The sequence below is a fragment of the Argiope bruennichi genome, chromosome 7, assembly GCF_947563725.1.
Source record: "Argiope bruennichi chromosome 7, qqArgBrue1.1, whole genome shotgun sequence".
Taxonomy (NCBI): Eukaryota; Metazoa; Arthropoda; class Arachnida; order Araneae; family Araneidae; genus Argiope; species Argiope bruennichi.
The window spans coordinates 119,384,578-119,528,756 of NC_079157.1; the positions used below are offsets into that span (position 1 = coordinate 119,384,578).

The window sequence follows — 144,179 nt, forward strand, 5'->3', positions numbered from 1 at the left end:
CTTGACTCCTAAAATTTCTCTTGAATATAGAAATATTTTGACATTAAATTTTATTTTAGAAGTATAAGATTTGGAATAGTTGATAGTAAGTGTGGGAATAATAGATAAAATTACCTCAAATAATTTTCAAAAAAAAGAAAAGAAAAATATATTAAAAAAATTCTCAGTTTCGAGACTCGAACTGAAGACCAGCAAAACTAAGTTGCTTGTTCTGCCGATCTGGCCACGCAGTTTCGTGTTCGGAGAGCGTCTGAATGGTCTAAGACTCTCATTATGAATAACCGCTAAAAGATTTAACATGGTGTCAATTTGGTCTAAAAGCAAAATGCTTTGAATAGGGATGAATTCTGAGCATTTGCGTGAACTTGACTCCTAAAATTTCTCTTGAATATAGAAATATTTTGACATTAAATTTTATTTTAGAAGTATAAGATTTGGAATAGTTGATAGTGAGTGTGGGAATAATAGATAAAAATTCCTAACATAAATTTTTTGAAAAAAGAAAAGAAAAATATATTTAAAAAATTCTCAGTTTCGAGACTCGAACTGAAGACCAGCAAAACTAAGTTGCTTGTTCTGCCGATCTCGCCACGAAGCTTTGTGTTCGGAGAGCGTCTGAATGGTCTAAGACTGTCATTATGAATATCCGCTAAAAGATTTAACATGGTGTCAATCTGGTCTAAAAGCACAATGCTTTGAATAGGGATGAATTCTGCGCATGTGCGTGAACTTGACTCCTAAAATTTCTCTTGAATATAGAAATATTTTGACATTAAATTTTATTTTAGAAGTATAAGATTTGGAATAGTTGATAGTAAGTGTGGGAATAATAGATAAAAATACCTAAAATAAATTTTTTGAAAAAAGAAAAGAAAAATATATTTAAAAAATTGTCAGTTTCGAGACTCGAACTGAAGACCAGCAAAACTAAGTGGTTTTTTCTGCCGATCTCGCCACGAAGCTTCGTGTTCGGAGAGCGTCTGAATGGTCTAAGACTCTCATTATGAATATCCGCTAAAAGATTTAACATGGTGTCAATCTGGTCTAAAAGCACAATGCTTTGAATAGGGATGAATTCTGCGCATGTGCGTGAACTTGACTCCTAAAATTTCTCTTGAATATAGAAATATTTTGACATTAAATTTTATTTTAGAAGTATAAGATTTGGAATAGTTGATAGTAAGTGTGGGAATAATAGATAAAATTACCTCAAATAATTTTACGAAAAAAAGAAAAGAAAAATATATTTAAAAAATTCTCAGTTTCGAGACTCGAACTGAAGACCAGCAAAACTAAGTTGCTTGTTCTGCCGATCTGGCCACGCAGCTTCGTGTTCGGAGAGCGTCTGAATGGTCTAAGACTCTCATTATGAATAACCGCTAAAAGATTTAACATGGTGTCAATTTGGTCTAAAAGCAAAATGCTTTGAATAGGGATGAATTCTGAGCATTTGCGTGAACTTGACTCCTAAAATTTCTCTTGAATATAAAAATATTTTGACATTAAATTTTATTTTAGAAGTATAAGATTTGGAATAGTTGATAGTAAGTGTGGGAATAATAGATAAAAATACCTAAAATAATTTTCAAAAAAAAGAAGAAAAAATATTTTTTAAAAATTCTCAGTTTCTAGACTAGAACTGCAGACCAGCAAAACTAAGTTGCTTGTTCTGCCGATCTGGCCACGAAGCTTCGTGTTCGGAGAGCGTCTGAATGGTCTAAGACTCTCATTATGAATATCCGCTAAAAGATTTAACATGGTGTCAATCTGGTCTAAAAGCGCAATTCTTTGAATAGGTATGAATTCTGCGCATGCGCGTGAACTTGACTCCTAAAATTTCTCTTGAATATAGAAATATTTTGACATTAAATTTTATTTTAGAAGTATAAGATTTGGAATAGTTGATAGTAAGTGTGGGAATAATAGATAAAAATTACTAACATAAATTTTTTGAAAAAAGAAAAGAAAAATATATTTAAAAAATTCTCAGTTTCGAGACTCGAACTGAAGACCAGCAAAAATAAGTTGCTTGTTCTGCCGATCTTTCCACGAAGCGTCGTGTTCGTTGAGCGTCTGAATGGTGTAAGACTGTCATTATGAATATCCGCTAAAAGATTTAACATGGTGTCAATCTGGTCTAAAAGTACAATGCTTTGAATAGGGATGAATTCTGCGCATGTGCGTGAATTGACTCCTAAAATTTCTCTTGAGTATAGAAATATTTTGACATTAAATTTTATTTTAGAAGTATAAGATTTGGAATAGTTGATAGTAAGTGTGGGAATAATAGATAAAAATACCTAAAATAATTTTCAAAAAAAAGAAGAAAAAAAATTTTTAAAAAATTCTCAGTTTCGAGACTCGAACTGAAGACCAGCAAAACTAAGTTGCTTGTTCTGCCGATCTTTCCACGAAGCGTCGTTTTCGTTGAGCGTCTGAATGGTGTAAGACTCTCATTATGAATATCCGCTAAAAGATTTAACATGGTGTCTATCTGGTCTAAAAGCACAATGCTTTGAATAGGGATGAATTCTGCGCATGTGCGTGAATTTGACTCCTAAAATTTCTCTTGAATATAGAAATATTTTGACATTAAATTTTATTTTAGAAGTATAAGATTTGGAATAGTTGATAGTAAGTGTGGGAATAATAGATAAAAATACCTCAAATAATTTTCAAAAAAAAGAAAAGAAAAATATATTTAAAAAATTCTTAGTTTCGAGACTCGAACTGAAGACCAGCAAAATTAAGTTGCTTTTTCTGCCGATCTGGCCACACAGCTTCGTGTTCGGAGAGCGTCTGAATGGTCTAAGACTCTCATTATGAATAACCGCTAAAAGATTTAACATGGTGTCAATCTGGTCTAAAAGCACAATTCTTTGAATAGGTATGAATTCTGCGCATGCGCGTGAACTTGACTCCTAAAATTCCTCTTGAATATAGAAATATTTTGACATTAAATTTTATTTTAGAAGTATAAGATTTGGAATAGTTGATAGTAAGTGTGGGAATAATAGATAAAAATTCCTAACATAAATTTTTTGAAAAAAGAAAAGAAAAATATATTTAAAAAATTCTCAGTTTCGAGACTCGAACTGAAGACCAGCAAAACTAAGTTGCTTGTTCTGCCGATCTGGCCACGAAGCTTCATGTTCGGAGAGCGTCTAAATGGTCTAAGACTCTCATTAGGAATATCCGCTAAAAGATTTAACATGGTGTCAATCTGGTCTAAAAGCACAATTCTTTGAACAGGTATGAATTCCGCGCATGCGCGTGAACTTGACTCCTAAAATTTCTCTTGAGTATAGAAATATTTTGACATTAAATTTTATTTTAGAAGTATAAGATTTGGAATAGTTGATAGTAAGTGTGGGAATAATAGATAAAAATTCCTAACATAAATTTTTTGAAAAAAGAAAAGAAAAATATATTTAAAAAATTCTCAGTTTCGAGACTCGAACTGAAGACCAGCAAAACTAAGTTGCTTGTTCTGCCGATCTGGCCACGAAGCTTCGGGTTCGGAGAGCGTCTGAATGGTCTAAGACTGTCATTATGAATATCGGCTAAAAGATTTAACATGGTGTCAATCTGGTCTAAAAGTACAATGCTTTGAATAGGGATGAATTCTGCGCATGTGCGTGAATTGACTCCTAAAATTTCTCTTGAGTATAGAAATATTTTGACATTAAATTTTATTTTAGAAGTATAAGATTTGGAATAGTTGATAGTAAGTGTGGGAATAATAGATAAAAATACCTAAAATAATTTTCAAAAAAAAGAAGAAAAAAAATTTTTAAAAAATTCTCAGTTTCGAGACTCGAACTGAAGACCAGCAAAACTAAGTTGCTTGTTCTGCCGATCTTTCCACGAAGCGTCGTTTTCGTTGAGCGTCTGAATGGTGTAAGACTCTCATTATGAATATCCGCTAAAAGATTTAACATGGTGTCTATCTGGTCTAAAAGCACAATGCTTTGAATAGGGATGAATTCTGCGCATGTGCGTGAATTTGACTCCTAAAATTTCTCTTGAATATAGAAATATTTTGACATTAAATTTTATTTTAGAAGTATAAGATTTGGAATAGTTGATAGTAAGTGTGGGAATAATAGATAAAAATACCTCAAATAATTTTCAAAAAAAAGAAAAGAAAAATATATTTAAAAAATTCTTAGTTTCGAGACTCGAACTGAAGACCAGCAAAATTAAGTTGCTTTTTCTGCCGATCTGGCCACACAGCTTCGTGTTCGGAGAGCGTCTGAATGGTCTAAGACTCTCATTATGAATATCCGCTAAAAGATTTAACATGGTGTCAATTTGGTCTAAAAGCACAATGCTTTGAATAGGGATGAATTCTGAGCATTTGCGTGAACTTGACTCCTAAAATTTCTCTTGAATATAAAAATATTTTGACATTAAATTTTATTTTAGAAGTATAAGATTTGGAATAGTGTATAGTAAGTGTGGGAATAATAGATAAAAATACCTAAAATAATTTTCAAAAAAAAGAAGAAAAAATATTTTTTAAAAAATCTCAGTTTCTAGACTAGAACTGCAGACCAGCAAAACTAAGTTGCTTTTTCTGCCGATCTCGCCACGAAGCTTCGTGTTCGGAGAGCGTCTGAATGGTCTAAGACTCTCATTATAAATATCCGCTAAAAGATTTAACATGGTTTCAATCTGGTCTAAAAGCACAATGCTTTGAATAGGGATGAATTCTGCGCATGTTTTTGAACCTGACTCCTAAAATTTCTCTTCAATATAGAAATATTTTGACATTAAATTTTATTTTAGAAGTATAAGATTTGGAATAGTTGATAGTAAGTGTGTGAATAATAGATAAAAATACCTAAAATAATTTTCAAAAAAAAGAAGAAAAAATATTTTAAAAAAATTCTCAGTTTCGAGACTCGAACTGAAGACCAGCAAAGCTAAGTTGCTTTTTCTGCCGATCTGGCCACACAGCTTCGTGTTCGGAGAGCGTCTGAATGGTCTAAGACTGTCATTATGAATATCCGCTAAAAGATTTAACATGGTGTCAATCTGGTCTAAAAGCACAATGCTTTGAATACGGATGAATTCTGCGCATGTGCGCGAATTTGACTCCTAAAATTTCTCTTGAGTATAAAAATATTTTGACATTAAATTTTATTTTAGAAGTATAAGATTTGGAATAGTTGATAGTAAGTGTGGGAATAATAGATAAAAATACCTAAAATAATTTTCAAAAAAAAGAAGAAAAAATATTTTTAAAAAATTCTCAGTTTCTAGACTAGAACTGCAGACCATCAAAACTAAGTTGCTTTTTCGGCCGATCTGGCCACGAAGCTTCGTGTTCGGAGAGCGTCTGAATGGTCTAAGACTCTCATCATGAATATCCTCTAAAAGATTTAACATGGTGTCAATCTGGTCTAAAAGCACAATGCTTTGAATAGGGATGAATTCTGCGCATGTGCGTGAACTTGACTCCTAAAATTTCTCTTGAATATAGAAATATTTTGACATTAAATTTTATTTTAGAAGTATAAGATTTGGAATAGTTGATAGTAAATGTGTGAATAATAGATAAAAATACCTAAAATAAATTTAGAAAAAAATATATATTTAAAAAATTCTCATTTTCAAGACTCGAACTGAAGACCAGCAAAACCAAGTGGCTTGTTCTGCCGATCGGGCCACGAAGCTTCGTGTTCGGAGAGCGTCTGAATGGTCTAAGACTCTCATTATGATTATCCGCTAAAAGATTTAACACGGTGTCAATCTGGTCTAAAAGCACAATGCTTTGAATAGGAATGAATTCTGCGCATGTGCGTGAACTCTTTAAATTTCGATTAAATATAGAAATAATTTGAAATTAAATTTTATTTATGAAGTATATAATTTTGAATAACTCATAGAAGCTGTAGGTATAATGGAGAAAAATAGCAAAATTTATTTTTTTAAAAAAAGAAAAATATATATATAAAAAAACTTTTCTTTGTTTCGAGACTCGAACTGAAGACCTATAGAACTAAGAGACGCTTATTGCTGATCTAGTAACCATGACTCGTATTCCGAGAGCTCCTTAACGGCCTAACATTCTAATTGTGATTAACCAATAAATGTTTTAAGACGGTTTCAATCTTTTTAAAAAGCAGAGTATTTGAATAGTAGTGAATTCTTCGCATGTGCGGGAACTTTACTTTTAAAATTTCGGTTAAATATAGAAATATTTTGAAATTAGATTTTATTTTAGAAGTATGTGATTTGGAAAAGTTCATAGTAAGTGTGGGAATAATGGATAAAAATACCTAAAATATTTTTTTTTTAAAAAGAAAAGAAAAATATATTAAAAAATTCTCATTTTCTTTACTCGAACTGAAAAGCTGCAAAACTAAGTGGCTCGTTCTGCCGATCTGGACAGGAAGCTTCGTACTCGGTGAGCGTCTGAATGGTCTAAGACTCTTATACTGATTATCCACTAAAAGTTTTCAGACGGTCTTAATCTGGTCTAAAAACACATTTCTTTGAATAGGAATGAACTCTGCGCGTGTGCGTGAACTTGACTCCTAAAATTTCTCTTGAATATAGAAATATTTTGATATGAAATTTTATTTTAGAAGTATAAGATTTTTAATAATTTATAGTTAGTGTGGGAATAATAGATAAAAATACCTAAAATATATTAAAAAACTGCAGCATAAAAGCATTATAACAATATGTGTACCATATATTTTTACTAAATTAGTTACCATAAAGAGTTTTGTCGTATACGCCACAGAAATCTGTCAATTACAATCGAAAAATGAGACGTGAAATGAAATTATATAATAGATATTAATATCAGCGTGGACATAGGTAATTTATGAAATTTGATCTTTTATTTAATACTTCTGTATATCATCGCTAAAATAAAGGTGAATTTTATGTTCAAGTTAAATCATGATGAAAGTTTCTTCAAAATTTAAAATTTAGATGTAAGTTTTTAAAAATAGCATATGATATATGACTGCATTAAGAAAGAACGAAAATGATATTACAATATCTGAATGAAATTGTTAACAGAGAAAAAAAGTTCGAATTATAGATATTTGAAAAAAAAAGGCTAGAATTATCTCGCCAGACAGCAAAACTTGTTTTAAAAGTTGGATTTTGATGCCTATGAGAGAAAAATACATAATGCAATTAAAAATTCCAGCTTAAAAATAGAATAGGAGAACAATGAAAAAAACCATTAAAATTTTAAAAAGCAGTATTTGAATATAAATTACTGCATTTGAAGTTTTTAAAGAGAGTATGCTATAAAAAAGGGGAAATGAAAGTTCTACTTTTGGTTTATGCGAAAAAAAAGTCTTTTTTACATAATTTTTACTATAACATTAGCAAAAGCACGCGATAGAAAAAGTTAAAAGTTGAGTAAAAAATCGAAATTGAAAGTTAGTAAAAAGAAACTGTCTGGAAATAAAATTGGTATCACAGAAAAATAATTTGTTTTTAATTTTAAGCTAATATAAAAAATATTTTCATAAAACAATATTTTACCAAAATGCAATAGAAAAATGCTAAAAACTCGTTTCATTTTTAAGTAACTGATATTTTATTTAAATTTCAACTGACTTTTGAGTAAAAAGATGGTAATTTTTTTCTATTGTTATGAAGAATATATGTCTTGTTCAAAAATGGATCTAAATTTCATATTTGTAGTAAGAACACATTCATACACACTCACTTATTATTGCTATGAATATCAACTTCCTAAAAATATATCCCCAAATATTTGTGAGTTTTTTTTACAGAAGAAGATAAAGTACTTTATTTAATTGCTTAATCTAATTGCATTTTTATCTAATTAAAAATAACTTTATTCGACTTATTATCCTTATAGATAGATTTTATTCATTTCCAATTTTTGCAAACATAATTTATTCATTCCATTCTAATATGTAACTAGGCCGCGGTGGCCTGGTGGTAAGGTCTCGGCTTATGAGCCGTAGGGTTTCAGGTTCTAGACCCGATTCCACCGAAAAACCATCGTGTAAGGGGGTCTGTTGCACGTTAAATCTGTCATGCCAAACGTCCTCCCGCTGGTGTGGTGAGGCGAGGAGAGGGGGGTGCCAGCTCAGGTGTCGTCCTCGTCATCTGACCGTGGTTCAAAATTTCGAGGTCCGTCCCATAATAGCTCTAGTGTTGCTTTACAGCGAGACGTTAATATAACTAAACTAAAAACTAAACTAACATGTAACTGTTTAGAATGTGATGGTGAGACTATTTTTTTAGACTTTCTACACATTCTTATAAACGTCCTAAAAGAAAAGAAATTGATGAATTTTTAATTTATATCTGCTTCTTCAGAAAAATTGGGCATAAATGTGGAATTCATCATTTTTGGAAATTGTTTATGAATTTTAACTTCTCAAATATACCTTAAAATTACCTTACATGTTTGAATTTCAGATATAAAACTTCCTTGTTAAAATTACTTCATTATTAAAATTACATTAAATTAATTTACTTCCTTGTTGAATTTAGTTAATTCGTTTTATTAATAATCTTTAAGATTTTATGATTGAAGTAAGACTAATTTTTTCAAAAGTTTGTTGCAATGAGAAAATAAATACATCTATCTTTTTCTTTCAAAAGATATTTTTTTAATTAAAGTTATATTTAAAAAAACAAAAACAAATCTGTGATATAGTGTTTATTGTGGAAGAATGATTCAGACAGTGTTGCCAAACGGCCAGATTATTTATAGCAACACATAAAAAATATAAAAAAAAACAGACAAAAATACGCAATAGAGATAAAATGTCAGTTTTACAATTTTTGATATTATCATATATTGTGTTTAAATATCTGCAGTTTTGTCAAAACGCAAATTTTTGAGATGGTTTCCTTATGTATAAATGCATCAAATCTATCATAAATATTTATAAATAAAATATACATAAATATATATAAAGTATCTAATGGTATAAAATGTCCTATTTTGTTTAAACGGAGAAAACATTTTTTTTTTTCTGTGTGTGCACAAACAATTGGAAAAGCAGAATTTGAATTGACACACCGATTGAAAAAGCAGAAGGATTTGAATTCTTTCAAGGGTAATTAAAATGGAATCAGACTAATCACTAAAAGCACAAATAACTGGCATTCTTTTCATTGAAAGTGTTCTTTGGGACAATCGATTGTTCAGACTGATCACTGAAAGCGCAAACAACTGGCATTCTTTTCATTGAAAGTGTTCTTTGGGACAATCGATTGTTCAGACTGATCACTGAAAGCGCAAACAACTGGCATTATTTTCATTGAAAGTGTTCTTTGAGAAATCGATTGTTCAGACTGATCACTGAAAGCTCAAACAACTGGTATTCTTTTCATTGAAAGTGTTCTTTGAGAAATCGATTGTTCAGACTGATCACTGAAAGCGCAAACAACTGGTATTCTTTTCATTGAAAGTGTTCTTTGGGACAATCGATTGTTCAGACTGCAATACTATTCACAGTTTTATACAACAAATTAAATAAATATTATTTATTTTAAAAATAATAGTCAATCATATCAATTTTATTTGTTTTTACATAGTTTGTGATTTCTGCGATTGCATTATTGTTCTTTTGGCAATATATATTTTTATACACTTTTATAACATGCTCTTAACTTTAACTTTACCTATTTCATGTTTGTTCATATAAAAATCTATATATACAAATAAAAAATTTTCACGTATTTCTGGAAGAGGAAATTTTTTTATACATTTTAATATTATATATTACAAAACACTATTTTAATATGTGCATGCAAAACATTACTCTAATATCATCACAATATATAAGTTAAGATGATAATAAAATATTAGTTTAAATATTTATTATTTATAATTACAATAAATGAATGAATAAATAATAAATAACATTAAAAAAATAATCAAAAATAATCTTAAATAAATAACTGTCAAGTAATAGATTTTTTTGAATTTTGATTCCAAATCAAGTACTAAACTTGTGGAAAAAATCATTTCAAGATTCAATTTTAATAATGAATTAGGAACTGAAAATGTAAATAATAAAAATTTTTAATTCTGCATTTTTAACACATTAATAAAATTGAATTTTCAATAATTGTTTTTATTAAATTTATTTCTTAGATCGCTTCCATAGTTGTTCATTCACGTGTAATAACTTTGACATGAATTGCTTCATTGTTTTAGTTCTACTAGTAAAGGTCACAAATATAAAGACAGCATGAAATGTATAGAAGAAGTTAAATACATCCCATAACAAGAACTTTTGAGAGAAAAAGGCCACTGCTCCTATCACCCAAGAAATCCCATGATTACTGCCAATCTGAGATAAGTGAGGAAATTTTCTTTATGCTCTCCTGTATTGTCATCATCACAGGTCTTCATTATATTTAAAAATAGCATACAGGCAGTGATTCCATACAAGAGGAAATTTAAACACATAACTGTGAATCCAGGACCACCTAAGAATAACCAGTGTGGATATTTCTTCTTGAACCAACAAGACTCGGAGAGTTTCGGTTTGTAAGATTCGCCGATTCCTTCTATCTTATCTGTAATCAAAGCTGCTGCTGTAAATACCAGAGAGATCCCCCAGCTAATATGGCAATTACACAAATATTTTTTAAGCTGAAATTCATTGCTGGTTGTCCTCAGATTTTTTTTGGCGTTGCGGATGGCTTGGAAAATATCCATCGTCAAAATAAATATCCACAGAGCAAACATCCACAAGAAATAAAAACTGCTTTGTAGAGGCTATGGTGATGCATGCCGTCTTATACGCATAAATATGGGCGTAGAACCTCGTTGTCATAAACAGGTAACTGAAAAGCAACGTTAAACTTAACGAAGCCAAATTGCATCGTGACAAATTGAGCGAATGTTTTTTTAAAGTAAAAATTAGTAGATGGATTGATAAGAAGGCTATGGACAAGACGTCACCAATGGCAGATGTGTAGAAAATCAGAACTTTCAAAACTGGTAGTTCCGTGGGCGGGTTTTCTTTTATACTTTTTTCTTCTGGTGATTGGCAGATTAATAGATTATCACCAAAGAGTATATAAAATGGTTCTTCGATTGTTTTGTTAAGTGACGGAATGAAAGCAGTTTTGTTGGCGCATATCTCGTATTCATCTGGGTCCATAACAGAAAGCAGACATGTCAGCAAGGATTCGTCCTTGTTAAGCAAAAATGCACTTGAATTAGATCCAAGTGAATTCTCAAGGTTACTTCCGTTCATTGTAAATACATGAATTGTCGTAGAACAGGATGTTAAAAAAATTGAAGCTCCTGTGAGCGTCGAATAAAAAATAATTATAGACATGATATTATGGATTCTTGATGAAACTGAGTTTTCAATTAGTTATTTTTTTTTTTTTTTGCCAAATAAACAAAGACTTGTTGCGCTTTTTATTGGATATTCCGATAACTTTTATTGACTCGAGTTCTGAAAGGAAAAGAAATATATTAGAGTAAATAATTTCATTTATAATAAAAAATTAATTTAATTTTTTAAAACTTTCAATTTTTTTAAAATTTCTAATTTAGCGAAATTTTTTTAAAACTGCATATCTTCGTTACAAGTCAAATCAGCGGCTTTGAGAGATTAGCAACTAAGAAGGAGTTTATGTTTTGACAGGCTAATTCGCATTAGAATAATATAAAAATATCTAATCATGACATATTTACTTTAACATTTCGGCTTGTGTAGTTTTTAATTTGAACATTTCCTCCAGGTCCAACGTTCAAGCATTAGCTTCAAGTGTAGTGAAAGCAATCCTTTGTTTTCCTAACACTTCAGACAACTCTATCACTTAATTAACAGCATATAGTTGGCAGTTTTAAAATATTTGGCATCTAAGTTGCATCTACTGAGATAAATATTAGTTGTAATGATAGTTCTCAATTGTATATCCGAGAATTGCTTATTATATGGTATCCACGAAATATCTGTTGTTATGTTTAGAGATTGATCATATTAAAGGACTGTTCTAAAGAGAAAAAAAAGTGTTTTATTCTAAGGCTTCTGAGCTAAAAATAGATATAATTCATGTTTGCGTAGATTACTCAGTTTCATTGGAAGTAACATTTTTCGATTTTAATTGGAAAAACAACTCTTGTCCTCATAAGTTTGTTAGTAATAATATTGTCTGTACCTCAATAAAAAAGTGATGGACTGTAGTTTTTTAAAAGTTTATTGTGAAACGCAACAATGATATGCTAATTAAATTATTAAAGCATTAAAATATTGCAACATTAGATCGCACCTTCACTTAAGAGGAGGTAAATGTGAACAACAGAATATCACAGAATTTCGTCTCGTGCTTAGCAAAGGAGCATCTATCTCTGGGTCCAGCTCGAAAGAGAACCCCAGGAGAACCTGGTGCTGCAAGTGAACTTGAACAAATATCATCCCTAATTTTTAAGTCTGTGAAAGTGAAAATTTTATTTGTTGATAGTCGCAACCCACATCAGCTCACATTAGCTTTTAAAATTCGCAAAAATTTAACTTGGAAAAGTATTTGTAATAAATAGAATAACTGGTAAATTTTTACATTAAAGTAGAAAAGTTTTTGGGAAAAAAAATTTATTTTCTAAAAGATCTTGCAAAAGACATTCAATCCTAAAATCATCACAACTTTAACCTCCTTGAAGGATATAAGTAGCCATTCTTACGACAAAATGGAACAAAAATTCTGTGCAAAACAAACGGTTATTGACAGGAATGACGACTATTGGCTCTTCCAGTGGTTTATCTTTTCATGAAAATCAAGACATGCCAAATTAATTGCAAAAATATGAGATGGGCAATTATTTTTGGTCACAAATGCCAGAAGGCAACACACCGGATCACAACCGGAATTTCTTATTGTTTCCTTAATACTTTCATTTGACCTAATTTCTCATTTTCAACGATTTCTATTGTTAATCGAAACTGCTCAATTTAAACATTTTTATATTTCGTATTATTCAACAACCACATTTTTCCTCCAAGGGAAGCATGTACACAATCCAGATGTGCAAGCTATTGCCAAATGAAGATGAACAAATTCGTCCTGAATTTGAGTCCACATAAATGTTTTGCATATAAAGATTTGCAATATTTTGAAAAATAAAGCGTAATATCATTTTTTGGTATTTCTTTAAAAAAAATAACAGATCTATAAAGGAATAATTGGATAAAGTTCTGGAAATTCTAAAAGCTTTTTTCACAATGATCTGTCAAATTATCCAATACAGATTTTCTCCACACATTGCAAAACAGATATATTATCAAATCTCGTTTAATTAGACATAGTTATATAGTTAGGAGCCAACTATAATTTTCTAGATTTAGTTTCGCTGCTGAAAACTAAAATAATGATTTCCTACGTTAACCCGAAATCGTTCTCTTCCCTTCCACAACAGATTAACCATATAATGCAATACTTATTATATAAAAATGAGACACTAGAAATTTGTTCTGCTTAGCTATTTTCCGGTTTTATTTTTTATTTATTATTTTACATAAATAGCTGTATTTCGATTTGCAAATTGCAAAATTGAAACAGATTTTATAACGATTTTTGAAACAGATAAAACAATTTGGAACAGGTACCTAAATGCATACTTAAATCCTATTGCAGCTACTCTTTTAAAAAAAAGACTACAGTTTTACATATTCAGGTCTATTAAATTTACTTTACAATGCAACAAAAATAAATAAAAAGCCTTTATTCGATACATTTATATGTACATGAAAGAAAAATTTCTGAAAATCAAGCTTTCAGAAAATTTTTTATCAGTTTAAATAAATTACAATTAATACTCATCAAAGATTTTTTTTTGTTGTTGTTACTTATATCTTTTTTTTTTGCTATGTAACATTTTCCCGCAGAAGAGACAAATGTTAAATATCTGAATGTTGCTCTCTAAACGTAAGTAATCTGAAGGGTACATGTAAATTGTACAGATAAAATAATATACTTTAAAGCCTCATAACAACATCAAAAACTATCGTTTTCCTCCGGAAGTTCCTTTGTAACAATTTTATCAGATGGATTATCAGATAAAACGAACGAAATTTAATTCAATGAAATTTTGCTAATTGCATAAAATGGATGCAATAAAAATTATATTTATTCACAATCTTGCTTAGAAAAAAAGGGCTCTAAAAATGTTTACAGCAAGAAGAAACATCTATTTTTAAGTTAAAATAACGATAGAATTGTTTAAATTTAACACTTTCAATTCATAAAGCAGCTTAATATATAAACTGCACTTAGTCATTAATAATTAAAGAAATAATAAGTTTGGATATAATATTTTTTATTGTGTTAGTAATTTCTATACAAAAAAGCAGCACACAATGTTTTTTAGAAAATTTTAAAAAACATTTAAAATATTCCCCTAAAAAGTGATATTGGATTTGTTGTCAATAAAATATAAAATTTAATATAATAATTCATAATAATGTCCTGTACCGAACTTTATTTATCAAACTCTTTGTGTTTTCTAGTTATAATGTTTACTCACATTCAGATAAGCAGACATTTCCTATGCACGGTCTTCTTTCTATAATTCGCAGAAATCAACAAATTTGCTGTAAAGATTATGCCATCAACGAAGTCATCCATCTAGTGCAAACTTTTTTTGGGTTATTTTGTTCATAGACTCAAAGACTTGGTCAATACTCGAAATCTCGAGTTCGAATCTTTTTTTAAACCTGTTTTTACGAATTTCTGAGCAAAAACGTAAAAATTCAAATGGAATGAAAGTTGAATTTTTAAAAATACAACAAACAAAAATCCATATTCCGTGAATAACATTCTCCTCAATATTCTGCATTAAAAATATTCCTAGTAGAAAAACGATTTCAGTAAGAAAGTATTAGATAAATTTCTTAACAAGTTACATCAATAAATACATAGAAAGAAACAGAAATTAATAAGGCAATAAAAAAAATCTGACTTACTGTGATTTGATATAACTAAATATGATACAAAAAAAATCGAATTGTTACATTATAATGCTATTGCTTTGTCATGGAAACACAATATTGCATCATTTGGCTTTATAATTGATTGCCACTGAAGTTCCTACTTTTAATAAATCCTCGAATTTCAATCCGTTTTTAAGCAATTATTGATAAGGAAATTCCGACACACATTATCGGGTTCGGAGAAAAAAAAGCAGGAAACAGTGAAGAAGTCTAAAAACTCTATTTTTTTATTATTTTAAATCATGAATCTTTCATCTAATGGATATTATCTTTTCTAAACCAAAATACTTAGTGACTGTTCTAATTAGTTTGCATCAACAAAAGGGAAATAAATATTTATTGTTGCTTATTGCACTTGTCATAGACAAGCCCGATAACAAAGTCAGGGGTTTTAAGCCGAGTTTTAGCGCCTCTTTTTTCAGTAACGCCAACTAGTGGCAAGAGCACGTCTATTCAGGCGTCACAGCCCTTTTCCCAGGGCGGCCTTCATTCATCTGCAGATCGTAATTTAGACTTGAATCAGAGAACGATCACCTCTGAACCAGTACCACCAGTGGTATTGTCTCGACTTGGACGACTTTGTGGTTACGACAGACTTATAAGTGCACAAATCAACATATACGCGGAGAGTCTTCGGCCCGTGGGGTTCGAACTTACCACCCAAGGCATGCGAATCCAACGCCCAACCAATCAGGATATCCCGTCATAAAAATATGTAACGACGTACAGTGACTGGTCAATTGATAGATTTCCAATAGCAATTTCAATGTGTCTGTGAAGTGTCGATATATTTAAAGCTCACCAAAGATGAAAATTTAGCAGAAAAAGTGAAGAAAAGTGTGGGATACTATAACGTGGGAAAAAAATAAATTACAATACAGGGGAAAGCAGAAAAATTAAGAGTCAATGCTTATTATTAATATTTTTAACGCAATAATTCAATGTGAGTATACGGTGAAAAAATTCCAACAGGCTCAATAATAGAAAACGACGCTTTATTATATAGAAAACAATGGCGTACAAAAACGAAACAAGGCGTGCATAAAATAGAACTTGTGGAAAACAATACATAAAGTTGTAAATCGCTATGAAGTAACCGCTATAGTACAAAGCGTTCAGCGAAAACTGACTGAAATTAAACACTCCAAAGAAAGAATTCGCTCAATTACTCACTTCTCTCAACTCGACTATCAAACTACTGAGCTTTCTTGACTGTAGATCTCATTCAGATGTAGGACATCATTCAGATTCTTGCATATCTGTAAGCTCGGTTTTTGTCTCCAACATTTTTTTAATTCGTCGCCAAGTTTGTCGTTCAAATTAGGAATTGATGATCTTGCATCTATTCATCAACCGTTGAAATATCTGAAGAACTCTCTTCCTTAGCATAAAACTAGTGGGTGTCCCAAAAGTAACGCAAGATTTGAATTTGGCACCATTCATGCATTAAAGTATTGAAAGCCCCATTAAAAAAACCATTTGACAGCTGGTAGTTTAGGATTAGTAAAAATGGAGCATCACACAATAGAACTATGTGTTAACGCAAGATTTAAATTAAATAAAAATGCAATTTTGTTCTTGAAATTGTTAGATTTTTATTGAATCTAAAGTGCACAGAATAGGATAATGCGTGAAATAACAAGTAGAGCAAATTGCCTCCTCGGCTTTACTGGCACTACGCACTCTTTTGTCGAAATTTTCCATGGCCATTTTGCATAAATGTGGCTGAAGGTCATTGTAGCAGCGTCGAATTTCCTCCTTCGATGTGCGTGTGCTTGTGGGCTGGTTGATATATATCTTTGACTTCAAATAACCCCATAAAATGGTGTTAAATCACACAATCTAGGGGGGGGGTGGATTCTCAATTTTTCGAACTGTTGCCACCAGACTTTCATTATTTTTGAAATATTGTTTAACATTAAAAATACTTTGTTCTATCGTGTAAAGCTCCATTTTTACTATCCTTAAATTATCAGCTGTCAAATAGTTTTTTAATGGGGCTTTCAATACTTTAATGCATGAATGGTGCCAAATTCAAATCTTGCGTTAATTTTGAGACAACCTTTATTGAGAAGCAAATTTTCAAATTCGTAGCAATATTTTAAAAGTTTTGAAAACTTCTTATGGTCAATCTAATAAGTAAGAAACAAGAGTAGACTTCTGGAATAATGCTAAGAATACGGAATATTTAAGTAAACAGTTTTCAAATATGAGGGCCGTTTTTTCCTCTTCAAGCTCCGATGAACCATAAAAAAAGATAAATGTAGAAAACAAAATGAATGTCTTATCAAAAATTATGTACAAACATGATTACTTTTTGACATCATCGCTGTGAAGATTCCACATTTGTGAAATTGGTGAACCAGGTTTCCAAATTATATGACAAAGATGATAATATGACAAAGAATGTTGAAAATTGTTTTCGTCGGAGATGTGAGTGGGAACTTAATGTTTCTTTGAAGCTCTGAAAATTCTTTTAATTTTCTTTTAAAGGAAGAATTTGGAACAGGAATGTCTGAACATTCACCTTCCACATTACAATTTTGGCATGCTATTTGACTAATCTGTTGCTTGGGATTCTAGGCATCCACCGTTCATTTCAAACGTTTTCTCCATTTCTTGGCACGGCATAATCAAAACCATGGTTCTTGCGCCAGAAAATAACCAAACAATCCTTTCTTTCAAACAATTTAATCTATTCGTTGAACATGATCTTCTATTTCAGTGACCTTGCACCTTCATGGAGAATGTGACTTAGAGCCGAATGATTTTTTTCTCTGTCCTGAATTGGACAAGTGATGCCAAAATAATAATTCTAGACCAATGAGGATGTTCAAAAAAATGTTAAGGCCCATCTCACATAACTGGCTACAACCTTTAGAAAAGATTAGGGAGTCTGAATATCAAATATAACAAATGCGAGAATCTTTATGGCAATTATATCGGGAAAATAATTATGAATATACATTTTTAGTCATGTATACATTTTGTTCTTTTCTTTGGTTTTGAATGATTAAACGGAACTTTAAAAAAACGACACTCGTTATTTCTGCATATAAATACCACAAAAATATATATTCATATTGGAATTCAGTACATTTAATTTAAGCTTACTTGATACATTATTCTCTTCTACAGAGAATTTTAGACACAGAAGCACCTTTCATTTTCACAATTTCGGGTTTATGTTCTTTTATTGTACATAATATCATCAATATCTTTTTCTTTCTATAACCCTGAAAAGTTGAGATATTCATATGTCACCATACCATGCAGAGTATACTGGAGTAATTGAATTACTACAAGAAATTTGTGTATTTCTTAAAAGAATGCAGTTTTTTTCCATGCATAACATTTCTATCTTTGCTCTTCGCTTTTATTTAAATGTACTTTCGTATATTGTCTTCCAACTGGATTATCGGAATGATATTCCTTATTCATATAGTCCATATATCATTTCCATATTACGGAGGCTAAAGATTCACGTGAATTTATAGATTCAATAGATTGTCTTTTTCGAAATGTTCCAGCATTTTTATCATGCATACTTCATTTTCGGAATGATCTTCCTTTTAGAGGTTTCTTTTAAGAGTATTTAGGACTTTTCTTACATCTAAGAGAAGTGAAAATATGCGCTGGAGATTGTAAACAATTGTACATATATATATAATTATATAAACATTGCGTTTTATTCGCTTTGTGATTGGTAAATAGCGAGTCACCTGACTCAGGATATTTGAGGTTTGCTTTGCCAGTATTCCTTTAAAAATTTAATTAAAATTGTTATTACCTCGTAAGGAACTTAATGGCGAAATGGTACCATTAAGTTCCCTAAAAAAAGAGTAAATAAAACTTGAATTATCACCAAGATAACAGCAAATGAATTTAAAACAATATTATTTGTTAATTCTACTTATAGACATACAGTTTGTGGCAACACTAATGAATAATTTTTTAACTTTCCAGTTTTTTTTGTTGTTGTTGTTGTTGTTTTTTTGAATAACGAAATTTTTTCGTTATTCGACTAGCAATCATCTGAATGCCTAAGCAATACACGTGTTAATCTGCATTATGTTTTATTTAAGTAATGGAGCACCTACCAATATCATATGATAAAAAATGCGAAGAAAAACATAATGGTTTTAAAAAATTTGTATTTAATTTGTTTAAAATATCTAATTTCATGTTTAAATTATTAATTTCTGCCGAAAAATTTAGAAAAATTGAGTCTGAGAAAAGATAGAAAATTGAGTTAGAATCAAAATCCTGCCGAAAATTGAGCTTTTTTGCTCATGACATTTTTAAAACAGATTGCTTCCATTTACTTTTTTTGCCTGGAAGGGGGGAATCAATCCTTCAGGAAAACCCACTAACCTGAGGACATGCATGATTCGAGGATAACGTGCACTTTAAATACAAGAATCAAATGATCGTGTTATGATTATGAGGAAATTATAAATTTGATATTTCTAATGATAAATTCTGGGTTTTAACAGAATTTTCATTTAAAATAACTTATTTCAAGATTTTTTTTTATTTTGTAGTATTAAAAAGAAGTAAATTTCATTAGATATACTAATAAAAAGGAAAACTACAACTAGTAATCTAAAAGACTAGTAATTAGTATGAATATTTTTTTTCTTACCACAAAATACAGTAAAACGTTGAACTTTGAAAAAGAATGAATAAAAAAAAGCAGAATATATGGTAAAAAAATATTTTTGGAATAAGTTGCTTCTTTATTTGCATTTGAATTGAGATAACATGATATATAGAATTAAAAATGAATGTTATCATTCTAATGGAAGGATTCTTTCCTAATTTTTAAGAGAGAAAATGCCCACAAATTAAACATAATATAAATCGGATTTTTATTTGGAATGGGAAGAAAGGATTGATATAAAGCGAAAGGTCGCCATTTTGGATCCATTCCATTTTTGGATTGGGACGTCATGAATCCATGCATGGATTCTTGGCATTGAAAAATTATTCCCCGGAAGAAACAATACGAAAACGTATGTCACCTAAAGTACCGCCGAGTATACCGCCTGGCATATGTCAGCTACATTGATCTAATACAGAAGTTCACTCTGACATATGTCAGCTAATATGGCTCAGGTGAGATTGCTCATTTGTTATAGTTGAACTCCTTCAAAAGAGCCTTTACTGTTCTTAATTCCTTCATCTTTTGAGGCCCATGAATTCAGCACATATTGGAGCTATAGACAAAACGGATATTCTGTGATAATGGAACTGAAATTCATGGTCTACTAAAAATATAGAATAAAATGTATCGAATGCGAATGTTTGGTACCTTTTTGTCAGCCTTAGTTCCAGAAGATAGCGCGCTAGGTATATAATACTACCGAATTACGCCATGTATGTCTGTCCTGTGATTTTTATATACGATGTAGAGCTTTCAGAAATTATTTGGCAAATCTACAGGTGGTGTAGGGTGACAGTTCAGATGATGACTGAATCTCTTTTGAAGTGTCCTGCTAGTCAAACAACGAACTTAATTCCAAATAGCCCTATTCCAAATTAAAAACGATTCCTACAGAGTCAAAGCGGGATAGCAATCTAAAAAAATTGATAATCGAATCTCGAAAAACAACTTCAAGACAATGGATTTGGTTAAAGTAACGGTTTTAGTACATATAAATCGTCTCCTCCCTCGCTCCCCCCCTCTCTATATATACTTTTTTTCTGAATAATGTGAATGAAATGCACAAAATTGGCAAAATAGGTTACTTAAAACGTCCCAAGTCACTTTTCCTCAATTAACACGTTAGCGATGCGAAGAATTTTTCAGTGGAGCTAACCAATATTCCATCTTGTGTACTTTATTAGTTTATTAACATGTATCTAACCCTTTTTAAATCATCCATTTGTTCTTAAATTTCCTTATTATAAATAATTGTATTTCATTATTATGTTATCATTATTAAATTTCACTGAAAATAAATTTAAATATTATGTTTTTAGTTGTATTGCTGGGGGTTTTTTTTGTGTGTCTGTCTATTACACCACGGCCCACAGTAAACTTCTGCCTTTTATTATATTACTGGAGAAATCATATGTAAAATATGTTGTTTTCATTTGGAACCCCACAGAAGTGCAAAACTCCAAGTAAATAATTATTATACTGAAAGTGAAAATAATGTTTTTTCTAGTAGATGACTCACCAGTGTTATTGTCTTCTAACAAAACTGAAATAACACACCAGTAGATTACAATCTGTTAAATAATGAATATCATACATAAGAAAACATAAAACTTCAAATTCGTATTAGTTTATTTAAAACAGATCATATTATATATATTTATTTTTAGCTCATTTTAGTCAAATTTATATCAAATAAGCACAATATTTATATCAAATAAGCACAAAAAAAGCGGAAAACGAAATGCGAAATAAAGCTTTACGTAGCAATTCATCTATCAAAAATTGTTAAATTAAAAATATGAGACAAATTTGAAAGTAGTTAGCAAAATAATTAATAAAATGCATTTTACTGGATGCAACTTCCTAAGAAAATTCACATCCTTCAAGGTTTCTTACACTTTCCATTCACAATTTTGTAACCTGGTAAAGAGCAAAGCAGTGTTCGGCATTTCTTGAAGAAAGGATCATACTTCTCTCCTGGCGGACAAGTTTGGACTACACTGCTATTACGTCCTTCGCGAAGATTAGAATCTACCAGAAGAGTAAATGAAAAGCTTTTGCTCATTTTTGCAGTTCTTATAAATAATTCTGAATCCAAACAGGTGAGATCGTTCGCTCTCTTGTTGTTGCAAATGGCACAGTGTGGGTTTTTATATGAATTATCTACATCATGCACGATCGCTGAGTACGATTCGCAAAGCCTTTTGATACTTGATCTACGAAATGAGGATGGGCAGCTGTCAATTGTGTTGGCCCTACAAAATCTGACAGCTGACAGGTAGCTGGGCTTGTCGTAGATTATTTCGCACTTGTGGAAAGCATCACCAAGTTCTACTCCCCATGCCTTCAGGCTGGGATTGTACTTGAAGTTCTGCAAAACGTAGCTATCGTTGACTTCAAACGGCGTAAGAGTTGCACAATCTAAGTAAACTAACCAAGTTACGAGAGGAGATGTTGAAGCTCCATTACATTCAGCGCAATACCTGTTTTTGAATGTTATGCCAGTGGAAACGACAGTCACTGGAGCAGACACTAATGGATCCGTAGAGTTATTGCCTTCGTGGCACAAGCTTTGGATATTTTCTGATGATGTATAATTACGAGGGCAAGTGTCTACAACATATACACCGTCTTTATTACGACCACCAAAAGTCATACAAGTATACTTCCTTTTTAGGCTCGGCATACGAGGTTTGAGCCTCGCCTTGTCTATGCAGCAGTCCTGATAGTTGTTGCACTCGTTGTCACATTCACAGCTCCTGTTCGCGAAACTGACTCGATGTGCCAGCAGGCAATGATCACGAGGAAGGCAGGTGATCTCCAAATTCTCCAATAAACTATAATCTAGAGCATAACTCCCAATGAAGAGTGAAACTGACAAAAATCCAATAATGGTGTGGTAATTCATTATTTTATCAAACTTATGTCCAGGTATGCAAAAATAGAGTCAAGTATTTGAAGCAGGATTACAGTGAAACCTGGATAAGAAAAAAAAAAATAGTTGAAATAATAAAACTTGGGGAAAAAAATATCGTATTCTTATTACTACAGTTTCATGCACAAAATCATTTTAATGTAATTTCATCAATTTATGTTAATTATCTTTCATCATTATGCAGGTGGCTCATCAGAAAATAAAAAATATTCCATATACTTAATATGCTTTTTAATTTATAGTTATTATAGATTTCATTTCCTCGGCCTAATTCCAATTCCCAAACAACTTTTTCAGTCTTTTCAAGAATATAGAATATTTTTTATCCGTCGCGTGTCACATTTCGTAATAATAAATAGCCTTTTTCATTGATGGTAAAAATTATTTTAATGAGAAAGTTTGAATAGTTTTGGAAACGACTGCAATTCCTGCCAGAAACGTTGACACACCACCGATATTACAATCTTACATGCATAAGCGATAATCATTTTTTTTTTACGTAAACTATGCTCACTACTTATAAACAATCTTTTAAAGAAAAACATTGTTAATTTGCTTACATACGCTATTAGTACAAGATATATTCATAATGTGGTTCGATATCAGAGATTAGAGATATCGTAACAATGTTGCTAAATATAGAAGAAAATGATTCCAGAGATATAATTACGTTTAACCAGGCTCAGTGAAGAAAATTTTAGAACTATGAGATAACTTATTCTTTGTTGCGTCTCAACCCTATGCAAAATATCATTCGGTTCAAAATTTAATCTCAACAGCTCAACTGTACTCAATATGTTTATTTAATTCAAAATTTATTCTCTGTTACAACTTGGACCTATCATTTTGCTCAAAATTTAATCTCTGTTACCATCAAACCTATGTAAAATTTTATTATGCTTCAAAATTTACTCTTTATTACCGTTTATCCCTATGCAAAATATTTTTTCCTCAAAATTTACTTCCTGTTACGGCTCAGTCCTATGTAAAATATTTTTGCTTCAATTTATTTGCCTGGTATCAAAATTATAGATACATTCATATTGATGCAGCCTATATAAGAGGAATAAAACTGAAACTGATCATAGAACTTGCACACACACCCCTATCTTGATTGAGAATTTTAAATATTATTTAGCATGCCCGATTATTTGGCTAATTAAGGCAGAAGCACACAAGTGAATGAATAAAGTACCGCCTGGGCCTGTGTTCTATAAATGCTGAGATCAGTTTAAATTATCGTATCATTTTTGAGAAGCCCTGGCAAGACAAGCATTACATGTAATGTCTTCATATTTTAAGAGTATACATATTAAACCATGGAAAATTGATTGGTGCAAAAACAATAATTTCAAACAAAGACTTCTAAGTGGAAATGAGGCGCTGTTATGAGTACAGATTAGGGAAAATGCAATATGATACCATCAATAAAGAAGGGAATGCGAGGTATCGGTAATTAATTTTATTATTGCATTTTCTTTCACACAAACTATCGATGTTACAAAATGTTAGTAATAGCACACAAAAGTTTCATAAGTAGTTTTCAATGGGCCAGCCTTATTCCAGAGCCAACACTTGAAACTATGTTCAAATTCAGGTCCAACACCATAAATCGTAACGAGGTATAACTGATCAGGACCAACGTTGCATACATGCAAGAAGATCTGATTCTTCAAATCTTCCATGTCTCCTATATTATGCCGAAAATCTCTGAGGTAACTTTAAAGCCAAAAACGGATATAAGTCAGGTGAATATGGAAGCCCTCTTATAGGTAATAGACAACTGACAATGCTATAATGGCATCGCAGCAATTATTTAAGGTGACGTGCAATGTGAGGGGTCTCACTGTCTTAATACAATGTTGCTGTAGAATGGCATGCATGCTGAAATAATACAGTATTGAAAGGAACCTAGTTTGAAATAAATCCCCAAAACAAACTGCAAATACGAAATAGGTTCTGATACCTGAAGGGTAATTTTCTCGAAAAAAAAATGGCCCTATCAAAAAATAGTGAAACTGAACCATACAGGAACATGCGGAGAATATAGGGACATTTGTAGAATCTGTTGTTGTTTGTTTCTGTTGTTGCTTCTTATGGCACTTGCCATGGACAAGCCCGCTGATACAAAGACAGCGATTTAAACCGATGGGGGAGCGTCTTTGGTTTTTAGTAACTCGAACTAGGTCCAAGAGCACGACTTAGCTACTCAAGCATCACATTTGCTTGAACAACCCCTTTTTACAGGGGGGCACATTCACACATCTCACAGATAGAACAGATGATGAACAACCATGCCCGAACCGGGACTCGAACCCAGGACGCCCTGATCACGGGGCAAACTTTCTACCCCTGTGCCTGGAGGCCGGCTTAGAATCTGTTGAGTACAGACAATTAAACACTTGTTGGATTTAGTTCCAAACTTAATATGTATCTACAATTAGATGCTAAACTGGTATATCAAAGTTTTATCTGACACTCTTTTTTCTGCCGCAGTTTTCGGGTTAACTTGAATGAGTTTCATTCAAAATAAGATAAAATTCTCCAAATTAAGCGTTGTTGTTGTTTCTAATGCCACTTGTCATATACAAACCCACTGACTTTACAAGTCTCCCATCTTAAGCTAAGGGTGCATCTCTTGTTTTTTTAGTAGCACCATTTTTTAGTAGTGCCCTCTAGGGACAAGAATACGACTTAGTTACACACATGTCACAACCCTCTTAACGGGACGGATTTCATTCACTCATCCACAGATCGTAATTTAAACCTAAATCAGAGAACGATCACCCCTGATCCAGTACCCCCAGTGGTATTACTCTCGACATGGAGGACTTTGTGATAACGACAGATTTATACGTGCGCAAGCCACCACACACACGGAGAGTCTTAATGCCGGTGGGGTTCGAACTCGCAACCCAATGGATGAGAATTCAACGCTCTACCAACGAGGCTATGCCGCCCCCAAAGTTGAGTGTAAAAAACAAATACTAACAACATTTCGATTTCATCCTTCTAATTAAAAGCGTTTTTCAAAATATCTTGTTCACAGACAAATAAATATGATTGCAAAAAGGTGTTTACTGGACTCATAAAGATTAAAATGTCCAAAAACTCAAGCATGAATTTTTGGACGATTACAATATTTTTTCTTTTTATACTGCAGATACTAGAAAGAAAAAAATGTTACCAAAAACATCTATTTTTAAAATAATAACTATGTGCACAGGCTGTAAAATCTCCCCGCACAAAATAAATTCATCAACTAAGAGCAGTTAGAAAGGCAATCTACTCAGTCTATTCAATTTAAGACCAAGTTCCGATGCGATTGACAGATCCTAAATCAATTCTGGCCATAAAACAATTTCACGTTTCTCCCACGACCTTCGTAATACAAGGCCTCACAACTCCCAACGCTTTCAGTCCGTGACGTCATGAGGTTGGATGAATTCTGTAGAAAACGGTAGTCGTTGTCGTAGTGAAGAACGGTAAATGTGTAATTGACTTTGTTTGAAAGTTTTTTGATCTTTTTGCATATTAATTTTAATTTATCGTAATGAAGATGCCTAGTGCGTATTTTATTCCCAATTGTAAAAGTAATTACACAAAAAATAGCTCCAACGTTTCTGTACTTTCGTTTCCAAGCGATGAAAACACTAGAAGAGCATGGATCTCTGCAATAAAGCGAGATAATTTCGTACCAACTAAATATAGTAAGGTAAGTTTGATTTTTTTGTAAAATTTTTACTTAATTAATTCTTTTGAAATGCGAAACATTTAAAATTATGTATAACTTTCATTTATCTTCTGTCATTTTTGTTTGCTCTACATTTAGTTGCTTGTGCTTCCAATTACTTTGGTATTGTTTGCTTGAGCTAAATAAAAAACTTCTCTGTTTTATTGTTACTTCTCATAATCTTTTTTTTATTTGTTCCTAATATTTAAAATGTTTTGTTTCTGTATCTTTTTAATTATACTTCATATATATTTTTAAAAATCTGATTTAGGCTTAATATTTGTTGCTAACATTTAGGTTAGGTTAACTAAGTTAACATTAGGTTAACTAGGTCTAAACATTTTCAAGAAAATCAGTTTTTAACAGTTAGATAAGTGTTTAATACCAGTATGGAAGAACTTATTCAAGTACCACTAGAGTGTAAAAGGCAATTTTTTTAGAAATGTTTAATAATTATTACCAAAATCTTACAAAGTACTTAAGTAATTTATTGTTATTATGCTCTTAAAAAAAAGTTAAAAATCATCTAATGAATAATAAAACTTAATTTTTAATTATATATATCATGACTATAGATTGTAGCAGATTAAACTTATATTTTATTCTAAAATATTATGTAAAAAAGTTAGATATATTTGCAAAAACAATGTGAATTGCATGCTCATATAGGTCATATAGCTCATATAGAAAATGTAGTTTTTATTTGTTTATCTATAAATCATCAGATAATATATAAAACAATTAATATTTATTATTATTTTTAAATATCATTAGTTATACACAATCTTTAATTATAAATGAATGCAACTTTTACAAAATATCTGAAACTTTTTTTAAAAAAAGTAATGGAAAGTTACTGTTTTTAAATCAATTTTTCATACCGTGTAAAATCAATTGATTAATTCATGTAGAATATTGTATTACTTGAATGGTAGTATAAATAATTACTTTAGATATTCCAATATATTATTGAACTAAGTATTTATTTTGGATGAATGAATTTTTCTGTTGATTTTAAATTTTATTATTTAATACTCAATATGATCTTATTTAATACTGCCCAACATACGTTAGCTTTTAGTTTATGTATTAAGAAAATATCTATTCTGTTTTTGATTTTAAATTTTAATAAATTAATAATTTTTTGTATCTAAAGAATTCCACTTTTTTGTCTTTTTTTTCTAGACTTGTACCTGATGCTGTACCTTCAATTTTCCCTAATTTACCCTCATACTTTTCCTCAGAATCAAAAGCAAGAAGAGAAACTCCAATGGATAGAGCAACACATAAAAAAATGGGAAAACTTAAAAGCAGCTTTAAATAGCAGTCTCCAGGACATAGCAAAAAGAGAGGAGATAGAAAAAAAATCAACACTTTTTCTGATTTAATTTTAAAATTTAAAAACTTTACATCAAATACATGGAGTATAATTCAAAAAGCAAGCATGGAGCAAACAATATAATTTTTATTTGTCTAAGCACTTCTCAAGCTCCTAAGATAAGTCATTCTTTATTAATTTCGTCCAAATTAGAAGTAATTTGTAAGTTTGTATTTTAACTTTATTTAATGTTATAATTATTTTCATTTGTCTGTGTGAAATTTATAATAAAGTTGGAAAACAAAATATATTTTGTTATTGTTTCTCTGTAAATAAAATTTTATGATTCAAAGAGAGTGTGATTTTTTTTATTTGTGTTTTCTTTTACTGTTTCTACAGATTGAATTGAAATTAATTATAAATGCATTGAAATGTAAAATCAGATATAATAAAAGCTAGTTTATTAAATTATATAATTACTAATATATTAAATGAAAACAATTATTAATGTGAAAAAACAAGCTGTGAAAGTAATTCTTTTTTATCAACAAAATTAGTTGGTGTAAAGTTTAAATTTTATATTAAATACATTAATATTTTATTGATAAGTAATTTGAGAAGTAAACAATTATATGTTACCTTATAAAATACATGTATTACCTGTCACTACAATAAAAAAATAATCAAAAGCTTTAAAAAGTATTAGATTAATTTAATTTTAAGCTTTAAAAAATATTTTCAGGGAAATAACAAAACGATTTTTAATAAAATTTAAAAAAAAATCTCCATTAAAACAAGAAAAACTAACAATGATACCCTGTATATATTTAATAAATTTACATTGTGATTTAAATGTTATTAAATGATCAATAAGCTATAGAGGACCTTAAGATTTTCTACCATGCCGTTTCTTTCATTCACACACTGAAAAAATAAATAATTTTGAATTTTATGTAAGCTAAATGTCTTAATATTAATAGTGTCATTTTTAAGTGAATTTAAAATATACCTAAACATCAAGGAAGAAAGCGGGATTCTGCTCGTGGTAGCCAATCATCCTACCTGTGTGACGTCACAAATAAGTTGTGAGGCCTTGTTTTACGAAGGTCGTGTTTCTCCTCACTGTTTTTGTAAAACCGAATTTTAATAACTGCACAAAAATATAAAAATTTATTTTATATAATGCAATTATAGCACAAAATGCAAAAAAAAAAAAAAAAAAATCATATAACAACAGTAAACAAAATTGCAGTTTCAAATTATTTTTCCTTTGAAATTGGTAATTTTGTATTTAAATTGTGGAATTTCTTGAATTGCATAAATTTTTAATCGGGTGAAAGTTTATTTATCAATTTTCAAAGGGTTATTATTTTGCTAAAAATTTGTTATAATTAAATTGTTCTCTTGCAAAACTCAAAAAAATTGACATATACATAAACTGTATGCTTCTTTAAACAATCTTGATATTCCTACTATATTTAATTTAATTTAAATTAATTTAATTAAATTTTAAACATACTTTTTCTCTTGAAATTCACTGAATCTTAATTCCCTCTGCTGTTTCGTTAGTGTGTTTTTCTGCACGTAGCGTTTCTGTATTTTATTTTAATCAATTAGATCTTTCATATTTGGTGGTTTTCGAATTCTGATTATTTCATACTGAAGTTATAATTTTTAAATTCATATTTTAATAGTTTATAGCGATTAACTGTATAATTTAATAGCGACAAGCTGGTCGCCGACAGCTGCCAGTTTAAAATAATATGATTAAGAAATAAGGTATTTCTTTTGCAATAAAACAAGCTCATCAAAGCTGCTTGACATAATTAAATTAAGCTTATTAATACTTGCGATTATTTCAATATTATTGACATTATATCGACCAATTTTGATGAAATACATTTTATCAAAACAGGAAAGAAGAAATGAAATTTGATTTTAAACATTTAAGAATTGTATATTTTTGGTTCGTAATATTTTCATATACAGGATATTGCCATATTCGAAACAAAATCATATTATTCATATTATTCTTAACGAAATCATATTATTTTAAAATAACCGCCTCTGGCGACCAGCTTGTTCTATTCATCAATTTCAAGAACTGGAATTTTTTGGCTATAGAGAAATATACAAGGTGTTGCCAAATTCGACCGACAAATTCAGAGGGGTGATAGTAGGCATCAAGAGAATAAAGAATCATCATACAACATGGGGTCCCAAACGACGTTTAGTAGGTAAAGATCGCAAAAATATAGAGAGTCGGGAAACTGTTGGAAACTGTAAAAAATAAATTAAAAAAAACAAATTTTGTTTAGTAATTTTCCATCTACTTAATGCTTATTATCCTTGCTCTGAATTTATCTTTCGAATTTAACAACGCTCTCTGCGAACATCGGTACTGATGTTGCAGCGATGTTTTCTGGTTCCCATTTTAGTTTTACTTGAATATCTTTAAAACTCCCCAGTTCTCACACTACACGCTTATATCAAATTATAGAATTTAAAATTCCTTACATTTTAAAGTTTTAACATTTTTGAAAATATAGGATCTAAACTACTTTTTCGTCTTCAGTAATTTACGACCCCCTTGATCATCAAATCCTCATGTTACCAGCATGAAAAAAAAAAACTTTTAAGAATTTGCTTTTACTTAAAAAAAAGTCATAGTTGAAACACCATTTGTTAAATTTTTTTATTATTATTATTAATTTTTTTCAGTTTCCAACAATTTTCCGACTCTCTATATTTTGGCGATTTTCACCTAATAAACGCCGTTTAGGATCCCATATTGTATGGTGATTCTTTATCCCCTTGATGCCTACTATCACCCCTCTGAATTTTTCGGTCGAATTCGGCAACACCTTGTATATTTCTCTATTACCAAAAAATTCCAATTCTTGATGAACAAACTGGTCGTCAGAGGCGGCTAGTTTAAAATAACATGATTTCGTTAAGAAATGTGTTATCTCTTTTGTAATAAAATGTAATTCATCAAAGCTTATCTAATTAACATAATCTAATTAATTTTATTAATACTTGGGATTATTTAAATGTTATTGACATTATATCAACCAATTTATGAAATACATTTTATCAAAACAAGAAAAAAAGAAATAAAATTTGATTTTTTAACATTTTAGAATTACATATTTTTGCTTTCTAATATTTTCATATAAATTTATCTGTTAACAGAAAATTTCAATTCTTGATATTGATGATTTATTTAGCAGTAATTGATAAAAAGTTAATGTTAGCAGTTCATGCAATTTGTAATAATTTAAATTTCATTTTAATAATGAAGGCATTTATAATTTCTTATTATTAGCAGAAAAGTGAAACTACATGGCGAGCGAACGAAGAAAGCTGGGATCACATAGAGATTTCAAAAGAATCCCGATGTAATTTGGGGGCGTTGGTGAACAAAGATAACAGGGGATGAAGTACCCTAGCATATATTACATATTTCGAATTGTTTCTTAACCGCATATTTATAAAATGGAATTTATAAGTTTTTCTAAAACATTTTGAATTAGCAGCTTGCATATGCAGTGATTTATAACTTACAAAAAGATGTATTTGTTAGAAAGATGAATTAAAAACCGATTTATAAATAAGTGGAAGTTACTTTTCAAACTATGTTATTTCATAATAAGAAATTCTTTAAATAGCTTTTTTAACGAATTCTTTTTTTAAAATGTAATGCTACGTCAACGATGGTTTAGTTTCAAATCGGCAATTATGTTAAACGGCATTTAATTGACGTTATTCATTAATTCGTTAAAATATTGCAATACAAATTATTTAAATATATTATAAAATATGACAAAATAAACAAAGCTTTTATAAATAAAACAATTATGAAACAAAATCCCAAGAAATAAAACTGTTTTTAGAGTAATTTGTAATCGTGCTAACTAATTACAATAGGCAATACTCACAGACCAATCCCTTTTCAGTATTCTTTGCTAAGTGATTTTTTATAACACACCTGATATCAATCCCATATCCTATATTGTTTTTCATGAAACTGATAAAAAATAATGACGTCAAAAATTGTCGCTTCCCTCCGGATTTTATACTTCAGGAAGTTCCTTTAAAAGAATTTTCGAATGATGTCGCAATAGATGAAATAAAGTTGATTGAAATAAAATCTACTAATTGAAAAAATGAAATCAGTTCATAGCTGCATGATATACTTAAATATACTGTTAAATATTATATATTATATTTTTGGGATCTGCTATCCATCTTGTAGAAGAGTCGTTGATATATGGTAATATCTGTCTATGGCGCCAGAGCTTTCAACAAATAATTCTAAATGCAATCGCGCCATTCTAAATCTATAGTGTTTTTCAGCGATTTTAATTATTTATGATCCAACTCTAAATCCATTTTTCTAATTCTCAATAATCAAATATCATCATGAAACTTATTGACGAACACGAAAACACACACGAACACAAAGATATTTTCCGTTACATCTCTAATTAGATATTACAAATAAGAATGGCTACGAATTTAAAAAAAAAAAAAAAAAAAAAAAAACGAATCACAGTTCTAGAAAAAATTGCGCATGCGCCAGTTTCCATGCCAACCACAACTGGAAAGGGGAAAGACACAAAACGTGTATAAACGCCGAACCCAATACAAATAGTTACATAATAATTTTTCTAAAAAAATCATAGTAAAGCGAAGAAAATTAAATTTTTATTAGATAAAAAAAATTAACAATCATTGTTGAAAAATATTGTTATTAAAAATTTAAAAATTGGCAAAGAAGCAAATGTAAATATTGATGGTCTAGCTGGTATAGAATTCGGAAAATATTTTCCAATGAGACGTGTAGGTTTTACATCTGGTCAACCAACGTAAACATCAACAAAAGTTTTTTTAAAAAATGCGAGAAAAGTGTTTTGAAACTTAGAAGCATTACGTTGTTTCCACCAACCAGAAACAACGATCGGCCTTCATAGACCGATAATTTTATTTATCTTGTTGAAATCGCTATTGGGAAATGCCCGATATATTGGGGAAAATAATCAACTGTATTGAGCAATTCAATGTTCGGGGAATAACTCCTATATCGAAGAATTTAATGTGATAGGTTTTTTTTTTTAATTTATATCAGGCTTACTCGTATTATAATGAAAACATACCATTAAATGACATTTGTAAAACATCATACCAAAATTTTCAGTTTGTATATCAAGTGGTAATTTTTTTTTATTTTACTCAACGTTTATGCTTATTAGCAGTACCAAAATGAAGAATTGGATTGACGTGTATACACATTGTAATGTCCTGATCTAGACTGATCAAATAACGAAGCAGAATTTCCAGACAATTCTTTATTTTACAGCCCTATATATACAAAGAACAACTTGTTCTAATCTTGGTTAAATAAATAGATATTTACACCTGTAGTAGGAGATACAGCAGCCAAATTCGAAGGTTTTTTCTTGGAACTCAGTTCTCCATCAGGGCAACACGACAACTCCAAAGGTAGTTTCTCAGACTCCGAACTCGTGGGCGTAATCCAACCGTCCTCTGCAATTCGTTTCTTCTCAAAAAAATAATAATCTCCGCGCTTTATTTCGGCGACAATCTCCACTTCTTAATTTACATTGATCATTTGAGCTCTCCTTCGGCCAATCGGGGTTCAGCCATATGCTCTCTCAGCGGCGCCAGTGGGTCGTGGAAAGGTCCTTTCACAAAGAGAAACATCTAGCATCCAAATGTTTGGACACCCCTTTCTCTTTGAAGGTACTATCAATATCTCTGGGACGAGTAATTCTATATGTGGTCTTCCATTGTAGTCGCTAATGAACAGATGCGAGACCACCCAGGTGAAAAGATCCACCATCTGGCTATCCCGAGGAGTTTAGTAAGTAACAGCGACGACACAATGAATCAGTGCAACACAATGTCTTATCAGTACTGAGAAACGGGGAATTTTTCAGTTTTTCTTTTTCTTTGCAAGCATGCTTCGTTTGACAAACTGAATTCGATTCTAGCATTATTCGCAAGCCGCATTTACTCGTATATTCTCCATATACACTATCTACCAATAAGCAATTTGATACCACTGATAAAAGAGATAAACAAAATTTATTCATATTCAGTATTTGATAGAGCATCCACTTGAGGCAATGACAGCCTTAACCATCCGAGGCATTCTCTCCACAAATGTTTGAAAGATGGACCGTAATATTTTCTTCCACACAGCTTGGGGAATACATTTAAGTTCTTTCACCGTTTTGGGACGGTTGCTGCATTTCTTAATTCGGCTATTCAACTCTTCCCAAAGGTTTTCTATAGGATTCAAGTCTGGACTCAGGATAGACCAGGCCAGTCGGTTCACCCCATTGTCATTATACCAATCCATGGTGGAGTTCGCAACATGGCAAGTGGCGTTGTCATCCTGGACATAACGACGATCCAACTAGGAAACTCATCGTTGTCTAGAATAGTGGAGTAGGAGTCAGCGTTGAGCTTATCATGAACGGATCAAGGGTCCTAGTTCATACCACTAGAAACGTCCCCAGACCATCCTTTCATCTCCTCCAAACTTTACTGCAGGCACAATGCATTCTGGCAAAAGTCATTCTCCGTGCATTTTCCAAACCCAGACTCCCCTACTGGTAAAGATTGAACGTTAATTCATCAATCCAGAAAATATATTTCCATTCATCTGCGGTTCAATTACAACGTGGCTTGCACCACCGCAACCGAATAGCGCGGTTAGATTTTAAAATCAAAGGCTTAAGAGCGGCAGCATGGGCATAGAAATCGAGCAAATGTCCTTCCTTGTGGATGGTATTAATCGAAAAACAGACCCAGATGCTTGTTGGAACTCTTAATGTATGTGAGCTATCAGTTTAGTGCGGCTATTTCGAATTTCTTTGGACAGCACTCGTCAGTCTCTGTCTCTTGGTTTCGTGGGTTTGCCGGATCGGAACACATTTCGACAATCACCACTCACCTTCCATATCTTAATCACAAAAGTCACTGTCGATTTTGAAATGTATAACTCACTAAATATGTGCCTTAAGGATCGACCATTTCTATGATATTCGACAATTGCGTTTTTCTTGAAATCAGACAGCTCTGAATTTCGAGGCATCTTGCATGGGACTAATGCCATGTGTCCTACACGATATTTAAATACAGGTAGATCAGGACTGCAGATATTCTCATTTAACTGGGTGTCCAAATACGTATTGGTAAATAGCGCAGAAACGCAATGATAATTTAGGCGACAGGGAGAGAGGAGTGACGAAAAATCCATACGTTGAAGTCCGATTTTACAAATAATTAAGTTAAGCACACATTTTCTTTTATTAGTGATAAAGGTGAGTGAAACGGCTATTTTGAAGAAATGTGTACTAACGTAAAGGTATCCGTTTTAACTGTAGCCGCGTAACTACTTTCTAAACAGTTCACAGTCATAATGATATCTTCATTGTTCTTTCAATTTTGACCACGGAAGCGTGAACCTATTTCAGTCACATAATTGTCAAAGAATTCGTTAAGAATAATTCCTTCATATCATAAAAATTGATTTTTATCATATTTGGTTATATCACAACGCAATAAATCAAAAAAATTATTGTTTTAGGAGCTTTAGTTTTTTCTGCATGTTTATTGATATAGATTCTAAATGAAATCCTCTTTTTATTATGATATTTTTAACACGGGAATCGTGAGAAGGTTTTTGTAAGTAAGAAATAAAGTTGTGGTATTGATAAAAATATGTTTCAGATACAAAAATAATTATATTACTGCTATAATTAATTATATGAAGTAATTATTCTTAATTATGATATTAATATAATGCAATTATTTTTTACATTTTGCTAAATGCATCTATTGTGTTGATTGTTGTCGCATGCGCTCTCCCAACCGATCATGTGATGACGAATGTTAAAAAAAATATCTAAGCAGACGCTAAGACAATTTCGGCAGCTTTTTTGAAATGGGTAATTATTTTGAACTTATAATTCGAAACAAACAACAACTAAAATTCTTTTCATATCGATTAATATTTTGTCTTCTGTTGTGTTATTAATAAAATTTAGAAAAGGACAGTACTGGTCCGTCATTTAATTTACCAAATGAACACTGGGTTTTAAGCCAGATTGTTGATTACAAAATATTTTTTTTACAACTTTGCAAATTGCGGTATTGATATTCTTTTATTCTGATAAATTACTTTCACTTTAATATTCTTTTTTATTTCAAAATGATAATTTATTATTTATTATTTAAATTTATTATTTAAAATGATAAATGATAATTATGACTATTTTTATTAACGAGTAGGAGTTTGTGGTTGCAAGTTTTGTGGTCTCCCCAAAACTTTTTTGCATACTCTCTAATAAATTTGGCATGCCAGAGAATGCCTTGCATTGATGAATTTTGGCGTGAATTTAGAATTTTTTCCGAATCTATCATGTCAGTCCTGGCGATTTTTTTGGCGATTAATCCTTGTCATGCGTTTAATAGTATTCTAAAATCAAATGTGTGTTTTAGACTTGTCTTTCTCAACCGATTGAAACAAAATTGCACTTGCAGTCATGAAATGCCATACCAAATTTGATATATTTAAATCATTGCGTTTTTGAACTATCGCGTTGACATGCACAGACCGACAGACGATCAACTCTGCGCCAGATTTATTTTACATTTTGACAGGTGTCTGCATAATAGATGTTAAATCTGTGCACCGAATTCTATCTATCTATCTCTTGTTTTGTAATTAATGTGCTAAGTTATATTCGAACTGCCGAACAGACGAACTTCTTCTGAACAGAGTTTACTGAAAATTTGATAGAAATATGCAAATGTGTTGTAAAGACTCTTTGCCAAATTTCATCCATCTAGCTCAAAACGTTTTCGAGTTCTTTTTGTCATAGACAGACATATGGACATTTTTCAAAAATGTGTTTTTCGAACTCACGGAGTTCTAAAACGTGGAGATTCGTAAAATTCTCGAATTCAAATTTTCTGATGATTACTGTACTTTTGTACTTTTTCTATACACTGTACACGAGTAAGTAAAAAGGACTGATACCTATGTTTGTTTGTTTTTTTAAATTGTACTTCAAAATTAGTAGAGTTATATTTCCTCGATCAAAAACAGTCTCACGGATATATTTAACCCATATATTTAAATTATTTTAATAATTCCCTAATGTCCCTTAATAAAAATATTAACTCCCCATTTTCGTACACTCCAATTCAAGATTTGTGAAATCAAAAGCAATTTATATATCCAAAGTCAACGCATGATCATTTTTATTTACTTCATCCAAGTATTCCTTATGGGCACCTTCTCTGTTGACTGATTAAAACCAAAATTATAATTTTAATGACAAGATAACAAGCTATATTTCATTTATTTAAGTAGTTATGTTTTTGAGTTATCGTATTTACATTTATACAGATTAGACAGACCGATAGACGATCAACCAAAGGATGAATTTTGTTCAAAATTTACAAAAAGACCAACGTTTGAGATGCTAAAGTCTTGTGTCACATTTTATACATCTCTAACGTTTACGTTTATAGTTATCATGTTCATTTGCACTCTGATTTGTAGACAAATTTCCTCTGTATAGATTTCGTTCAAAATTTCACAGAAATTGGTATAAAGATCTCCTTTAACACATATTAATCCCACCGAGGAAATGAGGATGAGAAGTTTCCGGTATTTTGGTTGGTTCTCACCTTCCAAGTGGGTATAGAAATAATGACAGTGGAGTACCTCATATCGATGGCGGAACGTGCTTCCCAAGGGAAGGGCTGCACCGTGGCTGGTGATGACTCTTAGGACTCAATCATAATTACCGCCAATGTTGCTGTCGCGGCGGTCCGGTCATCCCGATTTATTCGTGTGCCTTTGGGAGGTCAGAGTAGCCGGTTATGGTTCCACATATTAATTTTCAACCATTTAACTCAAAGCATTATCGTGTGTACATACAGACACGGTTCCAAAATTGTATTTTCCGGATTGGAAATGGCCTGAAACTAGGGGAATCGTCATAATATTTAAATCGAATTTTTTCACGGTAACAGTACTTTTCCTTTATAAACGAAGAAGAAATAGCTCATATTTCAGCCGTAGAGGAAAATGGTGCTGTGGTACTAGTAATGTGTATAAAATTAAAAAATAATTTTTTGCCGATATAACTGTGCATAAAGCAATATTTTATAAAATTATTATTCCTGTGATTAAAAACTTTCATTCTATCAGGTCGAATCTCGAATGATTTTATCTGAGATTGCTTCAGGCATACTGAGGTCATTAGGTCTTATTATAACAATTCTTCGGCGAATGATTCGGATTTTAAAAGAGATTCCAATCTTCAAAAATCTGAAGTAAGATGGAAATCAGCTGGAATGGAGAGCTGAAGAAATTCCGATTCTTTTACAGCTTCTATGTTCTTTTCTACCAAAATATGATCCCATCCCTTTCTGAAATCAGAACCTCACATGAGGACAGTAAGTGCACAAAATATAGTTATGATTCAACCAACTGCTTTTGCACATGAGAGACTAAACATCTTCTGTTTAATTTGAAACAATATTTTGTCTACTTTCCTCTAAATTCTTATCTTAATATTTCAATGAGTTATTAAACTCATTCAAATGTCTATTCAGATGCCTATTGTAGTGTTATATTATTTAAAAAACAAATGAACTGAATATTTATTTCATTCTTTATTTGATTTGCTCATGAGTGTATTATTTAAAGAAATAATATTCTTTATCACTCGTGATTACTGCTCATGAGATATTAATAATATAGAATCATGATTATCCCATGCAAGAGTACATTATCAATTTTTTGTCATTCTTACTATTTCTTTTACAGCAGAATTCTATTTTGAATTATTTTTTCTTTCAACAAGAATAAAGGTATCGTCCTCGTCATCTGACCACGGTTCAAAATGACGAGGTCCGTCCCAAATTAGACCTAATGCTGCTTTAAAACGTGACTTTAATATAACCAAATCAACAAGAATATTAGGAAACTGAATTGTTAAGTTCAGTTATCCTTTTTGTTCAATTGTTCTTTTATTTGTTATAATCCATTTTGCCCAGTTATTTAATAGCCTGGCTCATAAATGAAAGTCAACATTGAAGCACCATTTTTGTATGTAGTTGTTTCAAAATAATTTAAGGTTATCAAAAATTGAATAAAATTTAGTTAGATTTTCAGAATATGGATTTGTTTTTTATTATGTACGAGAAACACATTGCCCACCTCCAAGGTATACATGTGTCAAATTGGAGCGCTTTAAGCCAAACGGTCTGTCTTGTACAGCACCGAAACACACATACAGACATTTATCTTTATTGTAAGTAGATATTTTACTTCATTCTCTAAAGTATTGCTCAAAGAATCATTTCTAACTTTGTTTTGATGGCTTTTCTTTTATTATTACTAATATAAATTTTTAATAACTAAAATAAGATTTTCTTAAGATTATAGGAAGAAGCGCAGAATGTATTTTATTGATAATACAATGAAGCTTGTTATTTTGATATCGTCAAATGTCAGAGAGCTAAAAAAAATCTGATATTTTAATATTTTTTGCTAAGGGTTAACATTAGAGAAAAAAGCATTTGGGGTTTTCTGAATAACAGTCACGACAACAATATGCGGCAGGAACTGAGGTTGGACTGTTAATAGCCACAATTGAAACTACTGTATTCAACGCCTTGATCCAATCCGTCGTTTCAGAGGTTTCATTGAAGTGGAGGTAATTTGATTGGACATCAATGCTATAGCTATCAGGGAAGCAAATATTTGCGTACCTATTCGGCAGCTTTTTTTATTTAAGTTCATGTGGTTCCTTCCTATAGGAAATTCGTTTCGCACCAATGGATTTCTATAATTCTTAACAGTAATTTTCCTCCATAGTCCCTTAACTAACAGGTACATAACGCACCACACATCGTAAAGAAAATAATGCATTTATTTTAAGTACAAAATAATTGATGCTGTAAATTCCTGTAACGCACGGTAGTAATTAAATCATTGGCATGTAACTGTGTCTACTAGCAAAGCTCAAAGTCATCCTCCGTTAGCTCACGATATTACGAATGTGTTAATAAATCATGTCCTGTCATTGAAAAATGCATAAGAAATATATAAAAATTTAAATATTTTCTCGTATATTTTTGGATATCTAAATATATATATTGTTTTATTAAGTCAAAGTAATATAACAAACACAAAATATTAAATAAATTTTATATAGAAATTCAACTGGAAAAAAATGACTAAGTTTGAAATACGACAACAGCATTTAACAAAAACAGATTAGCAAAAAAAGAAAGTATTAATTTTTACTGTTCCTAACCTGCTAAAGAATTTAACATCTTTCAGTTATTTTTTACAAATTCCATTCACAATTTTGTAGCCTGGCAAGGCACAAACCAGTGCTCGACATTTCTTGAAGAAAGGGTCGTACTTTTCTCCTGCTGGACATCTTTGGACTGTACCAACCTGATCTCCATCGCGTTGATTTATATCCAGCAGCAAAGCGAACGAAAACGGCTTGTTGGCATTTCTGATGAACAATGATGAATCCAAGCAGGTGAGGGAGTTTAATGTCTTATTGTTACAAATTGCACAGTGTGGATTTTTATAAGAATTATCTACATCGTACATCACCGCTGAGTACGACTCGCAGAGCCTTTTAACTCGTACTCTTAGAAATGATGGTGGGCAACTGTCGATTGTGTTGGCCCTGCACAATCTAACAGCTGTCAGGTAGTTAGGCTTGTCGTAGATTAATTCGCACTTGTGGAATTCATCCTCAAGCTTAACTCCCCATGTCTTCAGGCTGAGGTTGTATTTGACGTTTTGCCAAATGTAGCTGTCATTGATCTGAAGTGGAACAAGGGTCTCACAGTTCAAGTAGATGAGCCAAGTGACGAGAGACGATGCTGAAACTCCATTACATTCAGCACAATATCTGTTCTTAAATGTTGTGCCAGTAGAAACGAAAGTGACTGGAGCAGCCACTATCGGATCGATAGATTCGTCGCCTTCCTGGCATAGGTTTCGGACATTCGTTGAGGCTCTGTAGTCTTGAGGACAGGTGTCTACAACGTAAACACCGACTTTAAACTGGCCACCGTAAGTCATACAAGATTGCTTCACTGTTCTTCTAGGTACAAGGGGTGCGAGCGTGGCCTTGTCTATGCAGCAGTCCCGAAAGCTGTGGCACTCATTGTCGCATTCACAACTCCTGTTTATAAAGCTGGCTCGACGTGCCAGCATGCAGTTGTCGCGAGGGAGGCAGGTCATTTCCATGTTCTCCAGAATTCCGTAATCTAGAGCATAGCTCCCAATGAACAGAAACAATGGCAGAACTCCAATAACGTTGTGGTAATTCATTTTTCCAGTACACTTATATCCAAGATACGAAATGAGATCAAGTAGCTGAAGCAGAGTCCAAAACGGGCCTGAAAAGAATGAAAAAATAAGTACAGAGCTCAGAATAATTTCAGTAAATAGTTAAGTAATTTGAAACTCTAAAACAATTTGATTGTCACGAAAAAGAATTAGACAGCAGATTTTTTTTTTACATTATGAAACCATGTAGTTTAAAATTTTTCAAAGTTGTATATGATAATAAAGAACGTAATGTTAAATATCTGAAGTACACAAAATACAAGAGATTCGTAATTGAAATATGTAATAATGATTTAATATTATCATAATATGTAATCATAATTTATTATGAAGTCATGTAAATAAAAAAATTTAAAAGCTGTATATAGTGGTAAAGAACGCAATGTTAAATATCTGAGCTACACAAAATTCAAGAGCTTCTTAACTGGAATATGTATTAATGATTTAATATAATCATAGTTATATTATGAAGATTTGTAGTGAAATTTTTTTCTAAGCTGTATATGGTGATAAAGAATGTAATGCTATCTGAGCTCTATGATGATAAAGAAAGCAATGTTATTCCTATAATGTTATCTGAGGTACACAAAATTCAAGAGCTTCTTAATTGGAATATGTATTAATGATTTAATATAATCATAATATGTAACCTTAATTACATTATAAAGACATGTCATTTACAAAATTTTTCAAAGCTGTATATGGTGAAATGTGAAATATAATTAAGTAAATTAAAATTTAAGAAATATAATTATTTAACCCCCTTGCACTCTTAAAAGTAATTCGATAAATTGAAGAGGTTAAAAATAACACATAAAATTGAAGAGGTTCTTAATAGGAATATGTAATAATGATTTAGGTAAAATAGTGATGAATTCAAAAAAGAAGTTTTGATAGCAAATTGTTACAAAATAAAGTTCATTTTTCAATGGACTGTCATTTACAAAATCATTTTGTAATGCTTTTCAATTTATGACAGAGTTTTAAAAGAGTTTCCAAGATGTTTTTACACAGGCATGCTTTTAAATTAAGATGATTATGAGTGCTTGAAAATTCTTTCACATTCACTTGTCGTTTTCATGCATTTTTATTTAATTCTTTATATGTTTGTAATATGCAATTTGGTTATCGACTTTTTACTCATCTTTTGATACACTGGAATTTTGGAGACTTGCATTCTTGACGATAACATATTATTTTAATATTTTCAAAATTTCATAATCTTTAAATTTTGAATCTACAGGATTGTTGCCACTTAATAATAAATTTAAATAAAATTTGACTTCAAAATTGCATAATATTTATAAAAACTAACTAGCATAGATATTTAAAAAATCCTCTTATAATATCAATTTATTTGTCGTATAATATTTTATCGTTTCAAAATTTTTAAAAATTCTTTATGCATAACTTGCAGCTACACATATTATTGTTATAATGAAATTCATGCCGTTTTCTGTTGCATATGCAAATAAATTTATCTGTCCTTGCAATGAATTGCATTGATCGGATTTGATTTTTTCCGCAACAATATCTTAGATAATGCTGATGCCTTTTTCATACGATTGTAACATTTTCCTAGATATTAGGAAGGTTCATTTTGACAAAGAGAAAAGGTTAAAGGTTTTTAAGATAATGCCGCGAAAAGCCAAATACTGTTCGATGACGGAGTGGAATCGTGCTAAGACCAAGTTAAGTAAATAAAGATCAATGGTTTTGATCTGACATCGTTGAAAAACTATCCTTTATAGTAAATTTGCAGAAGCGTGCAGAAACACTTGAACATCGGAGCCATTTCAATAAATGAGTTCCACATCCATTCGCAGACTCATTCATGAATAGATGATTTTAATTTTACCAGTCTTTACTGGAAAGGGTCTATCCATTTCTTCGATCCCATAACCACCTCCTTTGAGAAGTGGCTCTACTATAGATATTTCCTTTAATAATCCAATTGGTGTTTAAACCAGTTTTCAAGAACAAAAATGATAGCTAGATGCCCAATGACTTACAAGACCCCATTGTCTCCATTCGGAGGGCCTCGGTGGTTTGGTGGTAAGGTCTCGGCTTGTGAACCGTACGGTTTCAGGTTCAAGACCCGATTCCACCGAAGAACCGTCGTGTAAGGGCACGTTAAATCCGTCATGCCAAACGTCTTTCCGTTGGTGTGGTGTGGAGAGGCGGATGCCAGCTCAAGTGTCGTCCTCGTCATCTGACCGCGGTTCAAAATGACGAGGTCCGTCCCAAAATAGCCCTTGTGTTGCTTTACAACGGGACGTTAATATAACTAAACTAAACTTGTCTCTATTCGGTGGGATTGCCTCGGAACAATCTTTTATCACATTTTCTGTATTAGAAGGGCAATCAATCAGAAGTTTATTATGCTACTTGGATGATATTCATGAAATTTTGAAACAGAAAAAAAACATCATTTGTGAACCGCAAAGATGTTTTTAAAGTTCTAGACAACGCTTAACTACACATCGTGAAAGCTACAAACACAGAGATTCGGGAATTGGAAATTTCTGGACAACCCTCCATATTCTCCCGACCTTACCCCCAATAACTACTCCTGTCTCCACCAGATCACTCGAACAAGAGCAAATTGAACACTTTTGAGGATACTTAAATTCAGATTGTCAGTTTTCTCAACTCAATGACTTCCGTTTTTTTTTTTTAAATGAACTCTAAAAACCAAAAAAGAAATGGCTGAATGTTGTATAATTCATTGTATATGCAGATAAATTGTTGTATGTAGATAAAGATGGAGATTATTAATGATAGGAAATTTCTTGCTTGTTATATTCTAATTTCTTTTTTTAACCAATAAATTTGTGGCAGGAACCTTGTTCCTCATCTTTTCTATCTATCAAAATAGTATCTTCTTTATTTTTTACATATGGAAATAGTCCATAATTAATAAAAAGTTAAATAACCAAATAACTGTCACAAAATTTTAATTTAAATCTTCTTTAATCTTCATAATATTTATGAAAAAACAAATCTATTCTAAGTTATTTAGAAATTTGGATTTCTACACATACCCGCAGCTAGTGAATTATTATTATTTTGTTTAAAATGAATTTAAAAACAAACTTTAATAAATTGTTAAATCCTTAGTTTAGAATGATTTTATTAAATCGAATACAATCTGTCCGTTATTCTTATATAAAAGTGATTTTCTGATAAAGAAAAGACTCTATTTTTGGAAATATTGGAGGAAAAATAGAACCTAAAAACATACATACAATTAATTAATATGATAAATATTCATTAATAAATATACTTCACGATCAATATCATACAACATAAAAAAATACATTTCAGAAACTTCCTTGGAGTAAATTTTCAAAATAAATGCAAAGCATCAAAGTATATAGCTACAATTTTGTGCATTTGAAATTCAAATCTTCCTGACTGGCATATGCTTGAAGTAACAAATTGATGAGAAATTAGCCCTGCGTATATCCCAGTTTCTATAAATAAGTCACAAATTTGCAATCTCATATATTCGCGTGAAAAAGAATTATCATAAAAAAGAATTCTACATAAAATAGAAAAGGGCACACACTCAGGACAAATAATTTATTCGTAAAATTTCGTAATAATAATAATAAAAAAAAAACTAGTAGTAAAAATTTAAAAAAATTATTTCTTGAATCGTAAATATACAGTTAATTCTAAAAACACATTTATTAATCTTAATACACACTAAATACTTCCTTTAAAGATTCATCGTGATTATCAGATTTGCTAAATATAAGAAATTCTGAACAAAAAAAAAAAAAAAAAAAAAAATGTTTCCCCCTTCATTTTTATTCCATACGCATACTAACAAAATACTGCACCTAGTTTTATCGAATCTCTATATATAAAACGCTAACATATGTGACACAGAAATCGCTTTTATTACTTATTACGGAATGGCAGCAATGAAATGTAAACATGTAAACATATCGATATAAGGAATTTTCAGCAGACTGCTTTATTCAGCGTTTTTACAGCTGCTCTTAATTCAACACTTCGATAATTAAATAAAATTATTACAAATGCTGCTTGCCATGTCGAACACTTCATTTAAACAGAAGGTGTAAAACAAATTAATAAATAAACTTTAATCGAAAAGTTTAATAATTGAGTGTGTAAATAGGTTTAACCATCACTATTGATACTCACTATGACTTATTTATTGGAAATAGATGACTTCCAAAACTATTAATTTCCAAAAAAGGTATTTGCATTATCTTAAAACTCAAAAAATTATCTCTTTAATGATATGGATTTCATTCCTATAGAGTTTTTTTTCTTTACTTTTATTAAATTCTTCAATTTTAATTTACAATGTTACGATGCTTTTAATGTTAGGGTTAATTTTTAAAAAAAACTCACTCAAGTCGGTTTTTTAATGTTATAAAATTCAAACTCATCCATCAAAATATTCAATCGTGTGCTTTTGCAAATGTTAAAATTAAGATAAAAGAATTATTTTTTTATTATTAATTCCGAAATAGGATTTTCAATTCCACTTATATTTCATAATGTATACACTTTTAATTTGAGCCCACAATAATATGTTGCACGATGATTCAGTCAAAGTCCTATTTCTAAGTTGTATCAAATAAACTGAAATTTAAAAAAAAATATTCCATATTAATCGTTCAGTAACCGAAAAAATCTCAGTAATCTTGACAAGCAAGCTGATCGCCTATGGCGGCTAGTTAATAAAATAAAAAAAAAACTACTTTAAAAGGAAAAGAAATCAAAAGTCATTACCGCACCTAGCAATTCTCACTGCATTGTTTCGAAATAAAATACAATCAAAACAATATATATATTTCAAACGTTTCTTGGAATGTATATCCTATAGCGTTAGAGAAATAACACATTTACACAGGAAAGAAAAAAAAATGAACCTTTCATATGTCATCGCATAACCTCTAAAACTATATAAATCATTTGAAATACAAGGTGGCCATAAAATAACTTTCCCTGTTTGGCGGCATATGCAGCTGAACCGACTGAATAAAATGAAACTACATTCCATATACAGACTGTGGAAGGCAAAATAAGTTGCATACAGTGTATGGTATTCTCCACTGATGCATGTAAGTTTTCAGTTTCGATGTTCATAACAGTTCGTCTGATCTTAGGTTGCAAAACATGCAGGTTTGCTTAAGAGCAGTCACGGCAATACATTGTCTAGCGTAGAACAGTTTTTCCAGTAAAGCCTGCTGAGGAAAGATGGAACTCATATTAAGCACACATCAACAGTCAAGAACACATCAATAGTTTAGAACGAACTGCTAACACGTAACTGGTCTTTCCTTTTTAGAAGGAATACATATAGCTGCTGCCACGCACGCACTATGAATTTTACATAATTCATCACGATATGCAAATTTTCTTGTTCGTACGTGACAGCAGCGCCAATATTTCTCCTATCAGCAACATTTAATATTAGTTTCATTTTGTTCATTCGTTTTAGTTGTAAAAGCCGTCAAATTGGGGAAGTTATTTTATGGTCACACTGTATTTCAATGTAGAGTGGAATTCAAAGCATAGCATGTACAGAATTCCATTGAAAAGAAAATTACATATAGAAAAATGAAATACAACTCTGTTATTTATTTTTTGAAATACAGATCTTTTTATTTTTTATATAGAATAATATCCGCGGAATGTGTCATGAAAACAAATACAAAAACAAAATACAAACATGAATACAATCTTGATACAAGACATGGTTTAAGAGTAATTCATTAATATAAAACAAAAGCAATATTTAATGGCTCCGACATTTGACAAAAACTAACTCTTGATCATACTCTCTGCATATGTACAAACAGAAATATCCGGATACAAGATATGATTCAAGATATGTACCAATGTGTCCTATTTGTACCACAAGATATTATTAGTCCTTAACACATTTACCATTTCTTACTGAATAACCACGCCACGCACACACAGGGGTTCTGCATTTCCTAAAATAACGGTCATATAATTGCCCATCAGGACATGACGGAAGGGGAGGTTTGTAGATAGGATGAAAAATTCTATTGGCACCAAACGCTTTATTGATATCCAACAGGGTATACAATAAAGTGGGAGAAAAATCTCTTCTAGCACGAGTTGGACACTTTATATCACTTAAAATTACGCCATTGCATATGGCACAGTGGAGATTTTTATACAAAATGTTGTTAGAATCCTTCACAACTGATATGTAGGATTCGCAAGCCTTCCTGTCCCCGGTCCATATTTTTGGGCAGGATGAAATGTAATCCAATCTGCACAATCTACCAATTGCTGGCGTGGAAAGTGGCTTTTCGAATATAAATTTGCACTGCTGGAACCGTCCGTCAAGCTCATATCCCCACTTTTTCTCAGTCGGATAGTAAGTCAAATCAGTCAAAGAAAAATTTTTAAGTGTCGAATTTTCAACTATACATGCAGATACTGTCCATGCTTTGACAAAGATAAGTGGGACATTATTACAGGTGGCGCAGTATCTGTTAAGGTAAATTTGGCGATTTACGAAATCGGTGACTGGAGCAGATTTGGCGATATCGTTGAAGTCATCATTCAAACATAGACGTCGAATCTCTTCTGCGCCTGCGTAATTGCTGGGACAGCTGTTGACCATTTGTATTCCTTGGTTAGAATTGTCGTCGATGTTGACGCACAATGTAGATTGGGTCTTTTTCGAAGAGGATCGAACGGCATCGATGCAGCAGTCGCCATACATCATACACTCCGAGTCACACTGGCACATCAGTCCTTCAGAAACAGTACTAGCATTCTGAGAGCAGCGGTTCCTTTGTAAACATTTCTGAAATTCTTTTACCTCAAGACTATTGGAACGAAAATCCAGATTTTTATCAAGCACGTAAGCACAAACAGGTAGCAGCAAATTTACAGCGAAGTAGAGATGTTTCATTTTTAAAGGACCACATAAAGCCATCCTGTATAATTATTTGCGCTCGGTTTTGCGATGGAAAGTTCTTTATCTGTAGAAAAAAAGAAATACGTCTCAACAAAAGAAAAATGAACACCGAAATAATTTAATGAGCTTAAATTATTTTGCGGATGGATATTAACAGCATATTTTCTGTTTTCAGTATTTCATATATCTTTTGAGAGTTATAGCACAAATTTAGAAATTTACAATAGCTTATTTCTATAATATTCTGCTCGATAAAATGTTAAAAGCCGTTTTTAATTATTTGAATAATTCTTTAAAAATCTATATTCTTAATGTCTGTAGCTTCCCACCCTTTCATAGACTGTGATGCCATCTGCTAACGAAGATTCAATCTGCTTTTATAAATATTTTTGTTTCAGTTTGAGTTGAAAAAGATTAAATAATGCCTAAATGGAAAAAAAAAAAAACAGTAAATGAACAAATAATTCTAATTAATTAAGAAATTAATTATTAATCTGAAATAAATCATTAAATGATGACATTAAAATGTTCATAAATTATTTTTGAATTGTATTTATTTATATAAATAACAAATATTGATTTGAGCTGAAAGAGTTAAAGTGAAGTAACTGAATTCATTTTGATTTTGAATCTGATTAGTATTTATATCATTTAATAGCTCATTAATATAAAAATAAAAAAATCTTAAGGCTATCTATATTTTTATTTGTCAAACACAATTAACTGATTGTTCTCAAGAGAAAAATTTCTTTTATAAAAGGAATAATATTATTGAATCATTAAATTAATCGTCCATTAATTTTTTTTTTTTTTTTACCACTTCAAAGACTCGCGATGGTCTATTAGTAAGGCTTCGGAAACGGAGAGTTCCAGGTCCGAATCTATTTCACCGAAAAAATATATGGTGAAAAAGCTCGTTCACCATAAAGCAAATGTTTGTACACGTAATACAATCCTGAATCAAACAACCTCTTATTGCAAAGAAAGGAAGGGATATGGGAAGAAAGGAATGCAGGCTCAGATATCATCCTCGTTACCAGACTATGGCACAAAATTACAAAGTCACCCCTAAAATAACTTGTATGTATCCTTAAAATAAGCATTTAAAAGGAATAATAGTCATCAATATTTTTTTCAATAATAGATTCAAATAGTATTATTCCTTTAAATTTTGCCATTAAGTTGAAAATCCCATCTTAATTTGCATATGATTAAATAACCTTTGTTATCAAAAAAAATCAAAGAAATATTGTTTCTAAGGTATCTAAGCTTGTTTTAGATTTATTCTTAAGATTATAAATATTGTTCAGTATACTTTTGAAACAATGCAATTTCCTCTAAACTGATATAATAATTATCTGCAATTAGATCTCTTTAAAACTAAGTTAAAAAAGGAATCCTCATTACCAGACTATGACACAAAATTTCGAAGTCACCCCTAAAATAATTCTTATTTATTCTTAAAATATTTCAAAAATAAATTCAAATAAAATTATTCCTCTAAATTTTACTATTTAAGTAAAATCCCACATAATATCGATTTACATATGATTAAGTAGTTTTCAAGAAAATCAAAGAAATATTATTTCTCAAATATTTAAGCTTGTTTCAGAATTTTAGTTAAAATTAATAATTTTCAGTATATTTTTGAAACAATGCAGTTTCTTTTAAACTGATATAATAATTACCTGCAATTAGATATCTTTAAAACTAAATTTAAATTGTCGTAATCCTTTTTATTAAATTTACATCACATGTTGTTATATTAAATATATTGAAAATTATTCGCTATGGAATAGATGTGGTTCATGAGCCTTGCGTTTGACAAATTTCTTCAAAACTAAAGAAAATGTCAAACGAACTTAGTGAAACTATTTGAACATAATTTAGATTTATTTCTGTATTGAATTTAAAGGATAATATAAATTATTTTAAAGTGTCAGCACTAGAATGTCAATTCTTTTACTTTTTAATATATTTACTCAGTAACGTCAAGTTGAAAGACGTTTACTTAAAATTATAACTGAATACAAAAAATTCTAATACAAAATCTTACCAACAGATGTCAGCACGAGTCATCAAATAATCTCCATTCAACATTGTAGATCTCAACTGGCTGACTACAAGTATCCAAAGCCAATGTTTTCGATTATATTGGCGAATAAAACCGAAATTCTATATCCAGAAGCGCCGTTCGGGATCAGGAATGTGTAACTTTTAGTGTTACATCTCGCTTTTAAAACCAGTTTGAGTTGCATAATGTGACGTAGAAGGTTGAAGTGAACTAATAAATGCGGAATGTCGGAATAATACTTGATTGCTTCTTGTGAAAAAAAAAAAAACCAGATTATAAATTAAACAAAGTAAGAATACTAATGCATTTCGAATGAGGACCATTTCCTGCTGGATTTCGTGATGTTGATGCTGTCAAAACGTCTTCGAACATTCTTATCAATCTATCCCAATGACTAATGTTTCAATCATAAAAGTAACACATTATAATTGAATTTTAAGTGATCCAGGTAATTTTATTTGAGAAGAGATGGATGGCCTTCAGGTATTTGAAGTAAATTTGTAGGCAAAGAGTTTAAATTTTAAACGCAACAGAGAATGACCCTATATAATATGAAATTCCAAGCAAACATTTACGCAAAGAAAAAAAAAATTATTATAAGACAATTAGATTCATCATTATCTAATATATACAAATGAAATTTTCGTTTGATCGTATGTTATGCGCTGTCGTACCGTTCATTCAATGGCAATAAAACTTTGCCAACTTATTGCTTGTACTTGCGAGAACGTTATAGGCATAGTACTGTGGTGAATTGCATATAAGCCAGTAACAGCGCTTCTGCCCGAACAGCTGTTTTGGCAAAATCGTATCGTTACTGGACTGCTAACCAAAAAGTCCCAGGTTCTATCCTCACGCGTCTCTTACCGCTTCAGTACAATTATTATATTTAATATATAAAAATAAACTTTTGTTTGTTTGTATTTTATGAGCGGCTGTACCGTTCATTCGATTACGATAAAACTTTGCCAATTTATTGCTTGCACTTGCGCGAAGGTTATAGGCATTTTTTTCAATTTATTCAAGCGTTCCATACTTGGAATTTCATAATACTTTAAACTGATTTTTAAAGAATTGAATTTTAAAGAAAAGAATTTTTTTTTAAAGAATTGAAAAAAAAATATGGAAACTAACTTTATCTGTTAGATGTGACTGGGCTATGTTCATTGCATATAGGCAACAAACACTGGCCGTAGATATAGTGGTGCAGGATTGGAATGATTTTGTGTTTTTCGAAAAGATATTGATTTTATTAATATATTTATATTTCATTTCTGAAGGGGGGTGGACAGTTATATATGAATCTATATATATTATATGAACTAGGTGGAACGTGAACTCCTGTATTTTATCAATCTTAACACTCTAAAGAACGCCAGTGAGAAAGACTTATGAATCAATGTTAACGTTTACCTTTCCCCATTGTAGCAATGTGACCACGCAGAATGAAAACTGGCTAGTTAGAAAAATAATTACACATTCGATATCCGTCGTACATATAATATATAATAAGTATTTTTCACACCCTCCAATAACACAATTTCGATATAACACACTAAAAAGCATTATAGAAGAGCTGAATGTGAAATACTGTCAAAGAAGGAATTCCTCAAGAAAAAAACTGGCATGGTACGTTTGGATTTTGGTTTCTTCGAAAGATGAACAGAATTAAGTATAATTTTGGAACAGTACCTATTCATTTTGACCTATATGATTCCAAACACCACACATACCAACTTAAATATAAGTGTTTAAAAATGTTTCTATGAAATTAATAAGCAATGGATTTCAAAATTTTCCTTTTCTTTATATGTTAAACTCTGACGTTTAAAGCCAACTTCTATTCAACTTTTCTTAACACGTGCGATTATATTCGGGATGAATTATTTGAAAATTGTTCGAAAATAGTTATATTTTTAAATACTTGCATTAAAAAAGATTGAAAAAATATCTATGAAACTAAAATATATTATTTAAATGGCATAATAGTTCCTTTATAAAAAATTGGAAAAAAGGGCTTCTTTTTTGGCTAAAAAGAGGCATAAAGCAAAAAAAAGAAAATTTAATTTAGAGGTTTATCAACTGATTTACTTAAAATTTTGCAGATGACTTAATAAATATATTATCTAGCTCCTGAATTAAAAACATAAGATGTATTTCTGTCCATTCTTTAAATATTGGGGTTCGGCTGATAAACAACACGAAATTTCCAATTTTTTTCACCTTGTGAAGCATTAAAACAACTATAAAATATTTTTTAATGAATACATTACTTATTGTCTAATTCAGGACTACAGAACATATTGTGAAATTTTGATATTAAATGTGAGCAAAAATTATACATTAAATTTTAAGTTATGAGGTTTTTCGTAACAACTTGAGAAAGTAACATCTAAGGATATAAAATAGCATTAAAATGTGTGTAAATGCAAAGATAAAAATCAGCGTAACTTTCTAAAAAATTTAGTTAGAAACAAAATTCTAACGGTTTTACAAAGAAACCTGTTCAAACATAAAAAGGATAAAATAACAAAAATTTCATTATTTAGAAAAAAAAATCTTTTTAACATTGTCACCTACCTTAATATTTTATATTTATATTCAAGATTACCAAGTTAGCTACATTTAATCTTAAATTTTTTCATCATAATACGATATTTTTTTAAAAAATAATCCAAATATGATAATATGTGCATTTTTACACTGATTAGATTCTAAATGTTTTCAATTAAATATTCTTCCTTTATAAAAGCGATAAATCCCAGCAAAGGAAAAAACGAAAATTCAATCCAATAACTAAACCAAGCATTCGAATCTCTTACAAAAAAATTTGCCATCATTTATTCATCATTTATCTAATTTAATTCGATCGTACTCATACATAATTCCAAAAATGCGAGTTATAAACTCGTGGAGGTCTGAAACGTTAACATTTGTCAAAATGTCGAGTTCGAATTTTTTTTACGATTACAATACTTTATCTTATTAAACTTCGTCTACAAGAAAGTAATAAATCGCATTGTCAAAAACCTCTACATCTTTTGGAAGATGATTTAATGCCCTAAAACACAGCATTTAATTTTTCTTAATTTTATTGATTTTTAAGTATTTTCAGATTATTAAAATGAAAATGTTGATGGGTAAAGTAAAAAAAAGGTAATTTTAAGATATTACTACTAGAAGAATGCATTTAGTTATATTAAGATTTTATTTTAAAGTAATTATGTAGAAATAGTATGAAAATCAGAAAATAATTTCTTCGTTATTTTTTTTTTTTTAATACTCGCTAAAAACATGTTTAAATTAACTGTAACCTAGCACATGTATTTCACTTAAAGTAGACTTTAAAAATTACTGAACAAGTATACAACGTAAGCTTTTTTTTTTTTTGCTGTTTTTATTTTTGAAAATTTTTAATTAGTTTCATCTGTTAGTCGATTATGATAAAATGTGTAAATTCTGCATATCAATTTTGATATATTTTACCTAAGAAATGTAAGAACGAAAATTGTAAATTCATTTTTTTTTTTTTTTTTTTTTTTTTGTATTTTGTGTATGTGTATAATTTAAGTCTTTTAAAACAATAAAATAAAAGTTATTACTGAGCGTATGTTGTGAATTTCTGTTTAAGCAGAATTTTACATGGAATAAAACTTCATAGTATACATTCCCTTTTTTATAATTATTAAGATTAAAATTTATGAAATATTTATTTTCCGTTCTTTTATTTCCTACACATGTATTATTAAAGTAAAATGTTTCATTTCCAATTTTTCCTAGAGTTCTTGATTGTGAGCAGTTTAAAATAAATCAATCAACATTTTGTAAAAGTTGTTAATTATTCTATTAGATTTTATATCACGCTACGAAGAAGTGCAAATTGAAATTTTTCTCCAGTTGTTTTGTTTATGTGCTATTTCACGAATCCCTAAGAATATTTTTTTTTATTACAGTTGAAGTGGAGATGTGAAATTTTTTATGAATTCTCTAAACTGCATGTTTCATGGAATTGGTACTAAAATGTGAAGGTTTTTTTTTTAATTTCTAAAACAAAATTTAGTGTTTCACAATAAAAAATTTATTAGCATGACAAGGAAACAATTTTATATAGTATTTTATATAATTTTATATAGCAGTAATTATATTATTATGGTATTTTTATATTCTATTATTTATATACATTTTAAATTATAAGGTACTTGGGAAAAATTGTAAAAAAAAAAAAAAAAAAAAAATAAGCATAATAAGAAATTTTTAAATTAAATTTTTGAAAAATTTTACAATAAGTATGTAACGTTTGGTATAAGATAGTTATACAATAATAGCATACACAAAATATAATTAAAATCTAACTACAAATATTCTAGATAAAAAAATTATTAGAATGATACTGTGTCGCTTTAAGTTTTCTTTTCAAAAATTATTCAAAATTTTTTTTGTACTGCTCATTAATAGATGACTACATGCAACGAGGGATTGTAGCTATTGTCCCTATACAACAACTTGCAAATAAAATAGTTCCTCTTTCAATTGTGGAGTTTTACTTTAATTTTTCTAATGCTACCGTATAGTCGGGTATCTATTTAATAATATGAGTTGGAACTTTAATTTTTAAATGATTTTCCAGAATTATAACTACCTGGTAGTTGTTTGGGATAGAATTTTAAATTACGACCAAAAATCAAGTAAACAATCTACCACCAAGTTACAATTTGGATAAAATAGGTTTCAAGTTTATTATTCGACTTCGATTCGAACTTGCGATAACTGTTTGTGACTGATATACTTCATACACTGTGTGCGACTCGTTAAATAAAGCTCCTTAATATAGATGGAAATTCCTTTAATTTAATTTTTATTCTTTTAGATTTAATGTTTAAAGCGACTATTTTCAAGTCTGTAATGCTGAAAATTATCATCTCAGATCAAAATCCCGTGAAAATCATATTTAACCAAAAACATCATCTCTTTAGACAATAATTCTGGATTTTTGATGTTTTAGGAATTCCAATCCAATTAGAGTGCATTTAAATTCCTTAATAACAGCCGGTGTAGATTTTTTTTACAAAAAATGTCAACCTAATCACAATTGTTTATGTAGTTTAACATAAACAATTTATGACTTAAAATTCAATTCAATTAATGCTAAAAAAGAAATGTGCAGAAAATCTATTATGTTAGTTATTTCATTAATATCCGTAATATCCATTCTATTGAAGTGCCCAGGTATTTTTCTCCTAATTTTTAGTTAATTCAGTTGTATTGCAAATAAACTGAAAACAAACAAAAATCAAGAATTTTTTTTCCATCATAAATGAAACAGATATCGTTGTAGGAGCAATTTTGCTGCTATTTCACTTGATAGAGATAATGATACAGTTAACATTTGATAGAAATTTATATTTAGAATTTTGCAAATTTAAAAAAAAATTCATTAAATTTTAATATTTTACAAATTTATATTTTAAGGAAGAACTGAAAATTTTTCCTAATAGATAAAATAGGAAAATTAATTTAATATAGATAAATAAAAATAATTCAATATAGATAAAAAAAATACAATATTATAATTGATATTTGAAAATTTTCCATAAAAAAACAAAGTAAAATATGGAAAAAAAACCGAAAATAAAATGTAAATATTTCATGTTTTATTTGCAAAAAAGAGACTTTTCGAAACTCATAACAAAAGCTATGCTAGTTATGGAACCACTTTTATAATATTATAAACTATAAAGAAAGAAAACCAGTTCGATAAGTCAATTAATGCGAATATATTTCAAATTTTAAGTATTGAAGCAAAGTATCTGCCCATTTAGTACAAGAAACAAATCACTGTTTAACACATTTGCCATTCACCGACGTATAACCTGGTAAACCACATTGAAGAGTCCGACACTTCTTGAAAAATGGATCATACTTCTGCCCGGACGGACAAGATTCGGCTGAAGAAACTCCGACAACATCTCCATCTGCCCTGTTCACATCCACTAGCAATGCAATGGAGAAAGGCACCTTTGCTCTGTCTATAATGTCAGTTAATAAGCACATAAGGTCATTGTCTTCGACACCATTACATCTGGCACAGTGTGGATTCTTGTAGGCATTGTTTGCCCTGTCTGTCACAACCGCCATATAGGTCTCGCATTCCCTCCTATTAGTTGGCCGATTCCAGTTCCTTGCACATGAAGATATAAGATTAGACCTGCATTGTCTGCCAATTACTGACACAGACGGTGGTCTATCATAGATGAACTTACATGGATTGAATTGTCCGTTTCTATCATAGCCCCACTTTTTCAAATCGGGACGATACTTTAAATCATCCCAAGATATATTGTTACCATTCCGATCCTCATTGTCACATGCAAAATATATTTTCCATGTCTTCATAGATGTTGGGGACACGTCATTGCAAATGGCACAATATCGATTCAAGTAGGTATTGCCAGTTGAAGTATCTGTGACTGGAGCCGATACTAAAGGATCGCTGAAGTTATCATGCATGCATTGGAGTATAACTTCATCAGGACCTAAATAACCATTTGAACATGTGTTGAACACATACACACCCTGGTAGGTAAAGTTGCCATAATGCATGCACGTCTGGCGCGAGGTTCTTCTTGCATTCGATCTGGCGACGTCGATGCAACAGTCGCCAAATGTCAAACAAGAGTAATCACACTCACACAGACGTTGGTTGAAAGATGCATTTCGGATTTGAGAGCATCGGTTTTTCTGAGGACAGTTTTGAAACCCTATCGCATCGAGAACACTGTAGTCTAGAGATTCAACGTAGACACAAACAAAAAACAGTACACCCACAAAAAAGAGATGGTTTTTCATCTTTTAAAGACTGATGATCTTCCAGGAAAAAATTCTGCACTTGTATACAGACTGGCGAGAATCCGTGTTCTATATTGTATCTAGAAAAGAAAAATATACCTTACGGAGAGGAATTTAAGAAGGTAAATTTCAGGGATCATTTTTTAAAAGGCCCAATCCATAATTCAGGAATAAATATCATTTTGAAGGTAATCCGTGTTTCATAGTTAAAAATAAATAAAAAAATGATCAGATCATAATTCTAAATTTTATAATCTAAATTTTCCAAAATTCTCTTAAATTTTATATTTGGGATTTATAAATTTATAAATGAAAGTTTGCGTGATAACAAAATTGTTTTAATTTCAAGAACCATTTTCAATACATAAACGGATGTGTATAAATATTATGATTATAATTTGTTAAGAAGGAAGATTTATTTTAAGAGCAAAATCTGGGATAAAAGTTTTCTCATAAAACAATTTATTTGCTTTTTGTATTTATTAGTAGCACGTTTGACCTTACTTTGACTTTGTTCCATAAAAAAATTCTTTCATATTTTTTGAACTCTTCACGCTTTTGTTTTATATTTCTAGATATCAAATAACGATCATAATATTCTTAATTTACAATTACTTCAAGTTTTCAGTTTTTAATAATTTCTGTAATTCGCTCAAAACTTAAATTTGAAATTCATATATTGGATTTATACTTTTAAAAAGTGATACTTGGGATTTTTTTAAAATTTTGCAGTGGTATTATAAACACACATGAGTATGATTTAATCTGTTAAAAAAGGCAGAATAAATCCAAATATTGCCTATTACATTTTTGTTAAGGATGTAGAACTAAACACTGATTGTGAAAACATTTCTACATCATCCTTCCTTCATTGGTTTGTAGACATGTTTTAAATTTAAGTGAGAATGGAAAAGCAATAGCTATCAGTAACGAATGTATTTTTTTTTTTTTTTGAAATTTTGATTTTAAATACTTTGTGATATGAATATTGAATTAATTTTTATTTTTTATTATTTACTAGTACTCGGCATCCAAATGTGTAGATATTTTATAAATTTATCTATATTAATTAAGTGAACGGAATTAAATTGATAGGATCTTGATTTATTAAAGGGAGCTTTATTTATTTATCATAATATTATATATTCTATGTCTCTACAAATTTATTTGGTAATTAGAACAATTAGGCAAAAACGCTTTTTAATGGATTTGTCCTTATCCTAGGAAGCATTCCAGCAAGCCTCATTAGAAAATAGCTCTTATATCTGTCCAAACTTAAAACTTGATAATACCGAATTGCCAATTTTGCACTAGTTCTCTTTCGCATCAATTCGGTTTTCTTTTTTCTTTTTTTTTTCAGTAAATAAAACTACATTTAAAGCGAGTTATTTATAAATAGAAGAAACTTTCTTTTTACCACAAATCCAGATAGTTATGTCACTCGATTCCATTTAAAAGTTAAGCATGTTTTATTTTTTTACTTATATTTACTATTAGGACATACTGATTAATACATACTATTAGTACATACTGAAATAATAGGAAATTTGATGTGCTGTTTTCAACAGAACTAGAATTAGAAAATACACAGTTTATGAATCAAAGCCAAAGAATGGAATTAGAAAGTTAACAATCTTCAATTTTTCAACATATTTTATGTCACTGAAATTTTTTTAGTTTGATTTAAAATGTGCTTACTCATGGCTTAATATAAAATATTATGTTTAAAACATTGTCATTGAAAAGTTTTACGAGAAAATCGTGAATGATTTAGAAATTCAATTTCATTAAAGAATCAGGCAGGTAAATAATTTGGATTTATATTGAATAATATTTACGTAAATTTTGCCAAAGATATTTATTTTAGTAATACTATATTTCCGAATATTATTTAGTTAGTGAATAATAGAATAATATCAATTCGCTGCAAATAATCTTCATTAAAAACTTTTATACTAAACGAATGATTTAAAGAAATTAAAACCATACACATTTATAGTATATATTTTTAAATAGGAATCTTTGTTAAAAACGATACGATGTAACGAAAAGAACGAATAAATTGTCAAAAGAAATCTAAAAAATATATTGACTGAAGAGTTCTTTTCAAAAATGCTATTATAAGATCTGAACACGAATGTAATTAGAAATTATTTTGTTCTTTTTCTTAATATATATAAATAAAAGAATTATTTTGTTTTTGTTATTAAATACAGACAAATAAAGAGTAACAACTGAAGAAAATAATAAATATTAAGCAATTTTGTTCTTAAAAAATTTTTAGACTTTCAAAACTATTAATTTAAAATAAATATTTTATTTGAAGTCAGCTATGCAATATATAGAAGTTGCATTACGATAATATCAATTTTGCCCATTGATTTAATTATCACAGAAAATTTAAACAAATGTATATTTCATATCGATTTCTTACAATTGCATTAAACTTCTTTTTAAATTATAACTTTAAAATAATTATTTGTAAGCGAAAAAATTATCTCAGTTATTAAATGTATTATCTACATTTACTTTTTTTAAAAAAATAAAGATATGCGCATTTAAAGTCTTACAGAACATAGAAATATTTTTAAAAAACCGACCACACTTACATTTAAGTACAGTGTTTAGATATCCATTTTTCGCGCATCTTAAGGAATCCATAACAAGCAATTCATTGTGGTCCGCTTTTCCTCACCGATTTTTCGGTCATCTTGAGTCAGACTGAAAGTGTCAAGGGAAAGGTCTCGGTATCAAGATGATGATATATATATAACGCTGTGCGGCTTGAATTTTGTTATGCTACGTCGTAAGGCAGGATAGTTTCTAATCAGATAAGATGGTATAAGCGAGCGGATAAAAAATAAACAAAACTTTCTTCATAGGAAAAACGTGCTGACGTAGATGGTAAAAGAACATTCCACGAAACATCGTAAATAAACTTCACGTCATTTGCCGAACTCCACACATCGTTAAGAAAATAAATAGCCGAATAAAAATAAATTATATCCTTATAAGCGAACGAATTCACCTTCGCTTCGAGTCAATTCTTTAAAAAGTTGAACGTCGTCCCAGTAGTTGTCAAAACTAAACAAATTGCTAAAAAAAAAAAAAAAAAAAAAAAAATCTTTTTTGATATAATGAAGGTAAAAATAATCTGTTTTTAAACTTAGAGACTCAAAAGAAGACCATGGTTTTTGACAATCAGCCACAATTATATTTTTCAGACAATGCGATTGCGACATCATCATGAATTTGCTAAAAAAGGAATGAGTTAAAAGAACAGGTTCTTATAGAAAAAATAAAGGTTAGGAATGTAAATTACGCCAGACAGAAGAAGTGAATCTCTATTCTCAAATTTAAATGTTGGCCAATTTTCACCGGTTCTTTAGACAACACAAAAATCTCACTTTCTTGTTCTGGGAAACAATCAAATGTTAATAACTGTTAGCAGAAGCTGATATGATGTTTAAAGTTGGAACAAGTTATTATTGTGCTTTTTTCTGTAGAAGGAAGACTGTTTTTCATGAAATCAAATTACGAGTAAGAAATTTTGTTAAACTTTTTAATATGTAGTTGGAATATTTATAACTGCTTCTAATATTTAGTCGAGCAGAGATGAGATTAAATAAAATAATATATTGGACACATAGAAAGACAACTAAGATTACTGTGTTACATAAATGTGGTTTTTCCTATGCTGAAATTGCAATACATGTAGGTAGTTCAGTGACTACATCTGGAGTCCGAAAATTTCATTTACGATATCAGTAAACAAATTCAATAAAAAATAAAGCAGGAAATGGTTGAAAAAGGTGCACGACAGCTATTGATGATAGAAGAATAAAAAGACTGTGTCTCCAAGATAGAGCAATGTCATCAGCGGCCATCATAAGTCAATTGAATGATGCTGGCATTTAAGTCAATTCAAGAACAATAAGGAGAAGATTATTAGATGTTGGACTAAGAGGTAGAATTCAACAACAAAATCCTTATCTCAATTTACAGCAGCGTATAAAAAGATTAAAGTGGGCAAAGGAACACATTAATTGGGCAGATGATCGGTGGCCTCAAGTTATACGGAGTGTTGAAACAAAGATATTGTTATTAGGTAGTGTTGAGCGAAAATAGGTAAGACATAGAAAAGGCAAACAGCTACATTCTGACTACATTTAAGCAACTATGAAGAATTCATTTAGTGTTATGATTGGGTCATGCATGTCAGCAGAAGGTATTGGCCTCCTTCATGTTATCGATGGGACATTAAATGCAAGAAAATACATTGACTCTATTTTAGAGCTAAAACTTACCCCTCCCATCAGTCATCTCTTTCCCAACAACGCATCATTTGTTTTTCAGCAGGATTCAGTTCCTTGCCACACAACAAAATATCGAAAGAGTGGTTAAGTACAAAGAGCATTGAATTGTTATCATAGCCCGAAAACAGTCCTGACTTCAAAACTATTGAGAACTTATGGCACCGTTTGAAAACCTTTATATATGAAGCGTTCATCAAATAATAGAGAATTAACTGAAGCTATAATTGTTTCTTGGCATCATAAAATAACGAAGGAAGAGCTTAAAACTCCCGTCAGCTCAATGAAACATCAGTGTGAAGCTGTAATAAGAAATAAAGGCTACCCTACTAAGTACTGATAACTCACTGCAGTCATCAGCATCTAATGTATCTCGATAATTATTGCCGCTCCAATTTTTTTGTATTACAAATATTGGAATTTTGCTTTTTGAATTAAAATTAGAATTAAATTCTCTTTAGAATGATATGTAATTGTTTGAATTTGGTGAGACGTTACATTTTCTAAAAGCATACAAAGTTAGAAAACATAAAAATTTGCAAAAGTGTCCACACTTTTGGCCATTACTGTATGTAATGATATTTTAAACTCTGATTTCAATTCCAAATTAATTCCCAAAGTTTCATCGTAATTTAACCCATAACAAAGTCATTCTAAAATATTCTCTTATGTCCTGATCAAATTCCACTTTTTTTTACTTAATTAATTCAAGAGAAGCTTTGTAAAAATGCTTTAGTCAGCTGTTCCCACGTTCCGAGTGAAAGGATAATAGTTGCTGATCTAAACAAATTCTTTTTAAAAGGTCCCTGTGTTTCCTTTACTTGTGATTGACACGTGTCAGAGATCCCTATCAGAATCTTAATAGTATATTAGCACTGTGAAAAAATATTTTCCCTATCGATATCTCATGTTATATAAGACATGGATTATTTATTTCTCCCTCTTTTTACGCTCTTCTCTTGCCTAATCTGTTGCTGTGAGCGGACGTGCCTTGTCCGCGTCTTCTTGTAAAAAAATCCGGAAGAGAATAAATCGATCCGCCTCCCGGAAGAGAATAAATCGAATTTAAAAATGCAAAGTGTCTGCATTGTCTTGGAAATTGCCTTCTGCTTCAAAAATTAATTTACTTATATACACACACACATATTATATATATATATATATATATATATATATATATATCCATAACAATCTTTTAATATAAAACTCAAGTCAGGAAATTATTTTTATCTCTAATATTAGGAGCAGAATAAAGTAATAAGGAATTAAAAATCAATAAAACTAATTAAATTGATAAATATTATTTAAAAATGGAGAAAATAAAATAGATAATTCTTTGGGAAGTGAAATGGGAAAATTAAAAAAAAAGGATATCGTTCGTTTTATTATGTACCTCCAAAAACGTAAAAATTGTGGAATTGACTGTTTTTATTGAAAAATTTTTGATTATTAAAGCATTAATTATCAAGAATTAAGATTGATATAATTTTTACTCGAAATGAATTTATAACTTTCAATACCATATACCACTGAAAATTCTTCTTTTTATTATTTTCAAATCATTACCATTATTTTCACGCATCAACAAGTCAATGATCCCAATCATTACATTATCAATGAATACATTGAATCTATGTCTCTATATAATATAAAAAGCTAATGAAACGACAACGCGCAGCTAATCACAGAAGACATAACAATCAGCTGTATCAAACAGCCAATCAGAAGCGAGAACACATATCTTCTGAAAAGTTACAACTCAACATAACATCGCCTTGTTGTTGTTTGTTTGTAAACATTAATTTTGCTTAAAACTGGCTAATAATTGATAAGGTTATTATAAACGTTATCGACAACGAAATGCAGCTGAATATTCTGAAACTGGTCGTATTTATCGACTCAATAGCCAAGTAATTAACACGCAAAATGAGAATCTAGGACAGACTTTACCAGAAGATATACCTTCTTTATGAATCGGTACATTTAGTAAAGAATGTATATATTGTGGAGCTTTTTCATTTTCTGCGGAGCATGCAGACCTAAACAAAAATGTACTTTTTACACAGGACACAATTCCCTGTTTGACTGACTTTTGCAATGATCGTTAACAAGTGAAAGTTCAAACCTCTGACAAAATTGGTCTTTATATAGATTAAAATAAGACAATTTTTGGACATGATCAACTTTATGTTGCATTCTTTTAAGATGCCGCTCAAAACATAACATCAAAGTACAAATCTTTGGTGCAAAAAACGAAATTGCAAAAATATCAGTGAAAAATATTATATATAGGGAAGTTTTATAAGTAAATAGAAAAGTTATTTAATTCGTTTTTTAAAAAATAATAGCCTTTTCTTGATTCTTAATGTATTTTGATTTTTTTTATTAATATTCAGTAAGGAAAAATTCTTTACTAATGTTAAGATATGTGTCTCAAATTTGAATTCATTCGGTTTTAATATTTATTTTTTTTCGATCTACATTTTGCTTTTTCACTGATTGAAAAAAAAAAAAAAAAACATTCGTTATTTCTTTTGTGGTTAGGAAATATGAAATGCATCATTGTTGAAAATGTGGTATGCTTTTCGATATAACTTAGTATAAGACAATATTTATTAATTTTTTTTCAAATTTATGTATAATTATGAAAATGTGTTAGTTTATACAATTATGTAACTTATTAGTTTATAGTAATTAATGTTTAACTACTAAAAATATATCAGTTTATAAATCATTTGAAAATTAATTGAGAGATGAAACACTTTATGGAAGGTATCCGGCAGCCTACTAATTGGGACAGACTCTGCAACAACTCGTGCTTTGGTAACGGAGATTAATAGCCAGCTAATGCCCTATAATCCATTTTACCTCATCTAGCTTACTTAGCATGAGATACCAATTTATTATGTATTTCTTTGTTTTCATATGATGTACAGTGACTCACTGAATTCATTCAACCACTGCAATGTACTTTTACGAATCAAAAAGATTCAATTACATTGCTCTATAATGGAATAGTCAATTTTGTTTGCGAAGATAATTCCGTAGCAACTGAAAAGGGTTGGTGAGCCGTAGCGAGTAGGGGATTTAGCTCCTGTAGTTTATGCATAAAAGCTGAAACATTTAATTATTATTGTTTATAATAAAACACTATAAAATTAAGTTTCAAAATTACAATAATTTTCTGTAAATTAAGAAGAAATTACAAAAATACTGACAATCGCAAAAATTATGAGATCTTTAAGAAAATACTTCAGCTATAAAAAAATCTGTATCTTTAATGTATTTAAAACATTTTTGAAGAGTATTTAATTTACTTGACATCAAATGATAATTTGGAAACCTGATTTGTGGGAAAATTTGATTAATTTATATTTTAGTTCAAGAACTACATAATACATTTCTTAAGCTACCAGCAAAATTTTAAGCAAATCATTTGATAAACCTCTAAACCAGAAGATTTTTGCTTTACATCTCATTTTAACCAAAAAAGGCCCTTTTCACAATTTTTAAAAAAGCTTTAGCCATTTAACTGGTATATTTTGGTTTCAGAGACATTTTTTTCAATTTTTCTAATACAAATATTCAAAAATATAACTATTTTCGAACGTTTATCAAAAAATTCTTCTCGAACGTAGTCGCATACCTTAATAATAATAATGATGATAATTTAAAAAAAAAAAAGAAAATATTATCACATCTCAATTTCGCCACTCACCGATTTAAATGCATGTAATTCATATAATCATCTGAAATTGGCAATTGGCCAGGATAAAAACAACTAATTCTTTAATATAATTTGTTCATTTTATGACAACTGAAATAGTAATACATTAATTATAACAACACTGAATTATTGGATAGATTCTAAATTTCCAAATCAGCATCATATCAATAATCTACCAATCAATACTCCAAATTTTCATATCCCATAACGTGGGTTGAATCAAGTTTCACATCCGTTATTATTCTGAGATTAGATCATTATGGCCTTAAACGTAAATGGCCTTAAACGTAAAATTTCATTCCATTAAAATTTACCACTTTATAACGGCAATTTTCTTTCTATTCAATTTTCTGTAATATTCTTATTCTTAATTTAAAACCCCACAAATATCCTGGCTGAAAGCATCGTTCTCGATAGTTAGAGACTTCGAAAAATTTTATAAATGAATAACTCCAATTTAAATTATAAATTATTAAAAAAATTAATAACCGACTATGTAAATTTTTACTATAACAATTTTGAACTAAACAAAAATTGTTGGTTTGAACTATAATTTATGCCATAATTTATAATTCAATAAATGAAAAAAGAGAAAAACACACAAAAGTTGTTTCATTAACAATTGAAATTCTATTCAAAATTCAAAAAATTTGTTTCCAAATGCCCTGGTTATTTTTCTTGAAATTTCTAATCAATTTAATTGTATTTTTAACTCACAGAAGTATAATTTTTTATCGGAAATAGAAACCTAATCTTTAGTTTCTTACTTGGTACTGATGAATATATGTCTTAGTTGATGTTAATTTCTACACTAAAAAATGATGAAGTATGATGAAATATCCTCTTTTTCCTTATTTTTATATATATCAAAGCAATTTCAGTGATTCAGTTATTTTACAATCGCGACTTTTCAAAAATCTTAATAAAAGATAGTCACCGATTTTTTATCACTTTTAAAACCAATATATACCATGAATAAAAAAATAACAAGAAATCTAAAGAAAATTTTTATATTATTTCTAAAAAGTGAGTCTAGTAAAACAACAGTTCTATTTTGGATTAAATAAAACCAACAATTAAAAAAATATGTCCACCCTGCACAAACAAAAAATCTCACAGTTTCACACATTTGTCATTAACCGATTTATAGCCTGGTAAAACACATTGGAGAGTCCGACACTTCTTGAAAAATGGATCATATTTTTCTTCCGATCGACAACACACGTCTGAAGATCTAGAAACTCCAACAATGCAGCCATCCGAACCATTGATATCCACAAGCAATGCAAATGAGAAAGGCATCTTTGCTCTGTCTATAATGTCTGTTAACAAACACATAAGGTCGTTATCTTTGACGCCATTACATCTGGCACAGTGTGGATTCTTGTAGGCATTGTTTGCCCTGTCTGTCACAACCGCCATGTAAGTCTCGCATTCCCTCCTATTAGTTGGCCGATTCCAATTTCTTGCACATGACGATACAAGATTAGATCTGCATGGTCTGCCAATCACTGACACAGACGGCGGTTTGTCGTAGATCAATTTACATGGATTAAATTGTCCATATCTGTCGTATCCCCATTTTTTCAAATCGGAACGATATTTTATATGATCCCAAGATACATCATTTTCATCTAGATCTTCATCGTCACATGCAACAAATATTTTCCATGTCCTCATAGATGTTGGGGACACGTCATTGCAGATGGCACAATATCCGTTCAAGTAAGTCTTACCATTTGAAGTATCTGTGACTGGAGCCGACACTAAAGGATCGTTGAAGTTATCATACATGCACTGGCGTATTATTTCATCGGGACCTAAAAAACTCTTGGAACAAGAGTTGATTACATACACGCCCTGATGGGTGAAGTTGCCATAGTGCATACACGTCTGGCGCGTTGTTCTTCTTGCATTCGAACGGGCGACATCGACGCAACAGTCGCCAAATGTCATGCAAGAATCATCGCACTCACAAAGTCGATCGTCAAAATTAGCATTTCCAATTCGGGAGCAGCGATTTTTATGAGGGCAGTTTTCGAACTCTATCGCATCAAGGTCACTGTAACTTAGGGCCTCAATACAACTCAACAGGTAGATAAATACAACAAACACTAAATCCATTTGCTTTTTCATCTTTTAAAAGGCTCAAATTCGTCCTGAACACACTTCTGCACATGTGTATGGCCTGGAGAAAATGTATGTTCTATATCGTATCTAGAAAAGAAAAATATGCCTTACCAAAAGAAACTTCAGTCATTTCAAGGTAAAAAAAAATTTCCAAACTTCAATCCCTGTATCAGAAATTAATACGGTTTTGAATCATGTCTATTTTGTAAAAGAAATAAAAAAAAATAAAAAAACAGTTGACATGCACTTTGAATTCAATTTACTGACTCATTTTTTATTGCTTTTCTCGAACTCGAATCGAATTATAATCGAACAATTGCATTATAAAATAATAATTAATATTTTGAAATTAATTACTTCAGGAATCGATTTATAAACAATCAATTTTGGTTAATTTTTTACTAGAAAAACTTTACGTGCACAACGAATCGCAAGTCTTTATTAAACAAATGCTTGATTTTTTTTATATATGTTAGTAGTAATTCTGCAGGTATTGACTTATTTTTGTTATATTACGAAATTTCTACTACAATTTTGAAATCTTGCAAAGTTTTAGGATAATATTTCCAGATATCAATTAATGGTCCTCAATAGAAATTAAAAAAATAATTCCTTCAATTTTTTCTAATATATTTTATGTAATTAAATAATTTTATTCTGAATTAAAATGAAAACATTTATCAACATAAAACATTACATTTGAAACTCGACCACCGGAGTTTACTTACGGTAATTGTGAAAAAATTAGAATCGAATTCCCTAAAAGAATTGATCTATTAAAAACATTTTCTCGCGACTAAAAATTTGTAAAATAAACTTTATTTTTTATGTGACAAGATTGTAAGTATGAAAATTTCTATATAATTTTAAATTTTCTTTTGTTAAAGCTAAATAGGTAAAAAAATGTTTTAATTTACTCTGATTAATATTTTATGCAGTTTGGTAAAGAATTTGTTTTGTTTCATACAGAATAAATAATATTCCAATATTACTTCCATGAGCGGGATTTTAAATAAAAGCTTTTATGTTTAATTGATATTTTAAAAGAAAAAAGCAAAAAAAAAAAAAATGAAAGTATGTCAATCAGAATATATTCTCGTAAATTAATATTTTTGTTAAAATTATACCATGTAGTGAAAAAAAAACTAAATTATTCAAAAGAAACACGCGAAGCTGGGAAAAAGGTAATTTGCCTGATAGAAACTGAAAAAATATGTTTACTGAAGCAGCTTTTTCCAAATATATACAAATATGTCAAATTATTTTGTTCTTTTTTATAGAACAAAATAGAACAAGTAAAATAAAGAGTATTAACAGTGTAAGATATTATATTTTTAATCAATACTAATTCCGTTTTTTTTTTAATTGTAGACTTTTTAAATAATAATTCAAAATGATTTGATTTAAAGTCAACTTTGCAATAACGCATTATTAAAACAAATTTTATTCTTGAATTTTGATATTATAACTAATAAAATCTAATAACCAATACTGATTCATTAGGAATACATTAAAAAATTTTTTAATTAAACTTTTATCTCAAATAATAATTATGGCGAAAAAAATATATATCAGAACAGCGAACAAGAAAAAACAATTATATCAGAATAGCGAACAAGAAAAAACAATTATATCAGAATAACGAACAACGAAAACAATTATATTAGAAATTTCAATTCTTTTTTTTCACGCTCTTTCAAGCTCTTTATTTTTCAGATTTTTTTAAAAACATTATATTGCATACGAAATTTTAATTAAAATCTGACTAAATACAAAAGCATAAAAAAAAAGAACTGACAAACTCACGTTTAAATATTATTGTCAGATATCCATTTTTCGCGAATCTAAAAAAATCTATGACAAAGCTTTAAAACTCGGTCCGCGTTCGTTCACTTCAGCAGTCTTCGGATCGTCCTGAGTCAGAACTAGTAATGTCAAGGTAAAGGTCTCGAAAACAGGAATGTATACAGCGCAATGTAATTTGGAATTTGTAATAGCTGCACAGCCAAACAGGATACTTTCGAATCAGATAAGATGGCATTAACAGAGAAAAGGAAAAAAATAATAATAATAACTTTCTTGTTGTGACAGGAAATGAATTAACGATGGTGGTACAAAAACTGTCCACGTTCCATTGTAAATAAATTATACGTCATTTAAGCATATATATATCATTCTGGAAATAATTAACCGAATAAACCAGGGGAAATGGCCTCCCAAAAAGTTTATCGTATGCTCTTTAAAAATGGTGAATTTGCGCTTCAGACGCGGTTTTTCTTCCGATTTAAATCAAGATATGACACAGAACTAGGATTGCTATCCCAAAATCATGTACCAAATTTGATATATTTAAGTCATTATCATTTTGAGTTATCGTCATTTGAGTGCTTTTGAAAATACAACCTGACAGACGGTCAACCCCTTGATGGATTTGGATCAAACTTTGATAGATATCTACATTATAGAAATTAAATATGTGTACCAAATTTTATCTATTTAGCTCTCTGTTTTGTAATTAACGTGTTAACTTATATTCAAACAGCCAGACAGACAGACTTTCTTTCAACAGATTTCACAAAAAATTTGATAGAGATCTGTAAATGTGGTATAAAGACCGTGTACCAAGTTTCAACCGTCTAGCTCAAAGCGTTTTTGAGTTATCTTTGCCACAGACAGACAGACGTTAAAAAAAATATGTTTTTCGAACTCGGAGAAATTTAAAATAGAGAAATTCGTCAAAATCTCGAATTTGAATTTTTTATTTTTTTTTCGTAACAATTACAATCTTTTCTCTATACCTCGTATTTGAGTTAGTAAAAATAAACTGCACATGTTCAGACTGAACCAATTTGTTGCTATATATGACAGAATAAGTGAATCTAGTAGGTGTTAAATTTTAGATTTTTGACAAACTTTCCAAACTCCTCAAACAAACAAAAACTTAAATTATCCGATTGTAGCAAAGAAGAATAAATTCTTATTATGAAACATTTTGAAATGCTAGTTTTTAAATTAGTTTTTTAAACAAGATCTGAACATAAAAGTAAAAAGTTATTAATCAACGCAGCAAACAGAATCGGAAATAGTGACGTTCAATAAATAGAAATTAAAAATTAATTATGCTTTATCTTAAATGTTAAACTTTATGAGATAATAAAGGTTAATTTTCATTTCATCAAAATAAAGTCTAATATTTTTTTTTGTTTCAAATATGTGATGTTGCATGTAATTTTAATTTGAAAAATTCATAGACAACCTTGAAATTTATGTGTATGTGCTTCTACAACAGGTTTTTAACTGAAAGTTTTCGACTGTAATTATTTCATCACTTATTTATAAGTTGGTAATAAATAAAGGAATGCTAAGGAAAATTGAAATAAAATAGACAAATCTTTGGAAATCCCTGCATATATTGCTACCTCATCGTATTGTTAATTCATCATATTGCTACCTCACGAATTTTTGTACAATGAAATGTCTGGATTTCAAATATCTATTCAATTGGTAAATTAAAACAAAATGAATTTCGAAATTTAATTAGGTTTTACTTCTGTTATTGTGTCAGTTCATACTATAGTCATGAGTGTCATGTAATATCAGGGTTGATTATCTGTCAGTCCTGGGGTTAACTCTTTTCTGAATTTCCATATCACACATATTATCGTTAATGTCAAGTGAAACAGATCCACGCACAATGCAGATCTTCCTCTGAATCCGGTTCATAATCCAAAATCTCAGTCTGCAATTCAATAACATTCCACTAAGTTTTCAGATAATATTTTAATGAATGCTAAAAGTTTCTTGAAAATAGAGGTGAAATATTAAATTTTCAATCATTATAATTAATTAAAAATAATCATAATATCAATAGTTTAACTATAATACGATAATATTGTATATGTAAGTAATAATTCGACATTCCAACACCTAATTGAACAGTAGCGTTTGAAATCGAATGTTACTTCGATTTGAAAATCAATAAACTTCTTGATTTTTATAAATATTTAACAGCCAAATTTGGAGACATTCGAAAAACAAATTGTATTTCAGAAATAAGGTTTGTTGAACTAAAATAATTTCAAATTAAGCAAAATACTGACATTTTATTTATTTATTTATTTATTAGCGCATTTATCGATTGTAGACTAAATGTTTTGTCGGTTAGGATTCATGAGTTTTAATTTTACAATCGCAAAGATCATTATCTTCGTGTTTTGTTTTTTTTATTTTTTCAGCAACAAAAAAAAATCAGAGAATTTGATGACGATAAAAAAAAATTTCCAATACCAATTTTCTGCACAAAATATTTTTTAAAAAAAAAATGAAGCAGTAAAATATCAGATACCATTCTAATTTTTTTTTAAATAAATGAATTTGTCATGCTCCAGGTTTATTCATTTCTTACGAATTTGTTCATTATGCGTCAGATACTTTAAATTAATAATAAAAAGAACTACAAAGTGCAAGTTTCCGATTGCATTTTAAGTGGGTTTTAATTTTTGCAGATAACAAATTACCATCATTTGAAAATTATATGCCTTGCTAAGAGAGATAGAGGCCACAAGTTATCCTATGTTATCAGTATCTTGAATGTAAATAATAGTGTGGTTTTAAATACCCAAACCAACGAAATATTGTTTACTTAAATGTAATTCTATAAATGAATGTATTCATTCGTGAACAGTACAGCGACTAAACATGACTACCCGGCTCTAACTGCGACTTTCTTGTGAACAAGATCGCATAGACAAATGAAATCAGACACATTCAAAAAATGATGAAAGAATTCATCTTCTATTTAGAGTTCCGTTGTTGGAAAAATTGAATTAAAAAACATAATCAATTATTAACACAAATTTAATAATAAGACTTCAGAGATATTGAATATTTATTGCACCCAAATAAGACATACCTGCAAAGCCTTAAATGGTCAGTAGCCTTGAAATAAGAAACCATCATCGAATTTCCAGCGAATTACTAACACAAACACAAATCTTCCGCTTTGTTGTGGCTGGACCATTCTGGCAATTAACTTATCGTTGTGTTAGTCATACGATTTGTTGCTGGTGTTTTTTTTATTTATTTTTCTTTTTTGCGTGATACGTGCATGAAATGATGAAGAAGAAGCTGTCTTGTAACAAAACGTGAGCCGATAACTAAAATAGCTTTGCTGGTGATTGTAGAGGAAGAAAAGTGTGCGAAACTTGTCTTGCTGCAGTGTCTGAGCAGAAAGACGGGTTTCATTTTTTTCTGCTTGAAAATTCTTTGCCTATTAAAGGAGTACGACCCTCGACCTTGGTCTTCTGCGTGCGCTGTATTGGAATGACTAAAATAACAGCTACAGTTGGCTCCCTTGCTGTATCCTACTGAGTGGCGTAGCGAGGGAGACAGGCGCTCGGGGGCTGATTATGATTTTTCGTTTCCTGTCGTCACCAGTGGTTTAGCAATTGTAAGATTCGAAGAATGACGCCCGGTCATCTATACACCTATTGCAACAGTCATTATGTCACTTATTCTGTCTAAATATACTGACTAGACTACTGGAATCAAATTTGTATTAAATTTCATGGCCTTTCTTTTTTTTTTTTTTTTTTTACTTTCAGTAACATATATATTTAAAAATACTAATTTCTTTTATATAAAAAAAATTCTAAAGACTACTCGTTCTTTACTTCTAGTGTACATTGTTTAGTTATATTAATATCCTGTTTTATAGCAATTTTAGAACGAATATCGCAATTTTGAACCGCGATCAAAGGACAAGGACAACACCCGAATTGGCGCTCTTCCCCTTCTCCAAACCTCTACACCACACCAGAGGGGGGGGATATTTTAGCCCGACAGGTTTAATGTGCACTAGACCCATGTACATGACGGTTCTTCAATGGATTCGGGTCTCGAACCTGAAACCCGCCGCTCTCAAAGGCAAGACCTTACCATCAGAGCACAACGACCTTTAGTAAAAACAGAGTATATTCTCCGAACTAAAGTGGCCAGCGAAAATGATTCAAGTATCTTATCGTATAAATTTTATTCTATTGTAAGATTCCGAGAAAAAAAATATATTTATTTTGATATACCTACATGTATGATTATAAATGGAAAGATATAGAAATAATCATCTTCGTCGACGTGCTTAGTTCGGTAAATATTTTTTTAAGGAAATCAAGTGATAGCTGATTTAAAAAAAAAAAATCTTGAATAGTAAGAATAGATTAGTTTATTAATTGTCTGTCCTTGTTTCATTCTTCTTTCACTTTATACACCGTCCCAAATTACAATTGAGAGCCTTGAGCACTTTGCTGCATTTTAAATTTTTTTCATTTCCTAAACTTCTTTTCGGAATTTCAATTTAATTTATATTTGGAATAATTAGTCAAAACGTGTTCCAGCCAATCGGGGCATCTGATTTTATTGGAACACACAATTTAATTAATTCCACGTCATGAATTATCAAATTAATCCTCGGATTTATAGATAAAATCGGGAAATTTTTGAATTTCACATAATGGTTAATTTAAAATATTTACATATCTCTGAAACAATTCGAAAAAATAACAGATTTTTAGTAATTTTCTTCATAAATTTTTGCCATCCATTTTGAAATTCTACGCTGAATTAAGAAAACGTTTCAAAATGTGTCTTCTCTACATTGGCATCATAAAACTATGGAGACTAAATTTAAAAATTCTAGTAAGTTACCACAATTTAGCAACCAGTAGGATTTTCAAAAATAATTATTTATAAATTCTAAATGAAAAATATGACAGCATTCTTATTCAACAGATTTTGATCGTTGAGAACTTGGAACTTGAATTTAAACAGTGAGGGATATAACGACAAAGGCTGTTATCCCATAGGAGCGAAATAGTTACAGCTAATGGATATTAAAATACTTGAGGGCTTGTATGAAAACGCTTGGATGATGTTTGCTTGCGAGAGCTTGAGACAAAAGAAATGTTCGGCTGTTCGATGTTGAGTTTTTTCCAGAGCACTTCTCTGTAGGGTGTATATTTTGAACATTTTAACAAAATGTGGGAAATGTCGTTGTCTTCGTTGCATTTGATGCACAAGGGGTTGTCTGAGAGATTGAACCTGTGAAGAAGACTCGGAGTAATGATCATTTTACAAATCACCCTTGTAATAAGTTTATCTTGAACCTTACCTCTAGTCCAGTTGGTGAATGCGCTGATGTCTGGGAAATGCCCTATCAAAGCTAGATATTTGCTCCCGTGATAATTAATTGGGGCAATTTCGGAAGAGTTCTTTCTCAGATTGGAGATCGTATCCTCCGGGGGTGATCCACTCTATGAATGGCGTGGATTCCTTGACTGCTTTTGCAGCAGCTTCTGCTTTTTCGTTCCATTCGATACCAGAGTGGTCAGGTACCCATAAAAGAGACATTGTTTGTTTCCTTGTGTAAATTTTTGAGACTAAATGTTGAATAATTTTAGGCGAATGAAAAATGATGTCTTTAGTGCAATCAAAATGTTCTTTGAGAAATTTATCCTTGAAGAAATATTTTTAAGTAATATTTTGTTGCCATGCAGGGAAATCATAAATAGTGAAAATTATAAACCAAATAGTTCTCAATACGCAAAAATAATTAGATAAATCCATCTTCCGTCACATACTTGAAATATCGGATACAAAGAAGTAGTAAATTTTATTGCATTAATGCATTACCAACTAGCAGATATTAATTCTTATTCAATAAAGTGGCCAATAGGATAAATTATGCATTTTACAACTAAGCTAAATATTTTACTTATTACACAAAGCATTTATCAGAATGCAATGTCGAACTACTATTGGAAATAATGCCGGGTTTACACTCGGCCAGTAGGCAGCGCATGCGTAGAAAGGTTGAAAAATGCTGTTCGGTCCATAGCAAGTAATTTACTAAATGAAACAACAACAGGCCGCTGTATTGCATTTTTCTCTCACTGTGCATATGTTTGTAGAATTTGGCGGTTTTTTTAAAATGAAAAAAATTGATCACTTATTATAGATTCATTCTAACGTTTTTTGCTCTTTATTCTTTCTGATGCGAGGTTATGTTTTATTTTTTTCATTTTATTTGCCATTTTTTTTCTATAGTTTTCCAAATTTAGGTGTGTTGACCTTTTTATTTTTATTTTACCATGCTTCTTTGTGTCTAAAAAAAAAACTAAACCATCATTTTAATCTGATACACAGTGAAAAATTCAGGAAAAACGGTAATTTATAGCCAAGAATGGAATCCCTGAATCTATCCTATGAAATTGTGGCAAACATAAAGCAGTCCCTACAGCGATTTTATAACTGGCCGAGTGTAAACCCGGCATAAGGATTAAAAAACCACCAGCCGATAGAATATTAGTTGGGAGGACCCGGGCGCGAAGCGCCTATAACCTCCATTCCTGAAAGATGTGCTGGGCAAATGCATTACAAAATAATCTAACTTAATACTATTGTGCGTTGTTAGTATTGGAAAGAAAAAAAAAAGAAGGTTATATAATTACATGTCTAAGAAGCAATTAAATTAATTAATTAGTGATGGGGGGTATTTTAGTTCCTTAATTAGTACATAGTTATTAACTTAGAGGATTAAAAAAAAAAAAAGCTGCAATTTAAAACCGACATTAAAGTAAAAGTTCGCAAATCACAATGATCAGAATGTAATTTTAGCAATAAAATTTTAATCCTACGGGCGACCAATAAATGAGTAGTATTATAAACTTATATATTATATTAGAGCTTTATATCGATATAATTTTGCTTATAAAATTCAAAATATTTTTTACTCCGCAGATTTTTATTCCACGGCCGATGAGAAATTTGTCAATTTTAGTTATAATATATATTTCTTGAATATGTATAGAAATTTATACATTCTTAATACAATATTAATAATTTTTAAGAAAAATATTAAAACAAAAATTTTAATACAATTTTTTTTTAGTATTTTTAAATTTACTTATCATCGGAGGACAATGGTTTATAAATATTTTTTTTACTATCATTTTATAATCTTGTGTTGAAAAATTATAATTCTGAACTATTTCAATTACACAGCAATTAAAATATTATATCAAAATGGTACCAGTCTTGCGAATCCTTTTTTTTAAATAAATCAAAAATCGATTATCAAAATTAAGAAAACAAAAAAGTAAGAGAAAATCCAGAGTGAGTTTCCATTGTATACGTCGCTTGCATTTTCTATTTCGTAAAAAACTTTATAAAAACAGAGAATGCATTTTAGATATACTTTTTTTAATCAATCGGATTAAGAATTTAACACCAATATACAATTTTGTTGACAACTCAACGAATCAAATTTCATTTGTTGACAACTCAACGTATCAATTTTCATTTGACTTTTTATTTTCTCACATACGAACTACAGAAAGAAAAAATAGGAAAAGTAAATTGTTAAAAGAAAAAAATTCTAAATTCAGATTTAGACAGATCTTAACGGTACAGATTACAACAGCTACGAAACATAAATTTTTGACGTCAATTTAGTATTTTTACAGAATCTAAGGTGTCATTCTTGGCGAGTTATTTGGCGATTAATCCCTGGCAAGCGTAAATAATATCCAAAAATCGAATTTGTGTTTTCGATACGTTTTTCTAAACCGATTGTAACAAAAATTTGACATAAAACTAGACTTGCAATCATAAAACGTCATACCAAATTTGCTATATTTAAGTCATTTCATTTTTGAATTATCGCATTTACATGCTTCTGAAAGTACAGGCCGACTGACAGTCAAACAGTAGTTGAATTTGGCTCAAAATTTGACAAGTATCTACACTATTGATGTTAAATTGTGTACACTATTTTGTTTGTCTAGTTCTCTTCGTTTTGTAATTATGATATCTTATATTCGAACAGTCGGGCACAAGCACTTCCTCAGAACAGATTTTACTCAAAATTTCATAGAAATCTGCAAATTTGGTTTTAATTCTGTATGCCAAATTTCACTTGTCTAGCTCAAAACGTTCTTGAGTTATCTTTGTCATAGAGAAACGGACGGATGGACATTTTCTAAAAATGTGTTTTTCGAACTCAGGCAGATTTGAGACATGGAGACTCATCAAAATCTCGAGTTCGAACTTCTTGACGATTTCTATACTTTCTCTATACTACGCATAAGAAAAATCAAAAAAAATTTAATACAAATCAACAGTTCTTTTATGCAAACATGTCGTATTTCATCCATCTTGTCCACTACGTGTTTGTGTCATATTCAGAAGCGCGCATAACATCAAAAAGCAATTAATTCGAATTGGAGGAAGTCGGAAACATGAAGATTTGTCAAAATCTCAAGGTCGCACTCTTTGTTGATGACAAATATTCTTTCTAAAACAAAGTAAAAATGGCAACTTTCCAACACAAAAAAAAAGCAGCAATAAAAACAATCTTTAATGTGCTTTCATGTTATGACTGAGTGCAATCTTGAACTCTTGGTGCTCTTTTTGATATTTCTGTAATTGTGTGTTATACTTTATAATTCATTTACTTTTTTATAATTCTTTTGTAGTTTAGTGATAAGAAACTTTCAAATTCTTCACATATTTTTAATATTTTTATTATGACTGTATGCAACTTTTAATTTTCTAATAAGTTTTGAAATATTTTAGAAACTTATTGATTACGGCTTTGTGTATTTCACAGAGAAAGAGAAACATTCGTTTTACTTAAGAATTTGATTAACGATCGCAGTGCCCCCTGTCGCATATTGTAGAACTACAACTCCAAATCATCGCCGTCATATTGTTAAAGCTAAGCCTAGTTCTATGCGGTTGGAATGAGACGTTGTAAGTGTAATATTATATATTTTGCATACTAATTGACATTTTAGTATTATTTATTCAATATATGCTTATTATTTTTTGCTTAGATTGGTTATTTTATTTCTATTTTTTTTTTTTTTTTCCTCTCTCTCCGCATACTGTTTTGTTTGTTTTTTCAGGACCAACAAGATGGATGCGAATGTTAGGAATATGGAAAAAGTTGTTAAGAAAGAAGAAACTAAAATGTTCTATTTATGAAGAATTTGGATGAATAACTTCAGATGACAGTAACTATGTTCAAAAAGAATTAAATTTTTATTCATTTTTACTTTGGAATAAAGAAAATTTCGAATAAGTTAATTTTAGAATATATGTGTTTCGTTTTTGCATAAAACAATATATAAATTTCGTTATGTGTATGGAATAGTTATGACATTTAATTTTTTCCTTTATTATTATTACTTATATAATACATTTTCATGAGTCTATGAGAGTGAACTCTCTGTTTCTCCTTTCCTGTGATATGTTCATTTGTCTCTACACTCTACAAATGAAATTTTCTCTGCTGTATTATCTTCTTTAAATAAATAAATAATTAGATGTAGTTGACTAGCGATCGAGATGGCTAAGTTAAGATAACCCAACTCCTGAATCAATAGGAGTGGTCTTCTAAAAGTTTTCATGCATATTCTCTAATAAACATATTATCTCAGAGAACGCGTTGCATGGCATTGGCATATAATAGTTGCAAAATATTAACCTTTATCGTAAATTTAGCATTTTTACTGAACCTTGGCGAGGTTTCTCTGGGGGAGGGGCGATTAATACGTAGCATGCGGTTAATAGTATCCGAAAATCGAATTCGTGTTTTAGATACGTTTTTCCTAAACAACTGAAAAAGAAATTTGACACAAAATCTCATATCAAATTTAATACATATAAGTTTTTGCGGTTTTGAGTTACGGTGCTTATATGTTTTTTGAAAGTATGGATTGAAAGAAGGTCCAATGCCTAGTTGGACTTGGCTAAAATTTTGATAAATCTCTGCTGTATAGACGTTAAATCTGCGAACCGAATATTATCGATTTAATTCTCTTCGTTTTGTAGTTTTCGTGTTATATATAGCCGGACAAACAGGCTTTATAAGAACAATATCAATTAAATTTGAAATTTGTATTCACCCGTCTAATTCAAAGCGTTTTTGAGTAATCATTGTCACAGACAGACAGACATAATACCAAAAATGTGTTTTTCGAACTCGAGGAAGTTTTTAAAACGTAAAGATTCGAAAAAAAATCTGGAATTTGAATTCTCTGATGATTACAATACTTTCTATGTACTTCATATGCGAAAAAGTAAAAAAAAAAAAAAAGTATCACAGAATAAAATTATAGCGGATTTGCTACATCATGATAAAATATGAGATGGGGCCGAAAAAATACAATTCCCTAGCCATCACTTATCCTTGCCATTTCAATCACTTGTTGCACTGCCACGCTGACACAAATAAAAGTGCAACTCTGTCACAAATGTTCACTTTTTATGATTTTCCGACTACCAATATAAAATATCAATGCTGACAAAGTCAGATTACAATCCTTTATTATGAATTCCGACACGTAATTCAAATAAAAAAAAAATCAAAGTAATCGACTGCTAAACAGGTTTCTTTGTTTCTTCTCCTCTTCCACCCTCTTTCTTTCCCCTTCGCACGTTTCTTTTAGGAGTTTAGTTCTTCAACCCGTTACAAAAAGAAAAAAAAAAAGAAACCAAGCAGTTGATTGCTGATTTAAAAATATAATCAGAAATTAGCTTTTTTTTCTGAACCTTTTTATGACTGCCAATTTTTTAGGCCGACAAATCGCGTGACATCTTGACCATTTCCGTTGTAACAAATCGCCCCCGTAAGTTGCATAAAAAATATTCTTACATTCCAGCTAAAGTTAGAAAACCGTATAATTAATTATGACAAAATGGCAGATGTAGGCTAATCGCAATGTGACATTGCACTGCCCATCGAAATACTTGCACCTGAATGAATGGAGCTCCTAAAATGTGCAATTAGCAGTGGAATTAAGACGTTTCCAGTTCGAAATGCAAGATGTAAGGAATGTTTTTTAATCAAATTAACAATCGATCCAAATATAGATACAAAACATAATTTACATAAGATGTTAGTTTTATCGTTCCCTCTCCCCTACTCTCATTGCCAGAAATAAAGAAAGAACTTTTAATTTTGTCTGTTTAACTTGTTTGGTTCTGAGAAAATACAAAATAAAACAGTGTGTAAAATACCAACAATATAGAGAGCAATCTAATCATCACTCAGTAGCTGACTACTGAAGCATTTGCGATAGGTGCATATACACTCCCTATTGGTAAAATACTCAAAATGACACAAAGAAGTATATTTTATAACGTTTGAATAAATAAATATTTATACATTTATACATTAATTATATATTTATATATTAAAATATACATTTTTGAAGAGTCCTCCCAGTTCTATTGGTAATATCTAATAAAATATTCTTGATAAATTAACATTAAAAAAATTCATCTTTTCTGCTATAACATTGTCCGAATTATGAAAAACTCAATTTCAATATTTTAGGCAATTAACGGCCGCTTTAAGAATGTTCCATAATGATTGCTGGATTTTCCTGGCGGCGGCAATTGAAATGATCTAAACTCCTCTGATATTGATTCACTGTAAGTGAGCCGCAGATGAGTGATTTAAAAAAAATTTTAATCTATGTCAAAAAATAGCAAAGCTTCATAACTCGGTCAGATTCGATCGCAGAAAATTGAAATACTTCTTGCTTTATAAGTTAGGATGACAAGAATATTTTACTAAATATTACTAACAGAATAGGAGGATGGTATAAAAATTAAGACATCATAATTTTTCAAGAATCTTTTCGTTTGTACATTGAATTTTTTCAACTAGAAATTTATGCCTATCACTATAAGAATTTAGTAATAGAGTAACGATCAGAGTGGATAACCTTGACGAGACACAACATCTCGGCTCCACAGGCTCTTGCTCAAGCCCCTTGGAGGCGCATTCGATAAAGCTATCCGGCCGAAACATTAATCCATGTATATATAAGAACTAACATCAAACAAGCGTTCAACTCAGACAGATGCAAGCCAATTCAGCATGTGGCATTACGGCGTCTTCTCGCTACTCATTTTGCAAAACATCGCTCACTAAGCGAGTAGCTCTTTTACGTTTTGTTTTTCTCAGTATGTGAATCACTCGTTAAGTGAGTTTCTCCCTAAACGAAGCTTGATAGTACTCCCCCTTTTTACAATAACATGATTAGTAATTTAGTTTATTTTGCAATAGAAGCTATTGGAGATTTACTAGATATTGTTAATTCCTCACTTCCACTTTTGAATTATGTTGAATTAAAATGTTCTTCCACGGTGAATTCTTATTAATAATATAACAAATAGTTATATTATTAACAATAATGTATTTTTCTCCAAAAAATAAATTTAAGCAGAACTATAAAAGCTTCTAGAAATATAAGATACTTGCGATGACAAAAAAATTGTGTGTAGGAATTCAGAAACGATTAGATTTTAATTAATGAGCAAACGACCGTACTGCATTATCTTAAGTATCTTATATGAAATTAAAACCGGTGTTAGAGAAAATAAAAGGTACTAATTATAAGGTTTCGAAAACGATAGCGATGCGAACAACATAAAGTGCTTTTAAATGGCACTGGAAACTAATTATAAATATGGAAATGTTATGAACGTACACGAATATGACGCATTTTATTATAATTAAAATTTTGCTTTATTAAACTAATTCTGATTATTTCATTTATTAATAAATAAAATATTGATTGGTTTTCTGATTTGATGTACATACGATTTAAGAAATATATCACAATCAAGAAATTTATATTATTTAATTAAAAAGAACTTATGGAGGAGTGATGTGTTGTGTATGGTTTACGTATCCATCTAGATAAGACGATTTAGGAAAATACTAATTTTATTTACAGCATAATCATGCATATAAAAAATTATTTACATGAAGACATATTTAGTTTCTCAATTGACTCGCATCAATAACGAAATTATACAGTAAAAAAATAAATTGAATATGCAAGATTCGAAACAAGAATTGAGTTGTCTCGGACATTCAAATCTGATATCGTCCAGTACGATGAGTTGCCACCACAAACATAAAAATCAATTTTCTTAATTATAATTCCTGCAGCATTTAGTATGTTTTGTCTATTTTATCTGTCTTTTATGAGGTTAATATATTTTATTAGACTTATTAACTAATTGATTTCCACTGTGGAAAGAAAGAAAATTAGTAGGTCAAATGTCCTAAAGATAAATATTATGCTTCAAGATAAGAAAGAAGCATTTCGGAAAGGGATCCACCTAAAACCCCGTTCCGACGGCTTATGTGCGCCTTTCGTCAGAAGCATTTTGCCCTCTTTCCCTTCATTTGTGGTTAACTTAGCCTTGATGTCTGCTCATTTCACCGACAGTTTGTGGAAGGTCCCGATCGACGTCCACAAGCGAGAGTGGTCCTATAATGGGTCAGAAACTCCCCGGGAGCACCTCGAAATGAGGATGAGATGCTTCCGGCATGGTGGTTGGATCTCGCTACCCTGGAGGGTACACAAATAGGTGGAGGATCTGACTCCTCCCATCGATGACGGGACGTACTTCCTTCGGGGAGGGTTGTACCGTGGCCGGTGATGGCCCTTAGGACTCAACCACAGTTCCCGCCAGTGTTGCTGAGGCAGCGGTCCGGTCATTCAGTTTTATGGTTTAAATCCGTGTGCCTTCGTAGCGGGTCGGAGAGTCAGATAGCTGACTACAATGGGTCAGACGACAGATTTACGACCATATCCGTAAAGACAACGGGTCATGGGGACAGGTCTTAGCATGTTAGGCACCACGTCAGTCACTGGCAACTGACATTAAATTTCCCAGCCAGACCGAGACAGTCACCGGTGACAGATAATATAAAAAACAATAAGAAAAATCTTAAAATATTACGTTCTGTTAATGAATGCATCTAAATATTTTATCAAAAAAAAACTTTAATGGCTTTCAATAAAACACCGTAAGCACCTAGTCTGTAAACATAAATCTAAACATCGTTAACATCAGCAGAGAACAGTTAATGCTCAGTAGACCACCCTGCCACTGCTGAACTATGCAATACAGACAAAATAAATACAAGTGTTTATAGCATCTATATGTCTGCGCAAAATGTCAGCGATTGTCTTCATCACTATCCAGTTATACCACTAGCCAATTCTTCAAGCTAGCATCATCTTAAGAGATGCCCAATTACTTCCCCAACTCTAGAGACCCGGTATGTTCAGTCCCATGCCCATTATCATCATGTTTTGCTTGCAGCTTTCTTCTTTACAGCAGTTAGGACGCAGCCACAAGACTCAGGCGACCACCTCTTATTCACTAACACCTGGCATTCTGGAAAACCGAAATTCAGGACCTCTACACCTCACTTAAATCACTAAACTCATACTGCACGAGATGTCTCGAAACAAACTTTTATTCTCACTTAATCTGTTGTTACTACTGTTTACTTTTTTCTCGTATATGTAGTATAGTGAAAGTATAGTAATCGTAAGGAAATTTGAACTCGATATTTTGACGAATCCACCCGTTTTAGAATTCCCTGAGTTCGTAAAATACATTTTTGGAAAATGTCTGTCTGTCTGCAACAAAGTCATGTAGCTCAAAAACGGTTTGAGCTACAGGAGAGAAATTTGATATCCGGTTTTCACACCCAATTCGTGGATTTCTATCAAATTTTGAGCAACCTCCGTTTAGCGAAAATCTGTCTGTCCAGCTGTTTGAATTTAAGTTAACACGATAACCATAAAGCGAAGAGGGCTAGATGAATACAATTCGGTACACATATTTAGTAACTCTAGTGTAGACATTTATCAAATTTTGAGCCAAATTCAACAAGGGGTTGACCATCTCTAGGTCTGTACTTCCAGAAACATGTAAATACGATAACTTAAAAACGTAATGATTTAAATATATCAAATTCGGTATGGGATTCTAAGCCTACAAGTGTATTACGTCAAATTTTTGTTTCAATCGGGTGGGAAAAACGCGTCTAAAACACAACTTCGATTTTCCGATAATATTAACCACATGCCAGGATAAATCATCAAAAGACTCACCAAGAAGGACACTAGAGATTCAGTAGAAATGTTAAATTCACGCCAAAGGTTAATATTTTGTAACTATTGTATGCCATTGGCCTGCAAGGCATTCTCTGGGATATCAATTTTTTCTGAGAGCATGCCGAAAAGTTTTGCGGAGACCACTCCCGCTAATTATCATTACAAACCTGAAAACCCACTAAACTAACAGAATTTCATCTTCAAATTATTATCCAAAATCCGTCATCAAAAATCATCATCAAATTCGTGCTTGACTGACCGACATCTAAAACCCCTCATACAACTTACCAAGTACTCTATTCTGCATTGAAGACCAGCATGTTACACAGCAATCGACGTATCCTAACAACTAGGGATCCAGACCTATTATTTGTAACAACTACTTGCAGACTTACTATGTCTGGGTATACAGAAACTTATTCAGTGTCTTGTTTTGTGTTAATCAAGAAAGCAACCATTAGTACCAGTCAATATCTTGTAGCGCATTGGGATGAGTGAGGATAGAACCTGGGACCTTGTGGTTCTCAGTCCAGTAACATGACCATGATACAAAAGCAATTGCTCGTGCAGCGTAGTTGTTAACTGGCTTATCATCTTTCACCACAGACTTTCCCTCCAGTGAGTCGGAGGTGAGACGAACAATATGGCTGTTGAGTGGTGATGTATTATCTGTTGAGTCTAATGCACCTATACCCATTTGAGAAGCGCCAAGCGTTATGGCAAGCGTGTGAGTGGTAGCTGTTGCTGATTCAAGTGAGTCTGACGACTTTGGGTTGCTGCGGCCTTTTTGTGTTGCTGCGTCAAGTGAGTCTGACGACTTTGGTTTTTCTGCGTCAAGTGAATCTGACGACTTTGGTTTGCTGTGGGTAGATGGCGCCACAACAGCTGTACGAAGGTTGAAGGATCACGTCCGGGTACCAATGTAGCGAATTGGGATGAGTGAGGATAGAACCTGGGACCTTATGGTTTCGCAGTTCAGTAATATGACCATGATACAAAAGCAATTGCTCGTGCAGCGTAGTTGTTAACTGGCTTATAAGCTTTCACCACAATCTAAACATTTTCTCTAAACAATTTTACCATCAGTGTGTGTCCTCACAATCGCCATCCCAAACGAAAGAGAAAAAAGTGATCCATGGGTACTTCAGAATTGGTACACACGCGCTCACTTAAAGAAGATGAGCCTCTGAGGGGCATCAGTGGAGACAGAGATCAAAAGAAGAAAAAAAAAGAAAAGAATCGGCAATACTGACGTGGTGCTTAACGTGTTAAAGATACGTCGTGCAGAGTGACGTGATGCTAATCTCTCGGAATCAATCATTTTCAATCATGAAAGCATGGAGAAGGAGTTGCTGGTACAAGTGTGATTTTCGCCACTTGACCAAGGTTCAACTCTTCCGAATTCGACTCAAATCAATCCAAGAATAGGCTTTAAACGAGTCCTTTGTCTATCTAAACTATGCGAAAGTGATAGTCAACTCCACCCTTGTGTTTTGATAGCAACCTTGAATTCAAATGAAAGCATACAGTTATTCGTTAATGTGAATTCATGGCGCCATCTCATCGACGACTGATCACTGAATGACATCATTCGCAAAAACTCACACAAAACTAAGGTTAACAGTAAAAAATTTTGCACAAGCCGTCGAAAACCTGCCGTCTTCTTGATCACACAAAGTGGGACAAATGTTTAGACAGAAAAGACAAAGATTTGTTATCATTTCGAATCTAGCCATGATCACTTCAAATAACTTCGTACTACGTAAATATCGAGGAAATACAAACACATACATACATCGGGTCAAGTTAAGTGCATCATTTCTGTTGCTTTACGATAGACGCGTGAAAAGATATCCAAATCAGATTTCGAAAGACGTGACGACGCTAAAAATAAACATTTCCATCTAGAGTGTTCTTTTGATTTTGCACTGAACGAAATCAAAATTGAGTTTAAAGGTGAAACGAAATCAGTAAATCCTTAAGCGTCCTAACCGGAAAACAAAGCAATATCTCTTTTTAGTGGCATACAGTTTTGAAAGAAATGTCTGCAAAGGAAATTATGACCTTCGGATTAATTTTGTTTATCAGGGTTTGCTTGACGTAAAACCATCGTAAAGAGTTTTGATTTCTTCCAATATGACGAAAACATTTCATCAGTTGATAGACTATCGATGGTTATCATTCTGGAAATTTTGACCCACGAAAGTCTTTCCCTCCTTTCATACTGGGGCACAGGCATTTACGCTATGCAAACGCACATGCTCATGCGAGCGTACTCACTTAAGCGATATAGACACTGCCTCATCTGCTGGACTAAAATCTCTATAATCAAGCCATGCTTGAAGTTCCAAATGTCTTATAGGTACACTAGAAATCTTAAATAGCATTATAATCTATTTTCCAACATGAGTGCAGACCGCATTTGGAATCTAAACCACTGGAGTGATCTTCCCGAAATTTTCTCGCATATACTCTAATAAAGGTGTCTTAGCAAACGTGTTGCATGGCATTTTGATTTAGCATTTGCTGGAATTTAGCATCTGAGAATTTTTACTGAATCTATCGGGTAACCCTTGGTGAGTTTTATTTTATTTTACTTATTTATTTTGCGATAAATCTCTGACATGCTGTAAATGACATCTAAAAATTAAATTTTTGTTTGACGCATTTTTTTCCCAAACGATTGAAACAAAAATTTGACTTAAAACTACAATTGTAATCACAAAATCGCATACCAAAATTCATATATTTCAATCATTGCATTTTTGAGTTATCGAGTATACATCTTTCACAAAGAAGAGACCGACAGTCAGTCAACCCATTGTTGATTTTACCTCAAACTTTGATAGGCATCTACATTATAGATATTCTATCTATGTACCGAATCTTATCCATCTAGCTCTCTTCGTTTTGTAGTTATCGTGTTAAATTATATTTGAACAGCCGGATAGATGGACTTCCTCTGAACGGATTTTGCTCAAACTTTGTCAGAAACTTATAAATTTGGTGTAAAAACGGTATAAGAAATTTCATTCATCTGGTTTAAACCGTTTATTTTAGTTATTTTTGTCTCAAATAGGCAGGCCGACGGACATAATGCCAAAAATGTGTCTTTGGAAATCGGGGAGATCTAAAACGAGAAAATTCGCCAAAGTCTCGGGTTCGAATTTTTTAACGATTATAATGCTTTCTCTATACTTCATACACGTGAAAGTAAAGTGTAAAGGTCAATCGAGTTTGCAAAGCACTATACACCTTACAATAAATTCGAGGTTGCTTATGGAAAATTGTACGCATACAAAATGCTTATCAAATTTTTCTGAATATAAGTTAAAAGCAGTAGCCTTCCCAACATTTTTCCACGTCTGATATATGTATTATTCCCCAAATAAATTCCCACACATGAATACTTCGTAGCACAGTAATGAAACGCTGCACTTGTGTATCAAATGCGTGACAATATCGGAAAATAGTTACAAAATATAGATTAGTTGCCTGAATCTAGTGTACGAACGTTAGCGATTAATTACTGACATGCGGATAATACACAAGTACCAGAAAACAGACGAAGCGTTTTGGATCTTTTTTCCAACCGACTGATACTAAAATTTTGCACACAACTACAGTTTCGACATTTAGATTTGTTGCCTGAATCTAGTGTACGAACTTTGGCAATAAATCAATGGCTTGAGGTTAATATAGATGTACAAGAAAATAGACGAAGCGTTTTGGATCTTTTTCCGCCTGACTGATACCAAAATTTTGCATACAATTACAAGTTTCGACATTTAGATTTGTTGCCTGAATTCTAGTGTACGAACTGTGCCGATTAATCGCTGGCATGTGTTTAATATACGAGTACCACAAAATAGATTATGCATTTTGGATCCTTTTTCCGACATATTGATATGAAAATTTTGCATACAATTAGAATTGCAATCACCGAATTTCATTTGTTTCAATCATTGCGTTTTAAAGTTATTGAATTTACATGCATGCGAAAGTAAAGACCGATAGACAGTCAACCCTCTGACAGATTTGTGCCAAAATTTGATTAAAATATATAGTTTAGGTGCTAAAACTGTGAATCAAATATTATTTACTAAGTTGCGACATTTTTCAATTTTGGCATTTACATGCAAAAGTGCATAACGACTGACAGTTACCTCCTTGAAGGATTTAGTTCCAAATATGAAATCTAATAAATGTTCCTAGATTTTCACTGTAAATCTGCAAGCCAAATTTATTTATTATTCTTTTTTTATTGAGTATTTATTGTGTTAACTTGTATAACGGACTTTTTGATTAATTTTCTTTAAAATTTATAGAAATCTTCAAATTTGGTGTAAAGGATATATACCAAATTTTATTCGTCTAGCTCAAACCATTTTTAAGTTACCATGTTCAATGACAGATATAATTCCAAAAATGCGTTTTTCGAATTCAAAGAAGGCCTGAAAAATGAAAATTTGGCAAAACATCGAGTTTTAATTTCTTGCAATACTTTCTCATTGTATATATTATATACGAGAAACAAAAAGGAAATTCAATATTCCGGAAATTTAAAAAATTTAATAATATCAAAGAGATAAATTATCTTCAATAAATTGTCTTTTATTTCGTCCTCTGAAGAAACCGTTCGGACGAAATATGGTTTCGTTTCCATATTATTCAGAACATTTTAGATGAATTTTGATTCGATGTAGAGTTAAAAGATAATTATATTCCCACGTTTTCCAGTTAAAACATATTAAATTTGGTATAGGAATTTTTAACATCAAGTGTAAAAATTCTTGTTTCAATCGGTTGGGAAGAATTGTCTAAAACAAAAAAATTCTATTATCAGATATTGTTAGCTACATTCCAGGGATTTATCGACAAAAAAACTCGCCAAGGATGACACGATATATTCAGTAAAAAAGCTAAATTCACACCAAAGGTAAATATTTTCCAAACTATTTTTCGCCAATACCATGCAATGCATTCTCTGGGATAACACTTTTATTAGAGTATTCGAGAATGCTTTAGGGAAAGTACTCCCGCTGGTTGTGTTAAAAAATTGTCTGAATATGTAGCAGTTGACCACGGATTTAGTCATACTTTGAATGCCATTCATTGCAAATAATTTTTTAATGCCGTCATTATCTGCCACTTGCTATGATTTATCATTATTTGGTAGATTCCGATTAGAAATACTAATTGCATTAGCACTGAAAGTTCTAATGTAATTAGTTGAAGATTAATGAAAGTTCTAATGTAATTAGTTGAAGATTAATGGAAGTTCTAATTAAATAGTTGAAGATTAATGGAAGTTTTAGTTTAATTAATTGAATATTAATGAAAGTTCTAATTTAATTAGTTGAATATTAAGAGAAGTTGATGATTAATAAAAGTTCTTTTGTAATTGATTGAAGATTAATATAGTTGATGATTAGTGAAAGTTCTAATGTAATTAATTGAAGATTAATGAAATTTGTAATGTAATTAATTGAAAATTAATGGAAGTTCTAATTTAATTGATTGAAGATTAATGTAAGATCAACATTAATGAAAGTTTTAATGCAATTAGTGATCAAATCAGTTCTATAATTAAAATGTAAACTTATTTATAGTTAAGTGCAAACAATGCCTACTATGAAAAATATCCGACCACTAGTGTAAGTTGGGAATAAAAACTTTCTTCTATCTCCCGGTATTCTTCGTTACATATAACGAAGATATTTACTTATATTCGTATACTTATATTCAAATTTACTTATATTCGTATATATAACGAAAGAATATTTACTGCGCAAAATAGTCTATAAGTCGCGAACTATGCTTGAAAAGTAAGAAATATTCTTTCCACTAAGAGCTGAAAACATCTGTAATTAGACCCAGTTCAATCGATATTAGTGTGCAAAGAGATTTCCAAAGATGCTTGAAAACTTAAGAAGGCATTTAAAATGCTGCAGGAATTACATAGGGTAGTCATACAATTTTTTTCTAATTACAAAAAAAAAAAAAAAAAAAAAAAAAAAAAAAAAAAGTTCTAAAAAATTACAATAATTCGGCATATTGTTATTTCGATGTGTTATAAAGATATTTATAACGTGTTTAATGAAATCACTTAAGACAGTAAATTTCGATATGAATATCCTTGAAAATTCTAAGAATAGGTGATATTCCACTTCTCACCACATATTGTCCAACATTTCGGTTGTCACACTAGACACAGAATTTGCTATCCTATATACGAGTGTATCAGTTTCTTCACCTAGTGTTGCAAAAACCGTCCTTTATGTAACCTCAGAAGATAAAACAAATCTAGTGGCGTAATGTCGAAAGAACATATCGAAAATCATTGAGGCTATCTTCAGCATGACTTCGTTGACGCCATTTTGATAACGTCTGAATATAAAATTACTACTTCTGCATTGGTTGCGCCATCTGTTAGAAAAAAAGAAGAAATTAAGAACACGACTATTCCGACGATTACCAAAATATTTTACTGTGTTATATTTAGTGGTTCGTTCGTAATAATTATTTTCTAAGGGAAAAACTGTCATATCATCCTGGATTTCTAAAGGTCGACCAACCCTTTGTACTCATATCTTCTCTCAGACGCCATTCAAGATTTCAATAGTTGCATCATGTGGTTGTAAAAGTGGCTGTTCCTGGAAAAAGATATTTAGAGAGAAGTGGGTTTTCTCTCCCATTTAGCCAATGTGATATTTTTAAAAAATACATTTTATTGCATTTGCAGCATATCGGCATAATATTTCAATATGCAATTTATGTTAAAGAGATTTGAACAAATTTAAATGGATGTTAAATGTTAGGAAAAAATGGAATATTTTTGAAACACGTTAATCTCTTTTCAGAGCTATACTACACTACAAAAAAAATATCTACAGTGCAGATAAGAAATTAGGAAAAAATATCTACAGTGCAGATAAGAAATTAGGAAAAAATATCTACAGTGCAGATAAGAAATTAGGAAAAAATATCTACAGTGCAGATAAGAAATTAGGAAAAAATATCTACAGTGCAGATAAGAAATTAGGAAAAAATATCTACAGTGTAGAAGTAATAACTACAGTGCAAAAAGTCGCAAATTAAATCTTAAAGCTCCTTTGCTAGTCAAAAATTAATTAGATGCTTATAATACTTTGCTGATTGCATTCGCAGATTAAATTCCTTATAAGACGATGCAACAATTTTGATTAGCAACCAAAATTAGTAACTCTAACCTCAATGAAGATGTATCTATATTGTTTGAATAAATAATTTAATTATATATACAGTGAGAGTCAAAAGAAAGTAAACACCCATGACTGATTTGGAAAAAGTGTTATTACAAATATATTATTGACTTATAACATAATGTAGATGTATACATTTATAAACTTATTTAAGCAAAATCGAATAACTTATAAACATTCAGTTAAAATAAAATACAAGAAGAAATAACTCGAGCCTAAGAACATCCAATTTTAAGCATCAAAAATGTAAACACTCATAACTCTTTCACCTCCAAAAGTTTTAATTTTATAGATATTAACACTTTTTCCTTAGAGGATCTTCATATAAATTAAAGTCGTATATTCCGCTTTGATTTATGTAAATTTCTAGAAACATCTGGGAGATTTTGCGATGGGGAAACAAATAGCTCTAGAAACCAGAAAATTGATAATAAACTTTTTTTAAAAAATGGTAAATCCTTACATGAAATAAAAAACATTGTTTAAAGTAGCCATTGCACAGTCAAGAAAATTCTTGGCTAATATTCCAAATACAAGCAGATTAAGATTTGCATAGAACAGGGAGACTCAAAAGTCTTACTGATACAGAAATGAGAGTATTAGTATGAGAGATCAAATCTAATCTAGCTGCAAGTGCTGTTAAAATATCTCAAAGCATCTCACAAAGATCAGCAAAGACAGTAAGTACAAGCACTGTAAGGAGGACTCTTCATGAACATGGGTTTCATGGCAGGATTCCACGTACGAAATCATTCGTCACGAAATCAAGCCAGAAAAAACGTCTACTGTTTGCCAGAAAGTACCTTAATAAGGATTTAGATTTTTGTAATAATATTTTATTTAATAAAGAGTTAAAAAACTGAATTATTTGCCACACAGAAGTTCACAAAAATATGGAGATAAAAAAATGAAGAATCCAGTTATAAGTATTCAGTTGAACAATTATACATGGGGATGTATCCGTTAAGATCCCGGGGTGTATGGTGGCAGCTGAGGTCTGCAATTTAGCATTTGTCGAATCTACAATGAACAAAATGGACAACCTAAATATTTTAAAAGATAAAGTTGACCTTAGTGTTGTGAATTATGGATTGTCACAAAGCTAGATCTAACAACATGATAACGATCCCAAACACACATCAAAGGTTTTGAAAGAACAGTAACTCTATTGTATTGCAAATACTTTGGATCATCTTCCACAGTCACCTGATCTATATCCCATTCAAAATTTAGGGACATATCTTAAAAAAATGAACGTCAAAGAACCATTTCTAATAAGGAAGAGTTGAAAGAAATTGTCATAGAAAAAGGGCAAAAAATCCCCCACGAATTAACAAAAAAAAAACCCTTATCACAGCTATACCTAGACAATTAAAGGCAATGATAAAATCTAAAAGACTGCAGAAAAAAATATTAATATTATAGTTTTCATTGTTTTTGTCGGTATCAATGTTCTCTGTTTACTTTTTTTTTTTTTTTTTTGACGCATGAAATCTGATGTTTTCTGCTTTAGATAAATTATTTATTTTTGTATTTGGATTTAATTATACATACACAACTTGTAACATCTACATGAATAAGTCAACAGCTGTATATATCTTCTTTATATTATATTCTCACTGTAGGTGTATGTATTAAGTCAAAAGAATCATGCAGCCCAATATCGCCAAAAGACGCCATTGGCGAATTAAAGGTTATTATTATTATTATTGGAAAACAATTTATTTTTCGAAGTAATAAAATGAAACTTTGTGTGTAATAAACAGTTATTTATAATACTTCTTATAACACACAATTGCCGACGTCCTGGCCTAGCGGTTGCGTCTTCCCCGTGATCTAGGCATCCCGGGTTCGGGCATGGTTGTTCTATTCCTTGTGTTCTCTCTGTGAGGTGCGTGAACGAGCCCCCCTGTAAAAAGGGGTTTTGCAAGCGAGTGTGTGTGTGCTATCTTCATTTGAGCTAGAAGTCAGACTTCTGCCCTCGGGTACTCAGGGGTCTTACCTTCAGAAACTACTGGGAAATATTTGGCTTAAATAGTCAAGCGACGAAAAAAAAATAATGTAAAATTACTTTTCCAGCAATTACACTTAAAATGCAACTTTATATCAAAAAATGTCATTTTTCTCTGCCCGACAGCATTGTGTTTTCATGACACTTCATTCAAGAGAAACCGTTTCGTGCCAACAAATTATCAGGAACATGTTAGGAAAACAAACACTCGGTTACTATTTCAAGGCTAAAGGGTGGTTTTGAAACGGACGACCATTCTCTCGCGATTTTTGTAGAATGAAAACTAAACCCACAACGTCAAGTTACATCACTGAAAATACAAAAATATTTTAAGGTATAGGAAATTGCAGGATGTAATTTCCATGGAAACTTTTTGACTATTCATAAAGAATCAAAAACTCTATAAAGGAGTTAAGCATTCACATCGATTCTACGTATGAAGATCATGAAAGGTTTCAATCACTGTCATAAAATATTACCTCGTGCAAGAAAACAATAAAAATGTGATCATTGGTTAAGTATATACTCTCATGCAATCGAAGAAAAATAAATGGTGTAAAATCCTTTTAGAGTGTACTTCAAAGGACCAAATCAAAATGAGATTCTATATCCAGTCTCGGTTCAAAACGCAATAAATTATTACTTACTTTGGCAATATAATAATCTTATTTCGATTTCTATGGTTAATTTTAATTCTATTTCCATGGTTGATTTTTATTCTATTTCCATAGTTAATTTTAATTCTATTTCTATGGTTAATTTTAATTCTATTTTCATGGTAAATTTTTATGGTTATTTTTAAAATTCTTATTTCTATGGTTAAATTTAAAACAAAAGCGGAAGTAAAATGTCCTGAAATAAATATTTTTCAGAATAAACTTTTGATTGGATTACACTGAGAATAAAAAAAGGTCAGAATCGTCTGACGAGTAAAGCATTTGCTTATAAAACATGCCACATAGAAGATACATTACTCTCTGTTACAATCAAAAATGGAATCTTCTGGTCCAGTACACCTGGCAACAGTGGAACTTACTATATGCATAAATTTATGCGGAGAAAACTTCTGAACATTAATAATGAATTGCGATGAGAATTAATATAATTGTAAAGGATTGAATAGCTTAGAGTTCACTTTTTAACACTGAAATTAAATAGAAATATTGACTCAGATTCGACTCAAGATTCAATAAAATGCCTTTAACCAAACATTTAAACATATTTGTTACAATTAACTAACTGTGAATTTGATACAATTTTTTTTTTTTTGCGAGATTTTCCAACTTTTTTTATTTAGCATTTCTGAAAATTTTGTATTAATAAAATTTCCAAAATGTGTTGGAAGATATATTTATAAATGTAGGGCAGGATTTAGTCTCGTCTGATGGCAACTTACCAAATGATCATGACGTCAAGAACACTTTTTTCCCTGCTACTCCCGTCGAAGGAGAAATGGACTGCATTTTAATAAGCTTGATGATTTTGTGTTAGTTGATGATTTAATTTGTTCTTCTATAAGGGACAGCCTTCTTTAATCTTTTATCCTATGTATCTTATTTATTCTTCTACTAAATGTCCTGTATACATCCTTTAACTGTAAATCAGATAGTTTTAAATTTCTTCTGATTTCATTTTGGTGATCGGTTAGTGTTTATTTTTGTTATTGTTCATTATTTTACCACCTTCATACAGAATTTTTGTTAATATTTCTATAAATATTGTCATATTCTAATATATACAAATACTTCTTTTAAGCGCAGTATTATAAATTGTAAAATGCAGACATTGCTTTGGCATCGATACACTTTATTAAAGGAGTTTTCACAAAATTATTTTCTATCTATTTTAATTCAAAAGAAAACAAATTATTTTTCTTATATAAATTGAGACTTTCTTTTATTTGGAGTCGTCCTGATCCATCAATATGTTAAAAGATGCTATTTATAATTTATAATAACTTATAATAGGTGTAAATAAATAATGATATCACGATATATCGAAAAATAGCGATATGTGTTGGACGATATTTAGCGGTGATGACGTTCCATCATCGCCCACTTAACCAGTTTCCGCCAATACTGTCGCGATGTTCCTTTCATTCAGTCTCCACTATGCCTTCGAGACGGAGCGGAGGACCTTTTGTGGTTCCCACTGGTGTGGCGTGCTGTAGTGTGGGAATATTAAAGGGGAAAGTGATTCATGTATCTTTATTATCTGATTATGCTTCAAAATAACGAGGCCATCTTTCACTCCAAATAGAGATCATACGATTTCAAAGCGGGATGCTAATCCAATTAATTTAAGAAGTAATATAACTTCAAGGGAATATGTGCTCAAAATTCGAATGCTTTGAATTCATTTTTATACTAAAATACAGAGGCATGTCCATTTCATTTCTCTTCTCTATAAAAATCAATGTTATCCTAATTGCTTCAATAAACGCATTTACTTTTTTTTTTTTTTTTTTTTTTTTTTTTTTTTTTGTCGAAAATACCCGAAATGAGAATATGACCTTCTAATTTACATTTTGACAGTTCACATCTGATACACAGCGAAAATTAATTTCGTTTCCTTTACAGACACCAGCATTCCTGAAAGTTTGACCTTCAGATTTATTTACTGCCATCCTCCATACTGCTCAAACCGGACACTGGAATAAGCGAGCAAGAAGTGTGTATGTGTGTTTGGTTGGGGGTGGGGGGGGGCGAGAATATCCTTTTACTTTCTAGTGCACTAAGAGAAAGTTTTGCAACCTAAAACAGTTCGAATATTAACAGTTCATGAGTCATCAACTTTAACTTATAACTTTGTATGCATATCTAAATATTTATTCTTACATTCCAAATAATAATTCAAACAAGCTAGATAAATAAAATTTAGAATGTATGCTTTACATGTTAAGAATAATTGTAAATCTCTCTAGCATCCTGAACCAAAATAGCTCTACATTACATTATAAATCATTTTTAAAAGATGATACAAAATTTGCTTAAACATTATGAGTGTCAAATTGGACGAAAATTAAAATATTTATCTAAAATATATAGATTTTTATTCAATTTGAATGATAATATTAGTGATAATGTAATTTTCAATGAACTTAAAACATTAACTATTTAATTAGTTGCCAAGATACTTTTTCAACAACCTTCCATATCCTTCATAGCATTTGTGAAAAATATTTAAAGAAAATATAAATATTCAATAGTTTATATTTCTATAGCGTATAAAATATTTATAAATTTAGCTTTTATTGATAATGATAAGCTGGTGCAGTAAGATAAACAAAGGTGACGCTTAAGTAAGCCGCAGAACTGCAACACTCTTTGCGCTGTTTCTAGATCTTTCGTAACATTTATCAACTTTTGCTTTCTGATAAATCATGATCTTGAACAAATATGTATCCAAAGATAAGTCTATTTCATATTAATAGAACTAAAATAATCCAGTTTTTTTAAATAATCGGTGAAAATCTGCAGCAACTACTTGGTTCGGCATTATGTGCGAGTATAAAATATATATTTTTTAAAAAACTTTAAATTCAGTATAAAAGTCTAATTTATATAAAAAGTAATTTATTTATTCCCAAATAAATAATCAAATTTCAAATAAAATAATACATAATTTTTCAAAAATAAATTAATTATTTTTTAACAAATTTCGATGTTGTGTTAGAAAGCTAGTCTATCAGTTAAAAGATTTGTTCAACTCACAATTAAACATTCTTTTCTTTGCATATCATTAAGATAGCTGTCAAACCTCATTGGCTTTTCAATGTTTCATGCAGGAAAAACTTTTTTAAAAATGATGCGACCTCCAGAAAATTTTCCTCTTTATATGACATTGAATCGAAATTAGGAATGGTAGAACTTCAAATTACAAATTATTAATCCCAAAGATACTGTAAAATAAATTTATTATTTTTCCTTAGAGATAAATTTGGTGTACTTGTCGGTTGTAACGGCGACCAAAATGCTTCAATTTATTATATTGTCAGGAAGATGCAAAAAAATAACAAGTCACAAAGTAACACAATATCAAGTTTATTCGCTTTAAGCTACTTCTAACAAGCAAGTTAAGAAAAATGATCCCACTGCTTGTGAAACACCAAATTTATATCTTCACAGAATAATCAGGAATTATATAGAAGTTTTATATAAAGTTCTAGAAACTTTTATTACATTAACCAATGAATAACAATAAATTTAAATTAAAGTAAACAATGTAATGTCGTGTGGCTGAGATTTGAAGCGTGAAGCTCGCGCTTCGCATGCTCGTACTTTACGTCTCAGCCACGCTAACTATGTTTAAGATCTTCCTTGTTGCGACAATATATATATATATATATATATATATATATATATATATATATATATATATATATATATATATATATATATATATATATATATATATATATATATATATATATATATATATATATATATATATATATATATATATATATATATATATATATATATATATGCATGTGAGCCATAATTCCATAGCTTTAAGAAAACAAGTTTAATTAAATAAATAAAAAACAAAGATATTTATTGGCAACATTGTGTTAAAAAAATGATCAGCGTGAGAAAATTCCAGAATCTCCACGTGCTTTAATTCTTTTGATTATATCTTTATAGAATCGTTATATTTCGAGCGAAATAATGAGCGTTTCCTTTTATTTTGCTTTTATTTTTAGATCTGAAATCCACTAAATTATTTCTTAAATTTTATTTCTTCGTGACAATGTTAATAAAGTATATTTGTGAAACATTTACTTTCTTTCATCCTTTTTACTTACAATAGAGACATAGTACAACTTACATTTGCTTCATTCCTCTAGTTCTATGATAGGAGCAAAAGTGAGTGATAATATAGGGTGTTCATTAATTATTGTCGGGGTTTCCGTACCTCATAACTTTCGAATAAAAAATATTACGCAAAAACCGATTACATATTCATAAATTACAACTCAAAGAATTTTATTAATGATATTAAAAGTAAAGCTTGCTCAATTTGCACTTTATAGGCATTCAGTTGAAGGCGGTTATGAAGAACGTTCCATATCGTCGTATGTCCTCGGTCTTCCCGCTCCCTTTCGGTGTAGAACGCTACCAGTTTCCTGCAATTGTGTTAACCAGCGTCTGATAGAATTATCCGAAGGAGGATCTTTCTTGTACGTGGTCCTGAAGCGACGTTGAGTAGTTATGACTGATTTAGTTTCGAAAAACCATAATACACACATTGCTTTTCTTGCACGGTCGCCATTTTTATTTATGACGTCATAATTATCCAGACTGCAAATGTGCTAAGATCGCATTGTTGCCACGTAAAATTCTTTGAGTTGTAATTTACGAATACGTAATCGGTTTTTGTGTAATATTTTTTATTTGAAAGTTATGAGGTACGGAAACCCCGACAATAATTAATGAACTCCTTATATATTTCGGTTTTCTCAAATCAGATTTTATGAAGAAAACTGAACTATAACAAATGAATAAAGAATCGAGAAAATCTAATTGTTTAACTGTCAATACGATATTTCAATAAATTCAAATGGTTTATTAGTACAGACTGATTTAATAAAAGAGTAGAATTTTTTTTTAAGTGATAAGTAAGATTCGTCCTTTGTGAGGACTAAAATTCTAATGGTTTACTAGTATAGCATAAATACAAGCTTGCTCTTGGAAAAAAAGAAAAAAGATTTCAATAGCTCAGCATTAATCATTTTTAAGAAAACAATTTCAATAAAAAAAATCCTTTTATTTTCATATAAAAAGATTTTATTTCATTTTTTTTATTATTTTTTTTTATTTATTTATTTTACAAACTATGAATTTTTCAATTTTATTAGAACATGACTTAAAATAACCAATATACAGCATTTCGGAAATATAATTTTTGAAATGAATTTTTGGTCACTATTCGAAATTAATGAATCTATCAAAATATATTTATAAATACAAATAAATTCAAAATACCCCTATAAGAGAGGTATTTTGAAATAATTTTAAAAATTAAATCACAAAAATTAAATTAAAAAATTAAATCACAAAAATAACATTTTTGTATCGAAAAAAATGACTTTCACATAAAGTATGTACGAAGAACATATGATAGATCCGCTAATGATAATTTCCATCCCAAATATTTATTACCTTCCTTATTATCACAGTAGCACCTGACCTTCGTTACATACGGCTCATAATGAATTGCATCACACAAAAAAATTTACAGTCGTTAAAATGCAGATATTTTCCTTCTCTCAAGTTACATATATTAATTCTATTACATTTTTAATTGTGTAAATTGTGTAGTAACATTCAAAACTCTCAAACATCTTAACTTCAATTTGTATGATAATTGTGCGTTTTAATCATTTAATGGTTCATCTACTATAAGTGGATTTCCTTATAGAATTTTTAAATTTATAAAATTAAATTATAACCTTTTTCAAAATGTATAAGCATCTCAAGCATTCTATGGACTCTTTAAATTCAAGGACATTACTATTCCAAAATAGAAGATGTCTCTGATTAGATAGAAGACACGCACAGATGAGCGATTAAATTGTCTTTCACTTTATCTTTATGTGCAGCTTTCGAATAACCAATAATTGATGCTTTCAGCTTCACACAATAACATATTATTATACCACAAGAGAAAACATTACTTAACACTTTTTTTTTGCTCTGGTATCGAAATTGTTGTTGAGCTATTTGCATTCTTATTCTTACCGAAAGAATTTATTATACATGATACACATTCTGGAAAATGTTGATTTTTAAAGCACAATATTGTATCAAAATTCAGAAACTTGGATATTTACAATATCGCGCAATACTTCAAAATATATGCCAAGTATGCAAACTATAAACATACATAAATATAAAATAAATTATTCTATAAACAAACAAAATAAACTTTTATAAATACAATAATTCTCAATTTTACACACTTATGTTGCATATTTTATAAATATTTATTTTTGGTATACATAAATATTGAATAATAAATTTTCAGAACAAATTTTGAGAGTAAAACCAGACAACGCGTTTTAAAGTTTCAAAACAGTTTCACTGGAATTAAAATCATTCAAATAAAAATTAATAATTTCGAATATTTTGTATTTCCACTTCAAAATTCAAAAAAATATATGCATCGAAATATTCATAAATTCGTAGATAACTATAAAAAAACTATGAAATGAAATATATAAAAAATAATACTTTATATACATAAAACTATGTGATACAAAAATTATATAAAATAGAAATGTTGTTGCTGTTGTGTGATGTTTATTGGCGCAAGGGCTATATTTGGCCATGTTGCGCCAAGGAAATGATTAAACATAAAAGTAGAAGTAAAATATAGTAGTAGAATAAGTTTAGTATATTTTAAGTAGAATAAGTTTAGTATAGTTTTAATATATTTATTAAAATATAAAAGCAGATAGAAATAAAAACGTGTACAGTATAATAATACAATACTGAAAGATAAAATTTTCAAATTTTCAGTACGAAGATCTAAATAATAATTTGTGAATGAATGCTGGATGAATGATATAAAACTAATGACCTTAAGATAAAATTAATGTTAACAGTACTAAATGCAAACATAAAAGTTAACAGACTTTAAAAAATTAAAAAATATTCGAGTGGTATCACTCACCCATCAAGTCCTGCAAGGTTAATGTCAAAATTCAAAAAAAAAAAATTAAATTATGATTTACAGTAAAATTCAATTCAATTAAAATATGATTTACAGTAAAATACAATTCAATTAAAATATGATTTACAGTAAATTCCATATAGCTATAAAATGGAAAGGATGGACATTCTCTATTATTCAGAAAATTTCACAATTGTGAAAAAATGGGGGAAATAATTAAAAAATGCTGCAATAAATTAAAAATAATTTTATGGCATGTTTCAGTTATACAATTTTATTCAATTATAGCAAAATTAAAATCAAAAAATTAATTAGAGGTAACTAAAGACAAACAAACAAATTCCACATATATATAACTTTTTGATTAAACTTGGAATTTAAGCCTGGAAGTTTCAAATTTTTCAGACAAAACTGGAACATGACACACAATTCGAAAACGTGAGTTGCATACATTAAGTAATCAAAAGTCACACAAACAATAAAATGTCAAAATACGAATTCTTTAATTAAATTACCACATCCCACTTAATGTTTCAAAGACAACTTACCAAACTCGCTACATTCTTGAACAGGGTCCAACGAAAAAGAGTTCGCACACAGAAAAAAGATTTGGGGGGAAACGTAGACGCAAAGAAAGAGCTTCGAATCACCTATCAGATTCAAATGAGGAATTATCGGACTCAGTCATCGAGCATAATCAGCATTTAACAGAAATGGTAAAAATAAAAGTAAAACAAGTTACTACATAAATTCCCTCACGTCAATATTCGACCAATTAGAGGCGCCGGATTTACCCTCGGGTCAATGTGACGTTCAGATTGTTTATTTTTGCAAGGATTCTCGCATCTAGCCATTTCCCGCTTAGTCGATTGTGTCGAAAAAGATACATTTAAAGGAAATAGGAGAGAACAAAAATGGCTGCTAATTTTTCTGTAAGAAAAAAATAAAGGACATAAAAAAATAAATTTGAGTTTCCGGTTCTCATTGTGCTTATCTTATAATATTTCATGTTGATAAACAGCTTGAAAAGGAAATTAAAGAATTCCGCGTCATCTAAGAACAAAAGAGTTCGACTTCAGCGAACTCTAATTTTCTAGGGGATTTCGTCAGCAGATTTCGGCGATTATGGGTATTACCGTATTTTACTCATAAAAAGTAGACAGGTAAAAAAGAAAAAAAAAACAATTCTGCTGACAGTTCTAGAATAGCTGAATGCAATTAATTACTCCCAAGAATTCTATTTCGTTCTGTAAAAGGCATCAATAGAATATCTGAAGGTCAAACATGATTTCAGGGTACTCATGCATGGTTACAATGAAGCATGAAAAAAAAATAATAATAAGTTTACTATAGCTAGCAATAATCAAGGTCATCTTTCACTGGAGGTGACAGTGAACATAACTAAGTCTCAGTTTCGGCGGGAAAATGGTGTTCGGTTAAAATATCCCAACTTTAGAAAGAATAGTTATGTTATACCTATTCTTTTTATGACGGAAATGCATGTGGCAGTTTTCCGCCCAGGCGTTGGAGGTGGTCGCCTCGTGACTCGAGAACGTTGGGTGAGGGGGGGGATCAACAAAATCTATGTGGCAGTTGTTTAGCATTGTAGACTAGTTCACACAATTTTTCCCTTTACTCAAAAAAAAAAAGGACGACATTGAATAAAAATGAAAAGAGTCAAACGAAACATAGAACAAAATCAGCATGAATAGAAACGGTAAAAAAAATCAACAGATTAAGCTATAAATAATTTTAAAAACAATAATATTCGGAAAATTTCTAAGATGTAAAAAGTTGTTAAATATTGAAACAAATGATATATTAAAACCACGAGTTCTAAATAAGGTGGAATATGATTAATAATGACATATGATTCAAATATTATTATTGACCGAGAGAGATATAGCGTTTCAAAACGGTTATCCATTTTACTTATTTATTTATTTTTTGTTTGTGGATTAAATAGACAACTGTCTTTTATTTATTTACTAGCCGCCTTTGGCGACCAGCCGGTTCGCCAATCTTAATGTTCGTTAAAATTTTAATAATTAAATATTTTATACAATTTCTACTTTAATAGCTTCTTCATCAAAATATTTTAAAACTTCAAATTTTGATTGTCATATAATTCATTCATAATATTATAAAGGCCTTCAGTCATAACGTAATATGTATCTCTCATTTTCTGTTAGCACCCGTAGAATTTATGCTTTAAATTAAAGTGGAAAGAATTAATCTTCAATTAATATAATAATATTTTTTACTGAAACAAAGCATTTTTTTTATAATCTGATTACCGATTATAAAATTTGTGAATAAAATTTTCTTAGATTCATTATGAGCAGATCGATTCATTAACAATGTTTAAATTTAAATGCATCAAACACTAAGAAAATAAAACGAATCGTTTAAAATAAACGGTTGAAAACAGGTTTAAAAAAACTACTTAAAAAACGATGTACTTAAAACTATAAGAATATACAAAAAAATATATAACTAACATAAATATAATTTACTTACAAAAGCATGCGACTAACTCAAAAATAATTTAAATCATCCATTGATAACGGTTGGCATGGCAACAATCAAAACAGAATGCGCATGCGTGAATTTTCTTCCCCAGTTACGTAACGCAAATACGTGATTTTTTCTATGCCAGTTGGGGTAACGCTATGCGGATTAGAAATTTTTAATTTCCTTTATTCTGTTTTATTTTAATTCAAAAGTACATCAGAATGGATCTGAAAGATCGATTCATTAACAATGTTTAATTTTAAATGCATCAAACATTAAGAAAATAAACAGAATCAATTGAAATAATCCGCCGAAAAATTTTAACCCTAGCCTAATTACTGTTGGGAGAAAAAAAAATTGGAGCCTTTCTCATTTGGCGGTGGTGAAAATGGAAGATTTTTTTGGCGGGAAAGTTGGCGGTGGGGAAAATGGAAGATTTTTTTGGCGGGAAAGTTAGTTTTTAATTAATAATTAAAATTCTAATTAAAAATTCGAAAAAAGGAACCCCAGGTGCACATTCCCAACCTCCAAGGTATACATGTACCAAATTTGATAGCTGTAGGTCAAACGGTCTGGCCTGTAGAGCGCCAACACACACACACATTGAGCTTTATTATAAGTATAGATTTAGATTTATAGTACTTTGTACTATAAATCTAGTACAAAGTACTATAAAGTACCAGTATTAGTACAAAGTACTATAAAGTACCAAAGTACCAGTATTTTGTACTCTGGCCTTTTCCAATTCAAATCACGTTTTTTAGTCAAATTTCAGAATATTTTTCTTGGGATTTACTTATTCCAAATTTGCAGGTCAGTGAAGTGCAATTTGCTTTCTTTCGTTAATTGACTCATAAGTCAACTATTCTCAACTATTATAAGAAGAAAAGAAAAAGCTTTTTTTTTTTTTCACAAGAAATGTTATTGCCACATCCTTCATCTACTTTCTTAGAGAAAAGGATAACCTTGTGTATATCTTATGCCGAGGAAATGATATTGCTTTGTTGAGGTTTCGGCGTATTTTTGTGTCCTGTCTGTCCACATTTCCAATAATTTTTTTTATTCTCACAAGATATTGGCATTTATATTTTCTGAATTTTTGAGATAGCCAGCTTCTGGTTATCTTTTGAAATGTGAACACAAACAAATACAGTTTAAAAAAAATTTAAAATGTAGTGTTTCTCAACTATTAAAAATATTTATTAATTTCCATTTTTGAATGGTTTAAAGAGAAATAATTCGATAGTTTTCTGTATATGCTAAAAAGTATTTTTTTAAAATTGAATATAATTTATGACAACATATAATGAATGATATTTAAAAGATATAGTGATAATTTTAATTATAATGTTTGCTATATATTATTTTAGTTTTAATTTAATATTTTTAAATAAAAAAAAAACTATATATTCCTTTTTTGAAAAAAAATTCTGCAATAAACAATAAATATAGTTATAAGGAAAATATAATTATTTGAATTCTCTTAGTATGAGAGTTCTAAAAAAGCTCGAACAAGAAACCTTAAGACATATTATTCTTAGAACTTTTTTCATGGATTCTTAGGATCATTCTTAAGAATATGCATTCTTTTTTTTAAAAAAAATCTGTAATAAACAAGGAATATATAATTATTTATATATTCATTATAAATAATTAATTATATAAATTTTTAATTATTTATACTCCTTAATACCCTCTTATTTTAATTATTTATATTCCTTAATTCTTAGGATTATTCTTAAGAATATGCATTCTTTTTTAAAAAATTCTGTAATAAACAAGGAATATATAATTATTTATATAGTCCTTAGAAATAATTAATTATATCAATTTATAATTATTTATATTCCTTAATTCCCTCTTTAATTATTTATATTCCTTAATTCCCTCTTACTTTAATTATTTATATTCCTTATAAATAAATAATTATATAAATTTTTATTTATTTATATTCTTTAATTCTCTCTTATTTTAATTATTTATATTTCTTATAAATAATTATAAAATTATAAAAATTCTTAGGATTATATAAATATATAAATTATATTTTTATAATTTATAAATTAATAATTATATAAATTATAAAAATTCTTAGGATTATTCTTAAGAATATGCATTCTTTCTTTTTAAAAAATTCTGTAATAAACAAGGAATACATAAATATTTGAATTCTCTCAGTATCAGGCTTCTAAAAAGGCATGATCTAGAAACCTTGAGACATATTATTCTTAGAACTTTTTTCATGAATTCTTAGGATAATTCTTAAAAATACGCATTCTTGAAAAAAAATCTGTAATAAGCAAGGAATATATAAATATTTGAATTCTCTCAGTATGCGGTTTCTAAAAAATCGTGAACAAAAAAACTTGAGACATTGTTCTTCATGGATTCTTAGGATTATTTCCATCATAAAAAATACATTAAAAAATATCTATAGTGCAATAGCTTTTATCATAATATATATATAAAAAAATTGTGACAATTATTATTTTAATATACAAAATCACATAAAGGGAACTTATTATTCAACAGAAAAAAAATTGCTATTAGTTAAATGATGGAGTTTTTAGTAAAGTGAGTCCATTTATGTGAATACTAACATTCATTAAATTTTAAAAACAATTATATTTTAGCAAATTCAAAAATGAATGAAATTTTGGTAACTTGTTAAGCATTTACTTGTAACATTTACCTCATATTAAAATAATTTAGTATAAAACTGAAATTGGATTTTTTTTCCCTCTACAAAAACAGAACCATTTTAAAGATTATTACTCGATTTTTGTACGAAAGTCGTTGTCGGGCCGAGGTGGTCTGATGGTAAGGTCTCGGCTGCGGAACCGGAGGGCTTCAGGTTCGATACCCGGTACCACCGAAGAACCGTCGTGTAAGCTGGCTGGCCTGGTATATGTTAAATTCGTCAGTGCCAAAACTCCTTTCGCAGATGTGGTGTGGAGGTTTCGAGAGGAAGTTACCTGCTCAGGTGTCACCATCGTCATCCGACCGCGGTTCAAATTTACAAGGTCCGTCCCAAAATAGCCCTAGTGTTGCTTTAAAACGGGAAGTTAATAAAAATAAACTACAAAAATTGTGTAGACAAAAAGGATGTCCTTCTCTCCTAGATAACATAATTGAACACACACGCACTAAATTTATGTCGATAGCTATCACATTATTAAAAAATCACCACACAAGAATAATTTTGGACTCTTTTTCCTTTTATTCTGGTCATCATTGCAGCATGCTTTTGCTGCCGCACACACACTCGCTCACGATACACGATACACTGAAGTGTTTTTCTTTTTGCTGCAAGAGGGCAGCACAGTGACAGGTCGGAACAATAATTAAGTGTGCAACTTAATTTTCGCGAAGTTTAAACTAAGTAGCTCGTCTCAAGAGACCGAGATTGTCACTTTTGAATGATTTTATGCTACAGTGCATGCTAAATTAGCACATTTCCGGAATATCTTTGTTAGATCTTGACATCTGTCTCATTTAATGTGTTTTCTTTCGATTCTTTTTTTTTTTTATGTTTGTCGTTTTGAGCCATATTATTTTAGTACTAAACGTAGATTTAGTTTTATATGGCTTTTCCCACGCTGTGGTTATCCAGCATCTGCTTATGCTGACAATCAAAGTTTACTGATAAATTGCTGCTGAATAAAATGTAAATATTTCCTCCTGCATCTTTTTTTCTTACGCCAATTTTGGTGCAATCAATACATTATAGCACGTGCTCAAAAGCGAGGAGAGTCCCCATACCGGAGAATAAATAGTATAAGAGTATTATTTTCTAATCCAACCTAGATATTTCAATAAATATTTGTTTTTCAAAATCTCCAGGAATCCGAAACTATCTTTTCGGAATTATATTATTCTATCTTTGAACCCTATTATTTTTAAAGTTGCAAAGAACTACATGGATGAAATTTGTCATATAGTCTATTTACCAAAATCGTAGATCCGCTTTTAAGAAGCATTTCTCTGTCCAATCATATGCATATGAGTACTATCTCTATTAGCACAAGATATCGTACGATATTGTTCGATGTTCTGAATACCAACCAATGCATCGAGATATCGTATCAACGTTGTTCGGTATTTTGTCCTAATAGGGATGACTCACAAATCTAATAATTTAGATAAATGAAAATTATAAATTGTTTTATCGTTAAAAAGTAAATGTGCATCGAATTTTAGACTTATTCAGTCAGCTAGCTCAGTATCTGTCTGTCAGTACAGTCGTGTGTATGCGCAATCTATGGGTTTTCCCCGTGTATATCAAGGTGGTAACACAAAAATATTACTACTTAAATAAGTGATATTGGATTCGTGATCTTTTTGTCAAACAATAAACAAGTGTCAAATTTTGGAACCAATCTCTCAGTTAGTTAAAAGAAGGATATCCAGGAGAAGGTCTGGAGAGTTGCAGTTCCAAACCCGATTCCATCAAATAGTGAGTGCAATATGAGATAGTGTGATGCTTTCTAAATCCGTTGGAGCCAAATGGGCGCAGAATTATAGAGAGGAGATAGATAGCTTAAGTGTCGTCCTCGTCATCTGATCGAGGTTCAGAATTACTAGTTCCAAAATAGCCCTACAGTGAACCTTAATAGAATTAACTATCGCCATTGACTTGAAGGAAGGCATCCAAAATGGAATATTAGGATATCAGGAATGAAATATTAGGAACAAAAGGATATCTTTTGCCGTAATGATACGGGTAGGGGGGGTATGGAGTGTATAGTTTCGATGAATCACAATTGCCAACACATAAAAAGAATTTAATAAGTAACGTGATGCAAATGATTTTATCTGATTTAAAACTTTCTGAGGGAGGATTTACATAAAGCGCTTTCACATTTGAATATACCTGCAGTGAGAAACCGTGAAGGTGCATGTTTTTATTCTAGTAGCATGTGAAGGAAAACAGCGCCATCTAGGATTACGATTCGCTCGTTATAGTGCTTATCATTTGTTGTTGCTCAGTATATTCGATTAACATGATATCCTTGCAAAATGAAATACAAATCGTGACACATGACTCATTTATTGCTCATGACTCAAGACTGATGAATTTTAATAGCATTTAAATTAAAATAAAGATACTCTGAAGTTCAGATATCTGGACTACACATAAAATTACTTAAAATATTGGACTGCTGCAATCTAAAGGCATATTAATAGAAGTTTTCAAAACGTATTGGCGAGCGGTGAAGCAAATCACACGCGAACATGAAAAAAGAGCAATATCGCCAAACACAACCAGAATTGGCAAAATATTGCCCATATCCAATAATCACTCATTCTCTCTATGAATAAGAATTTCAAAAAAAAAAAAAAGAAAAAGAAAAAAGAAAACAAAAGTTGCTGGTGGATTACAAGTTTGCAAGCAACAAGGACAGAATGTTGGCACATTTTTAAATGAAGTAGGAGTTCTAGACTTATCAGGACAATTTAAAATTCGGTCTTTGCATTTGTCAAAGAAGTGCAGATCAGCATCACTCGCCCGCTCCATTTTCAAAAGACTACAAATTATTAAAGAAAAACCACCACATGAACAACGCATCAAACGATTTCGAATGGCACGTATGAGCTGAGAATTTCGTTTGATCTGCGAAGGGAAAACCGACAATTAATTCTAAGATCACTTCCGGTGCAATCGTTGTTCTCACGAAAGCTTGCGTTTGAAGAGAGTGACTACAAAAAATGCATACACTTTTGGAAATCAATTTTTGTGCCCCATGTCACACCTCGTGCGTGTTCAAATCTTGAATCTACTTTAGTTATTGGGGGATTTTGGCACAAGAGTCAGTGCTGGCTAAACTGCGTAAGAAGCTACTTTAGAAGAATGTGAAAAGGGGTTTAGTTAGTTAAATAACATGCCTGATGCATTTACTTCATTCAATAGTGATCATTCATCCAACTGCAGCGTTTCATACACAAGTTATTGTAAATAAGTGATATATATATGTGATGATATTTTTAAATGTAATTTAAATATTTGTTCATTTTCAATACTTAATTTAACCCATATTAACTTCATTCTAAAATGATCTCTTATTTCTTAATGCAATTGCACTTTTTTTATTTGATTACTTTCAACACACACTCTATAAAACTGCTCACTTCAACATTTTCCCACGTTCCGAGTGAAGGGATAAAAATCCTTAATGTTTCCAACATTCTTTCATAGATACTTAAATTTCCCTTGCCTAAATCGACTCGTATCAAAGAAATCCCTATCAAAATTTCATTAAAAAAATCACTGAGGGAGAAATTTCTGTCTCTTTTTAGCCTCTTTTGCAATTATATCGCGATGTAAATGGACGTCAGGTTCATCATCGCTTCTTGTACATATTATAATACCTCCCAGGATAGAATAAATCAAAATTTAAAATATTCGAAACTTTCCTCTTCTTTTCGGCCATGCAACTGCTTAAAAAATATGTTTACATATATATATTCGCATACATATTTTCCTTCCATTCACACGTCAGCAAATTTAGAATGTAGACAAAATATGTAAGCAAAAATAAATGAACTGTCGATCAGAGAGATTCTTACCTTTTTCGGGACCGCAGCTCTTTTACAAGAAAAAACAGTCCAACATCCACCCAACCCCTTTCATAACAACTGATTATATCAAATATTAAAATATTATTTCCTCTGGATCCCCTACCTCCCTAAGAAAAGCTCCATCTTCCTCTAGGGGAAGGGGAATACGCCACGATTTGGAGCGTGACCCCCGTTTGGAGCCTATGCCAAAAATACATTCACTCAGAAAATCTATTCATTGATACAATCATGTTTCGTACTTTCATTCGATGCCTGACCTGCATCAAGAAATCCGAGTAAAATTCAATTATTTTTTATTCTATGCATACTTATTTTCTCATACCTGATAGCAACTGTACATACTGTATACATAATGCAAAAAAAAAAAAAAAGTTTTTTGTATCAAAAGTTTAATCCAAAAGTAAAATATCTATTACATTTTTCAATATTTTGTTTATTAGATAAGTTTATTTTATAAATATAAAACGGAATATATAAAACTTTTCTTACTAATTGTTATGACTCTCTTTTTTTTTTTTTTTTTTTTTTTTTTGCGGAATTTTTTCATGAGGCAGCAACGATATAGGTATGTCATTCAATTTCTTAGCAAAGCACCGAATGGAATAAAAAGTAATTTATGATAGGAAAAAATGAGTTGTTTGAAACTGCACAGAAATTTAACCACTCAGATTTCTTTCGCAAAAGAACTTACAACTCTTATCCGCTCCAATTTGAAATATCACTACATTTCTACATCTTCTAGACACACTGATTTGCATTTTTGACACAACGCATCCTTCCTGGACGTTTGGTAATCACATCCCGAATTTTTTCTATTATTTTTTTTTTGATAATTAAAAGTTTTACGTTTTGATAATTAAACGTAAAATTTTGACGTTTATATTTATGTGGGATTTGCACTCGGCCAGTTATAAGACGGCCAACAGGGAACGCATGCGTAGAAAGGGACCGATTTATGTTTGCCACAATTTCGTAATGCTTGGCTATAAATTACCGTTTTGGTGATACTGAATGTTTCTTTTTCACTGCGTATCGTATTAAAATGATGGATATTTGCACAAAGAAACATGGTAAAATTTAAAAAAAAAGGCCAACATACATAAATTTGGAAATCTATTAAAAGAAATGGCAAATAATTTTTTTAAAAAAGAACGCAACTCGTATCATAAAGAACAAAGAGTAAAAAATGTCGGAATTAATCTACGGCAAATAATCAATTTTTTTTTCACGCCAAAAAAAAGAATACATTACAGCGGCATGCTGTTGTCACTTCGGAACAATAACTTGCCATCGACCGAACAGCATTTTTCAGCCTTTCTACGCATGCGCTGCTTACTGCCCATCTTATAAGTGGCCAAGTGTAAACCTGGCATTAGATTTACTTCACGTTATTAAAGACAGAATTTTATACTCCCTTCTTGAAGCGCTAAGACTTCGAAATTCCGTGTATTCGTGATGGCAACTGAGTATTTTTAATATTTTAACTATTTAATTGGCAGAGAGTTATCGATAAAATTAAATTTTGATTTAATTGCCACTAGTAATAAATATTAAAAAATTTTGAAATCGCTTTTTAAAGCAATTTCAATAATGAGTTATAAATTAAAATTTTAAAAATTAGAAATAATTTAAATAAAAATAATTCTACATTTTAGAACAGTAATAAAATGTATTTCTAAAAACTATTGAATGAATCACTTCATTGAATAGTTTTATTTTTAACAACTAATATAAAATACAATTATATTCATTTCAAGGAATTTGTAAATTTTAAATTTTATTCATAAAGCATAATTACTGCTTTACCAAGAAGGACAGATCTTAAATAGTATGACACAGCTCCGCTGCAAGGTCAACAATTCATATTCACGTAAAACAACACGTGCAGTTGCACCTGAAATTTTTCTGATATAACAGATATCAAATACATTTCATTTAATTTTTTAAAAATCAAAAAATTTGTTGTCTAGAAATAAATTACAAAAATGTTTACATAATAAAAGTAAAAAGAGATAACTGAGCATTTTATTATTCAAAAACGCCTATAGCAATAGTTCTCATTTGCTAATTCACCAGAGACTCGTGGCGCCATCTGAATGCCATTTTCGGAACAGGCAGAATTTTTTGGAGCGTTTTCTTTCTTTTCTCATTTTAATTTATAACTGTAAAAGTTAATATTAAAAAAAATATATTATTTTCTCGTTTGAAAAAACTCCAAAATTTAAAAAGTGCTCCAAGATAGTGCACGTACCTTGTACAATAAGGAGAAATTTTCTTGGCCTCCTATTTTTCTGTGGATTGTACCCATAATATACAGGATTTTCGGAAAATATCTAGCTAAATTTTAAAGACTGGGGAGTTAAGTTCCAAGTAAGCATTTTTTTTCATAAAAAGTCTATTTGGAAATGAAGCATTTAAGCGTCAATAGATGGCGCAGATTATGGTAATCGATGTCATCTGGGGCCAAAGGCATTCAGAATATCATGCATCGCCATATAAACGCAAAACTTGCAAATATCCATCTGATAAACGAGCAGATGATAGAAACAGACCATTAGCCCAAAATTTGAGCAATAAATGATTTCCCAACTAGATAGCATTTGTTGCTGCTGATGTGAGGGATTTGTATGGCATCTTTGTTGTTAATCATTCGTTTGATCGACTGCTGTTAAAATTCATTTTTTAAACAGGCTGTTATTAAGTTCATACAGGCACGATTTTTTTTTTCACCTGAAATTTAAATGAACAGTTTCTTAACATATATTCCACGACAATAATAATTAAAAAAAAAATTTGCTTATTTTGTTTCCCTTTACCCATCTACCACTTACAAAAATTTGGCAGATATATTTTGAACACTCTGTATACAAGCAGCTCATATCAACATAAATAATGTTTTTGAAATCTAAATGTGTGCTGCTTTTGTTTATTTGCGCTAAATCCTGTTGAAATGAATTTAAATGAATTTTGTCTAGATTAATACAATATTGCTATGATATTTCCATGAATAATTGTGGAATTCAGTGTATCGAACACATCTTGGATATATCATACAATATAATATATATATATATATATATATATATATATATATATATATATATATATATATATATATATATATATCACATTATACGCATTATCACATTATATATATATATATATATATATATATAATGTGATAATGCGTCCTTAATATGATTTAATTAAAAAATATCCATTAAAATTAACACAAATTTATATATATTTCATTGTTATTTACATATGTTCATTCAACCGTCAATGTAATGCGTTATTGATCTAGAGATGTCTCAGTTAATACGATTTTAAACTCGAATCAAATTGAAATATTGGTTAAACTCAGGGGTATCTTAACAAAATGAGCATACTGAAATTTAAAAAAAAAAAATGTAACTCAGTCATTATTAACAACAAATAAAATAGAACATCCTCAAAGCTTTTTTTTTTTTTTTTTTTGCTTAACCGATTTATCGTTATAAAATTAACACCTTAATAAAATTTTATGAAATTGTATTGATAATTTTGAAAGTTATAAGGTTTTTTAAAAAATGAGCTTGCAATGTTAATTAAGCCTCGGAAGATATTATATATATATCTAAAAAAATCGCATGCATTTGAAGAAAATTATCATATTTCATAAAGGCACGGAATAAATGCATAAAAAATGCAAAATTATTATTTTTTAATAATTTTTTAGTACGAATGTGTAAAAAAACGAAATGTAACGAAGTTAATTTACAACGCCCACTTTTTGAGGGGCCGTTTATTAAATTTTTTGTCTTTATAAATCTGCGTTTCATGAAGGAAGAGATTTAACCCTCTAGCTGCGTAATTCTTTAAAATCACTATTTAGATGCAATGGCGATTTTGCAAATAAGTTAAAATATTTTTCATAGAAAGTGAACTGATAGTATATGTTACACGATAATAATATAATATAATAAAAATCTGTACTCGTAAAAATAAGTACTCTAAACTGCGAAAAACGCGGGATGCAAAAGAAAATGGACTGATTGCCAACCCGCTGAAATCGCAGGATACGCAGCTGGAGTTTAATATCATTACAATATTATAGTTAGTTAAATATTAAATTTATTTTCAGACCAGACTATTTTAATTAAACCTGTATTTTGCTTTCTTTAAAAAAAATGAATTTTTTTCTTTCCCCATCAGACGATATAAAAATTAATTGCAAAATAGACTGATTCTAGAAATGCTTGATTCATTTTTACTCTTTACTGACAATTATCGTTTGCAAGTAAATGAAATAGAGATCCAAGAACAACCGTACCCTTTTTTACCATTCACTAAAATTAATTGATGTTAAAATAAGGTATTTAATTAGCACCTATTATTTATATATTCAATGGTTTAATGAGCACTTCATTTATAATTTTCTTTAATTAAGTGGTGGACATTTTAAAAATATGCGTAAAAGGATTCCCTCAGAATTACGAAATATTCTTCTCTTTGCAATTGCGTTTATAACAAAACAATTTCGAACCTCTAGTGCGAGAAATTGTAGCATGATAATATGGCAAGCTCAAATCGTTTGCATTCGCTCACCTTGATTGCATAAGCCATTACGTAATAGAAAAAATGTGCATCATTGTGTCATTCTTACAGCAACTCTTTATAGAAATATATTTCTTTTTCTTTTTTTCCTTCTTTTCTTTCAATAAGTTGTTTACAATTTATAATTAGTTACCAGTTACCAAACATTAACATGCTAAAAAACAAAAAGTATCATGTAGTGCATCAAGAAATGTCAGCCACTATTCTAATCAAACCTATAATTTTTCCGTGTGCTATAAAATATGCTTCTGTTAAGCTTCTTCGTTTATTTCATTCAATTCATGAACAATCTCATCATCTTCTGATAGAATTGAAATTTTAAAATTTGACACAGGTATACAAATTCGATGATTAAATCTGCATAAAGTTCCATCTGTCTAACCTTATTTTTTATTTATTATATTCACATAGATTTGGGTAGTAAAACAGACATCGATTATATGATTTCATTCAAATTAATAATTTTGGTGTTAAAAACATATAAAAAAAATTTCATCCTTTTAACACTTTTTATTTTTGAGTTAGCGTATTGGCAGACAGATGGATGTTATTCAAATATACTTTTTCCTCCACCTAACTAAAGAAATATATGAATGAATGCTCAACATTAAGCCGTTAAGTTTATAAATAATAAGTGCTAATTAATTTCCTTATTTTAGCGTTAATTAATTTATTAAATAGTAAGAATTGGTACTGATTTCTTGAACCTCTGTTTCATTTACTTGCAAACGATAACTGCCGATAAAGAACAAAAATTAATTAAACATTCTAACAGTCAATAAGTTCTGCATTCTAATTTTATATCGTCTGAGTGGGGAAAAAACGTTCGTTTTTTTAAAGAAAGTAGAATTCATGTTAAATTAAATCGTCTGATCTAAAAATAAATTTGGTATTTTACTAACAGCGATATTATAATGGTCGTTAAAGCTCGTGCTTCTTAAAAATTAGATCTATAAATACAAAAAAAAATTAATAATTGGTTCTTCAAAAAGCGGGCGTTTACTAATCAATTCAGGGAATTTCACAATTTTTGCGAATATTTCGAAAACTATTTGAGGTATAAGTACAATGTTTTGAAATACAGCATTTTACTTGGTCAGCTTTTTACCCATGCAACAATTTTACCATGTTACAATTTACTTTTTTCCCCACGTTCATTCTTAAAAATTCATAAAAATATTAAATTTATGTTATCTATGCATATATTTCATGATATTATGAAATATGATCATTTGCTTTAGGTAAGTGAAATTTTTTTAAAAAGAAATATGCAATAGCTTCTGCGATATCGCTGAATGTTCATAAAATTCATTTCACATTGGAAGCGTCATTTTCCAAAACTCTATAACTCTTGAAATTATTATCAAAATTTCATAACATTTTATTGTGAGTTTAATTTTGTTACGGCAGTTCGATTCAGTAAAAAATTTATGGCAATAATAGAAAAATTTCGAGATAGTAGTTAATTGACCATGTTAATTAACTCGGTCAATCAGTTTGTCTATGCCAACAAAATTGTCGAGCCATTTCTATCGATACCAAATTTGTGTAGATGCGATAATAAATAATAAAGTTACAGAAATGTTTTATTTATTTATTTTTTGTTGAGGACTACACAACATTTTTTTAATATAATAAATATATGCAATGCAGCAATTTCTGTAAGGTCTGGGAAAGATTTATTAAAAATCTTAGAATTTTAATTAGTAAAAATTAAGCTAAATTTTCGCCTTTTTTCAAAATAACATTCCAAAAATATTACTGCTCAAAAATAAATTTTACACCGTTTCAAAATTTAAAAAAGTTTTTTTTTAATGATACCAATTTAATAGTCGCGCGAATTTTTGCTGAAACGTAGGAACTTTACGTTAAAAAATAATTTAGAGACACGTTAAAAAGTACTCATTTTTTCGTACTCGAATTAGTAAATACAACACATTTTAAGAATATTTAAATTAAAAGCAGCTTTAATTTGACCGCTAATATACAATATTGGAACCCAATGTTGATCAACGTAGTTAAAAGTCTCACATTTTACAATGTTTCAATATTTTAACAAATTTTGCAATATATAATATTGTGTGTTACTTGAGAATAAGCGCTTCAGATTATGATTTGATTTCGTTATAAATTAAATAAAAAAAATAATACAAAATCATACCAGTAGATGGCGTACTACAATCCGAAATTTCCAAGCTGAAAGCAGCTAAAATATCTTTAATTTGGTAGCATAAATTCATACAAGGAAACAAGCGAAAAAATAATTGGAACGGCGTCAAAATAATCTTTGAACCCGTTTGTTTGTTTGTGTGTGTGTGTGTGTCATCATAAACGATTTATTTGTAATATTCTGTTAATTTAATTACCTGTCATAATACGCCGACTGAATCATTCAAGATGTAATAAATAATGCTTTTTATCTATATAAGGCATTTAAATTTTAAGAAATAGGTAACAATGCTATTATATTTATAAATTTATTGCAAATCGGATGAAAAACATATTTATTATTTCTTCCTAAAATATACATTCAAAATATATGTGTGTTTGCATCATTACGCCCTGCAAGTTCGTAAAGACTATTGAAGTTATTTATTCTCGCACAAATGACGAGCAAATGCGCAAAACGAGAGGCGTAAAGCCTTTAAGTGCCGGGCAGGGATATTGTATTTTCATCCCCTGCCCATATTTGGTAAAAAACCGAGAAATATTCAGTAAAATATTCCTTGGCGCAACCTAAAAGAATAGTTTCGAAACCTGGAAAACTTAAAAAAAATATGAGTTCGCGAGGGTAATATTTTCGATATCGCAGGTTTCAATAACCATGTTATTCTTTACACAATGATCACTATCTTTTGAATAATGAAGCGGTTAGAAATTGTAAAATTAATAGAATTTCATTTCTCCTTACTTTCCATGAATTCAAATAGAAAAGTATTTGTAATTATTTTTCGACAAATTTTGGAGAGGGTACAAAAGTACATATAAAGCAGCATTAAAATTATACTCTTGGAATGATAAAAACAGAATTTTTTAAAAAATGAAAGTAAAATTTCAGAATACAAAAATATATAAAAATACATCAAAATACTAAAAACTTTTTTTTCCACTTTTAATGGGAAAATTTGTCTCATTTTTTTCATTAAATTATTCTTATACTATATTATTTTCAATAAGAACAATTTATTTAAATGTGGTTGTGCTATTCCGCAAATCATTCTTGATGCTTTTTAGAGGGGGAATTAACCTTTTCGTTTCACTTAAAATTGGTATGGATAGTTTAGATTTCATTTGGAAGAATGTAAACAAAGTAATTAAAGAAATTCCACGCGAGTAGTTAATCGCCATTTGTAATTTGCTGCATCTAGTATTTTTCGCTGGTTTAAAAAATGTTGCGAAATGTGTCCTGCTAATTTAAGTATCTTTCATTAAAAAAAGCATCCGATTTGAAGGACCTTTTAAGGAACATAAAATCTTTTCAATATAAGTAACTGTGGTTCAAGTTAATAAGAAAAACAAAAAAGCCCTAAGAATACCAGAAATCAACGATAGGCATTTATGATTCTAATCAAAATGTATCCCTTTTATTAGATGAATAAGAGAATGATTGCAATTCTTGTTCTTAGTTTAAAAGATTCAATTTGAATTTTAGATTCTTTTTTTACACAACATCAATGCTATTTTGGATTTAATATTTTCCTCTCCTTGGTTAAGTTAGAGCGTATTTCTCTTTACATTTAATTTGGTTCTTTTCATTAATTTTCTATATTTTTAATACATAAAAGGAGTTTGTTTAATTTAGTTCCGTTTGTTTACATTAACGTCTCATTTTAAAGCAACACTAGGGCTATTTTGGGATGGATTTCGTAATTTTGAACCGCAGTCAGATGACGAAGACGGCACTTGAACTGGCACGCTCTTCTCCAAACGTCCCCAACACACCAGCGGGAGGACGTTTGGCCCCGGCGGATTTAACGTGCACCAGACTCGCTTACATGACGGTTCCTTGGTCGAACGGGATCTCGAACCAGAAACCTTACCATCAGGCCCAGAAAAAATAAAGGAGAAGACGGTGAAAATTTTCTGTGAACAAGGCTGCAATGTAGAAACTTGACCTAGTTTTAAAGATGTAGGATCCTCTCGGCACGAAATTCTTTATAACAAACTTTTTACAAGATTATGAAAACGAATATATAACCTTTAATAACAGGCTTCGCCTTACTTGTGCAGTTTCCTGGAATTCAAACTCGTCTTAACCAGGTTTACATTAAATAAAGAAGCGAAAGAAAAGCACAAGACTGGAAAAAAAGAAAGAATTTGTGTTCGGAACGTTTGTAGTTGGTTCGGATGCAATTTTGCTGCGTTTCCCCTCTCCCTCCGCCACCTTCGCACATGGGGGATATGAGACGGCGTTCTGTTCTGTCCCCCCTCCCCGCCACCTGATGTGATATCATCGGCTGGAAGTAGGAAACTTTTCAGCCGTAAAATGAATAAATTTAATACTTCTGAGCATAGAAGTAATAGTATGAGATGCTGTACTATACTAAGTAGCATTGACACGAGGCCAAATATTGCGATCAACATGAGGAACACGCCTACAAAAGGAGGATCACATGACTGTAATAGGACAATGGCAAATAGCTGCCCTGAGAAGAAACCATCAGCCATTGTCCAATTATGTCACGTGATCCGACTATAGTAGACGTAGCCTTCTATTGCACGCAACAGTTGGCCTCGTGTGAACGCTACTTTAACTATGTCTTCGCAATATTGTACCGCATTCAGAATATTTCAGTATCGATATCAAAGGTATAGGCACAGTATTTTGTGCTGATAAGAAGAAACTAACAAATGCACAGAAAACGTTACAGACAAGAACGTAAAGGAGTTGGTACCCAATTACCATTTCACTAGAGAAGTTATTGAAGGCAGTCTATTTCACAACGTTCATTTAAAATTAACGTTACTGCAATCATTTATTTGCTTCCGAAAAACTTCAAATTGCAGTAGTGTCTGTCGCAAACAAATTACAAACCTATGGAAATAATCTTCGTGCAATTGCGATAACTAAAAAGCGAATCCATCAAGACTGATGAACTACTTTTTATTCAAAGCAAAAAGGATAAAAATTTAGTTGTTCAAGTTAATTTAACATAATAAAGGAGAAAAAATCTATTTGATCAAAAACTACTAAAGCTAGTTTATTAAAAATTATGCACATTAAAGAGTTAAGGAAAGTGCTAATTTATTACAATGAGGCGATTTGTTTAGTTTTAGTTTCTTTTAAAAACTTTATATTTTATATATACACAAAGGGGCTTCATTGAGCTTTGCCGAAGCAATGAAATAGTTTTTGCATTTATCGTGTTCAAATCACGTCCGGGTCACCAATGTAGCGGATTGTTACGAGAGAGGATAGATAGAACTTGGGACCTTGTGGTTTGCAGTCGAACAAGACCACAAGGCAAAGTAATTACTCGTGTTTCGTAGCTGTTATCTGGCTTATAAGCTTCACCACAATAGCAATATTTGACGACATTAAAAATTTAAACCTGAAGAATATTAGGAAGATTTAGTCTTTAAAATTCGGAACTCTTAACTTCAAATGTACTGAATAAACTACTTTTAACAAAATTTTGGAGTTCCACAGGAGAGATCTTTGAAACTATAAAAGCGATGACTAAACTATTGGAATTTCAAAATGCTTCTTAGTTGCATCCCCAACTTTTAAAATAATGTGTCCTGTGAGCACAAATTGCCCAACAATATTGGCCGTTAATCAGAAAACATGGAGATAAGACGTTGTGCCCTATTGGCCCAATATATGGGTTAAGTTTAACAAAATTGTTTCAATGATCTGTTCTGTAGAGTGCGAATCATTTTTATTTGCATTTAATACAATATATTACTTAAAACTGAAGAAATTCACATACTATTAAGGTAGAGGATCCGAATTCGCTAGGTAAATTTGGAACTAATCTAAGTATTGCATTACATGTTACGGTACCTTATACATTCTGAAACTATCGGATTTATGGAAGCTGGTGGTGCAATGGCGTAGATACCGAGACAAATGGTTATAAATGCCCCAAGTGCAAGGTGCAGACGGTACTATAAGGGCAAAACAAAAACTATATAAATGCACTGAAGAGAAAGTCGCGAAGAGGCAAATAATGTGCACCTGCAACATTTAGTCTTGCTAAACCATTGACAAACAAGAAGTGAAGAGCCATTATGGGCAGAATTTATAGCTATGCCCCGTGAGAAAGCACGATGGGTCTGGGGGCGAAGTTTCCGATTTTCATAAACTGAAAGCATCAGATTCCATAATATGCATTGGTTTATAGGAAACCAGGCCCTTAAGTATCCGAGATTTGGGAAGAAATTCAAGGATCATAGTCGGTGCGGTATTTAGAGCCTGAAGGCGCAGTGCTTCTGTTCAAGCAGTTCAGTATACTATCTGGTAAATTTTAGATCTAATCGATACCCAAATTAAAATTGAGGAAATTTCACGAGTTCAGAGTAACTTAATCGGCAATAATTTCAAGTGGGGCGATAAATTGAATTTGAGCTTTGTTCTAATTCGCCAGCACTTCCTCTTCACCAATGTGACAAGTCATTGAACATTATTAGAATTAACATCGCAAACTATCAAGCTTAGATTTGTAAAATAAGTTCTCAATATGGAGTAAGGAAAACTGATGAAGAAAGCTGAAGATCAATAGCCATCTTTCCTCGTGAATACAGTAATCTATTTAAATTTCTATAACTAGATTTAAGAACACAAGAAAAACAGGTTTTTTTTCAATGCTTTATTAATCTATTTGAAAACAAAACAGCCAAATACATCTGTATTCATTAAACAATTAAAACAATTTCAGCAAAAGGAAGAGGGTCATGGAATGCACAGTACCCGTATTGCACACAGAAGCTGCTGTGCCTTTCAAATTAAAAGCTAGTTTTAAAACGATAAATTCTCACATTCATACTCGGGTTAGTCAATTAAATCTATGAGCACAAAACCATAGCCATCTCCTCTGTTAGTACTTTTAACAATAAATGATCACAATGACTATGGTGCTGCCACACATTAAACACCAAGTGATTTATTTAAAGGCAATTGATAAAATCTAGAAAAAGGCCATTTTGTTTCCGGGCTAGCTATACACAAGGAACTTCAAATGACTAGCCTTGACATCTATGGCAAGTAGTTAGGCACATGGACATGGAAGAGAATGCTAAACATTAGATTTGTTTCCCCCTAAGAGTTAAGAACATTTGACTACCCATTCAGACAAAAATAAAAACAAATGATTTTTTAAAGAACAGACATTTGCCAAAAAATTCCAAATGCTCTGATGACAAGTTAAGAACATATGAAACAGTTTCAAACCTTCGAAAAATTCATAAACTTGATAAATGATAAATCTAGAGGGATAAGAAAAATTAAACAAAATGGCATACGTATCCAACGCTGCCCATTAAGAACATTTGTGATTAAATAACAATGTGTAAGGTTAAAAAACATGGAACAAGTACCTAGCTCTGAAATGTAGAAAAAGGCAATGAGACTAGTTTCTTTTATGCTTAAAATTCAATGCTAATGCAAACATCAGCAACAAGTATTGGGGGTGCAGAGAAAATACAGCACAGACCAGAAGTGTTCCAGTTAAAATTCTCATAAGCTACATACATATAATAAATGCTTATTAAAGTCCAGAAAGGCTGCATGATAAATGTTACTTTAAAATCCAAGGGTTAAATACTATTTTTCACTAGTACGTCGACACTTGTAATTTCTAACAATGCGTAATATTGAAAGCCCGCACAGCCGTGGTACCATAGAAAAACGATTTAAAATATAATCTTTGGTAACCCCCAAAATAACTATCCCATTAAACAAGCTCTTCTTGATAAAACTAAAAAGCTGTAAGAAAAAATCTAAGTGACGTCTCGTCACGGTTTCAAACATAAAATATCACGTCATTTTTCACACAGTTTTAAACATAATTCTGGCATAGAAGGAACTTTGTACAACATAAACATCAACATAAAAGACTTCTTCTGAAGTCGTCCGATCAAATATTAGTTTTGGAACGTTACACCAACAATAAAAGTTCCTGTTGAACAGCAAATGAAAAGGCCCTGCCAGGACAATAAAAACAATATTCCAATGAACATACATTGAAAAGGGGCAGAGAAACAAACATTTACTGGCAGGTGCTTCCAAGCTAATGCATGTGCATAGTCCTTTCAGCTGGTCAATGCAGGAACACTTAGCGGTTGCTCTTATTACGCATCAGGGGCTTGTGGTTTCGATAAGTATCCACCGAATGCTGCCATTGCCAGCAGCTGCGGCAGAAGTACCGGAAGCAGGCAGCATCCCTGCAGAAAATTGGCCCTTGTTGAATCTGACAACTGGAACAGATGGCATCTTCCAAGTAAGGATCAATTTGTACCTAGGAAAAGAAGCCATCATTTTCTCATTAAAATGAAGCAAGGTAATACTTAGTTCAGAAATGGCCGTTAGATATTGAAACTGTAGCCGTTTGGAATTTTTTTTTAAAAGCCAAGAGTTGAAGACTTAAATTTCTTTAGGAGTTTAAAGAAAATTCGAAGTCTGAATCAGGATAATGATTTTGACTTGATTGTCTTACTGCCACTCGATTTAAATGCAACTACATTTCCTCTGCCTATAAAGTTTGTAAAATAAGAGCATATTTTATTATTTAAGAAACTAATTTATAAAAATATACCCAATTATTCATGCTTATGGTGGAATAATTTCCATCTTAACAGAAATGAAAGTTGCCTTTAAGAATAAGGCTATTATATATCGATAAATTCAGTATCAATTTTAAATTTATAGCCAGTAAAAATATTTCAAAGTGCTGTATTTTAATTTGGAAAGTGATCTAATAAACTAGTAGAAACTTCCCTTCCTAAGCATGAAAAGAAAAGTTATTTTATTAAATATTTTAGCTGTTAAGTCTGGTTAAAATAAAGATGTTACTTGTAAATACATTTAATACTTTTAAAATTAAGACGTCTACTAATGACTTTATAAGAGAAATTATTTTCCAACTGTTTATAAATATCAGTTAAAAATTTACTGTATAATTTCTTTAAAAAATTTAGATTAGCTATACTATACTCCTGGCATAGTTACCAGATCTAAATGCTAGTTTAATATATATATATTAAAGTTTGAAAAACTTTAATCTGTTAAACGGCCAGCTTTCAAAAATTGCTTAAAATAAAATATACTTATCTATAAATACTAATAAAGTCATCCTTAAAGTCAACTAATCAGAAATTACACTTTCTTAAAATAACAATTATAGTTACAACAAGCTACACAATGAAAAATATATTAAAAAGTTTTAACTTTAACACGAGGGAAAATTCTATTAAAAATAACAAGACAGCATAAACTTCTCTACTCATCTGCTTTTAAGTGTTATTTAGGTTTTATGAAAGCTCGATTTCTAAATTCTTTTCATTTTAAATAAAATAAAGATCCGAGTTGCATGCAATTTAGTTAATTTATGTAATAGTTTCAGGTTTATATAGTTATAATGAATATTAAAAAAATTATAAAGTGTTTTCAAATATGATTCAAATTAAAGTTAACAGTAACTTTTCAGGTTTTTATATTCAATGCATTTCTAAATTAAAACTGGTATGTTTATTATCGATAATGCTCTTCAATTAAAGCATGATTGTTGTCTCCTTAATTAAGATCTTGTATACAATATTACTAAATTTGTATATACTAATAAATACTCATCTTACATAGAACTCTTTAGACATTTTAAATCAAAGCAATTAAGCTTATATAATGTACAAGACATCCTATAAGAAGCCTTAAAAGGTTGAGTACTTATTAAAAGAACTTATTCTTTAATGATGCGATTCAGATAGACTTAAAGGTTTTGATTATACAACTCGTTACATAGATGTATAGGACAAACTAATGAAAATCTAATTAAAAATTCATAGCTTAATTTCTTTTGACAAAGAATCAATTCCAAAAAATTCCTATGCTTATAGATGCATATCGGATCAAGTAATCAATTCAATACCTTTTTAGTAAACCTAGGAGTTTTAATTTCGACAAAAGCAGCAGTTACAGCCTTCATGTAGCTTTTGTGGTTATTGAAAGTTATTCGACCAGAGCCTGCAAAAGATACAATAAGGTTTAAAACAATATCAAGAAAACAAAAACAAAATACTTTATATAAATAAAATCTTACCTATTGGATACTTGTATTTGTCGGTGTCTATTCCAGCATAAACTACACCTCCAAACAAATCATTCATGACTAGAGCTAGGCCTTCAGCATTTAACATACCATGCAGAGCCCCAACAAAAACGGTTTTACTGGGGTCTAATCTTTGTGATGGGCAATGTACAAAGTTGCTATCACTTATCACCCATGGAATTACTTGGACCTATGAAAAATTTTATAGGACAAAATTGAAAATTCGGTCACTAAAGAATAACTATAAAATGAGAAATAGTCTATTATACTATATAAAATATAACTTATTTAACTGAAGAGCAGTATAATTACCCGAAATATCTGCTATCTATTAACACCGAGAAAAATATAGATTCTCAAGTTTTGACTATAATCAAAAGGATTTTGTTTGAAGTTACGATTTAACAATACTATTTTAAGACAAATTTATATTTTGATTATAACCTAGTTTTCTAGAAATTCTGAAGGTTATAAACTATATAATATTGACCTATATAGAAGAATCAAAGCTATCATTCTTTAATTTTATTAATCTAAAAGATTTAACACAAGAGACAGAACAGTTGATTGCTTATAATTTGACACTGTTTTTATAACTTGGGTATCAAACTGTTGACTATTAATGTGTTAGAAGTTTTATATTAACAGAAAGCTATCTGTATGCATTGAAACAAAAGGCAACACAACTATTTCAGATTTTATATTATCTAGCTACCCACGAAACAAATGTACCTCTTTTGATCTCATGCGCCTGGATGAAATCTTAAAATACCAGTTGCCTCCATTGCTGTAGTCATGAGTACAGGCTTGAAGCAAAGCCTTAACATGTTTTTCAGCTTCAAATATTATATAAACATATCCAGCTAGAGAAGACAAAAATTTAGTATAAGTCAAAGAAATTCAATAAGAAATATATGTAGCTTTAAAATTCTTGGATTTTATTACCTTTAGGAGGACAAGAAGCGTTGCGATTCTCTTTTCCAGGCCATAAGATTTTGATTGGTCCAAAAGGGGCAAAAGCTTCAACAAGGCCAGCTATAAATAATATTGTTAAAAATAAGAAATTTTAAACTTGCCTGTATATTTTTGAAATTAAAAGACCCAATATAGTACTGAAATTCAAAGAGTTAATAGAAATAGTTGAAGAGAAGGGAATAAACCAAATCTTATAACATACGTCTTGTCACAAGTTCGAAATAATTCTTAAGTTTAATATGAATAGATTAAAAATTAGGCATATAACCAAAAAAATTTTTAAAGTTTGTATTTAAAATCTGGAAATAAGTATTGATTTAATTTTATAAAATGAACATAAACTGAGAAATTTGAAATATTTAAATAAAACCAAGTTATTGAATCCAAGAAAGGATCTTTAATACTAGGTAATTCTTAATAGTTAAGATAAACTACTTGGTAACTCAAGTCTAAGCAACTAAAATTCATTTTAGGATCCAATTTTTAATGGTATTTTATGTGCAAACTAGACGCATCATACCTCGATACTCTTTATTTTTAATATAGTGTAATATATTCACTTAATCAAATATGAAATAAGATTAAAGAAGGGTAGGAATTCAATATATTCCAGTTCAATTCTCATCCTTATTTAAAAAGAGCCTATTAATCTAGTATTTAATATTTAAATTTGGCTTTATTATAGTTATAAAATAAAGCTTTAAAAAATTAGTATTTAAAATTTGACAAGTCTCTGAATAGATTTCTTTACATCAAAAAATTATAACAATAAGCTATAAACTTTACATTTAGAGTTCTTTGTCCAGTCATGCAACCGAATATTAATATATCCTTATGATTAATTTTATTATACTGAACTCAACTTCAGAGACTTAGTATTTATGCCTGGAGTTTTTAGTAACTGTATGTCATTAAAAATGGTTCAACCCAACTTTGTTGTAAAAAGCTCGTGATATAATATATTTTATTAACCTTAATATTTTAACGTTATCTAAAAATAATTTTATAAAGGACTTGTATGCTAGTCAAGATTGATATCTGTTTTTATCATACTAACGTTCCCGATATATATAAATATAGAAGTAAAAAGCCTTTATAAAGTTCCTATTTAACTAATTACTTGGCATGAAGTTATATCCTATAGGAACAAACTAAAACTAAAAATGTAAGTTTAAACTGAAGAATTTAATCTTGCCTTTAAAAATAATCTTAAAATCTTAACCAAGTTATTTAACGATTCTAAAAAGACTTAAAATAAAAGAAATTTTAGGATGAGGATAATAAACATGTTTCAGATTAGAAAATCAAGCTAGTATTACTTTGAACGAGACTAAAGTCTTGACAATAGAGGATTTCTTATAGTTCATAACAAAGTTCAAAAGAACTTATATCTAAAGTCTAAGACTTGTATCCGATACATTTACTTTTAAAGTCGAGTTATTTTTAGTAATTGAACTTTTCATAGGAGTTTCCATGTTCTGTTTTAGATAAAGAAAACAGAAGTAATTGAAATTTTAAAAATCTTGTATAATATAGTTAACGTGTATTTGATATAACTGCTGTTAAAAACAATAGGTTAATATATAAGCTGTATTTAGTTTTTAGAAAGTACTCATTTAAATATAACTTCATAGATTAGTTCAGCTTTAAATAAATATTAAGATCTTTAAGTGATTAAGAAATTAGACAAGTGTGATGTAGAAGAAATATTATAAGTTTTAGATACAAGAAATATAGCTTAATAAGATTAGCATTTTAAAGTTTCATGTAATTCCACAATGGCATTTCAAAATCTTTGGCAATTTTTATCAGTTTAAGGACATAATATACACACAAGGAAATAACAAGAATAAATATAAGCTATAAAGTTATTCAGTGTATACCTTCAGTGATGTCCCATGGCACGCCACCCAGGAAAACTTTACAGGAATAAGTTGGATTCTTATGAGTCCGAGGAGGTAGATGACCACTCCATGTGCAACTAGCTTCACAGAAGGCTGGTTAAATATAGTTTTATAATTTTACATATGAAATAAAATTATTCTAGCAGTCATTATATTCAGTTTTTTTTAAAATAGGAAGTATGATAAAAAGAAAGTCTAGTAATTATACAATATATTATATGTTATGCTTTTTAAAACAGCCAGATATTAATGATAAATAACGTTGTATATAAACTAAGTATCTTATACAATGTCCTCAAGATTTAGTATTGTTGGGTATTTTATGTCAATGGAGTTTAATATATTTGTTCTTATAAATACAAATTCTATGAAATTATAGCATAACAGCTATATTTACACAACTAGAGTAAGAATTCTAAAAATTTTTAATTCAACTCGAAAATTGAAACTAATTGTAAAATCAAGCCAATCAGTTATCAAGAAACAGAAAAAATAGTCTTGTGTTATTTATTTCAAATATTAAAAACTTAATTTTAAGAAGCGAAGTCAAATTTATATTTTAAGTTTTTTATGAATGTTAACTTCATAAAGAAATTTCTTAAATATATAGAAATTTAGTTAAAAAATAAGTTTACCTTGATCATTTTGTTTATTGTTAACATTTGATAATTTACCAATAAATCATTGTTCAGAAAGCACATTTTAACCCTTTATATTTAACTAAGTTTTATTATATTAGGTTTTATCATTCAAGTTTAATCATATAAAGATGATTATTTAACTAATTTATAGCACATAAGTTGTATTTTTATGCATTTTCAAAACTATTTTAACACATTGTAAAAAGCTAGAAAAGATTGTTTAAAACAAAGAAATTCAGGTCTAAATTAAAAACATTACAAAATTTGAAAGCGAAATATGAAGGTATCAACTAATGTAGCTAGCATGACAAATGTAAGCGAGGTAATTAAATTTTAAAGAAATTTTTTAAGCATTTAGTAAAAACGCTTGAAAGTAAATATATATTAAGAGCTTTTTTAGCAGTATTTCAAGAGAAACAGTAAATCTGGAACTTGTAATATATAGCACAAGTTTAATTAGAAAATATATTCATTATAGAAAGGTATATTATCTTATTGAAAAGCTTTATTAAAATGCATTTAAATCTTAGAAAGGAAGTCGGTTCTGAAAATCAGTTACGACGTTTATTTTCTTATTTTATCTTTAAATAATAAGTGCAGTGAACTAAGCCAACACTTATTCCAACATAAGCATCCGAAGTTGGATGTTTATATTACTTGCCAAAAAAAAAATTGTTAATATTAACAAACTCATTTTCAGTATATTATATATGCTCTTAATACTTTAAGTCTTCATTAATAGTTTATTCTTTTCACTTTATATATAATTAGGAAAAATATAATTTAACAATATCTAAATAGTTCTCTAATCAAGATACTAGAAGATTAGTGTCTGGTTTTATGTATTAAATTAGAGGTTGCCGTAATAAAGAAACTAAAGAGTCTAAAGTTAAAAATTTAATATTAGAAGCAATTATGATTAGAGTTTATAATATTTAAAAGTTTCATACATGCAGCATTCCTGTATAGCCTAGCAGCTCGCTCAATAGAGTCAAGATCGCCGAAGTTGACATTTAGAGACGAATTGACAGACCATCTTCTATCCAAGAAGAAAGGAGACGACACAACCGAGGCATCATCTGGTCGGCAGTTGACATTGCCATTCAGTGAAGGTGTAGATGTAACTCCAGATCCAGTACCAACTGTGGTCCCTAAATTCAAGTTGTTCTACAGAAGAAATTTAAAGTTATACGTTTATTCTGATTTACATAAAAAAATAAATACAAGAGAAATTACCTCTGGTACAAGATAATTGTAATAGTTTAATAACACAGGTAAGTTCTGGAGTTTTACTAATTTAAAGATTGTATATTAAAATTAAATCTAAAATATTTTGAATTAGTTTAAATCTTTATATTTTACTAATATATTAGACTTGATATATCAGTCTAGAAAAGATAATAGGATTTATATCATTTCTTAAATTTGTATAATTATAAAAATAAGGAAAATTTAAAAATAAGAACTGTTTGCTTAATTTTTTCTGACAGAATGCTTTATATAATTTAGTTGTATTTCGTACATGTAAAATTGAAATATTATTTAATGTTATAGTTAGTTTTTTTTTATCTAACTTAAGAATCAAAATAAATTTAAACCAAGAAGGAAATACAAATAAAAATTTATAAACTTATTTTAATTTAACTAAAGCTACTCTATCTATATTCATCTAAAATAAACATTCAAGTTAAAATAATTAACCTAATATCTACATCTTCAGCCTTATTAGAATTGTATCTAATATATAAATTGAGAACAGTTAAATTCCATAAGATTATATTCTTAATTTCAAAACTATTATTGGTAATATTTTAAATTTACTAATTTTAAAACTGATTCTTACCATCAGATCTGAAATACTGCTAAGTTCAGACACACTACTAATACCACTGGTATCCGATTCTGTAGGCGACGAACTTCTGTTATCCCTAAGTCCTTCACATCCCATAAGAAGAGCTTGTTCAAGTGTTGAGGTACAGTCACTTTAAAATTTAAGAATTTCACATGTATTGCAGTTATGTAACATAAATTTTTTTTAAATAATTATAAAAATATGTAATCTAAAATTTTATTTAAATATTAATATTTTTATTTTTAGATGGACTGTTTAGACAATCCATAATTTGATATAGTATATAATTTACAAGATTAAATTCATATAAATATTATGTTATATAAGATTAATGTTATTTAATTTTAAGAACTTCAGAGCATATTTTAAGTTAATTATGCTTTAATAAAATTAATTTATTATATTTTAAGTTTATATTTAAAATATTTAAGTTATTTCAATTAATAAAGACGGTTTTATATGATTTAACACAAGTTCTTATAGATAAATGTTTTGTAAAAGGGTTTAGATAATAAAAAGACTTATTTAATGAAGAATTAATTGAATATTAAAGTGATACTTACGAAGTAAAGGAAACTTGTGGAGATGCAGCTCTAATAGCTCGCATACCACTTGGTGTATTAGACCAATTTTGGGATAACAGCTTACTAAGAGGGTTATCATAAGGCTTAATTGATCCTAAGGTGAAAGTCTTCAGAGGATTATTCTGTGTTTGACTGAAAGTCATATTTGACCCAGTATTGAAAGACATACTGTTTGGGATATTTCCATTAGGAATATTTATATTTGGTAATCCATACAAGTTAGAATTGGAACCTGAAAGAAATAATTTCTTTAGGTTTTCTTTTTTTTTTTTTTTTTTTTTTTTTTAATGGAGATTTATAGGAACTGATATTCTTATAAATTATGTATCGTAATATTAGAGTAGAAGAATTGTAATGTTGATAAATATACACTTTAAAATAATCTTAAGAACTATATGCTTATAGTTTATATTATGAAGTTTTAAATCTTAAGTAATATATATTAAAAGTTTAGACTATTAAATCAATAGGGTAAAGATACGACATAAGTGACATAGGCCGATTTATTACTTATTGTTATGGAATTAACTATCTATAATTTAAATATGAAAGCTATGAATATATTACAACCGAAATAATTTAAAATAATCAGAATTAAAAATATAAAATAATTATCTTTACTTTCATTCAGAACATTAAAAAGATTCTATAGATTAAATAGTAATCAAATATTAAGAAATTTAAAAACTTGAAATAGTTCTTAAAATATGAAACATTTTAAAATTTATAAATCTAATATATTTTAGATTAGAATCACGAGTTGACTACATTCTTTTTAATTTAATTAGATAAAGTTTTGAACCGATTTTTAGAAATAGAAAATTTAAGCTTATGAAAATAAATTAATTTTAGAAATGGATTTCTTTTAAAAATAAAGTGTTTAATTGTTATTTTCTTTGTATTGAATCTAGATCTTGCTTTAAGAATATTCTATAGGTAAATTTCTGTAGTTTATTATTGTTGCATATTCTTATTTTAAATATACAGCATATATCTATTATTTAACTCTAGAAAGTATCATTTATAATTCTAGTCTAAATAATACAATTGTTATTTTAATTGAAAAATTAGTATTTTAATTTGAAGTACATCGATTTAAATATTCAAAATGCTTGTTTAGTAATAAAATTATCCAGGTTTCAAATTTAAAAATTCTTGGTTTAATATATTTAATATTTTAAGCAGAAATATTAAGTTTCTGTTTAAATCAATAAGAATTTTAAAAATCATTTTTATATAAACAAATTATGTTGCTAAAACTCTCAAATATATAAAATCCTTTAAATATAAACAATGTTCAGATATTACATCTCAAGACAAAGTCTAATAACCATTAGAACAAGAACAGATTAGGACGAACTTTTAATTTATGTTTAAGCTTTAGTAAAATATTCAAGATTTAAAACTTATAGATATTAAAATTCCTTCGTTTATATACGATTTATAAAACTTAAAACTAGGTCGATTTTTTTTATGAATTTATTATACCAATTTTTAAAAACAGATGATATAACAGAAATAAATGTTGAAGTGTTAAAAATGTTTTAAATTTGAGAACTAATTTTTTGATCTCATCAACATGAGAAAAGATTAGCCTAACTTTTAAGGAATTTACTTAAATATACAGGTCTATTTCATACTTATGACAGAATATAAAAGCAGTTAATTTAATATTAAAACTTGTATTCAGAATTTGATTAAAAACTTCAGAAAATTTAAGATAAAAAAGCCTTTAATTTTAATATCTAACATTCTTTTAAAACATCTAAAATATATAAAATCTTGTGTATTATATAAATATTGTATGTTATAAAATAGGAAAGTGAAAATACTAGAATATTTAAGGAAAAAGTTTTAGTAAAAGGATTATATAAAGCCTAAAGAGATCTAAATCTTATTTAACTATATAAATTTAGCTATTTTGTATAATCTGTCAAAGTTTATAAAATGAGTTCATTAATAATCATAGCTTTAATACCATAAGTAAAATTAAAGATTTAGTTCTTTTTTAAAAAGAGTAACAATATTTTATTTTGAAAATCGAAGGATAAACCTTTTAAGATGATACTAGATTAGATCTTATTTTTATATTTAACTACTGTAATATGACTATTGGATCTTATTAGGATAAACTTTAAAATATTAGCATTATAAGATTTATATATTACATTAATTGTATAATATATTCATAGCATCCAATTTCTAATAAGACAAACTATTTAGAGATATTAAGCCAAAAGGAAGGCTTGTAATAAAAGTTTTGTTTTCTCTAGTTACTAAAATATAATACTACAAGGGATTAAATATCACGATAATATCAATATTTTATTAAGTATAATTAGTCCGATTTTTGCCCGTTTCATTATTTATAATATTGATCTACGACAGTATATATAAATATGGATATTAGCCAAGCTAGATTATAAAACAAATGCAGATTTACAAAGCTGACGAAATAACTTATTATATTAAAAATATATTAAAACTATATTTATTATCCCATTAAAAAAGTCTATATCATTAATTTTAAGATTAGGCAGGTACAAATCTTGGCTTAATAAATAGAATTCATATTACTTAAAGGTATTTATTAAAAGTAGAAGAGCCAAAACTTGCCAATTGTAATATTAAAACTAAATTAACAAAGTAACTGAGCACACTTCTAAGCTATAAGAAAAAAACATTTTCATATGAAGTTTACTAGAAGAAAATCTTAAATTTCATTTAATGATTGCTTTTACTAAAGAAATCGTTAATCCTTCAATACTAATAAGTACTATAAGGTCCATGTAAGTAACTATACTAGTTAATATCAATAAGCTTTTAAAATGAAAAAGAGATAAGTTTATTTAATATAAGATAGCCTTTATTCCAAGATTTTCAATATGTAGATTGATATAATTAGTCAATATTAAAAACCTATTTTCTAGAAAGAAACTGAACAGCTATTAACAATAAAACAATATTATTCATCTTTAATATTATATAGTTTAATAAATGTTATAACTACGTAAGAAATCGACATAATTTGTTGTATTCTTTGTAAAATTTAGTTATTAAAGTAAAAAGATTAAATAAAAAATTCTTTATAGATAACGTCTTTTATAAAAAAATTAGAAGTCTCAAATGAAAAAAAGATTAAATTTAAGAAAATTAAAATTTTTTTTATCAAAGTTTAGTAGCTAGTTTTTTGCCTATATCTATTAACTGTTAATATGGGAATATTTTTAAAATATTCATTTTATTACTCAATATAACCGATAAATACAAGTTAAATTTATATTAAATTAAGTTTCTATATTATAATAAATGTGAAATTATAGATTACCAATTCGTAATTATTAACAAGTTACGAGTGATTATGAATAAGTTAAAATGAGCCTTTAGAAAATAAAAGGAAAAATATAGAAATGAAATTTCTGATTAACTTTAGATTAAGATTATACAAAGTTTTTATGAAGTACTCGTCTTGAGATAAACATTTCTGTATGCAATTTAAATATTTTTTATAAACATTTGTGTTTTTATTTGATTAAACTCTGAAGCCTGTTTATTTTTTTCTATCCTTCTACCAACCAAGGGTATTTTAATAATATAATGAGTAATCTAAAGAATACTCGTAATATTTTTAGCAGCATTAATTAGCTAATCGAAGCACTGAATTCAACGCAATTGTAAAAACCTTTAATGAACTAATCTGATCATATAAATAAGCTTTTCTACAAATAGTTTAAATGGTTATTATTTGACAGCAAGAGTAATTTCTATACTATATACATTATACATTAATAGTTTAATGTATAGTATATATATATACACACACACACACAAATACGATTTTATGTTATCTAATACCTTAATTATCAACACAAGCTAAAAACTTTAGTTTTAAGATAAGTAGCTTAAAACAGCAAAAGAAAAATACAACTCATTTCAAACCTTTTTTAAATACTTAAAATGCAATATAATTAAAAGAGGATTAACTAAAATAGAATTGGAATATTTATATTTTTTAATCCAATAATTATCTATGATTAATCTAGATACATAGCCATAAGATTTTTTCAATATCATAAAAAAGGAAATCTTTGATTTAATTGTCAATATAATAAAAATAGTTAAATTAAGATCTTACAAAAGCATAAGGAAATTAAAAACTTTAAGAGTAATGCTTATTTAAGTTAAAAGCATTTGTAATAAATTTATTATCTTATAATCTTCAATATTTAATATTTTTATAAGAGTTTAGAATTTTTAAAATAAAGTTCAGTTTAATTATTCAATAGATTAAGTGTATTAAAAGTTTATTATAAAGTTAAGATATTTACCACAATAATTTGACATATTTCCTAAACCAAGCAAATCAGCCACTGTGGTATCTACAAGAGAATTTTAAAATATTTAAATTTAGCTATTGAAACAAAACTTTAGAAATAAAGAGATTTTATATTAAATATATATTACCTTGTTGTGTTCTTCTGTTCATAGAATTGGTACTACCAATATCTAAAGAATGATCTAATATAGCATTTATCTTTTGGAATATCTCGCTGTTTTTTGAGAAGTCTTTGGTAAAATACCTGTCATCTAGATCCGAGGTGTTAAAGTACTGACTCTATAAAAAGACAGGAGAAAGCAATTTATAAATAATTATAAAAGTTAATAAAAACATTCCAAAGTGCTTTACTAGGATAAATTTTGATATCTAGTAAGCAGTAAATATTTAAAACTAGTAATTTATAAAATATTTGTATTTATTAAATTGAAAATTTAACTGGAATTAGACAAGGCGATTTTTTTTAATACAAGAACATATTTATATGAAGATCATGTAATTTCAAATCTTCAATATACATTAAAAATAACTCCCTATTTATTCTATAAGCTCACTTTGTTACTTTTTATTATAGCAACTATGATACTCAAGACGATTCCAGATCTGGGCAGAAGAGCTCGTCAGATTAATAATTATGAAAGCAGTGGGCAATTCTCTATTTTCCTTAAGATAATAATCTTAAGTTAACAGTAAGTACAATAATATTTTAAGATGTTTTGTGAAAAACGACTTAAATGGAAAAATAAATCAGTCAAAAATACCGAGCTGTATAAAATTCAGTCTAACTGTATTATATTGAAGCTTAATTTTGTAGATTCAAATCCAAATCAAATAATCAAGTTTACTATTGTTCTTGGGAAAAAAAAATTCAGTATGTTCAGATCAGGAATCAATATATTTTATATGCAGCTTAAATTTTATTATAATTAAATCAAATACCAAGATATTTAGAATAATGCCAAATAGCTTATATATTGCATGAATTACCAATAAGTTAACTCGAAAAGGCAATGTTATTGTATTTTTTAACGCACTGGTTTATTACTGACATTTAATTCATTTCTCAAAGGCATCTTTAACAAATAAACAATATTTAAATTCCAAGTTAATATTTCTAGTTTTCTTGCATAAAATGTTTCATAACTAGATTCCTATAAATTTTTACTATCAATAATAGAAAGCCAAAAGAGTTTACCGAATTTTATACCATATGTTAATGAAGTAATACACTAGATTTTATTTTAATAATGAAGATTCTATTTTAGTTTGATATATATGAAGTGTTAAACAATACAAGAAACATTTTAACTATGCATGGTGAACACAAGATAGCAATATGAGAATATGCATCAATTGGTATATATTGGGTATATATACAATATGCTTCTCTGCTACAATAGAAACATTCCAGAAAGTGAGTAGAAAAAGAAATCATGGATAAGCTATAAATGAAACATATTCAGCAAGTCCACCTGTAACTATACAAGTAGAACAATTTAATACAAGTCAAGCCACAAGTATACATCACTTTCAAGGTTACAAATTAATTTTTTATTTGCTTAAAAATATCAAGACAAAAATTTTTTAAGAACATCTCAAATTTTCATATTTAGTTGAATAGTTCAAATACAGAGAGAAGACAGAAAATTAAACTATAGAACATCACAAGAATTCAATCAATGTATATTCCGTTTAATTACAAATAGGGAATTGCTTAAGAACAAAATTAACATACACTCAAAGTTTTAGACGATTAGGAAAAAAATTGGATTCTGCGTTTAACCTATATTTTTTCTTTTATGGAACGATTTAAATGAACCACTGCGGGTCGGCTAGAAAGAAATTTAATATATATTTCACTATTATGTTGAATTTAATATCCAAAATAGCTCCAAATAAATTTAAAGACCTCGTATTATTGCCGGCTGCACTCTCATGGCGTAATTCTAATCTCCACATCCCTCCCACCTACTTGGCATTCGCCCAAGAAGTGGATTTTAATTGCATTATTCGTTATCAATTCAAACAATTAATGCAGTCGTATGTAATCGAATTAAACATCAATAAAATAATAAGGACAGGAAAATAGAATCATAGGAGAAAAAAAAAAATTTTTTTTTTTGAATAATTGTTTTCCACATCGAATTCCGAAACTATTACGTCTTCCTCGAAATGCAAGCTATAATGCAGACATTCTCACTACAAGCAATTTTCATTAGGGGCAATAACATACTCTTAAAATTAAAGGTCATCAAAAAGGCAGAAAGTAATGCGTATTGCGTATTTTTTTTCGTTTTTTCCTCGACGGAAGGATCGATATACTCGCGTTTCTTTTTACTATCGCGAGCAATTCAGACATGAAGAAAAAAAGAAACTGAGCAAGAAATACGATTTATGAATACTTACGAAATTTTTAAATATAATTACGCAACATAAATAAAATAATAAATATGTTACGTTTAATAAACGAGTAATCAACCAGCCATACATTGGGCGTTAACACCCCCTTCAAGATTTTAATTAAATTTGCAATCAATAAGAATTTTTAAAAGGAGTTTTTTTCAACAATTTTATGTTCCGAAACAAATTAAATAAGAGTAATACAATACAGATGAACTTACGTTATTCATTGAAACAGACATGCTGCCCTTAAAACGCCGACAGGAACTTTTTTTCAATGTGTTAGATAAAATTCCACGAAACAATAATAATATAACAATTGTTTAAAAATAAATATCACTGATACTTATATACGATGGCCAAATAGCGCGGCTATGGAACCGCTATAAAAATTGATCGACTGAAATACACTTGAAATCACAGTTCCTTATAACACGTCTAGTTATAGCTGCAACAAACAGGAAGAGCTCCGGAGCACACGTTTAGAGATGATGATGTTGATTCGATAAGGCAAAAAATTTGCATAGTTCTGTGTGGAACATGAGAAATATGCAGAATACCTCCTCGTTGCCGAATCTTACTGCGAAAAGAGGTAGGGTAATCTACCAGCTGTTCACGTGGAGTCAGTACGCCGGGATAAGTACGTGTAATGCGGAGTAGAGGTTTCAGCGCAGCAGCGAAACTAGCGAATTTGTTTCTTTCTTTCCGGCGGAGAGCTATCGAGGGAGGTTCCGGAGAAAAAGGACCGGCGTCGCGTCGACTATGATCCACTGGATCTGCCCAAAGACCGGCGACGTAACAATGAGCAGACGAATTTTCGGTTTCTGCGCAGGTGCGAATTGTCAAGAAGGTAAAAATCGCCTGCTTTATCATAACGTGACGTAATTGCTTGTAGTATTTTGGCGTACAATTGATGCATTCGAGTTTCATTAATGCATTAGCTTTTACACTTAGCATCATTTAAATAATTTAAATATTACATGCATAAAAATTAAGCCAATAAGTGAGTAGCACTACCGATTTTATTAATACATTAAAATTTAATTTCGCCTGCACAAAACGAAATGGAATTTACAAACTGATGATTATGTATATTAATGCTGCAGTTTTCTAAAGAAAAGTGGATTCAAATGTTTCCATCTAAATGAAGCGAGAATTTGCATCCGTAAAATTTCCGTTTAATATGATTCTATATTCCATACTTTCGGTTTTGAAATTTTAATTAAAACAATTATATTAACAAATTAGGAAGTTTTAACAATTTCTATATTTTCATTTAAGATCTATTCAAATACATTGTAGCTATTCAGTGTTAATGATATTAAAATATAATGCATTAGTTACAGAAAAGCTAATATATTATGTTTACAAATTGCTCTTACTTTACCAACATTTTCATAAAACATAAGTAGCTTCTGATTTATTTCTTGCTTTCCTCCGGATATTAATGATTTATACAATATAACTGCAAAGTATCGCAGTGGGTAAAAGCAATTCCAATAAAAATATAATTTCTCTACCACAATTTCTGCCAAATATTGAGAAAAAAACTGGGATATATAGTTTGAAGTTGCCAATTATTGAATCTAAATAAAAACTTCGAAATTTTGGATATTTTTTAATTAAAAACAATAATAGTCAGAAAAAGTATTTGTAAGTAATGAGGTCAAAAGACAATTTTAAATATTGAGAATTTTTCTTACATTTAAATATTTACATTTCTTGTAATCATTCGATTTAATAGAACTCTAAAATTATACATTTATTATTATTATTTTTATTTTTTTAGATTTTTGTATTTGCAGATTTAATTATTTTAACTTTCATTCTTTGTAAATGAATATATTTTGGAGAAAAAAAGTTATTGAGTTTTAAAAAGAAATTCCTGTTTTTGTGCTTGAGTTGGAGAATTTTCGCTGCATATGCAATGTTACATTGGCTTATAAAAAAGTGTTTATGTTCTAGGTTTCATAACTATTTATTTTTATATTTATTAATTCAAAGTTTCAAGATAACCGTAATGTTGATTCAAAACTGGAATTTAATATAAATATATTCAAATTGTTTTTAATTTTTCCGAGTCAAATTAAAATGTAATAAAATTTTAATGTATTGAAGTAAATAATCTGAGCATTGATTAAACACATTTGAAATAAGAATAAAATGATATGATAATTAGATGCGCATTGAAAATGTTTTAGAGAATTAAATATAAATATTATTTTGTCATTACATTTTTTAAAACTAAACTAAATCTATAATAGGCTTATGAAAAATTTATTTCATAGAATTTAACATAAATAATTATAGTTATGATCATTGAGAAAATGCATGAACAAAATGTCTTTAAAACTTAATAACAGTATAAATATTCTCATGCATCAGGGAAATTAGTTCCTTGTCTTTAAAAAGAAAAGGCTTATTCTAAACAACAAATTATTTTTTATGACTATAACACGTATTAGTATTTTATGAAAATACTAATAGAAATATTCTCACTTTTTCGAAAATTATGATGAAAGAGTAATAAAATAGTTGAGGTTGAAATAAAAGGAAAATTTCCATCAATTCTACTCAATAAAATAGATAAAATATTGTTTATTGCTAGCAGCATGTCTTCCACTTTTTTATGATCAAGTCTTTATTAGACTTTTATCTGTTTGTTTATTTAAGTGTCAATATGGGATAAACAGCAATAAGCATCTTTTAAACTTTAATAATATTATATTTCTTTTAAGTATTACTTTTTAATTAAACAGAAATTCTAAAAAAAATATTTATTCATAATGATTTAAAAAATTAAGAAAGTTTTAGAATTCTTAAATAGTAAATTTACACAATACCATTTGGAATCTTCAAGTAGACAACGAGCGAATATTTGATATATTTCAAAACTATTTTAGGATAAACCTGAAAAAAAAATAACAAAAAAAAAATCGTTTGAAAATAATGGAATTATATAAAAAGTAACAAAAAGGTCACAAGAAGTAAACAAAGTACAAAATTCCAAAACAATAATGCAAGCTTTAAAAAAAAAAGGATTTGAATAAATTAGTTCTGCAACGAAGTATAATTTTAATTGATTTTTAAAAAATAAAAATTTTATTTTGAATAAGTTTGATTTTATACATTCTTGGTGCAATTTATTTACATATATTTTGAGCTTTATAAATAATTTGGTGAGGTGCATAATATTCTGATCGGATTTTTAATTTAAGAATTTATTTACATTTACAATTTTATTCATTTGCAACATCGGTCAGATAATATTTAATATCTTCAGATAAATATTTAATGTAATTAATGTCCCTTTGCAGCTGGAAGATATTTTAAAAATCTAATCATAATATTTTATTATTTAGTAAAATATCGTTTGCGTATTGTATTGCAATTAAAATTTGAAGATATCATTATGGGCGAATTTTGCTGCAGGGAAACAAATGCATTTATTTTTCTTCTTAATAAAAATCGCTTGCGAAAAGATTCCGCTAGAAACCGAATTTCCGTATCATCAGCTAGTAGAGATATTAGTCTAAAAACAGAATACTGAAATGAAAAATAATATAGTTAGAACATAAGGTAATAAGAACAAGTCATCAAATTTCTTGGAAAAAACTTTTTATAAAGAATTTCAAATTTGAAGAATGCTTTAACGATATTATTTTTTTTAAAAGTAACAAAACATATTTTGATAGAAAATGATGATTCATTATAAAATTTTTCAGTTTTAGTTATTTCCATATCCAATATTATAGATATAGATAGCTTTTTTTTAAAAAAAATATTTGATATTTTGATAAATAAAGCATAATAAAAAAAAACAGAAATTAAGAAAAAGCAAAGCCCTTATCTTATTAATAAAAATAAATTATCCAGTCTCAATTACATTTAAAAGGTATTATTTTGAATTTCAATAAATTTTATTAAAACCACTTACTAAATATTTGCTTTATTGACATTAATATAAAAAAGTAGCAAATATATAAAGTTTATTTGCTTTGTTTTACCAATCAAAACCAAATTTCATAAACGCATCCTTTTAAGAATTGGTTTTTAAAAAAATCTAACTATCATTTGATAAACTTTAAATTAGATTGAGAATCATTCAAATATCATAAATTAAATATTTTACAAATTCGATAAAAAAATTTAGATATCATTCAATAACCTTGAAATTATATTGGGACCAAATGACAGGACTGGTAATTAATGTTCTTTTTTTTTTTTTCGAAAAAATGCATTATAATTCATTTTTTAGGTATATCTAGCAGTTATTAACGAATGATGAATATTAATTTAATAATATTTAATGAATATTATTGTCTCCTCTGCACAAATATAGTTGTTATAAAGAATGAAAGACAATTGGAATTGTCGAATAAATTATTTGTTTAATGGACTAGAGTATAGAGAAAGAAAACTTTTTATTAAAAAAATCGAAATTTTCAGAGTTTCTGAAGCTAGAGTTCATTCATACTTTTCTTCCGTAATTTTGCATATCCTTTATCCTTAATAAATTCGTAATTAATATAGAAGATATTTCATGTTGTAAGATAAATAGGTGATTTTTTTTTTATTAATTTCCTTTATCGAAGTTACAAAAAGGTTATTAGGGATTCAATTCGTAAATTTAAAATGAGATCCAAAGAGAGAGATTAAATGAGAACACATCTGAGCCGCCAGTCCACTCGCCAAATGAAATATAATTCTATATATGAGTATAAACTTAATTATATATAATGAAATATATTCTTTTTCTTATGAAATATAATCTTTCGCCTATAACAATGCGTCTGATTCATACATCGAATTACAGAATTTTTGATATTTATATCTGCGATTGATTTAAAGTAGCAATAATTAAATTTAGAAAAATATTTTGAACATGCTAAAGAATTTCAGATGTTCTCGGCGTTCTTTACGGATTGAAATAATAATAAATGCCATAAATCTCTTATTAGGAGGCTCAATAAGATGTTAAAATCATTACGCTGGAACCAAACCTCTGGAACCATTACGATTTCGATTTCGAAGTTGTGCTGCCACCAAATTTCCAGTAATTTTTTTGACATGAAAAGCAAATAAGCATAAATAGAACAAATATAATTGTATAAAAATTGTTTTTTGGAGAATGCACTTACTTATTAATGTAATAATTTATTAAAAATGAAATACTTGTCCGATAGTAACAAATAATTAATTTTATGCTATGATAAATATAAATTAACTGAAATTAGCAAAAGAAGTGTTTTAGGGGGTAATGTAGGGGGTAATTTCCAGGTAATGTGAGGCTATCTGAAGCAGGCAAATCCAATGGCGTAACTAGACAATATAGAGGCCCTGAAAACTCTTAGAGTAAGGCTCATTTTCCATCATGTGCCAGAGGATGGGAAATAACATTGTCTTTGTGGTATGTAATTACAACACTTCGTATTAAAGGACCTGAGGTTTGGTGGCCCTTTCTTTGTTCAAGAATATTCAAACCAATTTTGGGAAAATTTCCAAAATGTTATGATCATTTAAATTTTTGAATAATTTCAATTGCTTGATATTTTTATTAAAAAAATCTGACCCATTCCTAAAATTTAAAATTATAAATGCATTTTCTGCTGAAAGCAGTCACACAGTTCGGGAAAAAAGCAACCGTATTTATTTTTAAAACATCACTAAATCACCATTACCACCATTTTTTTTTTATGGATTTAATTTCATTATTGTAAGTTGTACTTACATTTTTGTAACCTGGCATAAAAAATTGATGGAACATCGAACCAACTCAAATTGTTGCACTATAGACAACCCAGAGTGAATATTTAAGATTTTCGGAAAAGTGCATTAGAATTAATTTTTTTTCTGTAACATTTTTCAAAAATTTCTGAATTTCAAATAGTTTATTTTGGAATTAGTAAATGGTTGCATAACTACTTTCTACGTAACTAAGCACTCAGCATATTTCAATAGTATAAATATAGATTTATGATAAAAGAGTAAAATGGGAAATCATGTATATCTAAGAAATCAAAACAAAATTAAAATTATTGACAAGGGATTACTCATTCCAATTTTGTAAAATACTTCAATGCAACTTATCCCTTTTATCTTCCAAAATTCTTTATCTTACTGTATGTTGCTTAAGAATTATTAAATGTGATGTTTTATACTTAAGAGTTTTTTTTTTAATTGGTAAATTAGAACATTATTTTTTTTTCCATGAGCTGATATAATGTAAGCACAAAACCATATAATTTCATTCATACAATCACTTGGAAATAAATTTCGAACGAATTTTTCTCATTCAAAATTTATTCTTTTCACTTGTGTAGAAAAGGAAGAGAAAATGATTTTTAAAATTCATAATCGAAGAGTTAAAAAAACAAAGAATCAGTCCAATTGCTGCCTATTTGATGGACTAAATTTCTCTTGTTTAGGACTCATTATAGATGCATGAATTCTTATATTCGAGAACTATTTCATATTTTTTAAAAATAATTGGACAGGTTCTTTATGGA

General features: G+C 29.7%; 3 protein-coding genes and 1 long non-coding RNA gene across 15 annotated transcripts; 1 reads left to right on the forward strand and 3 right to left on the reverse strand.

Annotated features, from left to right (window-relative positions):
• Window positions 1-21,317: 21,317 nt before the first annotated feature.
• LOC129974921 (uncharacterized) lies at window positions 21,318-31,652 on the reverse strand. Of its 2 annotated transcripts, none has more exons than XM_056087721.1 (2): window positions 28,637-28,751; window positions 21,318-22,619 (listed from the first exon to the last, which is right to left on the reverse strand). In XM_056087721.1, the coding sequence occupies exon 2, from the start codon at window positions 22,547-22,549 to the stop codon at window positions 21,524-21,526; it is 1,026 nt and encodes a 341-aa protein (XP_055943696.1). In that variant the 5' UTR covers window positions 22,550-22,619; window positions 28,637-28,751; the 3' UTR covers window positions 21,318-21,523. The 2 variants fall into 2 exon arrangements, with proteins under 2 accessions (XP_055943696.1, XP_055943695.1); XM_056087720.1 differs by lacking the exon at window positions 28,637-28,751 and adding an exon at window positions 31,569-31,652 and having other exon boundaries at window positions 21,319-22,619.
• An 8,221-nt stretch (window positions 31,653-39,873) lies between these two features.
• LOC129974920 (uncharacterized) lies at window positions 39,874-101,894 on the reverse strand. 10 transcript variants are annotated; one of them, XM_056087715.1, is made up of 3 exons: window positions 101,784-101,894; window positions 101,573-101,674; window positions 39,874-41,112 (listed from the first exon to the last, which is right to left on the reverse strand). In XM_056087715.1, exon 3 carries the CDS (start codon window positions 41,042-41,044, stop codon window positions 40,028-40,030), a length of 1,017 nt encoding a protein of 338 aa, XP_055943690.1. In that variant the 5' UTR covers window positions 41,045-41,112; window positions 101,573-101,674; window positions 101,784-101,894; the 3' UTR covers window positions 39,874-40,027. The 10 variants fall into 10 exon arrangements, with proteins under 10 accessions (XP_055943690.1, XP_055943691.1, XP_055943684.1 ...); XM_056087719.1 differs by lacking the exon at window positions 39,874-41,112 and adding an exon at window positions 55,712-57,008 and having other exon boundaries at window positions 101,784-101,822; XM_056087716.1 differs by lacking the exons at window positions 101,573-101,674; window positions 101,784-101,894 and adding an exon at window positions 72,011-72,279.
• On the forward strand, window positions 77,467-78,167 carry LOC129974922 (uncharacterized). Its single transcript, XR_008784997.1, has 3 exons — window positions 77,467-77,573; window positions 77,762-77,904; window positions 78,060-78,167. It is a non-coding gene; the product is annotated as an uncharacterized LOC129974922 (long non-coding RNA).
• A 19,616-nt stretch (window positions 101,895-121,510) lies between the features above and the next one.
• On the reverse strand, window positions 121,511-138,385 carry LOC129975606 (cytoplasmic polyadenylation element-binding protein 1-like). Of its 2 annotated transcripts, none has more exons than XM_056088674.1 (12): window positions 137,892-138,385; window positions 135,399-135,549; window positions 135,263-135,313; window positions 130,914-131,166; window positions 130,342-130,480; window positions 129,449-129,665; window positions 127,837-127,950; window positions 125,924-126,013; window positions 125,711-125,841; window positions 124,970-125,168; window positions 124,799-124,893; window positions 121,511-123,172 (listed from the first exon to the last, which is right to left on the reverse strand). In XM_056088674.1, the coding sequence occupies exons 1-12, from the start codon at window positions 137,910-137,912 to the stop codon at window positions 122,990-122,992; spliced, it is 1,644 nt and encodes a 547-aa protein (XP_055944649.1). In that variant the 5' UTR covers window positions 137,913-138,385; the 3' UTR covers window positions 121,511-122,989. The 2 variants fall into 2 exon arrangements, with proteins under 2 accessions (XP_055944649.1, XP_055944650.1); XM_056088675.1 differs by lacking the exon at window positions 137,892-138,385 and adding an exon at window positions 137,006-137,024.
• Window positions 138,386-144,179: the final 5,794 nt, after the last annotated feature.

Excerpts from the sequence above, each read along its gene's own strand:
- LOC129974921 (XM_056087721.1), bottom strand. The coding sequence starts at position 22,549 with ATGAATTACCACACCATTATTGGATTTTTGTCAGTTTCACTCTTCATT.
- LOC129975606 (XM_056088674.1), bottom strand. The coding sequence starts at position 137,912 with ATGTCTGTTTCAATGAATAAC. Across the intron at positions 131,167-135,262 it reads AAATATGTCAAATTATTGTG|GTTCCAATTCTAACTTGTAT; the intron begins GTAAATATCTTA and ends TATTTCTTTCAG. Across the intron at positions 124,894-124,969 it reads CAAATACAAGTATCCAATAG|GCTCTGGTCGAATAACTTTC; the intron begins GTAAGATTTTAT and ends TATCTTTTGCAG.
- LOC129974920 (XM_056087709.1), bottom strand. The coding sequence starts at position 59,589 with ATGGATTCCTTAAGATGCGCGAAAAATGGATATCTAAACACTGTACTT. Across the intron at positions 41,113-59,537 it reads TCTAAACACTGTACTTAAAT|GCCCGTTTTGGACTCTGCTT; the intron begins GTAAGTGTGGTC and ends CATTCTTTTCAG.